This window comes from Gorilla gorilla, chromosome 13, assembly GCF_029281585.2.
Source record: "Gorilla gorilla gorilla isolate KB3781 chromosome 13, NHGRI_mGorGor1-v2.1_pri, whole genome shotgun sequence".
NCBI lineage: Eukaryota > Metazoa > Chordata > Mammalia > Primates > Hominidae > Gorilla > Gorilla gorilla.
The window spans coordinates 90,811,699-90,955,877 of record NC_073237.2 but is presented as its reverse complement, the minus strand read 5'-3'; the positions used below and the strand labels follow the sequence as shown (position 1 = coordinate 90,955,877).

The 144,179-nt window shown below is 40.6% G+C and overlaps 1 protein-coding gene, 1 non-coding gene and 1 pseudogene across 2 annotated transcripts; 1 reads left to right on the top strand and 2 right to left on the bottom strand.

Moving 5' to 3' along the window:
• Nucleotides 1-4,730: 4,730 nt before the first annotated feature.
• LOC115935956 (U6 spliceosomal RNA) lies at nucleotides 4,731-4,837 on the bottom strand. The gene has a single exon (XR_004071539.3). It is a non-coding gene; the product is annotated as a U6 spliceosomal RNA (small nuclear RNA).
• A 46,818-nt stretch (nucleotides 4,838-51,655) lies between these two features.
• MFSD14B (major facilitator superfamily domain containing 14B) lies at nucleotides 51,656-137,316 on the bottom strand. The gene is made up of 12 exons (XM_019034074.4): nucleotides 136,837-137,316; nucleotides 96,281-96,376; nucleotides 82,428-82,490; nucleotides 73,136-73,263; nucleotides 70,561-70,675; nucleotides 66,488-66,706; nucleotides 64,738-64,851; nucleotides 60,117-60,188; nucleotides 57,671-57,783; nucleotides 56,255-56,352; nucleotides 54,114-54,256; nucleotides 51,656-53,407 (listed from the first exon to the last, which is right to left on the bottom strand). The coding sequence occupies exons 1-12, from the start codon at nucleotides 136,942-136,944 to the stop codon at nucleotides 53,156-53,158; spliced, it is 1,521 nt and encodes a 506-aa protein (XP_018889619.1). The 5' UTR covers nucleotides 136,945-137,316; the 3' UTR covers nucleotides 51,656-53,155.
• On the top strand, nucleotides 74,324-79,055 carry LOC109028150 (threonylcarbamoyl-AMP synthase-like; annotated as a pseudogene).
• Nucleotides 137,317-144,179: the final 6,863 nt, after the last annotated feature.

Here is a 144,179-nt window from a genome sequence, read left to right as displayed (position 1 = left end):
CCCTCGGAATGGTAGGCAGCTGCCATTTAGAACTCTGTGATGAATAAAGAAAAATCTATATGGAAACAGAAATACTATAGGAATATTATACTCTCCAGGCAAAGAAAAGTGGGTGATTGAGGCAAATGCACAGATAATTTGGGGTCAGGGAGAACACTTGTCTGAATTACACAGAAAATGTTTTCATAACCTTCAACTTTTTAATCACAGAAACATGCACTAATATGCAAAACAAGTGTGACAGAATCATGGGATAGAAGTATTTACTTGAAAGGTCTAAAATATCATCAAGGTCTACCATCTACCCAATATTTTAAACAATTCCTATCAGGAGGTTACCTAATGATGAGGACGTCACTGCCTCTTACGGAGCATATTTCATCTTTGGGCAGCTCTGATTATTCTTTAAATCTTTCACTGAACACCAGATGGCCATCTGAAGTGCTGTGATACCATACTTTAAAAAAAATTGTTCAAGGACACAAAGTCGATTTGAGAGAAGTTAATGAAATTACTACTCTCAGAGCTTCTGCTGAAAAGCACATTTTCATTTCTGGCCAATCTACAGCTTTCTAAAGGGAGTCACTTGAGAAAATGTCTTAAGGCAAAAAAAAAAAAAAAAAAAAAAAATTCCCATGGGAGGAATAAATGTATGTGTCTTCTATAGAAAAAGTTTCCATCGTTGTTACTTTGGTCACCTTGACAAGAACAGTAACCACAAGCATTCATTTCATTCTTTACATAATTTTATGTAAAGGCATGATGTATACAAGCTGCAACTATCTATTTAAGCAGATCTCCAAAAATAAAAAATAATACATATACCCTTTCACCCAGAAATTCCACTTCCTGGGATTCATTCTTTCTATATAAATAAACCTGACCTTGGGTTAACTCTCTAGTTCTGTTCCCCTGGAAGCCTAATAAAGGTGAATGTCGACTGTGTTACCAGGTAACAGTACCTAAGAAAAAAAGACCTCCTGATATGCCTTTAAACTTGGGACGACTGCAAATGAACATGAATACCTGTTGGTAAGCCACAGTTTGGATTTGGACTCCCCTGTGTGCAGTCTATGGGTATGTCCCCTATGGGATCTGGAATTTAGATCTATGAAACTGTTAAAAAAGATATTGGTTCCTATTTGGGACATGATCTTTCTAAGCCAGGCTGGTTCTCCCATCTGTCTACTGTGGTCTTGTGCTCTGGTACTTGAGCTGCACAGGAAGGGAGAGAGGCACAGATGACAGCCCCTCCACTGCTATGTGGAGCACATGAGCAATGCCTGGTTCTACTCTGCTGGCATGCTGTGTGTTCCTTCTAACATCCGTCTCTAAGGGAATCTATCTTCAATATGGCCTGATTAGGTCCTGTGGGTTTGACTGCTTAGTTGAATCTAAAAGCAGCAACTGAAACCCCACCTTGGGAAGGCAAGGTATCTCAGATATGAATAAGTTGCTCATTACATTTTCTAAAATACAAAATTTAAGACATAGTTGTTCATTAACACAGAACTGACACGCTACATTCATATAGAAAAAAATAAGTAGATCCAAGTATATAGTTTATTTTGTGAAAGGATGTGTTTCTGCGATGTGATTGAGCTCATGTGAAATTAGTAAATAAGGGAATGGCATCAGTATAACATGGAATCACGTTGGTTCATTGATTTTTCCCTGCATGTTACTATTTTGTGATGAAGCCTAAACACAAACTATACTAAGACAGCCAAACACAGCAATACAAGAATGCTGTACTGTGTATAGTGTGTGCTTACTCCATCTGCTTTCTCTTTGCTCCGTGCTGCCAGTGGCTCTGCCTGGAAGTGTTTACTGTATGGTTCTCACAAGTCTACGTATATTTTACCCTTGTCCCCATTACTCAGATTTACAATTCCCCATACAGCTACCATGAGTTACTGTTACTGCTGATGTTGAAGGTAAAGAAATACTAGAGCAGCCAGGTGACGTGGTACATGCCTGTAACCCCAGCACTTTGGGAGGCTGAGGCAGGTGGAATGCTTGAGCCCATGAGTTTGAGGTCAGCCTGGGTAACATGGTGAAACTCATCTCTACTAAAAGTACAAAAGGAAAATTAGCTGGGCGCGGTGGCACACGCCTGTAGTGTCACCTACTCAGGAGGCTGAGGTGAGAGAGTCACCTGAGCCCAGGAGGTCGAGGCTGCAGTGAACCGAAATCACGCCACTTGCACTGTAGCCTGGGCAACTGGAGTGAGACCTTGTCTTAAAAAAGAAAAGAAACGGAGAGGGAGAGAAGAGAAGAGAAGGAAAAGAAAAAAAGAAAAGAAAAGGAAAAGAAAAGAAAAGAAAAAAATACTACAGTAGGCTGGATGCAGTGGTGTGTACCCGTGGTCCCAGCTACTTGGGAGGCTGAGGCAGGAAGACTGCTTGAGCCCAAGAGTTTGATGCTATAGTTTGCTATGATCATGCCTGTGAATAGCTGCAGCCCTCCAGCCTGGACAACACAGTGAGGCCCTGTCTCTAAAAAATAAAAAAAAATTAATAAAAGAAATACTAGAGTAGATACAGGACTTCATTTATTGGAAATCTGATGTCTTTTTAAACTGAGCTCATAGTTCTACATGACTTACTTGTTTCTGTTAGTGATCTGTTTACTTGTTTTTCCCACAAGTCTTGTTATTTTTAGTGTCCAATTTTGAAGAAAAAGGCTTTTAGGAAAGCATACATTGCATTATAGCAGAAGCACCTATAGTGCCTTGGAAAAAGTGAAAAAAGTTGCATAAATATGTGAACCCATTAAAAAATAAACAATTCTGCGTGTGTTTGCACATACATACATATATAACATTTATGAAAAGCATATACCAAAACTTAAAGAGTGATTACATCTGGACAGTGGATCTCAAGAGCTGAAGGGGTAAAGGGACAAAACATTTGTAACCTGTTTGAATAACGTTTGCCATAATTATGAATTATTTTATTAAATAAAGTCTAAAATTTAAAAACTGAACTCTCATAACCTTTTTTCCCAATGGTTGAGCTCAGTGCACTTACCACCTTGATTTTCAAGTTCCATTCCCTCCAGAACTGGACAATTAAAATGTTTTTGTGCTTCCTCCTAAGAACCAGAAGAAAAATCAGAAGAAAATATGGTACAAAAGTACCATAAGATAATGGCAAACTTTTCATCACATGAATATAAGTTAACATTAAAAAATTACTTTCTTGAAAAAAGAATTTCTTTTTAAAATATGGTTTTTAATATAATTAAATATTTTGATGCAGTCACACTTCTCTTTGCTAAGAAATTACTTCTCTTAGTATCTTTTCCTCTCTCTGAAGATTTTCACTTTTGTACCATATAGCTAAAAAATGTTATAGACTAGTATGATTGACAGCTGTAACTCATGTTAGTAACAATTTTACAATTTTTTATTTTTTATTTTATTTTAAATTGACAATTTATAATTGCATATATTTATAGAGTAGAGTGATGTTATGATTTATGAACAATATGAAGTAATTACATCAAGCTAATCCATCATTTCAAATACTTATTTTTTGTGAGAAACATTTTAAATTTACTTTCAGTTTAAAAATGTGCAATACACTATTATTGTATTTTTAGTAGAGACAGGGTTTCACCGTGTTAGCCAGGATGGTCTCGATCTCCTGACCTTGTGATCCGCCCGCCTTGGCCTTCCAAAGTGCTGGGATTACAGGCGTGAGCCACTGCGCCCGGCCGCAATTCACTATTATTAACCACATTCACCATACTGTGCAATGACCTCAAAAAAAAGAACAAAAATGTATTACTTCTGTTTGTGATTTTGTGCCCTTTGGCCATCATCTTACCATTTTCCCCAACCCCCAGCCTCTAACCACTACCCTCTGCTTCTGAGTTCAATAGTTTTAGATGTCACATGTAAGTGAAAACATTAGGTATTTGTCTCCTTGTTCCTTTTTTAGCATCATGTTCTCCAGTTTCATCCATGTTGTCACAAATGACAAAATATCCAGCCTTTTTAAGGCTGAATAGCATTCCACCGTGATAAGTGGTGCCAACTTCCTATGCAGTTCAATATCTGTGTATAGCTGTTGATTTCCCCATAACTTAGCTATTCATAGCCTACTGTTGACAAGAAGCCTTACCAATAACAGTCAATTAACACACATATTGTATATTTTATGTATTATGTACTGTATTCTTACAATAAAGCTAGAGAAAATAAAATGTTATAAAAAATATCATAAGGAAAATATACTCACTATTCATTAAGTGGAAGTGGGTCACCATAAAGGTCTTCATCCTTGTCTTCACATTGAAGAGGAAGAGTAGGAGTTGGTCTTGCTGGCTGAGGGGTGGCAGAAGTGGTAGAAGTCCACAAATAAGTGGACCTGTGCAGTTCCGGCTTATGTTGTTCAACGGTCAATTGTATATAACCCGTTTTCTCTACCCATTCATCTGCTGATGGACTGTTAGGCTGATTCCGTAATGGGGCTATTGTAAATAGTGCTGCAATGAACACAGGAGTGCAAACATCTCTTTGACAAACTGGTTTCAAATCTTTTGTGTAAATATGGAACAAGGATTGTTGGATCATATGGTAATTCTATTTTTAGTTTTCAAAGAACTTCCATACAGTTTTCCACAATGGCTGTATTAATTTATACTACCACCAACATTGTACAAGGATTCTCTTTTCTCCACATCCTCACCAACACTTGTTACCCTTTTGTTTCTTTTCTTTTTAAAATACGGAATGCTTCATGAATTTGCATGTCATCCTTGCACTGGGGCCATGTTAATCTTCTCTGTATCATTCCAATTTTAGTATTTGTGCTGTCAAAGTGAGCACTCTTGTCTTTTTGATAATAGTCATCTGACAGACATAAAATGACATCTCATTGTGGTTTGAATTTGCATTTCCCTAAGGATTAGTTATGTTGAGTATTTTTTCGTGTACCTGTTCATAATTTGCATGTCTTCTTTTAAGAAATGTCTATTTAGGTCCCTGGCCCATTTTTTAAATGGGCTATTTGTACACAGTTGTTTGCATTCCTTACATATTTTGGATATTTTTTCTGATGTTTGGCTTGCAAATATTTTTTCCCAATTTGTAGACTGTCTCTTCACACTTTTGTTCCCTTTGCTGTGCAGCAGCTTGTTTCATGTAATCCCATTTGTCCATTTTTATTTTTGTTGCCTGTGCTTTTAGGGTCCAATTCAAAAACTCATTGCCCAAACCAATGTCATGTAGTTGTCCCCTTATGTTTTCTTCTAGTAGTTTTACAGTTCCTTGTCTTATGTTTAAATATTTAATACATTTGGAGTTGGTTTTTGTATATGATGTGAGATAAAGGTCAAATTTCATTCTTCTGCATATGGATACCCAGTTTTCCCAACACCATTTATTGAAGAGACTTTTTCCCATTGTGTATTCTCAGCACCTTTATTAAAAATCAATTAACCATAATTGATTAATCATAATCAAGTTAATCATAATTTATTCTGTTCCATTCATCAATGTGCCTACTTTTATGACAGGAACATGAAATTTTAATTATTATTCCTTTGCAGTATAGTTTGAAATACTACAAAGCTAGAGGCATCACACTGCCTCAATAGCTTTGTTCTTTTTGCTCACGATTGCTTTGGCTATTCAGGTTTTTTGGGTTTTTTTTTTTTTTTAATCTTTCATTTTTTTTTTTTATACTTTAAGTTCTAGGGTACATGTGCACAATGTGCAGGTTTGTTACATATGTATACATGTGCAGTGTTGGTGTGCTGCACCCATTAGCTTGTCATTTACATTAGGTATATCTCCTAATGCTTTCCCTCCCCCCACCCCACAACAGGCCCCGGTGTGTGATGTTCCCCTTCCTGTGTCCAAGTGTTCTCATTGTTCAAGTCCCACCTATAAGTGAGAACATGCGGTGTTTGGTTTTTTGTTCTTGCAATAGTTTGCCGAGAATGGTGGTTTCCAGCTCCATCCATGTCCCTACAAAGGACATGAACTCATCCTTTTTTATGGCTGCATAGTATTCCAGGGTGTATATGTGCCACATTTTCTTAATCCAGTCTATCATTGACGGACATTTTGGTTGGTTCCAAGTCTTTGCTATTGTGAATAGTGATGCAATAAACATACGTGTGCATGTGTCTTTATAGCAGCATGATTTACAATCCTTTGGGTATACACCCAGTAATGGGATGGCTGAGTCAAATGGTATTTCTAGTTCTAGATCCTTGAGGAATCGCCACACTGTCTTCCACAATGTGGAACATTTGGAAGTTGTTCAATCACAAACAATGGTTGAACTAGTTTACAGTCCCACCAACAGTGTAAAAGTGTTCCTATTTCTCCACATCCTCTCCAGCACCTGTTGTTTCCTGACTTTTTAATGATCACCATTCTAACTGATGTGAGATGGTATCTCATTGTGGTTTTGATTTGCATTTCTCTGATGACCAGTGATGATGAGCATTTTTTCGTGTGGCTATTCAGGGTTTTGTGTGTGTGTGGTTCTATATGAATGAGGATTTTTTACCTACTTCTGTGAAAAATGACACTGGAATTTTGACAGGGATCTCACTGAATCCATAAACTGTTTTGGGTAGTATGGACATTTTAACAATATTAATTATTCTACTCCATGAACATAGGATTCCCTTGTATTTATTATGTCTTCTTCAGTTTCTTTCATGTAGTTTTCAGTGTACAGGTCTTTTACTTCCCTGGGTAAATTTATTCCTAAGAATTACTTTTCTTGGTAGCTATTGTAAATGAGATTGTTTTCCTGATTTCTTTTTCAGGTAGTTTTCTGTTAGTATATAGAAAATTACTGATTTTTGTGTGTTGATTTTGTATCCTGCAACTTTATTTATTAATCCTCACAATTTTTTTATGGAGTCTCTAGGATTTTCTATATATAAGACTATGTCATCAGCAAACAGCAACTATTTCACTTCTTCCTGTCCTATTTGAATGCCTTTTATTTCTATGGTCAGACTGCTCTAGCAAGGACTTCCAATATTATGTAGAAGTGGTAAGAGTGTTCTTACCACTATGTTCTTCAATACTCTGTAGAATGTAGAAGTGGTAAGAGATCTTGGAGGAAAGGCTTTCAATTTTTCACTAATAAGTATAAGGTTTGTTTTGGGTGTCTCTTACGTGGTCTTTATTGTGCTGAGGTACTTTCTTTTTGCACCTAATTTGGTTAGTTTTTGTTTTTTGTTTTTTGTTTTTTTTTGTTTTTTTGAGACGGAGTCTCACTCCGTTGCCCAGGCTGGAGTGCAGTGGCCCAGTCTTGGCTCACTGCAAGCTCCACCTCCCGGGTTCACGCCATTCTCCTGCCTCAGCCTCGTGAGTAGCTGGGACTACAGGAGCCCGCCACAACGCCAGGCTAATTTTTTTGTATTTTTTAGTAGAGACAGTGTTTCTCCGTGCTAGCCAGGATGGTCTCGATCTCCTGAACTCATGATCTGCCCGCCTCGGCCTCCCAAAGTGCTGGGATTACAGGCGTGAGCCACCACGCCCGGCCTAATTTGGTTAGTTTTTAAGCATAAAAAGATGTTGAATTTTGCTAAATGATTTTTCTGCATCTAGTGAGACGATCACATGGTTTTTGTTTTTCATTCTGTCAGCGAGATGTATCACATTTATTGATTTGCTATGTTCAGCCATCCTTGCATCCTGGGGATAAATCTCACTTGATCATGATGGATGACCTATTTAACGTGTTGTAGAATTCAGCTTGTTAGTATTTTGTCAGAAAATTTTTGTACTTAATGCTCATCAAGGACATTAGCCTGTAATTTTCTTTTCTTGTAATAGCCTTGTCTACATTTGTTATTAGACTAATACCACCCTGGTAAAAAGAGTCTAGAAGTAATCCCTCCTCTTCAGTTTTTTGGAAAAGTTTGAGAGGGATTGGTATTCATTCTTTGTTAAACGTTTGGTGAAATTCAGGAGTGAAACTGGTTCTGGGCTTCTCTTTGATGGTCGACTTTTATTACTGATTCAATCTCATTACTCATTGGTCTGTTCAGATTTTTCATTTCTTCATGACTCAGTCTTCAAAGGTTGTATTTGTCTAGGAATTTGTTCATTTCTTGTGGGTTATCCAATTCGTTGGTATATAATTGTTTATAATAGTCTCTTATGATCCTTTGTGTTTCTGTCATATCAGTTGTAATGTCTCCTCTTTCATTTATTATGTTATCTGCATCTCTCTAACTAAAGGTTTGTCAGTTTTATCTGTTCAAAAAATCTAATCTGGCCAGGTACGGTGGCTCACACCTGTAATCCCAGCACTTTAGGCGTCCGAGGCAGGCAGATCACTTGAAGTCACCAGTGCCTCCTCTGTTGTGATACCTCTTAGAATCAGTGGTATTATTTCTATAATGAGTGATCATTTTATTTGGTATCTGTATTAGTCAGGGTTCTCCAGAGAAACAGAACCAACAGGATGTGTGTATATATCTATATAAATATGGAGAAAGATACGAGAGAGGAGGGGAGGAAGAGGTTTCCTTTTTTTTTTTTTTTTTTGAGACAGGGTCTCACCCTGGCTAACATGATGAAACCCCCGTCTGTACTAAAAATACAAAAATTAGCTGGGCATGGTGGCGGGTGCCTGTAATTCCAGCTACTCCGGAGGCTGAAGCAGGAGAACCACTTGAACCCAGGAGGCGGAGGTTGCAGTGAGCCGAGCTTGTGCTATTGCACTGCAGCTGGGCTGACAAGAGGGAAATTCTGTCTCAAAAAAAAAAAAAAAACAAGTCGCTCAGTACGATAAAACCTTGCTCATTGGGTTCTGTCTGTCCTTTAGTTAGAGATTTCCAGAGACAGGAAATAGCCCAAGAGCAGTGCAAAACTTTAGAAGTCAGATAGCCGTACATAGGCAAGGAAAAGGGGGAGGGAGAATAGCCGTGGTGCCCAGATATTCTGGATGTTTCTGTGAAGGTATTTTCTTGAATGAGAGTAACATTGAAATCAGTGGACTCTGAAGTAAAGATCACCTTCCATAATGTGGGTGGGCCTTGTCCAATCAGTAGAAGGCCTTAAGAGAACAAAGATGGATCTCCCCTGAACAAGAAGTCATTCTGCCTTTGGACTCAAACTGCAACTCTCCCCTGAGTCTCCAGCCTGCTGGACTACCCCATTAGATTTGAACTCGCCAAGCTTCCACAGTCATGTGAGCCAAATCCTTAAAAGTTATCTCTTGGACAGGTGTGGTGGCTCATGCCTGTAATCCCAGCACTTTGGGAGGCTGAAGCAGGAGGACTGCTTGAGCCCAGGAGATCGAGACCAGCCTGGGCACATAGTGAGACCTCATCACTTCAAAAAATAAACAGAATTAGCTGGGCCTGGTGGTGGTGCGTGCCTGTAGTCTCAGCCACTCAGGAGGCTGAAGCGGGAGAATCACTTGGGCCCAGGAGGCAGAGGTTGCAGCAAGCCGAAACCACACCAATACACTCCAGCCTGGGTGACAGAGTGAGACCCTGTCTCAAAAAAAAAAAAAAAAAAAGAAAGAAAGAAATCTCTTCCTCCCCTCCTCTCTCATATTCTTTCTCTGTGTGTACATATATATAGAAATATACACACATCCTGTTGGTTCTGGTTCTCTGGAGAACCCTAACTAATACAGACACCAAATAAAATGTTAAGTCATTACAGAAATAGTACCACTGATCCTAAGAGGCATCACAACAGAGGCAGCACTGGCCTAAAGCACTGGGTAGGATGGGAGCCGTGAGACTCATTGCCAAGTTTCCATTTCCTCAGATTTCTCATGGCCCATAGCTTTATTGCACTGCCTTTATATTACTTTTCCTACTATAGACTCTAAAACATTACAAGTTCTTAAATAATAATGATGAGTAAAGAAAGGACCACAATAAAGGAAAAGAACAGATGGCTCATGAGACATGAAGTTCAGTAATACTTACAACAAGAGGCGTTACCAGGAGATACACAATAATACACAGTGTTATTATCTCGAACATCCCATAATCTCTCCACTGTTCGAACTACTTTATCACTCCATTGATATAATCCAAGACTGCAATTATAGAATTAAAACACAATTATTGTTGCAAATTCACAACTATAAATGTAAAACTATTTATATTTACTGTAAAAAGTCTTTATAAATATCAATATGAAATTAAAATATTTGGGAACATCCTATGTACCAAGTCCAAACAAAGTACTTGATAAGTATTTTCCTTTCTACATTTTGTAAAATTTAATTTTTTGGTTGGGTGCAGTGGCTCACACCTGTAATCCCAGCACCTCAGGAGGCCAAGATGGAAAGACTGCTTGAGCCCAGGAGTTTGATACCCACTTAGGTAACACAAGAAGTCCTTGTCTCTACAAAAAATTTGAAAACTAGCTGGGCATAGTTGTACAGCCCTGTGGTTCAAGCTACAGAGGAGGCTGAGCCAGGAGGATCACCTGAGCCCAGAAGGTTGAGGCTGCAGTGAGCCATGTTGATGCCAGTGCACTCCAGACTGGGTGACAGAGCAAGACCCTGTCTCAAAAATAACACAAAATAAAATAAAATAATATAACATAAAATTAACCAGCATGGTAGTGTGTGCCTGTAGTCCCAGCTACTCATGAGGCTGAGGCAAGAAGATCACTTGAGCCCAGGAGTTCAAGGCTGCAGTGAGCTATGTTCAAACAGCCACACTCCAGCCTGGGTGACAGAATGAAATCCAGTCAAAAAAAATTTTTTTTAATTTATTTTTTATTTTTTGCTGAAACAAGGTCTGCTGTGTTGCCAAAGCTGGTCTCAAATTGCTGGCCTCAAGCCATCTTTCTGCCTCAGTCTTTCAAAGCTCTGGGATTACAGGTGTGAGCCACTGTGCCTAGCCTTGGTAAGTATTTTCAAATTTCATCTTTTCAACAACCCTATGAGATTATCGTCACTATTTTGCAGATAAAGAGACAAAAGTTCAGGGAGATGAAGTAACTTGTTCAAGTTCACATAGCTAGCACTTGGCTAAGATGACAATGAATTACTTCCTTTCGACAAATGTATTGGATAAAATGAAAACAAGTTCACAAACATATCCAATTATGTAAGGAAACATAACCAACAAAATGCCATATTAATTTAGTGGGAAAGTAGAATTTATCTAATAACTATACTGTGAAACTGATTATCCATTTAGAAAAAAAAGGTTAAATTCCTATTTCGCCACATACAAAAATTCCAGAAAGATATAAGCAAAAATGACAGAGTGAAAATCTCTCAAAATTCTCTCCTATCAAAGCAACGAGAAAGCTACCCAAATTGGTGAAATCAACTTTTTAAACTTTGGAAATTAACCAAAGATTTACAGCAATGCAGAAAGCATTTATTCATGAAAAATGGATGAATCTCAGCAGAAACAGGAATTTTGTGGTGCTTTTCCATGCCCTCTCTCCAGCTTTCAGGCAGCCTTGCAAACCAACAGCCCACAATCATGGTGAAAACCAGTAGCCTGACAGCCACTGTAGCAGGCAGAACAGGGTTAATTGGAAAACTGAATTTAAAAACATGATCTAACTATGCATCTACAAGAGACATAGTTTAGACTAAAGAACACAAATAGGTAGAAAGTAAAAGGATAAAAAGATATACTATGTAGGCCAGGTGCAGTGGCTCACACCTGTAATCCCAGCACTTTGGCAGGCCGAGGTGGGCAGATCACTTGGGGTCAGGAGTATGAGACCAGTCTGGCCAACATGGTGAAACCTCGTCTCTACTAAAAATACAAAAATTAGCCAGGCGTGGTGGCACATGCCTGTAATTCCAGCTACTTGGGAAGCTGAGGCAGGAGAATCACCTTAACCTGGGAAGTGGAGGTTGCAGTGAGCCGAGACTGCACCACTACACTCCAGCCTAGGCAACAGAGTGAGACTCCATCTCAAAAAATAATAATAAAATAAAAATAAAAAATTAGACGAGTATAGTGGCACACTTTTGTAGTCCCAGCTACTCAGGAGGCTGAGGTAGGAGGATTACCTGAGCCTCAACACTGCAGTGAGCCATGATTATGCCACTGCACTGTAACCTGGGCAACAGAGTGAGATCCTGTCCCAAAAAAAAAAAGTGTAAATCCAGCATAAAGGTATAACAATTATAAACATATATGCACCCTACAAAAGAATCCCAAAATACATAAATCAAAAAAGTTTCAAATGGATTGAACCTACGAATGTTGAGAAGCCGAATAATAATTTATTAGAATAAATGTAAGAGAATATTTTTATAATCTTTTGAGGCCTTAAGCAACAAAGAAGAAAAACATCTGGGTACAGTGGCACATGACCATAGTCCCAGCTGCTTGAAAGACTGAGGCAGGAAGATTGCCTGAGCCCAGGAGTTCAAGACCAGCCTGGGCAATATAGTGAGACTCCATCTCAAAAAAAAAAAAAAAAAAAGATAGATGAATTTAGTGATAAAAAACTTAAGAATTTTTCTATACGTGGCAAAAGCATGATAAATGAAGTAAAACGATAAACAACTAGGAGAAATATTTATAATAAACATGAAAAGGGGTATTATCTCTAACTTATAAAGAACTCCTACAACGTGATTACAAAGGGAAAATTAACCTAAAAGACGGGACAAGGAAAATAAATAGGCAGTGTGCAAAGAGAAAATGCAAATGGCTAAAACCTCACTATAGTCCTGGAAATACAACAATGAGATACCATCTTTCATCCATCAAATTGGGCTTAAAAAATAAAAAAGATCTATAATATCCAATACTGATAAACTGGTAACAAGAGCATTCATACACGCCTGGTGGGAATGTGCTTTGCTATACCTTTTTTAAAAAAAAATGTAGTATGGCAGTTTCTATTAAAATTTATAGTGTAAACATTTTAAATCAGCAATCCCAGTTTGGGAAATCTATCCTGCATAAATAAAAGCACTACTACAAAAGTAACATATTTATCTATTACAGAAAATTATGATGGACATCAATTTTTATTTTTCCCTGTAACCTAAATCATTTTTTTTCTGGCTTATTCCCTAGACTACTACTGCCATTTTCCCTATAAATCTCTCATTCTGAGCAAAAGAACAGAAAACATAAAGAGGGTTTTCTTCTCCAATATTGTTTTATAAAAATTTCAAACATACAAAACATTAAAAGAATTGTTTAATAAACACCCTTACAATCAGTAACCAGCTCACCTAGATTCTGTAATTAACATTTTGTTATATTTGTTATCACGTATCTGTTCATCTACCCATGCCTTAAAGAGGTTGTTTTTAATTCCTTTATCTGTTTCCATGGCAAGGCAATGTTTAAACATAAATAGTGAACAAAGCCAGCCAGAAAATAAAGTTTTTACCTTATTAATCACTCCAGTCTCTCTTTACCATTCATACTTCAGATTGTTTCCCCAAATACACAGCTTAAAGCCAAATCCAATTCTTTTTATCTGTAACAACTGAATTTATTACTCTATTTAATCTTCACTTTTACTGAAAGGTTTCTCTTTTTTTTTCTCTTGAGACAGTCTTGCTCTGTCACCCAGGCTAAACTGCAGGTGCGTGATCACAGCTCACTGCAGTCTCAACCTCCTGAGCTCAACTGATCCTTCGACCTCAGCACCCTGAATAGCTGGGACTACAGGCACATGCAACCATGCTCGGCTAATTTTTCTATTTTTTTTTTTTTTTTGTAGAAATAGGGTTTTGCCATGTTGCTGGGCTGGTCTTGAACTCATGGGCTCAAGCCATCAGCCCACCTCAGCCTCTCAAAGTGCTAGGATTACAGGCACGAGCCATTGTGCCTGGCCAGAAGGTTTGATGCTTTTGAGGAATATGCTCAATGCAAGAAAGCACTGCAAATTATCAGCTTAAGAATAGTTCTTGTGTATGGGTATCTCTCTCCTCCTTACTTACATCGTTATGTAAATATTGCCTATCTCACAAGTTATGTTTTCATAAAATGGCCTCATATCCTATTTTGTTTTATTATCTACAATTTCGATGGGTTTGCCATAAAGACATTATTATTTATGGCATCTAATATGCTATGATTCTCAGATTCTAGTCTTGGCACCCTTCTAATAGAGGAGAACAAGAACAGAAATAAAAAATACGTATAATTGGCCGGGCGCGGTGGCTCATGCCTGTAATCCCAGCACTTTGGGAGGCCAAGGTGGGCGGATCAGGAGGTCAGGAGATCGAGACCATCCTGGCTAACACGGTGAAACCCTGTCTCTACTAAAAATACAAAAAATAAGCCAGGCGTGGTGGTGGGTACCACAGGGCGTAGGTGGGACCACAGTCCCAGCTACTCGGGAGGCTGAGGCAGGGGAATGGCGTGAACTTGGGAGGCGGAGCTTGTAGTGAGCCAAGATCGCGCCACTGCACTCCATCCAGCCTGGGCAACAGAGCGAGACTCCGTCTCAAAAAAAAAAAAAAAACCAACCTATAATTAAAAAGTGGGAGGCCATCTGCAAATCTTGAAGTGAGAGGATTTCCATCTTCATCATGGTAAAATGCAAACAGCCGAGCAGAGAAACCCTGTAAGAAAAAGTTCAAAATGTCGTAATGTGAAAAATATCAACGCTGATTACAGGCCTGTGATCAAAAGAGAGCACTGATACCAACTGGGACATAAAAGCACCATGCCAATGCTTCTATAGGAACTTCTCACACATTGGAATCGAACAGTTAAGTGTTCCATATTTATAAATTTTAAATTCTAATTACTTGAGGTAAATATTTCTAATGAGAAATTTTCTAAAATACAGTATTTTCAATTTATATACAGTATAAATACTATAAACATCAATTACTGTGCTATAATTATATTTCCAGGCACCATTAAGAGTTTTAAAACCATGAAGCGCACCAGCTGTTGTGTTTTTAATTCCTGTCTGCTGTGTGTGTGTGTGTGTGTGTGTGTGTGTGTGTGTGTTTGTGTACTTTATGAAATGGTTCTGAAAGTCTGTCTGCGTTTTAAAGTTATTTTGGCCTTGTGATATATATAGCAGAATCCTCCCAAAGTGCTGGGATTACAGGCGAGAGCCACCACTCCCGGCCTTTCTTCCTTTTTTGAGAATGTTTCAGGTATCACTTCTGAACAAGAGCTGTAAAGATAAAAGCAGTACACTGAGATGCATGGCCAAGACTGACATTTGCTTACAATAGATAAACTTAATTCAAAATGTCTGTGAAGACAAGCATTTGTATGTGCTCAAATATACATGTAAAAAATTATTTAGCTGATCATTTCCTTTCCTTTAATTTGAGAAAGTGGTAAGTCATCACTACTTTCTCCCTATAAGGATTTTCACATGGTTATCAGAAGCAGCAACAGAAGGGCCGGGCACAGTGGCTCATGCCTGTAATCCCAGCACTTCGGGAGGCTGAGGTGGAGGATCACTTGAGCCCAGGAGTTCAAGAACAGCCTGGGCAACATGGCAAGACCCCATCTGTACTAAAAATACAAAAATTAGTGGGGTGTGGTGGCGCGTGCCTGTGGTCCCAGCTACTCTGGAGGCTGAGGTGGGAGGATTGCTTGAGCCCAAAAGGTTGCCGCAGCAGGGAGCTGGACACAGTGGCTCACCCCTCTAATCTCAACACTTTGGGAGGATCACTGGAGTCCAGGAGTTTGAGACCAGCCTGGGCAACACAACGAGACCATGTCTCTACCACAAAAAAAAAAAAAAAAAAAAAAAAAAATTAGCCGAGTGTAGTGGCACATGTCTGCAGTCCCGGCTACTTGGGAGGCTCAGGTGGGATCACTTGAGCCCAGGAGGTTGAGGCTGCAGTAAGCCATGGTAATGCCTTAAAAAACAAACAGCAGCAGCAGCCCAGGCTCTGCCATATCTACATACTTTCATAGGCCTTTCAGTATCATTAATTCTTAAATCTTAGAATTTTAAAGGAGGAAAAAGCTTTATAAATCTTCTTGTTTGATACAAGGTCTGCCTTTATCACCAGGCTGGAGTGCAGTGGCACAATCTTGGCTCATTGCAGCCTCGACCTCCCTCGACTCAAGCCATGCTCCCACCTCAGCCTCCCAGCAGCTGGGACCACAGGTGCACACCACCATGCGCCACTAATTTGTGTATTTTTATTGAACATGAATCTAGGAATCCACATCATCTTAAAATGGAATATATGTATAAAAACGAGAACCTAATAAGCAGAAAATCAAGGCATGAAGGAAAGAAAGTAATGGTAGAATTTATCAGGGCATGAATAATCTGTTTCACTGTGGACAGCGTCCCAGTAAACTCCTGAGGCTGGGTAGAGATCATATTTGGACACAGGTTAGCATATCCTGCTACTGGCCTGTCAAAATAGACATTGAATTTTTAAATTATATTCCAGAACAACATTTATTACAATATTTATTAACATATACTTCTCCATCAAACATTGCTCATGGACAGAAAAATCTTTGCAAAATGTCAAATGTAATTTTGTATCATCACTATCTTTTACTTTCAGACATGTATCCTCTGCTTTCCTATGGCATGGCAAATCAACACGTTTCCACAAAAGGACATAGTTGATTATACTTCAATGCGAATTTTTGAAATATATCAATATAATACCCAAAAAAGAATGAACTGAAAGGCTCAAATTCTAACAGTATTTTACTTGCAAAATCCGTATTTGACTTCAGCATTTTAGTATATCTACGGTCACAGAGACAAGCAGGTGAGCCCCCATGTCCGGCCCTCTGCTGCTGCAACCTCCTGGGCTCAAGCAATCCTCCCACCTCAGCCTCCAGATTAGTTATAAAATGGGGCAAAAAGTGAATGGTTCAGGTTACTGAAAGTTGCTGACCCTTCTTATCTCTGTTTGCTATTCCCTTTCTCCTGCTCCAACACTGCCTACATTCACATAAATATTTCTACCTTCCCATCATCTTCTTCCAAATTCTACACCCTTTAGAATCTACACACTTCTGCATCTCACTTCTACATCTCTCTCTGTGCCTAGAACCTGAGAGTCCAAGGGCAGACTAGGACTCGAGAGTCTAAAGTAATTAAGTTACACCATGTGCCTACCTGTCTTTCAAAAGCTGTGGCAAATGAACAACGCTGAGGAACCCCAAGCTCGGTTTTCCTACCACTATCTTAACATTTCACATAGCAACACCACAAAGCTCATCGAAGTATAATTGCCTATTTACAAAGTACATTTATCTTATTTAAATTTTTTAAATACCGTATATTTTCTTCATAGGTAACAGCAACAGACTTAGAAAATGTATGAGTACAATTCATTTATTTAAAAATTGCCACAGTGACCTCTAAAATATAAAACGGATTTCACATCCAGGCTTAAGACCTTTCATGGGGTTCCTACAGCACTTAGAATAAAACAATCCTATCTGCCTCTCCAAGCCCTTTCCTCCAACACAGTGTCCACTGAAGTGGCTCCTGACATTAACAGGTACACATGGCTTTTGCCTTGCATAAGCTCTTCCCACATCTCTTTATTTGGCTAAAACCTATCAATGACCAGCTTGCAGCTAAAATTCTACTTTTTCAAAGAGGTCTTCCTTGCTCAATTGATCTACAAGACGTTTCCTCCTTTATTCTCCTCTATGTTACAGCATTCTATTTATTTTCTACAAAGTATTTATCGCACTTTGAAATCACATATTTATTTGCAGGAATATTTAGTACCTGTCTCCCTCTGTAATCCATAAGTTCCATGAGGCAGTTACACATGTATGTTTTGTTTGCCTAGTCTGTTGGCCACTCAAATATTCATGAAATTAAGGCAATATAGCAATTCTGAAGGAAGGTTTCATTTCCTTGAAAAAGAATAACATAAGGCCAGGCACAGTGGCTCATGCCTGTCATCCCAGCACTTTGGGAGGCCAACACAGGCAGATCAGCAGAGGTCAGGAGTTTGAGCCCAACATGGTGAAATCTTGTATATACTAAAAATACAAAAATTAGCCTGGTGTGGTAGTGCACACCTGTAATCCCAGCTATTGGGGAGGCTGAGGCAGGAGAATTGCTTGAACCTGGGTGGTCAAGGCTGCAGTGAACCAAGGTTGCGCCATTGCACTCCAGCCTGGGCGACAGAGTGAGACATCATCTCTAAAACAAACAAACAAACTGAAGATAACTCCTTTTTCTTCTAACAAATCTAGGAGAAGTTAGTGTAACTAATTCATATGCATGAAAGGACCTTTGCTGAGATGTTAAACATCCATCAGTCAAAAGACTAGCTGAGCACGGTGGTTCACGCCTGTAATGCTAGTATTCTGGGAGGCCGATGCAGGCAGATCACCTGAGGTCAGGAGTTTGAGACCAGCCTGGCCAATATAGTGAAACCCCTGTCTCTATCAAAAATACAAAAATTAGCTGGGTGTGGTGGCGCACGCCATTGTCCCAGCTACTTGGGAAGCTGAGGCAGAAGAATCACTTGAACCCGGGAGGCAGAGGTTGCAGTGAGCTGAGATCACACCACTGTACTCCAGCCTAGGCAACAGAGCAAGAGTCTGTCTCAAAAAAAAAAAAAAAAAAAAAAAAAGACTGACTCTCTTCAAAGTCAGCTAATCTCAAATCTAATCTCACCTAGATTTGAGAATGTTACATACAATCTATTCTGAGACATATGACAATTTCTACTGCCTTTAATTAGGTCTGTCCGGTGTGTGACAGGCAATCTTATGCATATATAACTTTTCATTTCAAGACCTGGGCTGTTTCATGGGAAAATTTTTTGAAATCTTTGGTAAACAGAGAGAACTCTGAATTTCTAAGTGATATTTAGCTAAGTGAATCACATGTAACAAATGATATGACAATTAAGATGAATAGTCATTAACATCTTTCTTAAGTTTTAGCACAGAAGTGCTAAAACTAAAGTTCAAATTGTTTCCTTAGAGCAGTAGTCACCTGGAAAGAAAATTCTCTTGACAGTAGACTTATTTAATTTTTTTTGGACACAGGGTCTGACTGGTGTAACCACTTTGAAAAACAACGTGGCAGTTTCTCAAAGGCTAAATGTATAGTTATCACATAATGTACCAATTTCACTCCAGGGTGTAAATCCAAGAGAAATAAAAATACATGTTCACACTAAAACTTGCATGTGAGTGGTTATAGCAGCGTGACTTGTGACAGCCAATATGCAAGAAACAACACAAGTGTCCATTGACTGATGAATGGATAAACATAAACTATTACTCAGCTATAAAAGGAAAGAAATCCTGATACAAACTATAACGTGAAAGAAATTTGAAAACACTGTGCTAAGAGAAAAAAAAGCAAACTACAAAAGATCATATATTGTACAATTTCTAGTTCTATAAAAAATCCAGATTAGGCAAAACTACAATGACAGAAAATCAGTGGCTGCCTATAAAGACACAGGAACATGGGGGAAGTAGGAGGTAGTGACTAAGAGGTGAGGGTTTCTCACTCATAAGTGGGTACCTCATAAGTGGGTAATCACTTCTAAAAGTGACTGTGGTGATGGATGCACAGCTCTGTGAATATTCTAAAAACCACTGAATTGCATACTTTCTTTCTTTTCTTTATTTATTTAGAGACAGGGTCACCTTATGTCACCCATGCTGTGGTGCAGTGGTACCATCTGGTCTCACTGCAACCCATGCCTTCTGGGCTCAAGAGATCTTCCAGCCTCATGTCCCCACGTAGCTGGGACTACAGGCATAAGCCACCACACCCAGCTAATTTTTGTATTTTTTCTAGACATGCTGTTTTGCCATGTTGCCCAGGCTGGTCTCAAACTTGTGAACTCAAGCGATCCACTTGCCTCAGCTTCCCAGTCTTAGAATTATAGGAATTAGCCACTGCACCCAGCCTGAATCGTATAATTTGATAAATGAATTGTATGATATGTTAATCATATTTCAATAAAATTGTTACTAAAAAAAAGAAAATAGGGAGTTGAACACAGGTGGCTCACGCCTGCATATATATAATCCCAGCACTTTGGGAAGCTGAGGCAGAAAGATCACTTGAGGCAGGGAGTTTGACACCATCCTGGGCAACATAGCAAGATCCCATCTCTACAGTAAAACATAAAGAAGTTAGCTGGGTGTACTGGCAAACGTCTGTAGTCCCAGCTACTTGGGAGGTTGAGGTGGGAGGATTGTTTGAGCCCAGGGGTTTCAGGCTGCAGTGAGCCATGATCACGCCACCGCACTGCAGCCTGGGTGACAGAGCAAGACCCTGTCTCTAGGAAGAAAAAAAAAAAGAAATGCAAGTATTTATCACCTTCTGAGAGTAACTGAGTTTCAGGAAGAACAGAGACGAACAAAAGACCATCAAGTGGTTGAGGGTGGGTTGCTGGTTAGGCTCAGTCCCTAGCTGAGTAGTATCTGAAAAATTCATTAGTAAAATTACGGCTCTAGGGGTGAGTCATGCAGTTGAATGATGAATACTAAATCCAGTACAAACGCCCATGGTCTTTCTTTACATGAATTCCAGTGAAAAATTCCTAAGTGCCTAAATAGCAAGTGGTCTGAAATGATACCAGCAGTTTATTAAAGACAAAAAAAAAAAAGTCATCTTCAAGAACCACGAGAGAGTTCTATGCTGAAGAAGCTGTAATTTTGCACTTGCTCAACTATTGACGTGATCTGGCCAATACAACACTAATCTTAAAGTGTGCAAACAACTCAATTTCATCTCCTCATTAGTAAAAACTGATTAGTCTAATATCAATTCTGGTTTTTAAAAAGCTAATTAGGAAAAGAATTAATTATGGAACCAATAAGATGTTCAAATAGTTACAAGCTATTCAAAGGAGAATTCAAAAAATCACACATACGAGCTCATCAAGTGTGATGAAATAAATTTCGTTAATATATTTAAAAATAAACTGATTGGACAAGCAACAACACCTGGGCACGGGTCTCCTCATCTCCAGCAACACAAACCCAATCGCACAGCTATGGGGTTGCAAAGGCTGCATAGTCAAAAAGGGACTGGTATGACTTGAGATTTCTTTACTTGTATTTGTATTTTGAGACAGGGTCTCACTCTGTCACTCTGGCTGGAATGCGGTGGTGCTCTCATAGCTAACTGCTGCCTTGACCTCCTAGGCTCAGGGGATCCCTCCTGCCTCAGCCTCCCCATAGCTAGGACTACTGGTGAGCACCACAACACCCAGCATTTTTTTTTTTTTTAATTGTAGAGAGAAGCCTTGCTATGTTGCCCAAGCTGGCCTCAAAATCACACCCTCAAGAGATCTGCTCACCTCGACAACCTGATAAATTGGTTCTACAGACACAAATCACCATGCCTGGATAATTATATATTTTTTATTATTATTTTTGTAGAGAGGAGGTCTTGCTATGTTGCCCAGGGTGGTCTCAAATTCCTGGACTCAAACAATTCTCCCATCTCTGCCTCCCAAAGTGCTAGCACTACAGGCATACGCCACTGCACCTGGCCTGACTTGAGATTTCTTTAATCTAGCATCCCATACTTCATATAATTGGGAAAGGCAGTAGTGTTTTTTTTTTTAATTACTTAGTATTTCAACAAGAATCAACCATCTCTCACCATTGCCAGGACCCTCGTCAGAAGCACTATCATCTCCTACCTGTATGCTGCCACAGCTTGGCCTCCCTGCTTCTACCCAAATCTTCCCACAGTCTTTCTCAACTCAGCCGCCATGGGATGCTTTTAAATCAGGAGACAGATCATGTCGCCTCTCTGCTCAGAACATTCTTGCAGTTCCCATCTCAGTCAGAGTAAAAGCCAAAGCCCCAGCAATAGCCTCCCAGGGCTTATACAATCTGTACTGATCTGAGCCCAACAACTCCCTGGCATCCTACCCTACTTCTCTCCCTCTCTGTGCTCCACGGGCCTCTTTCCTGAGCTTCAGACACACCATGGAGTTCCCTCCTAGCATCTTTATTCTATTGTTTCTGCCTACAGTGCTCTTCCCTCAGCACCTTGGCCAGCTCCTTCCCCTCCTTCAAGTCTTTGCTCAATTTTCACTTAGGAGGCCAATCCTGACCACTGTATTTAATATTGCCATCTGTCCCCATTCCTGCCATGCTCGCTCATTTCTTTTTTTTTTTAGACAAAATCTCACTGTGTCACTCAGGCTGGGGTGCCATGGCATGATCACAACACACTGAGACCTCAAACTCCTAGGTCAAGCAATCGTCCTGCCTCAGTCCCTCTAGTAGCTAAGACTACAGGTGCATGCCACCACACCTGCTATTTTTTTTCTTTTTGTATAGACAGGGTATCACTATGTTGTCCAGGCTTGTCTTGAACTCCTGAGCCAAAGCCATCCTCCTGCCTCGGCCTCCTAAATAGCTGGAATTATGGGTGTGGGCCACCACCCCTGGCTTCATGTCCATTTCTTCTTGGTGCTGTTACAAACTAGCCTACATTGAGTGGCTTAATACACCAGGAATCTACTACCTAATAGGTCTGGGGACCAGAAGTCCAAAATAGGTCCATTAAGGCTAAAGTCAAGGTGTCAGCAGGACTGCATTCCTTCTGGAGGCTCCAGAGAGGATACGTTCCCTTGCTTGTTTCAGCTTCTATTGCCACCCCCATTCCTTGGCTCATGGCCCCTAACTGCATCTTCAAAGCCAGAAGCAAAGCATATTCGAATTTCCCTCTCTGACCTCTGCTTCTATCATCGCATCTCCTCCAATTCTGATTCTCTTACCTCCCTCTTTCTCTTATAAAGACCCTTGTGATTACTGGACACAGTGGCTGTGGCTCACACCCGTAATCACAACAGTTTAGGAGGTCAAAGTGGGAAAAACGCTTGAGGTCAGGAGTTCGAGACCAGCCTGGGAAACATAGTGATACCCCCCAAATCAACAACAACAACAACAACAAAAAGAAATAAAAAATTAGCTGGGCATGGCGGTATGCATCTGTGGTTTCAGCTACTTGAGAGGCTGAAGTGAAAGGATTGCTTTAGCCCAGGAGTTCGAGGCCAGCTTCGACAACATGACAAGATCCCATCTCTACAAAAAAAAAAAAAAAAAAGAAAAATTAGCCAGGCATGGATGGTGTGCACCTGTACTCCCAGATACTTGGAAGGCTGAGGTGGGAGGATTGCTTGAGCCCAGGTGGTTGAGGCTGCAGTTAGCTATAACTGCATCATTGCACTCTAGTTTGGGTAAAAGAGAGAGACTCTGTGTCTGAAAGAAAAAGAAAAGAAAAACACATATGGCTTCTGCCCCTGGTCCTGACACAGAGCTTCTAAAGTTCTTATAAAGTCCTCGTTGATAAAGGTGATAGGGGCATCTTTTGTTTCAATATTTGGTGTTAGTCCCAGGTTTCTAACACAAGAGCCTCTAAGACCTTTGGGATCTCCACCATAGTACGAATGCATTTGGTGATGTTACTGGATGACTGGGTGACTGAAAGCTCCTAGACAGCTTCAGGAGGAGGGCTGGTTGCCAGAGGCTTGGAACTGTCAGTCTCACCCACTGAGCTCCAGAAGAAATAGTGGCCAAAGATTGACTTAATCACCAATGGTCAATGATTTCAACAATCATGCCTGCATAACAAAGCCTTCATCAATACCCTCAACAACAGGGTTTGGAGAATGCCTGGGTTGTTGAACACAAGGGGCATACGAGGAGGATAACATGCACAACAGAGAGCATGGAAGTTCTGTGCCCTTCCCTCCACATACCTTGCTCTGTGCATTTTTTTTTTTTTTTGAGACAGGGTCTGGCTCTGTCTCCCAGGCTAGAGTGCTGTGGCACAATCGTGGCTCACTGCCACCTATGCCTCCCTAGCTCAAGCCATCCTCTGAGCCTTCTGAGTAGCTAGAACTACACGCACATGTCACTGCACCTGGCTAACGTTTAGAAAAATTTTTTTGCAGAGATGGGATTTCACCACGTTACCCAGGCTGGTCTTAATCTCCTGAGCTTAAGTGATGCTCCTGCCTCAGTCTCCCAAACTGCTGAGATTACAGGCATGAGCCACTGTGCCCAACATGTACATCTCTTTCACTGGCTGTTTCTAACATATATCCTTTACAATGAACCAGTAATAGAACGTAAATTGGTGAGACACAGTGGCTCATGCCCATAATCCTAGCATTTTGGGAGGTTGAGGTGGGAGAATTATGTGAGCCCAGAAATTTGAGACCAGCCTGGGCAACATAACAAGACCCCATCTCTACAAAAAATAAAAGAACATAGCCAGATATGGTGGAGCAGGCCTGTAGTCTCAGCTATTTGGGAGGGTGAGGCGGGAGGATCACTTAAGCCCAGGAGCTCAAGGCTACAGTGAGCTTTGATCACACCACTGCATTGCAGCCTGGCAACAAAGTGAGACCCTGTATCTGAGAACAAAAGAAAATAACTTGTTTTTTGAGTTCCGCAGGCTGTCCTAGCAAATGATTCCACCCACGAAGGGGGTCATGAGACCCTGTTTTCTAACTGGTTTGTCAAAAGTACATGTTAACAACCCAGGACTTGCAATTGGCATGTGGAGTGAGGGTAGACTCCTGGGACTGAGTCCCCATCCTGCGGGGTCTGCACTAACTCCGGGGAGTGTCAGGATGGAATTGTGGGATACCCAATTGGTATCCAGATTGTCCGAAAATCGGTGTAGAAACTCCACGTGCACATTTGGTTAGAGGTGTTTGACCACAACTACTATTCAAGAAAAAATCTACTCATTATAAATAAAAATCATAAAATTATACATTCTACAAAAACAAATCAACCTTATCTACCTCCCAATCCTACCAAACTACAGAATGTTAGAACAGAAGGTCTGACCATGGACTCAAGAGCTGACGTTAGGAATGTCACCACCATCCTGCTCTCCAAGGACTCCTCATCTTCAACAGACTCCTCATCTTCAAAGGAAAGGGTGGAAACTGCAACTTGTGCCGTGATCCCTGCGTGAGAAAAGTAGTAAGAAAGTGAGTGATAGAAATCCAGTGTCCTAAATTCACATCCAGAACTGTGAGAGTTTTTCACTAGCTGGCTAATTCACAGGTTTCTTGCATCAGAGGAAAAATACGACTCAGAAACTAGGAATTCCATTTGCCCAAAACTCTCATCAGATTAGAGAATCCATCCACTAACTTTCTTATCTAGTATTATTTCCATGAGTTAGATCAATATCATTCCCAAAATAAATGCACATGGCACCCAGAATCTGTGCATTTCTCCCAAGTAAAAGAGGAGGTGGCCAGGAACGGTGGCTCATGCCTATAATCCCAGCACTTCAGAAGGCCAAAGTGGGCGGATCACCTGAGGTCAGGAGTTCAAGACGAGCCTGGCCAACATGGCGATACCCCATCTCTACTAAAAATAAAAAATTAGCCAGGTGTGGTGGCACATGCCTGTAGTCCCAGCTACTTGGGAGGCTGAGGCAGGAGAATCGCTTGAACCCGGGGGACTGAGGTTGCAGTGAGCTGAGATCGCACCACTACACTCCAGCCTGGGCAACAGAGTGAGACTCGGTCTCAAAAAAAAAAAAAAAAACAAAAGGAGACAAGGCGCTGTACAACCCAGTGCCCAGTGATGGGCTACCACAAGTCAACACAGGAAAGAGGTGCCAAGCTCCCTTTCTCCCTTGCACAACCTGACACAAAAAAGAGTTGGTGCAGTGGAATGAGGCTGGATGGAGAGAAGTTCTTCTTTTTTGTTTTTTGAGACCAAATCTCACTCTGTCACACAGGCTGGGGTGCAGTATCGCTGTCTTGGCTCACTGCAACCTCCGCCTCCCGGGTTCAACCAATTCCCTGCCTCAGGCTTCCAAGTAGCTGGGATTAGAGGTGCCTACCACTGCACCTGGCTAATGTTTTTTTATTATTATTTTTAGTAGAGACTGGGTTTCACTATGTTGGACAGGCTGGTCTTGAACTCCTGACCTTGTGATCCACCTGCCTCGGCCTCCCAAAGTGCTGTGATTACAAGCATGAGCCACCGCGCCCGGCCAGGAAGTTCCTCTTCTTACTGAGAAAATAGATCACAGGGCATCAAGTAGCATGTAAAAGTCTTTATAATAAGGAATATGATTTTTGGAAAACCTTTCCTAATATTTTGGTATTAGCAAAAACCCTCAGATTAATTTCAAACAGTATAAAAATACAGTATATAAACAAAATATTAACTGTCAGTAATGCTATAGAGAAATTGGAGGCTTTTTGGAATGTAAAATGGTACAGCCCACTGTGGGAAATGGTTTAGCAGCTCCTTAAAAATACTAAGCATAGAATTGTTTGATCCACCAACACCCTTTAAGCGTATATACCCAAAAGAACTGAGAGCAGGGACTCAAACAGGTATTTGTACACCCGTTTAACAGCAGCATTAGTCACAGTGGCCAACAGGTAGAACCAACCCTAATGCCCATCAGGGTTGATAAAGAATGGATGAATGGATGATGGATGAATGGTGAATGGATAAAGAAAATGTAATATATACATACACAGAGTATTATTCAGCCATACAAAGAAACATATTTGGCCAGGTTCAATGGCTTACACCTGTAATCCCAGCACTTTTCGAGGCTAAGGTGGGCAGGTCGCTTGAGCCCAGAATTTTGAGACCAGGCTGGATAACATGGCACATTTGGTTAGAAGTGTTTGATCATAACTACTATTCAAGAAAAAGATCTACTCATTAGAAATAAAAATCATAAAATTATATGTTCTACAAAAACAAATCAATTTTATCTACCACCCAGTCCTACCCGACCATAGAATGTTAGAACAGAAGGTCTCACCGTGGACTCGAGAGCTGACATGAAGAATGTCACCACCATCCTGCTCTCCAAGGACTTCTCATCTTCAATGGACTCCTCATCTTCAACGGACTCCTCATCTTCAACAGACTCCTCATCTTCAATGGACTCCTCATCTACAACGGGCAGGGTGGAAACTGCAACTTGTGCCATGATCCCTGCGCAAGAAAAGTAGTAAGAAATTGAGTGGTAGAAATCCAGTGTCCTAAACTCACATCCAGAGCTGTGAGAGTTTTTCACAGGCTGGTTAATTCAGAGTTTTCTTGCATCAGAGGAAAAGTAAGACTCGGAAACTTGGTATTCGATTTGCCCAAAACTCTCATTAGATAGAGAATCCATCCGCTAACTTTCTATCTAGTATTATTTCCATAAAGTTAGATCAATATCACTCCCAAAATAAATCCACGTGGCAACCAGAATCAGTGCATTTCTCCCAAGTACAAGAGGAGGTGGCCGAGCGTGGTGGTTCACGCCTGTAATCCCAGCACTTTTGGAGGCCGAGGAGGGTGGATCAGGAGGTCAGGAGATGGAGCCCATCCAGGCCAATATGGTGAAACACCGGTGTCTACTAAAAATACAAAAAATAGCTGGGTGTGGTGGCGTGTGTCCCAGCTACTTGGGAGGCTGAGGTAGGAGAATTGCTTGAACCAGGGAGTCGGAGGTTGCACTGAGCCAAGATCGTGCCACTGCACTCCAGCCTGGTGACAGAGCAAAACTCCATCTCAAAAAAAAAAAAACCCAACAAATACAATAAAATATAAAATGTCTTTTTCTCTTAACCTTCTGCTGGAAAAACAAAACAAAACAAAACAAAAAAAACCTTCTGCTGATACTTCAATTTCTGCTGGTACTGTTCCGTCATTGCCCTCTAAAGAATGATGGCTTCCTAAAAATAAAATAAACAACCTATAATAAACCAATAAAAACTCACATTGAAAGAGAATCTAGGTAACGATGCAAACACTTTTAAGACATAGTAGGCTGGGCGTGGTGGCTCTTGCCTGTAAACCCAGCAGTTTGGGAGGCCAAGGTGGGCCTATCACCGAGGTCAAGAGTTTGAGACCAGCCCGTGCCAACATGGTGAAACCTCATCTCTACTAAAATACAAAAAATTAGCCAGGCGTGGTGGCGGGCACCTGTAATCCCAGCAACTTGGGAGGCTGAAGTAGGAGAATCACTTGAACTTGAATCTGTAAAGCAATAGATTAGTTAGGGAGTCACAAGGTAAACAGGCTCATCCTACTGGAGCAGAAGTTTTATTCACAAATACAAAAGAAATAATCTAAACTATCAGAGTGCCAGTCAGGATTAAGACCACGAGCTGCTGCCAGTATACATCCTCTGTCCTTAAAGATCTGAGCTACTAACAAGGAAAAGATTGAAAAACACTGTCTTCAAGTATAAATAAAAATATATTACATTTCAGTAAGAGTACATTGTTTAGGGGGAAGGGAAGCAGATGCTCATCTATTTTGTCCTATCTATTGATAACTAAATTCAGAAGCTGTACTAAAAAGTAAAAGTTATAAATACATCTTCTCTTTATTTTTTTTTTGAGACGGAGTCTTGCTCTGTTGCCCAGTCTGGAGTGCAGTGGCGCAATCTCGGCTCACTGCAAGCTCCGCCTTCCAGGTTCACACCATTCTCCTGCCTCAGCTTCCCGAGTAGCTGGGACTGCAGGCGCCCGCCACCGCGCCCAGCTAATTTTTTGTATTTTTAGTAGAGACGGGATTTCACCGTGGTCTCAATCTCCTGACTTCATGATCCACCCGCCTCAGCCTCCCAAAGTGCTGGGATTACAGGCATGAGCCACCATGCCCGGCCCCATCTTCTCTTAATTTTTAAAGAGCAATGATTACAGTCAGAAAAACTCATTTGATGGCTAGTATTCTTGAATTAAAAGTACGATGCTGAAGTGAAATCTTTTTGGTTTTCAACATCGAGCTTTTTCATGTCACAATTATCTTGGGATTCTTTTCCGCTTACTGCATATTGTGAAAACTCACCTGAACTTAAAACTCTAGGTAAATCTAAAAACCTTTATCTAGGAATCCATCTTTAATTCATTTGTAAAACATACTTTCTCTGCACACATTTCCTTTCTCTTCTTTTAACCTTAATATTTGGATTTAGGGAGCATTAAGTTCTTTGACTGTAAAGTGGAGAAAAATATATGAGATCAAAGGAATGGGAGATAATAAAGAAGAGGCCACTAGTTAAAATGTAAAATTTCAATAAAGAGTAAGTTAAGACGGTTGTTCATGTTATTACCAAGGGTTTCAAACACCAAGGGTTTCATCCAGGTCCTGCTGCTCATTGGAGAAAAAGCCAATCACTGAGGCGACAAGCACTGCCAAGGAAGAAAGCTTTAACCTGGTGCTGCAGCCCAGGAGCTGGGAACTCAGTCTCAAATCCATGGCTTGACTAATAGGGGCAGGAAAGAAATGTAACAATGTGTAAGAGAACAGAAATTAGGGAGGAGCAGGAGGCATATGGTGCTGTGATTTGGTATGTTTGTTATTTGATACTTCCTGAAGGTCTTTTTTTTAAGGAGAGAACTCAGAACAGATACAAGTTTCAACCTTTAACAGCAGGGTCAATTTTTATGTTGATCCAAAAAAAAACCCATCCATGGGACAATTGGGCCAGTGTCAATGTAAACAATGATTCTATAGGTCCTTTTTCTTCTTTTAAAACTGAAATAAACAATTAAATTTATATTATATGCTAAACCTAAAGAAAATACATCTTATGTACTTGAGGCCAGAAGAGATCAAAGTAAAACCTATTACTAATAGCCTATGAGTGTCAAGTTTGGGAACACTGTAAAAAATTTTTAAAAAGGTAATAAATGCATAAAACTTACAGATTAACAAGTGCTATTTCAGAATTCTACATACTAAGTACCAACACGACCTTATCGATATTTGCATTACTAACCATACAATAAGAACCTGACTTCTGACTGTTCTGAGATAAGGGATAAATGTGCACTTTACCTTAAACAGGAAAGTGTGCCATGTACCCACTTCAAGATTCACAACAGGGAAAACTGATTTGAAAAATTGTTGCTTATGAAGTTCATTTATATGTTAAAAAAAAAAGGCCAATGCAGTTTTCCTTTTCCACATATAAAAGGAATATTATAGTTATAAATACTAAAATACAGTCTGTGGAATACAAGGAACCATTAAATAGAAACAGTATGTAGCAAAATTGAAGTGAAAAGATTATACGTTGCAAAGACTTCAGTAGAAGCAGTTTTTCATCAACATCGTGGGTTTCAGAAGGGCCTGTTTGGGATACAAAGATAATACTTCAACAGTAACCACCCCAAGCCAGACTCAGTAACTTATGCCTGTAATCCCAGTAATTTGGGAGGCCAAGGCAAGCAGACCACTTGAGGTCTGGAGTTCGAGACAAACATGGCCAACAGGGTGATACCCCGTCTCTACCAAAAAATACAAAAATTAGCCAGGTGTAGTGGCATGCACCTATATAGTCCCAGCTATATAGGAGGCTGAGGCAAAAGAATCCCTTGAACCTGAAAGGCAGAGGTTGCAGTAAGCCAAGATTGCATCACTGCACTCCAGCCTGGGTGACAGAGCGAGAATCCGTAAAAAAAAAAAAAAAAATTCATGTTCACATAGAGTTAGGCTCCACAGCTCACTCTCTTAACCATCCTGTAATTCTGCCCATTCTATGCCTGGTCAATGATGTATGGTAGCTCATGGTCCCCTCAGAGCTTAGAACCTAGGCTTCATTTCCTGCTCTGGAGCTATATAACAATTTTCCTCTGAATTTGTTGGATTCTAACCCTACATACTTCAAATTTTGTTAACATTACTGAATCTTAAAGGGGGCTGCGATGGCTTTAGTCTCTGGAAACATTAAACAACTTACAAACAAAGGACTTTATGAGAGTAAACAGAATTCAAATTTCTATGTGCTTTAAAACATTGAGGCAATGTACTGAGAAACGCACCTAAGAAATTGCAACCAATCTACACTGGACAATAATTTAGACACCATCTCTTCAAAATAAGCTATCTGGTGATACTTATGCATATTCTTCCATATATCAACAGTATTTTACATGTCATAACCTTACAAATAATTTTAAAAGTGTCAAAATTATAGGCCTTACCCATTTATGTGGGCTTGAAAAAATGATACAGTATAGATTTGTTTCTTTAAAGTAGTCAATCAAATGCATAAACTTCTAGAACAATCACTAAAAAAAGAGTTCATACTAAAGGTTGTAATACTAGGAATAAAAGAAAGCTCAATACTGCAGGTTCTTAAAAGCAAAACTTAATAAAGCCTTGTTTTTGGTTGTGGATCCTGGCCTTAAAACATTATACACATGATCTTCCCCTTCCTTTTCTTGTTGCAAAGATGTGACAAACCAGGTTTGCTCATGCAGATAATACTGTTGAAAATAGTGGCAGAGAAATAACATAAAGGGAAATACAGCTCACTTAATGATCTCATGAATTGGAACTTACTCTTCCCCATGCCTCTTGCTTATTTCCGGACTAATATGTGAGAGAGATGAAATGGCTGTTTGCTACCACTATTTCACTTGATGCTTCATTTTTTTAATTCCTTGAGTAACTACTTACAACGCATTAACAGTATCAGGAAAGCATAGCTATTCAAGTAACTAAATAATTATGCAAATCTCTAAAACATAGTAATGGACCGATTATTTTTAAAATACAACACACTGACAAGTAGTTTATTTTCAACTCCGTTTTGGATTGTTAATGCCATTGCTTGGGGAAAAGCAAAAGGAGGAGGAGGAGAAACAAGAATAGAAACAAGAAATAGAAGCAGCGGCATTAGCAAATAAAGAGGAACAAGAAGATGATAATGAGAAAAAGAAAAAACAGACTGGAAGAAAGGAAAAAGAACAGGTGAGGGAATCGGAAGGCCTATTACGATACCTTGATTCCCCTCCTTGATTCGAGAAATTTGAAAAAGTTTAAGACTTTTTCACAAGAACAACAACAAAACAAGCAAAAAGATACACAAATAGTCACCCCCTGAATTTTGTTAAAGAGTGAGATAATGCTACACTCACACCTGGCTCACGTGTCAGCAGGAGGAAGGACCCTTCAGATTCTGCAGGAAAAGAAGAAGGACTCCTCCTTACCCTGGCTGCTCCTCCACCGCTGCCACTGAGGCCCACGGTACAGCACCCACAGGTTCCTACTGACGCCAGGCCAGGCCAGGCAGGCTGCCACAGCTCTCCCACTCCCACTTCCCTGACCCCAGATTTGCTGCTGCTGCTACCACTAGCGCTGATGTCAATACAACCACCGCTGCTGTCACCCTCAATGCACTGGCCCACCCTACAAGGCTCCTACCCCCTGGCCACTGCTGCACCCCTGCCCTCACCCTGGCCATAACCACCACCCTCCTACCGCTCCAGCACACTGCAGTCTCGGCGGCGGCCACCCACCGCAGCAGGTGGTGGCAGCGAGACGAGCCACACAGTGTGGCAGGCCCCAGCCTCCAACAGGGGGCTCCTCCTCCAGGCACAGAGCAGCTCGGCGGGCAAAGCCAGAAAAGCCTAAAACAGGATGGAGCAACTGGTAGCGTTAGAACCTCACCTTGTCAGGCTGGCCACTGGGTGGGAGGGGCTGGTTTCAGTGAAGGCACTCACACCCTCCAAAGTCCAGCCTCTCCTCTGGCCCAGCGGGCCAGGAACTGGGGCCTGGGGTGGGGACTGGAGACTCCACAGTGGCTGGCTACCCATTCCACAGGAACTGCTGGGCACCAGGGCTGAACTCCTCAGGGAGCAGGAACAGCAGAAACTCAGACCCAGACACCTCCCCCCACCACCCAAGTGCCAGTTTCTGTTCCTGACGCCTCCACCCACAGGGCCCTGTCCACCCGTGGTACCTGCTACTCCATGCCTGGGGGTCCCAGGTTGTCTGTCCGCCACACAGAGTGAGAGGATGCAGATCCAGGAACCACAGCAGGTGTGGGGGTCCTGCAGTGCTCAGGAGTCTGGAGTCCAGCTCCTTCCTTGGAGACCACCACTGTGGCGGCCACCTCTGCTATCTACAGTGCAGCCTGAAAGCGCCCCTAACCCGATGCTGGTAGTGTATCCCCCAGTAGTGCCCCAAACACACCCCCCACTTGCCAGCAGTGTATCCCCCATAGCACCCCTAACCGCTCCCCACCTTGGACACTGCAGCACCGTGTAGCGCCCCCAACCTGCCCCCTGTGGCGGAAGTGATGCCCAGGATAGTGCCCCAACCTGCCCCCCACTGTGGGCAGCACAGCCCTGGATAGGGCCCCAACCCTCTGTCCCCTGCAGGCAGTGGCACCCAAATAGCACCCCCAACCTGCTCCCCATTGCCAGGCAGTGCAGCTGCTGATATGCACTTACCCTGTTGTCACCTTTCTACCACTCTGGCTGGTATGACGCAGTCTCCGTGGCTGCCACCAACCTCAGTGAGGGGAGCCATAGTGTTGCAGGCTCCAGCCTCCAGCCTGTGGCAGGCGGGCTCCCTTTTCCTGTAGCAGGGCACAGAGCATGTCTGGCTGCCTTGCTGCCATCTTACCACTTTGGCCACACTTCCGTCTCCCTCTTGGCCACCCATGTTCTGATTGGATGAGAGAAAACCTCTAACCCTATTCTGATTGGGCTTTATTATCATGTTGTGATTGGTTATCCTAAGACTTCTCATCCAATCAGAACATGTAGTCCAGGAACCTCGGTATATAAAGCATGCTAAGGTGGAGTTAGGCCATTCCAGGCTCTTCAGAGTTTGTCTGTTCTGCTTGGTCAGTGCCTGGCTTGGAAGCGTGAGCTGCGGTATGCGGGAGGCTGGAGCTTGTGGCTCTGTGGCTCGCCTCGCTGTGGTGGGTGGAGGCTGGAGCTTGTGGCTTTGTGGTTCACCTCGCTGTGGTGGGTAGCAGTGATGGAGACTGCAGGGCTGCCTGAGTGGTAGGAGGGCTGCCTGCAGCTGGAGCTTCTCTGTGTGCTGCTACAGGAGAAGAGGGAGTCCTTGCCACAGGCTAGAGGCTGGAGCGGTAGAAAAGCAGCGGGGTAGGTGTGCAACCATGTCTGCTCTGCCCACGGCAGGGGGTGGGTTGGGGCGCTATCAGCTGCAGGCTGGACGAGGGTGGGTTTGGTGAGCCATGGTGTTGGGGGGGGCGCTACAATGCCCGTAGCAGGAGGCGGGTTAGGGGGGCTATCAGGTGCTGCACTGCCCGCAGCTGGGGGCGGGTTGGGGGCAGTATAGGGGGCTGCACTGATTGCTCTTGCTAGGATTTCCGGTACTATGTTAAATAACAGTGGTGATAGTGGGCATCCTTATGTTCCAGATGTTACAGGAAAGGCTTTCCATTTTTCCCCATTCGCTATGATTATAGTTGTGGGTCTCTCATATATGGCTTTTATTATGTTGAGGTATGTTTCCTCTGTACCCAGTGTTTTGAGAATGTATGGCATGAAGGGATGTTGAATGTTATCAAATACATTTTCAGCTTCAGTTGAAGTGATCATATGGTTTTGTCCTTTATTCAGTTGACATGATGTATCACACCGATTGTATGTTGAACTATTCTTGCATCCCAGGGATAAAGCCCTCTTGATCATGATGAATTATCTTTTCAATGTATTGTTTAATTTAATTTGCTTTGCTGGTATTTGGTTGAGGATTTTTGCATCAATATTAATTAGAGATACTGGTCTATAGTTTACTTTTTTGATGTCTTTGTCTGATTTTGGTGTCAAGGTAATAATGGCCTCATAGAATAAGTTTGGAAGTATTCCCTCTGTTTTTCAAAATAGCTTGAGTAGGATTGGTACTAGTTCTTTAAATGTTTAGTAGAATTCAGCCATGAAGCCATCAGTTCCTGGGCATTTTTTTACTGGGAGACTTTTTATGATGGCTTCAATCTTATTGTTACTGATCTGTCGTGGTCTTGGAAGTTTTCATGGTTTAATCTTGGTAGGTTGTATGTGTCTAAGAATCTGTCAGTTTCTCTAGGTTTTCAAATTTATTGGCATGTAGTAGTAAGTTATGCTCCTTTGAATTTCTGCAGTATCCGTTGTAATGCCTCCTTTTTATCTCTGATTTTATTTGTTTGAATTTTCTCTTTATTCTTAGCTAGCCTGGCTGAAAGTTTTTTGATATTAACTTTGCAGAAAACCAACTTTTTGTTTCATTGATCTTGTGTATTTTTTAATTTCAATTTTATTTATTTGTTATGATCTTTATTTCTTTTCTCATAATTTCAGATTTAGTTTGTTCTTACTTTTCTAGTTTTTAAGTTATTTATTTGAAGATTTTCTTCTTTTTTGATGGTAGGTACATACAGCTATAAATTTCTGCCTTTGCAGTGCTTTCTGTGTATCATAAGTTTTGGCATATTGTGTTTCCATTACCATTTGTTTCAAGAAATTTATCAATTTTCATCTTAATATCTTCATTGACTCATTCAGGAGCATATTGTCTAACTTCCATGTGCTTGTATGGTCTCCAGAATTCCTCTTCTTGTTGGTATCTAGTTTGTTTTATTTTTTATTTTTTTTGAGATGGAGTCTTGCTCTGTCACTCAGGCTGGAGTGCAGTGGTGCCATCTCGGCTCACTGCAAGCTCTGCCTCCTGGGTTCACACCATTCTCCTGCCTCAGCCTCCCCAGCAGCTGGGACTACAGGCACACGCCACCACACCTGGCTATTTTTTTTTGTATTTTTATTAGAGACGAAGTTTCACCATGTTAGCCAGGATGGTCTCAATCTCCTGACCTCGTGATCCGCCCGCCTTGGCCTCCCAAAGTGCTGAGATTACAGGCATGAGCCACCACGCCCAGCCATAGGTATCTAGTTTTATTCCTTTCTAGTCAGAGAAGATGCTTGATATTATTTCAATTTTTTAATTTTTTAAGACTTGTTTTGTGGCCTAACATATGGTATATGCTTGAGAATGAGCCATGTGCAGAATAATGTGTATTCTGCAGCTCTTGGATGAAATATTCTGTAAATATCTATTAGGTCCATTTGGTCTATAACACATACTAAGTTCAGTGTTTCTTTCTTAATTTTCTGTGTGGAAGATCTGTTCAGTGCTGAAAGTGGGGTGTTGAAGTCTCCAGCTATAATTGTATTGAGTTCTAGCTCTCTAACTGTAATAATATTTCCTTTATATATCTGGGTGCTTTGGTATTGAGTGCATAAATATTTACAATTGTTATGTCCTCTTGCTAAATTGACCCCTTTATAATTGTATAGTGGCTTTCTTTGTCTCTTCTTATAGTTGTTGTTTTAAAGTCTATTTTGTCTGATATAAGTACGACTATTTCTGTTCTTTTTTTGGTTTCCATTGGCAGGGAATATCTTTTTGATCCCCTTATTTTCAGCCTATGCATGTCTTTAAAGGTGAAGTGTGTTTCTTGTAGGCAACAGATAAATGGGTCTTATTTTTTTATCCATTCTGCCAGGTATGTCTTTTGATTGGAGAGTTCAGTCCATTTACAGTCATTGTTATTACTCATAAGTAAAGGCTTACTCTTGCTGTCTTGTTATTTGTTTTTCAGTTGTTTTGTGGTCTTGTCTTCCTTTTTGCTTTTGTTCCTGTCTTCTTTTTAGTGAAATTGATTTTCTCTGATGATACGATTTTTTTTTTTGCTTCTTACTTTTTGTGTATCCTTTGTATGTTTTTTTATTTGAGGTTATCATGAGGCTTGCAGATACTATTTTATAACTTGATTTTAAGCTGAGAGTGACTTAACACTGCTTGCATAAACTAACAAGCAAATAGAAGGCTAATGAAGTCTCTACACTTTAACTTTGTCCCCCTGCTTTTTAACTACTTTTGCTGTATCTCATGGGTTTTGGAATGTTGTGTTTCCATTTTCATATGGAAACATTTTTAGTTTTAAATTTATTTTTACAATTTCTCAAGAAAGTTTTAAATTTCTTTTTAAATTTCTTCATTGACCCATTGGTTATTCAGGAACATGTTGTTTAATTTTCACGTATTTGTACAATTTCCAAATTCCTCCTGTTACTGATTTCTAGTTTTATTGCATTGTGGTTAGAAAAGATAATTGACACAATTTTGACTTTTAAAATTCGTATGGACTTCATTGCACCATGTTAGCCAGGATGGTCTCAATCTCCTGACCTCGTGATCCGCCCGCCTTGGCCTCCCAAAGTGCTGAGATTACAGGCATGAGCCACCACACCCAGCCATAGGTATCTAGTTTTATTCCTTTCTAGTCAGAGAAGATGCTTGATATTATTTCAATTTTTTAATTTTTTAAGACTTGTTTTGTGACCTAACATATGGTATATGCTTGAGAATGAGCCATGTGCAGAATAATGTGTATTCTGCACATTCCATTAGGTTAGGTCTATTAATAATTGCTTTATATATTTAGGTGCTCCAATGTTGGATGCATATATATTTATAACTGTTACATCTTCCTGCTGTATTGATCATTTTATATGACCTTTTATATAACGGTCTTTTTTCTCTTTTTACAGTTTTCGGCTTAAAGTCTATGTATTTTGTATTAGTATAGCTACTCTTGCCCTTTTTTGTTTTCCTTTGCATAGAATACCTTTTTCCACCACTTTTCTTTGAGTCTGTGTGTTCTTACAGTTTAAGGGAGTCTCTTATAGGCAGCATATTGTTGGATCTTGTTTTTTTTTTTAATTTATTCAGCCACTATGTCTGCAGAATACATTTTGAATTAATGAAGAAATAGAAGAAAAAGCAAGCCAGATTAGTATGGCTGTATAAAAAATTTAAAACTTGTAATTAAAAAGAACACAATATAACAGGATGAAAAGGAAAGCACTAGAATGGAGGAATACTTGAGATAGTTAAAAGTTTAATATTATAGTATGTGAGGACATAGTATGTGAGGACATATTTCCAAGATTATGTCAAGGGAACTTGTTATGTCAATGTGATGGTTCACACCATTGAAAACAAAACAGCAAAATTATTGAATTATTTAATTTATTGATCATTTTAAAATATAATCTTAAGGCTGTAAATAAATGTCTACTAACTGAACAAAAAAATGATTTTAAAATCCTGGCAATGCTGGTGAGAAATAAATATATTGCTTTAATGTTATGTATTTAGTATTCAATCACTTGTAACAGGAGCTATTAAAATGACTACTTTTTTATTCAGTAATCTTACCCTTTGACATTCACCTTAGAGAAATAATTGAAACAAATAAGAACCTCTGCCAGGCATGGTGGCTCATGCCTGTAATCACAGTACATTGGGAGGCCAAGGCAGATGCATAGATTGAGTTCAGGAGTTTGAGACCAGCCTGGGCAGCATGGCGAAACACCATCTCCACCAAAAAATACAAAAATTAGTCGGGCAGTGGCACATGCCTGTGGTCCCAGCTACTTGGGAGGCTGAGGTGGGCCAAGATCATGCCACTTTCACTGAGCCACTTTCAGTGAGCCAAGATCATGCCACTTCACTCCAACCTGGGTGACAGAGTGAGACCTCATCTCAAAACAAAAACAAAACAAAAAGGAATAAGAACCTCATGTGTAGATCTTTTAAAACAACATAACTGGCAGGTCACAATGGCTCACACCTGTAATCCCCATACTTTGGAAGGCCGAGGCAGGTGGATCACCTCAGGTCAGGAGTTTGAGACCAACCTGGCTAACATGGTAAAACCCCATTTCTACTACAAATACAAAAAATTAGCTTGGCGTGATGGCACGCACCTGTAATCCCAGCTACTTGAGAGGCTGAGGCACGATAATCGCTTGAACCCAGGAGGCAGAGGTTGCGGTGAGCCACGATCACACCATTGCACTCCAGCTTGGGCAACAAGAGTGAAACTATCTCAATAATAATAATAATTTATATTGCAAAAACAATAAATAGATTTTAAAAGCTTTGAGGCTGGGCACAGTGGCTTACACCTGTAATCCTAGCACTTTGGGAAGCTGAGGCAGGTGGACCACAAGGTCAGGAGATCAAGACCAACCTGGCCAACATGGTGAAACCCCATCTCTACTAAAAATACAAAAAATTACCTGGTGTGGTGGCAGGCGCATGTAGTCCCTGCTACTCAGGAGGCTCAGGCAGGAGAATAGCTTTAACCTGGGAGGCAGAGGTTGCAGTGAGCTGAGATCACACCACTGCACTCCAGCCTGGGTGACAGAGCAAGACTCTTGTCTCATACAAAAAAAAAAAAGTAATTGATAGCTGAGAACAAGCATTTTCAAAGAGAAGAAATTTTCCACCTTGCCCCTTGTGGAACTGAAACTACTCTTTGCACGTTCTGCTGCCCTTCCAGCCTGCAGGCAGAATGCTGTTCTTGGCAAAGCAAGAGTCCCTTATTCCTCACCCCATCACTTTCCAACATAACCAGGAAGGTTCAGATGACCATAAGTGAAAAACAACCAGAAAAAGTCAGGAGAATAAAGAGTCTCTCTCATTTTCACTTGGGCAACAGGTGTGAACAAGAAAATTAAGTATTTTTGTTTTATTTTTTAAAATATTAACTTCTTCTTTTCACCCTTCCTTAGATGTATCTATTTTAATAACATTTTGCATGTGACAGTGATGTTATCCATGCTGAATAAACTAGAAATGACAATTGAGTTGTGAGGGGAAAAGAGATTGAAAACATATGCCTTGGATATATGAATTATGTTTGGATACTGAATTGAACCACTGAACTGTAAAAAAATGTTATGAGACAGGGAAACTGAACTGGCTATGTGACAATACTAAGGAATTATTGCTAACATTTAAAAATGTGATATGGTATTGTGGTTATGTTTAGAAATAAAAATAATCCTTATCTATTAGAGATACATACCAAAGTGTTTATGCATGAAATGATATGATGTCTGGGAATTTTTATAAAACAATCCAAGGCAGGAATGAGGAACAGTTTGGGTGGGAGGGACTGATGAAATAAGATTGGCCATGTGTAGACACATGGTGCTTTGCTTTACTGCACTTTGCAAATATTGCATATTTTACAAATTGAGGGTTCATGGCAACCCTGCATCCAGCAGTGTTGCAGGAAGTCAGTGACTCCGAACGGAGGGACCGGCTGAAGCCATGGCAGAACATAAATTGTGAAGATTTCATGGACATTTATTAGTTCCCCAAATTAATACTTGTATAATTTCTTATGTCTGTCTTTACTGCATTCTCTGAACATAAATTGTGAAGATTTCATGGACAATTATCACTTCCCCAATCAATTCTCTTATAATTTCCTATGCCTGTCTTTACTTTAATCTCTTAATCCCATCATCTTTGTAAGCTAAGGATGTATGTCGCCTCAGGATCCTGTGATGATTGCATTATCTGCACAAATTGTTTGTAGGGCATGTGTGTTTGAACAATATGAAATCTGGGCATCCAAAAGGAACAGGATGGCTGCAATTTTCAGGGAACAAGGGAGTAAACCATTGGGCCTGACTGCCTGAGGGGCCAGACAGAACAGGGTCATATTTCTCTTCTTACAAAAGTGAATAGGAGAAATATCGCTGAATTCTTTTTCTCAGCAAGGAACAGCACTGAGAAAGAGAATGCATTCCTAGGGGGAGGTCTCTAAAATGGCCGCTCTGGGAATGTCTCTGTTATATGGTTGTAGATAAGGGATGAAATAAGCCCCGGTCTCCTGTAGCACCCCCAGGCCTATTAGGATTAGGAAATTCCTGCCTAGTAAATTTTAATTAGACCGGTTGTCTGCTCTCAAACCCTGTTTCCTGATAAGGTGTTATCAATGATAATGCATGCCCAGTGGGACATGAAACTTCATCAGCAATTCTAATTTCGCCCGGTCCTGTGATCTCACTCTGCCCCCATTTGCCTTGTGATATGTTATTGCCCTTGAAGCATGTGATCTCTGTGAGCCACACCCTATTTGTACACCCCTCCCCTTTTGAAATCCATAATAAAAACTTGCTGGTTTTGCGGCTCAGGGGGCATCATGGAACCTGCCAACATGTGATGTCTCCCCTGGACACCAAGGTTTAAAATTTCTCTCTTTTGTACTCTTTCCCTTTATTTCTCAGACTGGCCGACACTTAGGGAAAATAGAAAAGAATGTACATTGAAATATTGGGGGCTGGTTCCCCCGATACAGTAATTCTTTTTTTTTTGTTTGAGACATGGTTTCATTTTGTCTCCTAAGCTGGAGGGCACTGGTGCCATCACAGCTCACTGCAGCCTTGACCTCCCACACTGCAGCTTTTTGATTTAAAGTGAGAGACATACATCTCTTCCTTTTACTCAAACACTTAGAAGCCATTGTAAGGTAATTAATTGGCCTAATTTCAACATTGTTGTATCTGAAAGAATAGAGAGGCCCAAAGAGAGGGAGGGACATCGGGGAATAGTCAGTGAGTGAAGCAGTCAGAACACACTCAACACTTACTGACCTCTCAGGTGGAAGCAATCCTCCCACCTCAGCCTCCTAAGTAGCTGGTAGCATTTGCCACCACACTAATTTTTTTTTTTTTAGTAGAGAATGGGGTCTCACTGTGTTGCCCAGGTTTGCATTGAATAATTCTGTTGGCACCATTTTTCCAACAGCATGTGCTCACTTCTTGTCTTGGTGTTACATTTTGGTAATCCTTGTAATATTTCAGAGTTTTTCATTAACATTGTATCTGTTATGGTGATCTGTGATCAGTGACCTTTGATGTTACTACTGTACTTGTTTTGGGATGCTATCAAGCCGACCTATATAAGATGGTGAACTTAATCGATAAGTGTTGAGTGCGTTCTGACTGCTCCACCCACTGACTCTTCCCTCATCTCTCTCCCTTCCTTTGGGCCTCTCCATTCTTTCAGATATGACAATATTGATATCAGGCCAATTAATTACCCTGCAATGGCTTCTAAGGGTTTGAGTAAAGGGAAGAGTTGCATGTCTCTCACTTTAAATCAAAAGCTAGAAATGATCGGACCTCTTCAAGGAGAACTACAAACCACTGCTCAGTGAAATAAAAGAGGATACAAACAAATGGAAAAACATTCCATGCTCATGGGTAGGAAGAATCAATATCGTGAAAATGGCCATACTGACCAAGGTAAGATTCAATGCCATCCCCATCAAGCTACCAATGACTTTCTTCACATAATTGGAAAAAACTACTTTAAAGTTCATATGGAACCAAAAAAGAGCCCTCATTGCTAAGTCAATCCTAAGCCAAAAGAACAAAGCTGGAGGCATCACGCTACCTGACTTCAAACTGTACTACAAGGCTATAGTAACCAAAAGAGCATGGTACTGGTACCAAAACAGAGATATAGACCAATGGAACAGAACAGAGCCCTCAGAAATAATGCCGCATATCTACAACCATCTGATCTTTGACAAACCTGACAAAAACAAGAAATGGGGAAAGGATTCCCTATTTAATAAATGGTGCTGGGAAAACTGGCTAGCCATATGTAGAAAGCTGAAACTGGATCCCTTCCTTACATCTTATACAAAAATTAATTCAAGATGGATTAAAGACTTAAATGTTAGACCTAAAACCATAAAAAGGTTAAAACCTAAAACCATAAAAAGACCTAAAACCATAAAATGTTAAACATAAAACCCTAGAAGAAAACCTAGGCATTACCATTCAGGACATAGGCATGGGCAAGGACTTCATGTCTAAAACACCAAAAGCAATGGCAACAAAAGCCAAAATTGACAAATGGGATCTAATTAAACTAAAGAGCTTCTGCACAGCAAAAGAAACTACCATCAGAGTGAACAGGCAACCTACAGAATGGGAGAAAATTTTTGCAATCTACTCATCTGACAAAGGGCTAATGTCCAGAATCTACAATGAACTCAAACAAATTTACAAGAAAAAAAGCCCATCAAAAAGTGGGCAAAGGATATGAACAGACACTTCTCAAAAGAAGACATTTATGCAGCCAAAAGACACATGAAAAAATGCTCATCATCACTGGCCATCAGAGAAATGCAAATCAAAACCACAATGAGATACCATCTCACACCAGTTAGAATGGCGATCATTAAAAAGTCAGGAAACAACAGGTGCTGGAGAGGATGTGGAGAAATAGGAACACTTTTACACTGTTGGTGGGACTGTAAACTAGTTCAACCATTGTGGAAGTCAGTGTGGCAATTCCTCAGGGATCTAGAACTAGAAATACCATGTGACCCAGACATCCCATTACTGGGTATATACCCAAAGGATTATAAATCATGGTGCTTTAAAGACACATGCACACATATGTTTATTGCGGCACTATTGACAATAGCAAAGACTTGGAACCAACCCAAATGTCCAACAACGATAGACTGGATTAAGAAAATGTGGCACATATACACCCTGGAATACTATGTAGCCATAAAAAAGGATGAGTTCGTGTCCTTTGTAGGGACATGGATGAAGCTGGAAACCATCATTCACAGCAAACTATTGCAAGGACAAAAAACCAAACACTGTATGTTCTCACTCATAGGTGGGAATTGAACAATGAGAACACATGGACATAGGAAGGGGAACATCACACACCGGGGCCTGTTGTGGGGTGGGGGGAGGGAGGAGGGATAGCATTAGGAGATATACCTAATGTTAAATGACGAGTTAATGGATGCAGCACACCAACATGGCACATGTATACGTATGTAACTAACCTGCACGTTGTGCACATGTACCCTAAAACTTAAAGTATAATAAAATAAATAAAGCTAAGATAAAAAGCTAGAAATGATTAAGCTTAGTGAGGAAGGCATGTTGAGAGCCATGATGGGCTGAAAGCTAGGTCTCTTGTGCCAAACAGCCAAGTTGTGAAAGTTTTTGAAGAAAATTAAATGTGCTACTTCAGTGAACATGCAAATGTTAAAGTGAAACAGGCCAGTCTCAGTGGCTCACACCTGTAATCCTAGCACTTTGGGAGGCCAAGGCAGGCAGATCATTTGTGGTTAGGAGTTCGAGACCAGCCTGGTTAACATAGTGAAACCCCATCTCTATTAAAACTACAGAATTAGCCAGGCATGGTGGTGCATGCCTGTAGTCCGAGCTACTCGGGATGCTGAGGCAGGAGAATCACTTGAACCTGGGAGTCGGAGGTTGCAGTGAGCCAAGATGGCACCACTGCACTCCAGTCTAGGTGAAAGAGCTAGACTCCATCTCAAAAACAAAAAAAAACAAAAAAAAAGAAATAAAGAAAGTGAAACAGGCTTACTGCTGATATGGAGAAAGTTTGAATGGTCTGGATAGAGGATCAAATCAGCTGCAACATTCCCTTAAGCCAAATCCTAATTCAGAGCAAGGCCCTAGCTCTCTTCAGTTCTCTGAAGACTGAGAGAGGTGAGGAAGCTGCAGAAGAGAAGTTGGAAGCTAGCAGAGGTTGATTCAGGATGTTTAAGGAAAGAAGTCATCTCCATAACATAAAAATGCAAGATGAAGCAGCAAGTACTGATGGAGAAGCTGCAGCAAGTTATCCAGAAGATCCAGTTAAGATCATTGATGAAAGTGGCTACACTAACAACAGTTTTTATGCAGATGAAACAACCTTCTATTGGAAGAAGATGCCATCTAGAACTTTTAATAGCCAGGAAGGAGAATTCAAAGCTTCACATGACTGGCTGACTTTCTTAGGGGCTAATGCAACTGGTGACTTTAAGTTGAAGCTAGTGTTCACTTACCATTCTGAAAATTCTAGGGCCCTTGAGAATTATGCTAACTCTTCTCTGCCTGTGCTCAGTAAATGGAACAACAGCCTGGATGACAGCACATCTGTTTACAGCATGGCTTACTATTTTAAGTCTCCTGTCAAGACCTACTTCTCAGAAAAAAATATTTCTTTTAAAATATCATTGGTCATTGACAGTGCACCGTCACCCAAGAGCTCTGATGGAGATGTACAGTAGACGAATGTTGTTTTCATGCCTGCTAACACAGCATCCATTCTGCAGTCCATGGATCAAGGAGTAATTTTGAATTTCAAGTCTTACTATTTAAAAAGTACATTTTGTAAGGCTATATGGCTGCCATAGGTAGTGATTCCTTCTATGAATATGGGCAAAGTCCATTGAAAACCTTCTGGAGGCCGGGCGCAGTGTCTCACGCCTGTAATCCCAGCACTTTGGGAGACAGAGGCAGCTGGATCACGAGGTAAGGAGATCAAGAGCATCTTGGCTAACATGGTGAAACCCCGTCTCTACTGAAAATACAAAAAAAATTAGCCAGGCATGGTGGCAGGCGCCTGTAGTCCCAGCTACTCGGGAGGCTGAGGCAGGAGAATGGTGTGAACCTGGGAGGCGGTGAGTCGAGATTGTGCCACTGCACTCCAGCCTGGGTGACAGAGCGAGACTCTGTCTCAAAAAAAAAAAAAAAAAGAAAAGAAAAAGCCTTCTGGAAAAGATTCACCATTGTAGATGCCATTAAGAAATTTATGATTCATGGGAGAAAGTAAAAATATCAACATTAACAAGAGTTTGGAAGAAGTTGATTCCAGCCCTCATGGGTGACTGGGGAGTTTAAGACTTCAGTGGAAGAAATAACTGCAGATGTGGAAGAAATAGCAAGAGATCTAGAATTAGATGTGGAGCCTAAAGATGTGACTGAATTGCTGCATCATGACAATACTTGATCAGATGAGGAGTTGCTTCTTATGGGTGAGCAAAGGAGGTGGTAATTTACTCCTGGTGAAGAGGGTGTGAATGAACATTGTTGAAATGACAACAAAGGATTTAGAATATTACATAAACTTAGTTGATAAAGCAGTGGCAGTGTTTGAGGGGAATGACTGTAATTTTGGAATAAGATCTACTGTGGGTAAAATGCTGTCAAACAGCATCGCGTGCTACAGAGAAATCGTCTGTGAAAGGAAAAGTCAATGTGGCAGACTTCATTTTATTTTTGGAGGACATTTTAGTTATAACATCAATTTCTGTAATAGTTGCAGGACTATGCAGATTGTCCGTTTCATCTTGGTTGAGTTTTGGTAGTTTATAGTTTTTGAGAAATCAGTTTATATTTAATAACCTGTTCAATTTATGAACTTAAAGTTCTTCATAATATTTCCTCATCTTTATAATGGCTGATGAATCTGTAGTAATATCCACTATTTTATTTCTAATATTTATAAGCATTGTCTTCTCTCTCTTTCTTTCTGTCTCTTTGCCAGTCCTGTTAAGGGTTCATCAATTATATTAGTTTTCAGAAGAAACAGTTTTTGTTTTATTATTTTTCTATTATTTCTCTATTTCAATTGTATTAATTTAGATTTCTATCACATTCTTCCTCCTAGTTGCTTTGAGTCTATTTTGCACTACTTTTTCTAGTATCTTGAGGTAGGAACTTAAGTAATTTTTTCCTTCTTTTCTATCTAGTCATTTTAGTAGTATAAATTTTCCTCTTGGCACTGTTTTAGCTGCATCCCACATATTTTTATATACTGTGTTTTACTGCTCTATTCTATGTGTTTGTTTATTTCACTTGAAACTTTCTCTTTGAGTCATGGATTTCTTAGAAATGTGTTATTTAGTGTCCATATGCTTAGAGATTTTTCTACTGCCTTTTAATCACTGATTTCTAGTTTGATGCCATTGTGATCAGAGAATAAATTCTCTATGATTTCAGTTCACTTGAATATGTTAAGATCTATTTTCTGGCCCAGGATGAGATCTATCTTTGTCAACGTTTCATAGGGGTTTGAAAAACATGTGTATTGGGTGGAGTGTTCTGTATGTGTCAGTTAGATCCTGTTGGTTGATTAAATACCTTTTATGATCTTTTCTGTCTGTTTTCTAAGGGTGTTAAAGTTTTCAACTACACTTGTAGATTTTTCTGTTTTTCCCTTAGTTTTAACTGTTTCTGTTTCCTGTTGTGAAGCTCTGATGTTTGGTTTTTACACATTTAGGATTGTTACATATTTCTGGTGGATCAATCATTTCATTATTTTGTGATGTTTCTCTTTGTCTCTAATACTTTTATTTGCCTTAAAGTCTACTTTGTCAGATATTAATATACCCACTCATGCTTTATTAATGTTTACATGGCATGTCTTTTCTTCCTTTTACTATCATTATGCCTGTGTTATTGACTTTGACATATATTTTAAGCCTTATGTAATTGAGTAATTTTTTTTTAAGATGGAGTCTTGCTCTGTTGCCCAGGCTGGAGTACAGTGGCGTGATCTTGGCTCACCACAACCTCCGCCTCCTGGGTTCAAGCCATTCTTCTGCCTCAGCCTCCTGAGTAGCTGGGACTACAGGTGCACGGCACCATGCCTGGCTAATTTTTGTATTTTTAGTAGAGACCAGGTTTCACTGTGCTCGCCAGACTGGTTTTGAACTGTTGACCTCATGATCCGCCTGCCTCAGCCTTCCAAACTGCTGGGATTACAGGTGTGAGCCACCACGACCGGCCCAAATAATGCTTTTAATATATTCTGCCTCTCTTTGACTTTTGAGTGGCATATGTAGACTCTTTATATTTAAGATAATTATTGATATGTTAGTGCTTTGTCTGGCACTTTATTATCTGTTTTCTCGGGTTCTCGTTCCTCTTTTACTGCTTTTCTTGCCTTCCTAGGGGTTATTTTCTTTTTTAATTCTATCTCCATTTTTTATAGTATATTCTAATATGTTTCTTTGTATAGTTTTCAAAGTGATTGTTCTGGGTATTACAATAAAGGTATGACTTGTAACAGCCTACTGATGCATTTGTTTCCTACTGCTACTATAGCAAATTGCCACAAACTTGGTGGCTTAAAACAACAGAAATTTCTACTCTCAGTTCTGGAAACCAGACGCCCACATCAAGTTTGCTAGGCCAACATCAAGTTGTGGGCAGGGCTAGAATCACTTCAAAAGCTCTGTGAAAGAATTCTTTCCCTCCCTCTTCTGACTCAGGGCAGCTGCTGGCATTCCTTGCCTTGTGGCCACATCAGTCTACTCTCGCATTCAGAGTCACGTGGCCATCTCCTCTGTCTGAAATCTCTGTCTGCCTCTCTCATGTATGGATACTAGTGATGGCATTTAGGGCCCACCTAGATAATTCAGGACAATCTCCCACATATAGATACCTAATTACACTTGCAAAATCTCTGCTCTAAAAAGTAAGATTCATAGATTGGAGGGATGAAGGTGGGGACCTGAGTGAGGCCATTATTCATCCCACTACAACTAATATCAACATTCACCACTTAGAGCGAAGTGTGGAAACCTCACTTGCATTTAAGACCCTTTTCCCTTTCAACTACTAAAGATAATTGTCTGAAGTACCAGAAGGTGTTCTAATTGTTGTTTCAGTCCTTAAGATTTACAGAACTCATGGTGAACAAAATAATCCATTTTATATTTCCATATTTCTGCCCTATCCATTGTTCCTTCTTCCTTCTGGATACTCTATGCTTCCTTTTGTTATTATTTCTCTTGTTTTTGAAGAATGTCCTTGAGCCAATCATTAATGGTAGGTCTACTACCCACTCTTAATTTGTAACAACAAATTCTTTGCCTGATAATTTTTTTTAAGTTCCATTTATTTGTGAAAGATAGATTCACTGAACATAGAATTTGTGGTTGACAGTTCTTCCTTCTGGCCTCCATGATCCCAAATAAGAAAATCATTGTCATTCAAGTAGGTGTTTCTCTGTAGGTTCCAGAATTATCTTTTGTTTCTTTTTGGTTGTTTTAAAAATTTTTTTCTGTCTTTAGTTTTTAAAAGTTTGATTAGATGTGTCTTGGAATGGACTTGTTTGGGTTTATTTTTGAGAGGTTGACTTAGATTTTTTGGTCTATAAATTCATGAGTTTGCCAAATCTTGGAAGTTTTCAGCAATTACTTTTTAAAATAATTTCAACACCATCATCTAACTCATGTCTTTCTGAAATTCTAATGATACAAAAGTTGGACCTTTATTTTTTATCTCACAGGCCTCTGAAGCTTTGTTCATTTTACATTTTTAGTCTGTTTTCTCTCTGTTTTTCAGTGTAGGGGAATTCTGTTGATCTTGCTCATTTCAATTCTAATATTAAGCAAGTCTAGCAATGTTTGGTTTTCACTTTTTTTTTTTTTTGGAGATGAAGTCTCACTCTGTCACCAGGCTGGAGTGCAGTGGCGCAATCTTGGCTCACTACAACCTCCACCTCCTGGATTCAAGCAGTTCTCCTGCCTCAACCTCCCAAGTAGCTGGGACTACAGGCGCCCACCACCATGCCTAGCTAATGATGTTTTTTGTATTTTTAGTAGAGAAGGGGTTTCACCATGTTGGCCAGGATGGCCTCGATCTCCTGACCTTATGATCTGCCTGCCTGGGCCTCCCAAAGTGTTGGGATTACAGGCATGAGCCACAGTGCCCGGCGAGTTTTCACTTCTATTATTGTACTTTTAGTTCCATAATTTCATTTCAGTTCATGTTTTATAACCTTTATTTCTTTGCTGAGATTTATAATTTTGTTTTCATTTGATTGCAGAAAATTTGTAAATGATCACTAAAGCATTTTAAAAAGATGTCTGCTTTAAAATCCTTTTCAGATGGATGCAACCTCTGATTCATTTCAGTTGGGGTCAGTTGATTGTCTTTCCTCATTCAAGCCATGATTTTCTTGGCTCTTGGTGTGATGATTGTATCCTGGCCCTTTTGTCTGTCATGTTATGTAATGCTAGGTGCTATTTACATCTTTAATTTTAGCGAGCAAGCACCTTGTTTGGGGTCGGCATGTGGGCCTTAGCCTATTTTGTGGGCGGGGGAGGAGGTTTCAATGATAGTTTGATTATTGGAGCCTTTAATGTTTTGCTTTGACATCCTCAGTGGATTTAGTGCCAGAGGTTCCCACTGCTCTCTGCTGGTGCTAGCTGAAGGTGCAGAAGGGTTTACCAGGCTTCTGGTGTGTGGGGTGGGGGTGGGCTGGGGGAGATGTTGGTGAGGTGGGGTTGGAAGGATCCCTCTTCCCAGTGTCCCCTCACCTATTCTACCCCCTCTGCCTCTGTGTCTGGGATGAGGGGACTCTCCATCTCAAACCTGCAGGGACAAAGAGCCTTCTTTGGTCAGGTCACTAATGTAGCTGCACCTCTTTTGCAGGTTCTGCCTTTTTAGCTATTTTTCCTTTGAAAAGGCAGTCCTAGGCCCACAAGGAATATGGAGCCTTCCCTGGTCGCTTATTGTTGGTGTGGCTCCTGTGTCCATCCCCTTTGCTGGTGGTGCAGCCTGTCTGGTAGTCAGAAGAGTACCAGTTCCATCTGGAGAAGGAATGGGCAGGGGTGGGAAACAGCAGGTCTGAGTGGCCTTCTGTTTGTGGGAGCCCACAAGTAAGTCACCCTATGCTCTGCTGTTTCTCTGGTTCTGGATCCCAAGAGGCAAGAAATTCCCAGAGTTCTCTGGTCCATAGAGGATGATCTTAGATAAAGAATTGTTGGCTGGGCGCAGTGGCTCACACCTGTAATCCCAGCACTTTGAGAAGCCAATGCTGGTGGATCACTTGAGGTCAGGTGTTGAAGACCAGCCTGGCCCACATGTTGAAACCCGATCTGTACTAAAAATACAAAAAAAAGAAAGTTAGCTGGGCATAGCGGCATGTGCCTGTAATCTCCAGTTACTTGGGAGGCTGAGGCAGGAGAATTGCTTGAAGCCAGGAGGTGGAGGTTGCAGTGAGCCAAGACTGCGCCACTGCACTCCAGACTGGGCGACAGAGCAAGACTCTGTCTCAAAAAAAAATAAATAAATAAAAAATAATAATAAATAGTTTAAGGATGGGATGGAAGTAAAGACACACCCCTCCATTTCACAGTAGACACTAATAAACAACATGAAATATACAATTCCTGTTTGAGAAAAACGTCAGAACACTATATATTAAAAGTAAACCTTAAATGGATAGACAGCATAATCCTGGATAGCAAGACTCAGCATCACAGAGATGTCCATTCACTGGACAAAAATAAGTGTAAAATACCAAGCATAATAAGATAGATGTTCAGCACATACATTGGCCCTTACACTCTTAGTTAAGAGAATACCATCTTCTCAAGCACATGGGGAACATTCATAAAATTACCATTATCAAAAAACCATTACCATCCCAGAACTTTTCTTACCTTGCAAAATGAAACTTTGTACCCATTAAATAATAGCTTCCTACTTCTCCCTCCCCCAGCCCGTGGTGAGCACTACTCTGCTTTCTGAACGTTAACTACTCTAGGCACATCCTTAAGTGGCACCATATAGTATTTGTCTTTTTGTGATTGTCTTGTTTCACTTAGCATAATGTGTTAAATGCTCATCCATTTTGTATCATGTGTCAGAATTTCCTTCCTTTTTAAAGCTGAATAATAGTCTGCTGTATGGATATACCTATTTTGCTTATCTATTCATCATCAGTCAATGGCCACTTAGGTTTTTTTCCGTCTTTTGTTTTTTTCCATCTTTTGGCTGTTATGAATGCTATGAACGTGGATATACGCGTTTCTGTTCTGTCCCTGCTTTTTAAAAATAAAAATACAGATGGTCTCCAACAAGTTCTTCATGACAGTATAAGTGATACACATTTAGTAGAAACCATACTTCAAATTTCGATTTTTTTTCCCAGGCTGGCGATATGTGGTATGATACTCTCTCGTGACATTGAGCAGTGGCAAGTGAGCTGCAGCTCCCAATCACTATGCACTCAGGAGGGTAAACAACCAATACTCTACTGTGCTCATACCGAAAGTGCTGAAGCTTCTAAGCTGTATTAAATGCATTTGCAATGTATGATATTTTCAGCTTACAATGGGCTTATCAGGATGGAACCCCATCGGTAAGTTAAGGAGCATCTGTAGTTATGATGTTTTTGAAGGGAGACTTTGAAGGAATTTTGTTAAAAATAAAATTTTTTTGAAAATACATACCTTTTGCATCAGCTGAAAGATTACAACTCAGTTTAATTGAAAGGCACCCAACAGAGCAATACTATTTGCTTTTAAAAAAAGACACAAAAGACATAAAAGTAACCACTGTAAATTTATTATGCATTAGGAAGCTTAACCTAAAAACCAATAGCATAGTAAAAAGATATGTTATCTCTGTTCGTAGCAGAACAGGTTTCAAAATATATTTTCTTTTAAATGTATTCAGTCAGTACACAATCCTTTATAAAAGTTGTATATATTTTTTTCTGTCAATACCTTCATTACATTTATAAATACAAGATTTACACAGCACCCCATCAAAAAAAAAATTAAAACCCTTTACAAATATCTACATATATTTCATACCTATAAAACTTTCAAAGGAGTGCTCTGTTAAAGGTGGGCCCTAGTTAATGGTCCATTTACTGGTGCAGCAAAATACATATAAATCTGTAAAGTTTTCTTTGTCCATAAATGTCCATAAAACATCTCAAAAAATAGCAAGACACTTATCGTGAAACTCAGCTTCATAAAACCTTATTTTAGAAAGGAACTTAATGTGCGTATTCCCATGCGATTCAAAAGTTAAACAGATTGAAATAAAGATGAATTGAAAACAAATGCATACTCAGAGCAGTTAAGGCAGGAGTGTGATGGATGAGAAAAACTTTGAGAAGCAGGACATGGAAGACATGGGAAGAAGCAAATCATAATGCCTTTGAGTCTGAACTTGGATATAAACTTCACTCGTATCCAGTTACTAACTCTCATCCTACTTAGGAATTTCCAAATTGTTAATAACTTTCTTAGAAGCAGCCTACAATCTCTATGTTGCCACCAGAATGCTTGAGTTGTTTTTTTCTTCTGTAAAATCACCTTGGACCCAACCAGGACACCAGGTCCAGGAATCTGAGTTGTGAGTTTTACATGATTTAAGTTTGTAATAAAAATTTCTTTCATCTAGTAAAGGTAATTACTATTCAATATTATTTATGTCCAGAAGTGTATATATGCTGAGTTTCATTCTAGCTAAGAATAGAAAGTAGAATAAAAGACTAGGTTTTTATTTGACCTTTGAACAAAGACAGTAGATCCCTGATACTGACTCTTTAAGAGTGGCCACTCATCAACACCTATGGGCTGATTCAGAGAAACAGGAAGATAGAAATTAAGAAGAGATTCTTTACCTGAAATCTTGCCAGAGATGGCAGTCCTGCTACTGTTCTGTGCCTTCTGCTGAAAAGGGCATGGAAAGATTGCTGCCACTCTTACTCTATAGTCATTACAGGAAAGCCATCCTTTCTACCAGAGAGATGACTTTTTCTATTTGAGTTTCACCTTGGGAGTTGCACATTATTTGCAAGGAAGTATTTCAAATCTTATCTTATTCTAATGTATAAACAGGAAAAAAAAAAGAATATAAGAAAAAAAAACAGGAGGAGGAAGAGCAGAATGATGGCGGTGGTATTTATCAAACTTGGCCCTGAAGGATGCCGTTAGCGTCTCCCATCCAGCACCATGAAGTCACCAGGGGTGTGGCTCCCTCCATGGCTCTCAGAGATGGCGTATGCAGAATCCCACTTTCTGCCGAGTTTACAGCTCAGTGCACTGATTCCCAGGCTCCTCAAATGAAGAGAGCTCCCAGATGCTGCTGTCTTGCAGTAGTGGCTCAATGTCCTCATCACTGCCCCGTTCTGGGGTGTTGGTCAGGCTGCCGCTGCTGCTGTTATTGTGTTTTTGAACTCCACTGGCTTTACTGTATTCAGGAATGAATAAGGCAACCAGAAAAGACATAAGGACTATACATGCCCCAAATAAAAACGGCGGGCCTGGGATGACAGCTCCCTGATGAATGTGGAAAACAAGTGGAGACAAAGAATACAGTTAGTCTTTTAACTCAAAATTATTCCTAGATTACCCAAAAAAAACACACCACCAAAAAGTGAATCATATTCTCATAAGCAAATGTTTCATTAAATGTCAAGGCAAACTCCACTAGAGCTTGGTGTTTGGAATATGACAAAGGGCAACTAATTAACTGCTTTTTGTACCACTTCCAAATAGCTTAAGCAAAACTGTAAGCTTGTAAGCAACAGCTGTTTACCTATAATCCCATCCTATGACTTCAGATCATGCACCTTTGTACATGAACATTAATTCCAGCTTTGTATAGATATCTATACTAAATATGGCTTAGAGGGAACAAGGGAAGAAATTTCAAATAAATAGTACAAAAAGTACCCTACCTCAATTTTTAGCTGGATTTTTAGGTCATTTCAAATTTTAACTAGCCTGGGCTTATCCAGAAAATAGTGTAGTGATTGTGTAGGTAAAAACAGAATCTGAACAAAGTTAAGACATATCTTTTACATAAGATATTAAATCACTAAAATGACCCCTCCCTGATCCCGAGAAGCAATAAACACAATACTTATTGCTGTCAAATAAAATATAGTAACATACAAGTAAGAATGCTCTCCAAATTTAAGGTCACAAGATTTTGCTATAATCATACATAATTGTTACAAAACTAGACTTATGACCAAATTACCTGCAGGGGAACGTTGTTAGAATTCAATTTCGGGCCCAACTCAGTCAGTTCCACATGGAACATGTAGAATATGAAGCCATACAGTGCTGGCCCCAGGCCATTGCATAGTCCTCTTATTCCAGTTATGATCCCCTGGGCAACTCCTAAATCAGAACAAAGAAAATAATGCCAGTCTTCTCAGAAAGGCATCTCAAGATTTGGAGCTGCATAGTACTTTCTCACAACCATGACACACTAATTTGGCAAGACTGAGGAGAAGAGGAGAAAGCATGCTAATGAAAGTAGATTAGGAAGACTTTATCCATTATAAAATAAAATCCAAAACTAACAAAACCATATAAAACATATAAAATCATGTAAAAACATATACAATCCAAAACTTTAATATCTTCCCATTTCAGGCAATGTCCACTTTTCTGTCAACTGAGATTTCCCTGCTCTGGTCATTTACTGGTGCTTTCACAACAAAAACTTGCCCTTCACCTCTGGCAGCCCTGGTGTCAGGAATACAGAGCAGTCCCCAGTAGGCAGACTTCATCTTTACAGGTGTATTCCAGCCTATCTCCCTAGAGACCTACACTGAAAAACCCAGAAGTGCCAAATTCCTAAATATCTCTGCTTTCTAACATAGCAAGTAAAAAGTTAGCTTGAACTGTATGAAATGAATGTTTCTGTAAATCAAAAATGGTAGTATATAATTCAGCCTAATACAATGTGTTCCAAAACTTTTATATGCTGACATTTAGAAACATGTATATTGACATGAATAAGTATAAAAACAGTCAAAAGAAAATCCATGCCCCAAATGACAGGACGGTGTCTGTCAGATGCCAAGGCAGTGACAGTCCTCCACGGATGGGTCACATCTTCACTTCAGACACAGCACCTCCCTAAGGATGCAAACCAACTGAGTTACTGTAGCCAGGAGCGACATACAGAATGTGTGGTCTTCAAGGGACAATATTTAACAATGAATATGAGTAAGATACCTAACTTCTGATATAGAGAAAAAAAATGCAATGAATAAACCATCCTTTCCAATATAGTTTTTTACTAAAACTTTTAAAAGGGCTCTTAGGCATTAAAAAATTTTTCTCCCTCTAAAATTGTCTACTTCTTCCTGAATACAATAAGGTGAGCCATTAGGAGATAGAGAAGGAAAGAGATTATATCTAGCCATGGGAACTGCTTGAAAGGAAAGCAGTCCAGGCACGGGGGCTCACACCTGTAATCTCAGCACTTTGAGAGGCCGAGGCAGGCAGACTGAATCCAGGAGTTCGAGACCAGGCTGCGCAACATGGCGAAACCCCATCTCCACTAAAAATACAAAAAATTAGCTGGGCATGGTAGTGTGCGTCTCTAGTCCCTGGTACTTGGGAGGCTGACTGGGAGATCACTTGAGCCCAGGAGACGGAGGCTGCAGGGAGCCAAGATTGCACCACTACACTCCAGCCTGGGTGATAGTGAGACCCTGTAAGGGGTAGGAGGTGGGGGGTGGGGGGAGGAAGGGTGGGAAAAGAGGGGAGAAGGGATGGAGGGAGGACAAGACAGGACAGGAAGGGAAGCAGAGGCACGGGAAGGATGGGATATGGATCTAGATGGTAGAATGCTATTTTCCACATAGCAGTCTTAATTTTAATTTCATCTCTCACTCAACATCTAACTATCAACAACCACACAGACTTTTTCTTACTACTCTCAAAGAACTATTTTCTAAATTAAGCTCAAAGACTTTGAGTTATTCCAAATAATTAGTGAATAAAGTAATTAAGTAACTCGTGGTTAACTGGTTTTTCATTATTTAATAGACATCTGTTAAAATGTGATTATAGTCTGCTTAATTGTGACACTAAAGAAGAAAAGATGTATCAAAACTGAAAAGGGAAAATGAATAGTTCTATTTCTAATTGTTAGCAATCTGAACTGCTAAGTCTAGCTTTAAAAAATATAAGTGTAAGATCAAAGCAGAGAGGAAAATAGAATGTTCCTATCTGCCAAAGTAAATAGGTATGATAAAAGGGGCCACATGGCTGTCAGCTCCTGCTGTTGATGGGGAGAACTCAGAGCTTCTCCTGCTTCTAGCAGCGAGGTCTCCCGTTGAAGGAGAAAAATAAGGGGGGGGGGGGGGGCAGTGACCTCACCTTGCTGATCTGACTCTGCATTCCGAGAGACGAGGGCACTGATTGCCGGAAACGTGATGCTGGACATGGCGGCCACGGTCCCTGCTGCCCACATCATCCTGCAATGACAGGACAGGCACAGTCAGGTAGCAGGTCAACCTCAAGGAGCTCACTATTCGGAATGCAATCAGTGGCAAAAGTACAAATGCCTTGTTTTCTCCTGTTACATTTTATTTATTTTTTCCTCTTTAAAAATGCATTTTTTTCTAACCTACAAGGTTACACGTGACACTGGAGAAAACGAATGGCCTAGGATGGGGACAGAAGGGCCAGGAAACCTTTGTGTCTTGATTTTACTTCTTTTACAAACTTTTCTTCTCCCTGGTCTCCCTACTGCTATCTTTAGACATAAGCTCAATGAAGTTCGCAAGGAGATTTCTTTTGTTGCTATAAATACCACATTTTCTCCACTGACTTTTCATTTTTTCTTTGTACCTCTCGAAGGCTCAGTTTCACACTGCCCTCTAGCTACAGCTTGCTACCCCTCAACAGAGAGAGCATGGTGTGCCCCCAACTGGAAAAACAGACCCTGCCTTCCTCTTTAGACCTTTGTCCTTCTCCCACTAAGAGTCTTAACTATGTATCAGTATGAGGTGTGAGTGAGTAAAGTGAGGCCCCAACTTTGGGATGGTCATTACTGAAAAAGAAAAACCTCACATGATGACAAAGTCTTTTTAACACTACATGAATGTGACTAAATCAGCTACTGAACCAAAGTTCACAGGAGCAAAATCAAAAAGAACAAGGAGAATCAAGCAAGTTAATCTGGTAAAAAGTCACAGACGGCTAGGGACAGTGGCTCACGCCTGTAATCCCAGCACTTTGGGAGGCCGAGGCGGGCAGATCACAAGGTCAGCAGATCGAGACCAGCCTGGCCAACATGGTGAAACCCATCTCTACTAAAAATACAAAAATCAGCCGGGCATGTGGTGAATGCCTGTAATCCTAGCTACTCAGGAGCCTGAGGCAGGAGAACTGCTTGAATCCGGGTGGCAGAGGTTGCAGTGAGCTGAGATCGTGCCACTGCACTCCAGCCTGGGCAACAGAGTGAGACTCCGTCTCAGGGAAAGAAAAAAAAATTGGCATATGCTTTAAAAAGTAGACATAAAACTTTATTTGGGGGCTGGAGGGAAGAGAGAGATACATTCAATTAAGGAACAATTCCGTGAAAGTCCAATGACATAAAGGCAGTCTTTATAAATAATCCTGTTATTTAGCTCCACATTTCCCCAAATTAAAGCCTAATGGTTTCTGCAATGTTGAATACACCAAACCAGCAAAATAACCCTTGCTTCCTTCTCATCACACCCAACCACCCCAAGCTCCTCTAAGAGGCAACTGTCTGGCAGTTCATGAGAATCTAAGAGTGAGGCTTACCAGGCCTGTGATCCAAAACCGTACCAGGCTAACTGGAGCATCTGGAAGCCCAAGCCAAGGAGGACAGTATTCTTATTTCCTAATGATCTCATCAAGATGCTAAGAAAGGCCGTCTGCAAAGTAAAGGAGACAACTCTGAAAAACCACATCAACACACAGAATTAAAATACAAGCTCTGTGTGTGAAGACCCTTCCCTGATGACCAGGGACTTCTAAGGGCACACTGCCTGACCTGCAACCTCAGAGTCTGGACAGTACTGATGACCTTCTACAGGGGTGGAGTGCTGGGGGCTCCCAGCCTGACCTGGGGCTCAATGCTTTCAGCCTCCTCCCTAAGAAGCCTGTCTACCTGGTGCTCTGCTGGCACTTCCTGAAAGGATATCACAACTGTTCACCAGTTGCCATGACTGAGAGGGACAGCCTCAGTCTCTGGAGAAATACTAATCACTTAAATATCTGTGAATAGCAAACTTCTGCTGAACATTTACAGAATATGAGAGCTCTGCTGGAAGTTTACAAAGTTGGAATCGGGATGTAAGTTTGATTTTAACAAATACATACTCTGCTAAATATAACTAGTTGAGAAAGTCCAAAAAGGGGTTGGATAAAAGATGACTGGGCTGGCCGGGTGCGGTGGCTCATGCCTGTAATCCCAGCACTTTGGGAGGCCGAGGCAAGCAGATCACAAGGTCAGGAGTTCGAGACCAGCCTGGCCAGCAGGGTGAAACCCTGTCTCTACTAAAAATACAAAAATTAGCCAGGCACGGTGGTGCACACTTGTAGTCCCAGCTATTTAGGAGGCTGAGGCAATAGAATCACTTGAACCCGAGAGGCAGAGGTTGCAGTGAGCCGAAATCATACCACTGAACTCCAGCCTGGGTGACAGAGCGAGACTCCGTGTCAAAAAAAAAAAAAGATGGCTGAGTTTATGTTTGATTTGGTAAAAAAACAAAATGATCAACTTGAAAGGTTAACATAATTTACATTTGCAACACATTTCAACAAAAACAAAAATATAAACGGTCTTTGTTTTGATGCATTCCCATAAGCCTTGTCAAATGTAGTAGTTTTGCGGCCTTCTCATTTCTCCTTGAGAGGTTACCACAGAAGAATGCTCTGCTTTCCTGGTAGCCATTTCAGGGAAAACAACCCCTAGGCAGTACCATAAAATATAGTGAATGTGCCTTGGCACAACAGTGAATTAAGGACAATATGCTTCATCTTTTCTGGTACTGTATTTACAATAGATAGGGAAATGGTTAATGCTCTCTACTCACTGAAAATCATGTATCAATACCTATATATAAAATAAATATTTATATATATCTATTTTATATATATGAATATATATATATATATTCCCCCTCTCTCTTTTTTGAGATGGAGTCTCACTCTGTCACCTAGGCTGGAGTGCAGTGGCACAATCTCGGCTCCCAGCAACCTCCACTTCCCAGGTTCAAGTGATTCTCCTGCCTCAGCCTCCTGAGTAACTGGAATTACAAGCACATGCCACCACACCCAGCTGATTTTTGTATTTTTAGTAGAGACAGGGTTTCGCCATATTGGCCAAGCTGGTCTGGAACGCCTGACCTCAGGTGATCCATCTGCCTCGGCCTCCCAAAGTGCTGGGATTACAGGTGTGAGCCACCGTGTCTGGCCCTCACTGAATATGTTTTAATGCTCTGATTCATATTTCTTCAGTCCTGGGAACAGTCGGAGTTGAAGCAGTTACAGATTTTCATTTCTGCTTTTCATTTCTACTTACTTTTCAACATTAAAATAACACTGAACCATTTTCCTAGTTGATTTTGCAATCCAGAGATAGATTATAATTATTTACTATTTTGGTTGGTGTAAAAGCAAATAAAATAATTGACCCAGCAGAGGTTACGAGAAATATTCTAAAAAGTAGGGAAAGTTGTATCAAAGTTCTCCTAAATCATCTTTTCTGAGAAAACACTAAATGGCAGATGATGCCGGTGCAAGGGGAGCACCAGAGGCCCCCAGGGGCCTGGGATGGGGAACCACTGTGGCTTCCAAGGAGACTTAGGCAGTGGCATCGGGGCCAGGGCCCCTGAGCTGAGGGAGGCAAGGCTGAAGACAAGAGTGGATGCCAGTCACCAGGCTGGGCTGCCTGGTCAAGGATATAATTTTAAAAACATTGTTTTAAATAAAAACATAAAAAATTCCCCTAAATTACAACCTCAAAAAAGAAAATAACCTCTACACATTATATAAGAAGGAATAGTTCTGTGGACCACATTCACATCAGTTTCTTGATCTGATATTATACTATAGCTTGCAAGACCTTACCATAGCAGGGGGTGAGGGACTGAGGTAGCAGCTCAGGGAATATCTTCCTGCATTTTTATATGTGGCTTCCTGTGAAACTATGGTTATCAGGATATTTTTTAAATTTTTTAAGTATAGATAAAATGATACTCACCTGAGCCACAATAGACAGAATTCCTACCATAGCTATGAATGCTGCAATTTTAACAGATCCAAAACCTATGACCTATGGAAATGGAATGAAAACACTTTAGTAATATAGATATTATAAAATAATAAGGAATATTATGTTCTATTACAATGATAAGTCTAGGAAAATTCATAAAACCAGTGGCAAATTAAGACATGCTGAAAGCTGAACCTATATAACCAGTAATTTATATGTAAAACTGATATAAGAAATCGTTATAAGCAGGCACAACTTAAATTGTGAAATGTTTTATAGACATTTTCTATTATATGTCTACCTGTTGTTTTATATACCGTCTCCATCCCCAACCACAAATTGATAAATATGGTATCAAGTAATAAAAAATGAAACAAAATGACTGACTTTTGATGCTGCCAATACAGCATTACTCATTAGCAAAGCCAGTGGCTCTCAACTTTGCCTGCACATTAAAATCATGATGTAAGCAAAAGACAAGGGATAAGGAGAGCAAGGGAAGGAGAGCAGTGAGATGCTGGAAGACCACTGGAGACCAGTTAAATCAGGCTCTCTGGCGGTATGACCCGGGCACAGGTATGTTTTAAAAGCTCGCACGGTGATTCTAATAAGCAGCCACAGTAACCTGGCAATGATTTCTAAGCCTCTGACCGTAACAGTATCTCTGAAATGTCTACAACTTTTAAGTCTTAAATATCAAGTTTTTTAAAAGTTACGTTATTTTGGGGCTAGGCGCAGTGGCTCACGCCTGTAATCCCAGCACTTTGGGAGGCCAAGGCAGGCGGATCATCAGGTCAGGAGTTCGAGACCAGCCTGACCAACATGGTGACACCCTGTCTCTACTAAAAATACAAAAAATTAGCCAGACGTGGTGGCGTGTGCCTGTAATCCCAGCTACTCAGGAGGCTGAGGCAGGAGACTAGCTTGAACCTGGAAGGTAGAGGTTGCAGTGAGCCAAGATTGTGCCACTGTATTCCAGCCTGGGCAACAAAGTGAGACTCCGTCTCAAAAAAAAAAAAAAAAGTTACATTATTTTGCCCTATATTAAAATTCAGGAAAAGGACCTTAAAAATTATGGGATTAAATTATATACATTATTCTCATTTCACAAATGAGTGTCTTGCTTCCAGGGACACAATTGGCTAATGAAAAGTCCTAGGGCTAGAACCTCTGGACAGCCAATCCAGTGCTGCTGACATTAACATTTTGTTTGAAGTTTTAAAAACTGGAACCGGAAAATGTAGATTTAGGGATTCTCAGCCTTTATTTGTAAATATATATTATTGTTAAAGAGCTTTATTAAGATAGAATTTAAATACCATACAATTCACCCATTTAAGTGTGTAGGTCAATGGTTTTAGTATATCCAAAGAGTTGTGCAACCATCAGCACAATCAAAAGTGATTTTCATCATTCCTCAAAGAAACGTAGCAGCCATTAGGAGTTCTACTCCTCTAACCTTCCCATCCCCCAACCGTTAGTCTACTTCCTGTCCCTATGGATTTGCCTATTCTGGGCATTTCATATAAATGAAATCATATAATGTGCAGTACTTTGTGACTGGCTTCTTTCTCTGAGCATGTCGTCAAGGTTCACCTATGTTGTAGCACATATCTGTACTTCATTGCTTTTTACTGCTGAATAATTAACATTCTAATGTATAGGCATATTTGTTAATCCATTCATTAGCTGATGGACATTTGAGTTGATTCTACTTTCTAGACATTATGAATGATAATCTGTGTACAAGTTTCTGTGTTAGAAGTGTGTTTTCATGTCTCATGGGTACATATACCTAGGAGTAGATTTGCTGAGTCATATGGTAATTATATGTTGAATATTTTGGGGAACTGCCAGGCTGTTTTCTACAGCAGCTGTACCATTTTACATTCTCACCAGCAAGTATGAGGGCTCCGATTTCTCCACATCCTTGTCTGTCTTTTTGATTATAGCCATCCTAGAACATGTGAAATGGTTATCTCATTGTTGGTGTGACTTGCATGTCCTTGACGGCTAATGTTATTCTTCTTTTCCTGTGCTTATTGGCCTTTTGTAGATCTTCTCTGCAAAATCCTTTGCCTATCTTTTCAACTGTGTTGTCTCTTTATTGTTGAGTTATTGTAAGATGCTATTGAGTCTTTTAAGAGTTCTACATGTATTCTGGATACAAGTTATTTATCAAATATATGATCTTCAAATATCACGTGCAAATTTAACTAAAATGTTAGTGTGTTAATTGTTCTTAGCAGCCAGCAATAATATAAAATAACATGGAATGATTCCGATTTGTCATAATTGGTGGTGGTGGTGACATGAGCATATGTGTAGGAGAAAAGCTAGAAGAATAAAATAGTCATAGTTGTTTATTACCTACATAAAGAGATGTAACTTTTTTTTTAGCTTTCTTCCTTGGACTGTCTCATCTTCCTACATTATTTTCTGTGTTAAATGCATATTTAATGTAATGCACAAATTAATTTAGATGCAAGTATAATTTTCTACACTATCTCACCATTCTTCCCTCTAAATCTCTAGCATACAACCACCAAAAATGAGCAAAAGAGAAATGCCTGGGAAAGGTCGGGTGTAGTGGCTCATGCCTATAATCCCAGCATTTTGGGAGGCTGAAACAGGCAGATCACTTGAGACCAGGAGTTCAAGACCAGCCTGACCAACATGGTAAAACCCTGTCTCTACTAAAAATACAAAACTTAGCTGGGTGTGGTGGTGCATACCGATAATCCCAGCTGCTTGGCAGGCTGAGGCACAAGGATTTCTTGAACCCAGGAGACAGAGGCTGCAGCGAGCCAAGATCACACCATTGCACTCCAGCCTGGGCAACAGAGCAAGACTCGTCTCCAAAAAAAAATAAAAAAGTAAGAAGGTTTTATTTATATGCCACCACGTAAAATATTAGTCCCATACCCTCAGGAAAACTATCAGAATGAAGAATTTAATACACTTCATTTTTAAATACAACCAGAAAAAGAGGAATTTATCTTAGGAGGAAGCTTGCTGTGTCAAAGTAAACCATTAGGAAAAAAGGCCTGCCTTCCAATGAAATCAGTAAAAGACCACAGGATGCAATGGAAAGGCAGCTTAGGTCTGAGCAATCCCAGAGAGCTGAAGAAAAGTTGAAAGGGGAAGTTTTTGGTTTTCTTTTTTTTTAATTGCTTTAAGTCAATTATCTGTTTTGGGGGACAAAATAGGGTATAAATTTTTTTAAAGTGTAAAATACTCTAGAGAGGGAAGATTTTGATTAATGCTTTTGAGCCCCCCTGAAGTCCACAGCAGCAGTTGAGCTATGACCTACTGAAGATGCCTCAGCAAGCTGGCTTCAATCAGACCTGGAACAAGGGCAGGTCTGAAATAAGTTTTATCTGTTAAATTTAATTAATATTATTAAAGATTTAAAACATTACAGTACATGAATGTTACAGCAGCTTTATACACAACTGTCAAACCTTTAAAGCAAGTAAGGTGTCGTTCAGTGCGTGAATGGATAAACTGGCAAATCCAAACAAATGCCAAAAACAAAATGAGCTATCAAGCCATGAAAGAACCTTAAATGCATATTATTAATTGAAAGAAACCAATCTGAAAAGGCTACATACTGTATGAAAAAGGTAAAACTATGGAGACAATAAAGAGATCAGTGGTTGCCAGGGGTTGGTGGTGGAGGGAGAGATAAACAGGCATAGCATAAGGGATTTTTGCAGTGAAAATTCACTGTGTGATACTGTAAGGGTTGATACATGTTATCATGTCATCATATGTTTGTCCAGATACATGTTATCATGTCATCATATGTTTGTCCAAACCCATAGAATGTACAACACTAAGCATGAACCCTAATGTAAACTGTGGACTTTATGTTAAGATAATTTGTCAATGTAGGTTCATCAGTTGTAAAAATTTCCCACCCTCGTGGGAGATGTTGATAGTGGAGGAGGCTATGCATGTATGGGGATAGGGGATATATGGGAAATCTCTATATCTTACTCTCAATTTTGCTGTGAACCTAAAACTGTTCTAGAAAAATAGTCTATTTAAAAAAAAAAAAACAGTCTGGGCACAGTGGCTCACGCCTGTAATCCCAGCATTTTGGGAGACCGAGGCGGGTGGATCACTTGAAGTCAGGAGTTCGAGACCAGCCTGGCCAACATGGTGAAACCCTGTCTCTACTAAAAATACAAAAATTGGCTGGGCATGGTGGTGCACGCCTGTAATCCCAGCTACTCGGGAGGCTGAGACAGGAGAATCGCTTGAACTCAGAAGGTAGAGGTTGCAGTGAGCCAAGATCGTGCCATTGCACTCCAGCCTGGTGGACAAGAGCAAAACTCCGTCTCAAAAAAAAAAAAAGATAAATTATGTTTCTGCTAATTCTGGTTAATTCTCAAGAAAAAAAAATGTCCACAGTAATTATCTTACTATAAATCATTGCATTAAAGGTGCCCTGTTTACTAATTATATGCCAGCACCTACATTTATAACTAGAAGCAAGTTCACATGTTTTTTCCTCTGCAGTGGTTTCCTCAAAATATCTTTAGACAAATCTCCATCTTTGATTTTCCTGGTATTGAAAGGCTACTAGCCACTCACTACTCACCTGCCTGAGATAGAGAAAAAAACTTGAATACTGTCCAGCTTCAGGAAGGTATGAAAGAAACACGGTGATGCAGATTAGTAAGACAGTAGAATCTTTTCCAACTTTCTTCAACGACTGAGAATAAGCAGAAAGAACACACTTAAAATGCCAATACACATTAATGTTGCCAATGTTCTGGGACATCAGCTTCATTATTTTGATCTATTAAGATGAATAACAAAAGTCAAATGGTTAATAAAAGGAAGTTCTATCACCATCTTTCTGAGGAAGTTACAAGTCTTAATTTCAGAGGTATGTATTTCAAATCATATAGCTAAAAAAAAAAGAAAAAAATAAACCCACAAAACACACTTACTCATCTTTGTTAACACACTGATTAAAATCCCTGAACAGATTCCCGAACTTCCTATAAACAGAACCTGGAAATATATTCCTACAGAACCTTTTAAGAAAATCACTTCTCTCAATTCATAATGTAACTTCTTTAAAGCCATATTCAGTACAGAGGTTTCCGTATATGTAAATTCACTCTATTCTTCAAAGTGTTCATGTTCAACTTTTATATCTGGTAGACAAATAAGTACGCTCCAGCCATAAGGTCAAACTGGTAAGAACTTGTTGAATGTTACAACCTTGTTGAAAAATCTTTCTTACATACATTGGATTGTTGAATAGAACGAAATGGTAAGTTAATACCAAAGGAGTGGAAAGTGCTACAGAGCTTCTAGCTCATCAGACCATAGCTTTTATGTAATTAATAAGCAAAAGCAGCTAATGTTTGTTGAGACTTTGCTGGGCAACAGACACTAGGCTAGTTAATTTACACACATTAACAGTAATCCCCACGATTGCCCGGAAAAGTAAGCCACAGTAGCTCTACTTCACAGAGGAGCTTCGATGCATAACTTGATCACTACAAAGGAAGGTGGGAAGCCTAACTGGCTGGCTCCCAACCCCACTACTGGCTTCCTTCTCTAAATATTTATTTTGGTGTCTGACATTGTGACAATAATAGAACAGGCAGAATCCCTAGGTCATGCCCTCAGGGGGTATTTTAGAAAAAGTAATTTATGATTAATTATATGAATTTTTCTGAAAGGTAAACTTGGGGGATGAAAAGCAGAAACCAAACTGCTGGTTCTTTTTTTGTCTACAAACTTTTTTTTTTCCCCAAGAAAAATTTCAAACCAGGTAGGGTAGAGAGAAGGTGAGAGATAAGATATGTTTTCCAGTGACACACCACCTTCCCATGCCAAAAAAGAAGGGGGTGGAAAAGGAGAGGAAAGGGAGGGAGGTAGAGAGGGAGAGAGAGACATATTATAGAAAACAATACTCAATCTGTAACAAATTAAATGTCTCTGGTCAAAATTAAAATAACTCATTCAAACCAAAGGCATTTATCCTTTTTGTGTTAAAATGAGTGAAAATGACCACTTCAAATGACCACTTTCACTTATTTTGTTTAAAAAGGATGAAAACAACCATGCAAAAGGAAACTCTCTTCCCAAACTCTCACCAAGAATTAACTAGACATTTTCTCTCTCTTCGTTTGACATGCTTAAGTACCAATTCTATATATTTCTTAATACAAAGACTAACTCAATCCCTTACTTGCAATTAATTTTTTCTATTTTTACTAAAGAAATAAGTCAACAACTGCTAGGATCCTTGAGGCTGCACATACATACTTTCATTTGCTTGGCTTAGAAAGACATTTAGGAAAGTAAATATTTCCATATTTTTTATTTACCGCAAAAGGGTCTGCTTGTTTCCAAGAAATCTGAGCTCCCCAGGAAACCGGTCTCATTTTCTCAGGCAGAGATTCTGGAACAGCCACTAAGATGAAGCAGATGTCCAGAAGAGCCACCACTGTGGCCACCAGCACAACGAGGCTGTCTCCGTAACTGGCAGAAAGATAAGCTCCAATGGCCGGGCTGCTGACAAGACTAGCCGCAAAGGTGGCTGAGACCTGTGGGAAAGCACACTCTCACCCAGGGTCCCATAGGTGAACACCTCTGCGGAAAGCATATCCTTACCCAGGTCTGCCTGCTGCAGGTGCACACCTTCAGGAAAGCACACTCAACCAGGGTCCCACAGGTGCATACCTGCAGCCATGCTTCCCTGGCTTTAAGTAAGACAAAAGAAATGTGTTGCATATAAATTTTAAGAATGAAAGAGAAAGTGATTTAAGAATGTGTTCATAAACTATTAACTGGAGATACCCTGCAGAGCTACAAGAGTAAAAAAGGATTATCTTATTACAAATAAAAATTGTAAAAACCTTCCCCACAAATAAAACATAAGCTCTTTGGTCTTCTTTAACTGGGGACTGGGAATGTGAGATGGTATGAAAAGAATTCCTGCAGGGCTGATGATAAAACTTACAAACTACTCAAGTACTGTGCTTGATTTAATCTTCTAAAAACACTGCACTGTTTGAACATTTTATCATTTGGTGGTCATTTCATTAGCACTGCCTGGGGTCAGGGGGAACCCTCTGCTATTCTTAGAAAAAAACTATTAACAACAACAAAGAATTTGTTGAGGTGGAAATTGAAGCTTTTTGACTAGACAGCTGTAGATTTCTGTCTCTCTGTCACCACCTGACCCTATCCAGTATAGAGACCACAGAGCCAGCTAAGCACACCCACAACCTGAAGCCACATTGAGCCCCTTCACAGTGCACTCCTATAAGCATGTGGAATGTCCACTTTATTTTAGAACACAATCTGAATGGTCAGATGCTTATTGGGCAAACTCCAAATTACAACCACACTAAATGTCAAATGCATATCTATAAGTTAGCTTTTTAAACTTCTAATGGATTTTATTAAAAATCCCAAAAATTCTGGCAATAAAAAATTCTTTTTCATCCATCATCTCCCAACTGAATTAAAAAACACAGTATATCTGAAATTAGTATTATACTAAAAGTACTATAAAAGCTAAAACTCAAGTATTTTTGGAGGGGAAAAAAAGAATGTGGAAAATTCCAATGTGGGGAATAGGAATCCTTTGTTCAATATTTACTGAGTATCTACTATGTACCAGATGAAGAAGACAAAGCTCTTGCCCTCAGGTTTTCCCACTTTATTCAAGAATATCAGGGCAACCAAATAACTGCATTATAAACTGCAACGACAAGCAAACAGTTATGGGAACATTCCTACACTCTTCTCAGGTGTTAAGGGGGCACTGCTGCAGCATCTTCAGGTGTTAAAGGGTCTATGGCCTCATGAAACTCTATGCAAAATGTGTCTATCTTAAAGCCTAAAGTAGCCTACTTGCTTAGTCTGTGTTTTTATCTAAACTCCTCTTTCACTTAACATTCAATACAACTCTGATGAATAAATCTAAAGAATGGCTTCCCCACAACAAACTCTTAGTAAGTGTTAACTCACTTATTAACATGACTAATCATTGCCGTAGCCCTGAAAGAATTACCACTTTCTTGGTTTACTGAAGAAGTCTGAGTAAGGAAGGTGTACACATTTTTATATTGTTCTTTAATGGGTCTCAAAATGCTCCTTAGAACTTGACTGACACGTTCTGTAATTAATTGGCAATAAATTCTCCTATATCTAGAAGATAGGTAGACTGCAATCCAGGCAGCCTTGCATGCTGAGTTGCTTCTGCTGGCTGGGAGTACACTTCAGCTAAGTGCTGTCTCAGTCTGGATGTGTGCGCTCACTGATTGCTCTCAATGCCCCTGTGAGTAGATATTAACCCTAACTGCCATTAATACAATGAGGAGCTGAGCTGGAGAGGGTAATTAAGTCACAGGCGCTTCTGGTTAGAACTCTCTTAAATCTTTCCTGAAAGCACTACTGCTCAGCACAACATCTGTGTGAAGGGTTTCCCAGCTGAAAGCATTGAAACAAAAATCTAATATTGCAGAAAAATGAGTATCTCAACAGGTATTTCCCATGCTGTAGAAGAAAGCTGTCCCTCACTACTCTGTTGGCCAAGCCTTATGGGCACAACTTGAACATCAACAACCTGCCTTCTTGTTTTTGTTTTTTCTTTTCTTTTTTTTGGCGGGGCGGGGGGAGGTTGTTAATTTTTGGAGTTTTGGGGGACATTTTTTTTTGAGGCGGGTCTGACTGTCGCCAGCCTGAAGTGCAGTGGCGCGATCTTGGCTCACTGCAACCTCTGCCTCCTGGGTTCAAGCAATTCTCCGGCCTCAGCCTCCCAAGTAGCTGAGATTACAAGCGCACACCACCACGCTCGGCTAATTTTTGTATTTTTAGTAGAGACGGGGTTTCACCATGTTGGCCAGGATGGTCTCGATTTCTTGACCTCATGATCCGCCCCCACCTCAGCCTCTCAAAGTGCTGAGATTACAGGCGTGAGCCACCGCACCCGGCCTATTTTTGTTTTTGGTGTTCCTGAGTGAGCTCCAAATCTTGTCTTCTTCGAAGCTTTCCTATCAGCTTCTATCTTTGTCCTCCTCCATCACGACTCTGAAGATGCCCCTTTTTAGGGCATGACATGAGAGGGACATTCAGGAGTGGAGGGAAGAAGCAAGGAGAGAGAGGGAAGGTAGAAGAGTCAGAGGGAAGTGGGGTTGAAAGAGTAGTTTTCAAACTACTGATGTCTAAAGTCAACAAAGTAAAAATTGTTGTGTTTTGTGGAATAGTAGTAACCCATTTATATGCCCATCATTGATTCAGGAAGTTATTCATTCAGTCAGCAATGAATGAGAACTTACTCTACTCCAGGAAGTAGATTTAAAAGACCCAGGAAAAGGAGATAAATAACCTAAGTTTCTGGCATTCAATCTCCCTCCAACCTATTCCCCACAACCTAACCAGATCATCTTTCTTCTTCCACTTTCTTATTCTGAATATTTTCAAATACAGAGGAAGATGGGAGAAGGGTACAAAGCATACTTCCATGTCTCATAGGTTCAGGCATGGAACACACATGCACATCCACATGCTATGCTATCTTTTCCCCTGAACCATCTGAAAGTAACTGGCACAGTCCTGACACTGATGTAAAACGCTTCAGCTATCTTCTAACAAGTCTTTCTTCTACATAATCATAATGCCATTATCATGCCTGAGAAAATTAGAAACACTGTCAGGTTTTAATTATCAGAAAAAAAGGTCTCGTATAACTTTTGTTATTCAGCAACTATGGATTTGATGAATGAGTGAATGTAGTCCTTTTCTACATACCATGTTCCAAATGTATGTCCAAAACACACAACCACTAATAGAGTTAACAATGGGTTAACATTGCTGAGGTTCAGCACCTCTCCAAATTAGGTGCACAAAGAGCTTGTGCAACTTGACTGCTTAACCCTCCTCAGGGGATCAGATAACAAGAAACAAATCAAACTAATTTTTTAAAAAATTCAAATGTTCAATTGTAATCCCCAGTGTTGAAGGTGGGGCCTGGTAAGAGGTGATTGGATCATGGGGGTAGTTTCTCATGAATGGCTTAGCACCACCTTCCTTGGTTGTTAATAGTGAGTGAGTTCTTGTGAGATCTGGCCGTTTAAAAGTGTGTAGCACCTCCCCCTTCACTCTCTCTTCCTCCTGCTCCAGTCATGTGAAGAGGCCTGCTCCAGCTCTGCCTTCCATCATCATGAGTAAAAGCTCCCTGAGGCCTCCCCAGAAGCAGAAGCCTCTATGCCTCCTTTATAGCCTGCAGAACTGTGAGACAATTAAACCTCTTTTCTTTATAAATTACCCAGTCTCAGATATTTCTTTATAGCAGTGCAAGAAAGGACTAATAAACTCACTTTCCAGTAAATTTCTAATACAATGTTAATTACTATTCTGGTTAAAAAATATATATAGTCTATTATCTTACCCATCCATAAGCTGTACTTCGCTCGTGCTCCTGAGTGACATCAGCTACATAGGCAAATATAACAGAAAACGTGACCGAGAAGACTCCAGACACAGAAATCATCGCAAAATACCACCTATAAAAAGATTATTTTAATGACCCAAGGGAAAGGGAGTGTATGTTCACTTTCATTACCTGAGCCAAAGACATCATGTAAAGATTACGCACCAAGAAATAAGTATACTTGTATATGTATGTATACTTAAATATATCAAAAAAAATTTAAGTTAAGACAGGAAGAAGTAGAAACATTCTAATTTCATCATTGTTCAAAGGGGGTCAGTACATGCCCCCTAAAAAAACAAAACAAGAGGAAAAACAAAGAATAAGGGGATTAGGTAAAAGTTATATTTTTAAAGGTAGCCAACAGACAGAAAAAAAACTTCTCAAATATCCTAGCTGTAAGTAAGGAAAAGACACACAACAAATGATTTGAAAAGATCTACATAAAAGCAGAAGTCATAATGAAAAATATTAGTGTACTTAAGACTAAAAATTTGTATCATGTGATAGATGCTTTTTTTAAAAACCCAGTTTAAAATTAACAAAGAAAAACCTTATAGAACAAAAAGTGGGGTTTACTCCAGGATAGAAAAATATTTTAATATTTAAAAATCTATTAATATAATTATTCATTTTAGTAGCTCTAAAGAGAAAAGGTGGGCGGATCACGAGGTCAGGAGATTGAGACCATCCTGGCTAACATGGTGAAACCCTGTCTCTACTAAAAATGCAAAAACTTAGCCAGGCGTGGTGGCGGGCGCCTGTAGTCCCAGCTACTCAGGAGGCTGAGGCAGGAGAATGGTGTGAACCCAGGAGGTGGAGCTTGCAGTGAGCCGAGATCGCGCCACTGCACTCCAGCCTGGGCGACAGAGACTCCGTCTCAAAAAAAAAAAATAAGAGAAAAGGCAAATAATATCCATTAATGCTATAAAGTCATCAAATAAAATCTGACATGTACTCTTAATGTTTTTAAAAATCTGTGGATACAATAGGAATATTTTTCAGTCTAAAAACCAGCTTAACACCTAATGATGAAACATTACAATACTCCCTTTATATATATGAAGAAAATAAGCCCAAAATCTTCACTTTGATTTACTAATATTCATTAGTCAAAGCAATTAGCAAAAGCAGTGAGCAGTATGAAAACTGGAAGGAAAGAGAAAAAATTATTTACAGATGACATTAATATACCTAGAAAACCAAGCAATTAGAAGAGCTCATGTTGTAGCAGAACAAAAAGGATAAAATTTATAGGAACAAAACTTAAGAAATGTATAAGATCTAAAGAAAAAATATTAAGCCAAAAAAAGGACATTAAAAAGTCCCAACTCATTGGAAAAGCATGACATCTTGGACATACTCAATACCAAAAAATTCATCAACTCGTAGAAAATAAAATGATTACAAGTACCCAATAAATTTAGAATGTGATAGGTGTTAGCATAAAATTCCGACCAAATAATCAAATGAAAATATTTTCACACGAGCTAAAAAAAAAAAAAAAAATCTATTAATAGGATTAAAAACCAAAACAAAACTTCCATATGTAAGTGTGTTCTTCACATAAGAAAGAACATCTCTGCAATAGGAATACATACCAAAATACCATCTTCTGTTATCCAAAAAAAAACAACTAAGTTACAGCTCACATGCAAATTCCAACCCACCTTTGGTAACTAAATGGGCTTTGGTCACATGCTAAATACTCTCCCGATTTATACAAAGAAAAAAAAAAAAATTGGGCTGCGCACTGTGGCTCACGCCTGTAATCCCAGCACTTTGGGAGGCCGAGGCAGGTGGATAACCAGGAGTCAGGAGTTCAAGGGAAGCCTCACCAATATGGTGAGACCCCATCCCTACTAAAAATACAAAAATTAGCCGGGCGTCTGTAGTCCCAGCTACTCAGGAGGCTGAGGCAGGAGAATTGCTTGAACCTGGGAGGCGGGGGTTGCAGTAAGCCAAGATCGTGCCACTGCACTCCAGCCTGGTCAACAGGGCAAGACTCCGTCTCCAAAAAAAAAAAAAAAAAAAAAAAAGAACTCAAATTCACATTATGATTTAAAATAGGCTATCAGCCTTATTATAGTATATTTTAAAGTGACTCCTGCCTATTATGATATAAACTATGTTTGTGTCAGTGCCCCACAGCGATGAGCTGACAAAAAATAATATATTTACAAAGTCAACTAAAAGTCACAGTGATGAAGACAGGATTGTTAGCCCATTCTCAGGGTTAAGCTCCCATACCTGACATCATGGCAACATCAGCTGCCTGAAGAGGCATCTTTTATTTCTATTTCTTCAGCTAAGTAACTTATCTCAGACTTAATTCTAGAATGTCTTCACTACCCCATTTATAAAATGGATATAATGACAACTGTCCAAACTGGTTTTCAGTGTTACCAGAGAGATCAAATGAAAACACAAGCACAACTGCTTTGTAATAGTTAAGAAGTGCTCTGCAAATATAAGTATAATTTACATGTGACTCAAAACAAGCAGTCAGGAGGTGAAGGGCCAAGTCACTCACCATGGGCTGATCCTCATCAGTGGGATTGGGAAGCAGGTAAAGAATACAGTGCCAAGGAGAAAGGGCTTCCTCCCCCACACATCAGACAGGGCACCAATGAGTGGGGCACTCAAAAAAGAGAGCAGGCCCTGGAGAAGAAACCAAAGCAAAGGTTAGTTTTATAATCTGATCCCTCAATTACCTGTAATTCATATTTTCTAAATGCATTAGCTCTAATTCATTGTACTGCCCCCAAAACAGAATAATACTTTGAAACATTAAATACAAACTACAACTAAAAAAATAAAATTAGGCCTGGCGTGGTGGCTCATGCCTGTAATCCCAGCACTTTGGAAGGCCGAGGCGGGTGGATCACTTGAGATCAGGAGTTCAAGACCAGTCTGGCCAACATGGTGAAACCTCGTCTCTACTAAAAATACAAAATTACAAAAAATTAGCCAGGCGTGGTGGCAGACGCCTGTAATCCCAGCTACTCAGGAGGCTGAGGCAGGAGAATCACTTGAACCTGAGAGGCAGAGGCTGCAGTGAACCAAGATCACGCCTTTGTACTCTAGGCTGGGCAACAAGAGCAAAACTGCTGTCTAATTAAAATAAAATCTAAAATAAAATTATAACCAAAAATGTAAATGTTCTATCAGAAAGGGAAGGAAGAAGTAAAAAAGCTTCTTTTCCAGAAGAAATTAGAAAAGAGCAATGACATGATATATATATATACCCACATTTGACCCTTAAGATGAACACACACCAAGCATACGGGAAGAAGCTAGAAATTTGAATCACTTTAATAAATATATATGGCATATCAATTCTGCACAAAACTGCATTAACTGGTACAATGACACCCAAATGAATGTACACCATATACTATCCCCAGGGCCTCACAGGGATAAAGAAGAGGAGTGTACATATGCTTAATGATCAAAAGAAAACTAGATTCTTTGTCAACTTTGTCAATCAAAGTAAAGTTCTCTCTGCCTGATGAGTTTAGGAAGAAGGAGATAATCCAACCTGAACAACAACTACAGTTGAAACTAAGGGGAAGAGAGTCTGACATAGATAACACCACACAGAAGCAAAGGAAGTCAAGGAACTCACATTCACTGCTTGCCCACTATTTGCCAGTCACTCTGTTGGCTGGCCACCTTCATTTCAATGCTACAGATAAGCAGCAGGGTGGGGAGAGCAGGGATGGACAAGAGTAGAAAAATGCTGATGAATAATGAAATAGGTGATGAGTACACAGGTATTCATTGCACTATTCTTTTGTGTATCTGAATTTTCATGATACATCTTAAAAATTCCTCAGCACATCACATAAATAGGACACTCCAAAACCCAGCTCCTGACACACATCCTCTGCTGTGGCTGCATGCGATACTTCCAGTTTTCTGGACATACAATGTTCCTGTGTGCCAACAGGCCTTTGCATGCACATCCATCCCACACTTGGAGCCTGGAAACTGCTAGTGATTCTTCCCAACCCTGGGAGAGAAGCACCTCCTCTATCTAGTCTCTTAGCTCTTCTATTATAATTTCAGCACTCCATTAAATCACTTGTTATTTGTCTATCTTCTCTACTGGATTCAAAATTGAGATTAAGGTCAGAAGGATGACATTTCTTCTTATCTCTGTACCCGTGGTGCCTATCACAGGGCCTGGTAAACACTGGTTTTCAAATACGTTTGGTGAATTGAATAGAACTTTTCAGAGAAAATCAACTTACAGAAGTCTCCAAGTTCACATAATTGGAAAGAAAAAGGAACAGATTCCAATCCCCTATCAGCCACCAACTGGTTAACCCAGGACAGCAGACATAGGTAAACTGATAAGAGGAGGGACTCAAAGTGAAGCAGCTTCGTTGTCTGGGGAAATACCTGCAGTTCATCATCTTGCACCAAGAAGATTAAGGACATGGGCACACATGAGTGGGTGAAGGAGGGGAAAGTTTAATAGGCAAATGAAAGAAGAGAGCTTCCTCGTACAAAAGAAGGATTATTATTAATACTTTATATAAAAGAAGCTGTGGGTAAGTTTAGCTTCAGGCATAGCTAGATGGACATAGGGAAGGAGTTGTTCATATAGTGTCATCTGGGTTCTCTCACCAATTCTTAGTAAGGTGTCTCAATGTAGTAAGCAGGACAGTTTTTGCAATCCTAGGCTTACTACAAGTTAAGTAACCCCAGTAGACTGAGAAAATCTCAATACCTCTAGCAGAAAATTCCTCTGGAGAAATATCACTGATCTAGTTTGGATCATTTGCCCATTGTCCATGCAACTAGTTTAAATCTCTACACAGCCAACCCTCTGTATATGGAGGCTCCATATCTGTAGATTCATCCAATCATGGATGAAAAATATTTGGAAGAAAACAATTAAAAATAAGAACACAACAATAAAACATACAAATTAAAAAATACAGTGTAACAACTATTTACACAGTATTAGGTATTATAAGTCATCTAGAGATGAATTAGAGTATAAGAAGACTGAGAATGAGTGGCCTAACAGGTAGAAAGAAAACTATGCTAGGTCAAGTGAAGAAAGCGAGTAAAGAAAGCCTTTTAAGAATGAAAAAGGGGCCAGGCATGGTGGCTCACGCCTGTAATCCCAGCACTCTGGGAGGTTGAGGCGGGCAGATCACCTGAGGTCAGGAGTTCAAGACCAGCCTGGCCATGGTGAAACCCCGTCTCTACTAAAAATACAAAATTAGCTGGGCATGGTGGTGCGCACCTCTAATCCCAGCTACTTGGGAGGCTAAGGCACGAGAATCGCTTGAACCCAGGAGGCGGAGGTTGCAGTGAGCCGAGATTGTGCCATTGCACTCCAGCCTGGGCAACAAGAGCAAAACTCCATCTCAAAAAAAAAAAAAAAAAAAAAAGAAGGAAAAAGGTTCGGAATAATTCTGGTGGAAAAGTGAGTGTGGAAGTCTACTAGTAATGAATGTAAGATAGCATGGCAAAGAAAGAAATGGGGTAGTAGCCTGAGGAGAAAAGGAAAAGAGGTTTTGTTTTTAGACTGGAGAACTAGAATGCTTGTATGCTGGTAGGAATAATTTAGAGGGAAAATTTAAAATACTGAGGAAAAAAGGCATAACTGCTGAATTCTTGAGAATGGAAGAGATATGTGAAGAAGCTGGCTTTAGCAAGGAACAAGGACAGTTCATCCTTAGAAACAGGAGAGGAGGTAGAGTATATGAGAACAGATACATGTAGGTGGATAGTAGATGTGGTGATGGGAGACTGAAATTTCTCTTCGCATTGCTTCTATTTATTTAGTGACACAGTTAAGGTCATTAGATGGTGGAAAAGGTATTGTCTACAGACAGAGTAGCTGGAGAATTAAATTTTCAAGCGTTGGGGTTTAGCCAACCAAGTGTGACAGAGTAAAAAGAGGGCACGCTTTATATGCAAAGCAGTAATTATAATGACTGACCACAGAATTTAAGCCAAGAAAGATGAAAGTGAGCATACAGGGGTAGGTAGGGGTGACAGTGAAAGGCAGGTAGGATGGATTTTCAGTGCTGATATACTGAGCTGTAGTAAAAAATAGAGTAAGCTAGAATGGTAAGGAGGTAGTGGTTGAATACTAGGATATATAGAGAAACAGTATGTATAATGGTTAGAGTTTGGATGCTGGAAGCAATACTTTTTGGGATAAAATTCTGGTTTGAGCAACTGCAGCTGTGAAACAATGGGCAAATTATCTTTCTCTCTCAATGTACTTACCTATGAAAGGGAATAATGAGTACCTATCTCTTAGAAAGTTTGCCATTATTAATACTGTGTAATGGTTAGAGTTATTATAAGTGAATGGCTAACAGGGTGGAGTGAAATAGATCAAGGAACTGAAAGACCACTATTATTGGAAGGATAATCTGTGTGGATATTGAAACCACCAAGAAATAAGACAGGTCTTTGCCGGACACAGTGGCTCACGCCTGTAATCCCAGCACTTTGGGAGGCCGAGGCGGGAGGATCACGAGGTCAAGAGTTTGAGACCAGCCTGGCCAACATGGTGAAACCCCGTCTCTACTAAAAATACAAAAATTAGCCAGGTGTGGTGGTGTGTGCTAATCTCAGCTACTTGGGAGTCTGAGGCAGGAGAATCACTTGAACCCGGACAGCGGGGAGTTGCAGCAAGCCGAGATCGCACCACTGCACCCCAGCCTAGGCGACAGGGTGGGACTCCGTCTCAAAAAAAAAAAAAAGACAAGTCTTGAATATTGCTAAAATTTCCTATTCGGCCACTGGTAGGATTATATTGTTGCACATTAGTGGTAAACACAAATTACCTAAATTTGGTCATAATAGTTGTTAAAAACAAAATTTTTAAAGTATGGATTTTAAAACTATTTAAGTTTAATGTAGAATATTTTTTGCTAAATTTAAATTTTTACCCTAATTGTTATTTCACAATTTTTTCTTTTATGTTTGTAGAATATACTTCAACAACAGCAACAAAAGATTTCTCAACAATCTAGAATTGTTCAGAGTGAGACTGAAAAGTTGTATTAGCAGTTCATAAAGGTCTGTTGTATGTGGCAACAGAATACATTTTATAAAGCATAATGTATTTATGGAAGTAGAAGGTAGCTCTTTCCAAGTTTATGAGAAAAAACTTGGTTTTTTTAACTTGGTTAAAAATTTCAGATTTTTAACCACTTTCCATTTTGAATTCATTGTTTCTTTCCAAGTTTATGAGAAAAAACATTTCAGATTTTTAACTACTTTCCACTCTGAATTCGTTGTTTCTGATGTAAGTAATAAATGTATTTTTACTTTAGGATTCTAATGGTTTTGTGAGGATTATTCCAAACAAAAGAGTGGCAAATTGGGAATTTTATTTAGAAATGTACTTATGCATAAACTCTGTATGCTACTAATACTTTAGTCATAGTTCTCTGTTTTAACTGGAAACAGAAAGTCTGTAAATCATGTCTAGGTTGTGTTTCACTTGTGTATGTATCCAGTGTTTGTTAAATAATAAAAAGTACCCAAATGGGAGGATGTCTCTGGCACACCCAGCTAATTTTGCATTTTTAGTAAAGACAGGGTTTCTCGATGTTGGTCAGGCTGGTCTCAAACTCCCAACCTCAGGTGATCCGCCCACCTCGGCCTCCCAAAGTGCTGGGATTACAGGCATGAGCCACCGTGCCCGACCTACCCTGACTTTTTTTTTACGCAATGTGTCCTTCTGAACACTGTAGACCAAGCCCCAGAAGCTGCACCTGTGGGAAAGGCTGTATTTGTTATTTGTAGTCAGTCCAGGGGGATCCGAGGGCCACAGTGGCTGCCAGTGTGGGACAGAGCAAGGGTGCAAGCCCAGAGTGTTCAGCCATGGCTGAGCTGCACACCAGCACCATGGTAGCCATCCCACCAATATGCCACATGGCCTGGCCTGCCCGGCAAGCTGCTCAGTGGCCCTGCGCATTGTGTACCGTCTCAAGGGCTGCAGGAAGGCCAAGTTACTGGCTGTATGAGAGTAGTACCCCAGGAGCTCCTGAAAGACCTAGTGCCAGGACCAGTGTCCCTGGTGATGGAACGTTCAGAGGAGCTCAACAACGACCTAAACCCCTTTACTCCTCTTACAAGGTATCCGGATTCCTGATTATGCCTTTATGCAAGACTTGGCCACGATGTATGAGCATCCTCTTGCTCTCACTAGTGCCAACCTCAGCTCCCAGGACAGTTCTCTGAATGCCATGGAGTTATAAGACCTCTGGCCTCAGTTGTCCTTGGTCATTGATGGGGGACAAACTAGGGATAGCCAGATCCCTGAGTGTTGCTTCGGCTCAACTGTGGTTGACTTATCTGTGCATAGAAAGTTTGGCATCATTCGTCCAGGCTGTGTCCTGGAAAGTACTACAGCCTTCCTTCAACAGAGGTATGGGTTGCACCCCTCATGTGCATCCTACTTGTGAAACTCAGGAAGCAGGAAGGCCCATGGACTGGTGCTGGACACTCTGTGTCCGTCCACTGATAATTGCCAAGCCCTCATTTGCAGAAGCCACTGGAGCTCCTGCAGTAGTCTGACTTTTTTTTTCTTTTTTCTGAGACGGAGTTTCGTTCTTGTTGCCCAGGCTGGAGTGCAATGGCACGATCTCGGCTCACTGCAACCTCCGTCTCCCAGGTTCAAGCAATTCTCCTGCCTCAGCCTCCCAAGTAGCTGGGGTTACAGGCATGCACCACCACAACCGGCTAATTTTGCATTTTTAGTAGGGACAGGGTTTCTCCATGTTGGTCAGGCTGATCTCAAACTCCCAACCTCAGGTGATCCGCCCACCACGGCCTCCCAAAGTGCTGGGATTACAGGCGTGAGCCACCGCGTCTGACCTAGCCTGACTTTTTTTTATGCAATGTGTCTTTCTGAACACTGTAGACCAATCCCCAGAAGCTGCACCTGTGGGAAAGGCTATATTTCATATTTGTAGTCTCATATATCAGCCAAAAGCTGAATGGAGAGATTAACAACATTCCTAGGTGGCATTATTCTAATAAGTTTATTTTTTTAATTGAAAAGTAATTTAAATAGCAGATGTAGAATCTAATGAGAGCCTCCTCTCTGCTGGGTGGTAGCATTCAAAATGGTTCAGACCAGCTACAAGTGCCAATGCTGTTTAAAAAGTCTCAGGTGACCAAAGGCATGGGTTGGCCTCCTGAAGCTGGAACCAGGTAGAGCCACGGGCCAAACACTCTCTCCTCTGAACCAGTGGAGCTAGTGGTGTCAAATACTGTAATTGCTGGTGGGGAGAGCAGTCATTTTGATCTAACGCTGGGACGTCGGCTCAGTTGGTGGGGGTGGTCCAAATTAAAGAATATTGAGAAATAAATCTCCACTATCCTTTTCAGCCAGGGACTTTTTTCTTATTTATTCATAAATTAAGTTGTAGTTATACCTATAACACTTTTATCTAAGTCCAGTGTTCTCAGTAGCCTTTGGTCTATTTATGTATACTAAGTGTTCAACATGATTACTGTTGGGCATTTGAACTTGGCTTTTCTTTAGTAAAAAGACACACAGCTATAAAAAAAAAAAGTACCCAAATGATTAAAAAAAAAATGCTGTTTTACATATAAATATCCTCAAATTATTTTTGAAAACAGGCAAATAATAAATATTAATAATATTTAACATTATTTATTATATGAATTTTTTTTTAAGAGCTATGAAAATAACGAATTACAATGGCTAAATTCAGCACATTACTAGGGCATAATTTTTTTTTTTTTTTTTTTTTTGAGACGGAGTCTCGCTCTGTCGCCCAGGCTGGAGTGCAGTGGCGCAATCTCAGCTCACTGCAACCTCCATCTCCCAGGTTCAAGTGATTCTCTTTCCTCAGCCTCCCCAGTAGCTGGGACTACAGGGGCCCGCCACCACGCCCAGCTAATTTTTTGTATTTTTGGTAGAGATGGGGTTTCACCATGTTAAGCCAGAATGGTCTCAATCTCCTGATCTCGTGATCCGCCTGCCTTGGCCTCCCAAAGTGCTGGGATTACAGGCGTGAGCCACCGCGTGCAGCCTTGGGAATAATTTTAAGTATGTTGTTCAGTACAATGTATAATTATGCATAGATTGACATTATCTAAACTGGAAAGCACAAATTAGACCCTATACTCATATGCTTTACTATAAGAGACTAAAAAATACTATTATACTTTAAACCCCTATTTAACTCTTTTCCTATTTAGAAAAAACAAGTGCAGCTCACTGCCAGCATTCATATGATTTTACATACACACACTCTTTGAGGCTGAAGCAAATATGATTGATTTTTCAATGTGAAAATAAAATATAAAAAGTGTTCTTGGAGTTATTTCTAAACAGAACTAACATCAGAATCACCTGAATCATCAGAATTGTCTATTTCAAAAAAGTGGATTCATCAAGTGAATCTTCAGCCACTAACTGTTCGTGAACAATGTTAACATCACAGGTAGAAGTGCTGCGTTTTCTAGGATTTGACATTTTCAGTGATAGAGTGTTACTATAGTTTGTAACTGGAAACACCACTACTAAAAACAGAATACAGGCCAGGCGCAGTGGCTCATGCCTGTGATTGCAAGACTGGGAGGCCAAGGCGGGCAGATCACTTGAGGTCAGCAGTTCGAGACCAGCCTGGCCAACATGGTGAAACCCCATCTCTACTAAAATTACAAAAATTAGCTGAGTGTAGTGGTGGGCACCTGAAATCCCAGCTACTCAGAAGACTAAGGCAGGAGAATTGCTCGAACCCGGGAGGTGGAGGTTGCAGTAGGCTGAGATCGCACCACTGCACTCCAGCCTGGGCAACAGAGCGAGACTCCATCTCAAAAAAAAAAAATTATTTAAAAGAATGAGGAACAGTCAGGCGCGGTGGTTCACGCCTGTAATCCCAGCACTTTGGGAGGCCAAGGCAGGCAGATCACGAGGTCAAGAGATTGAGACCATCCTGACCAACATGGTGAAATCCTGTCTCTACTAAAAATACAAAAATCAGCTGGGCGTGGTGGTGCATGCCTGTAGTCCCAGCTACTCGGGAGGCTGAGGCAGGAGAACTGCTTGAACCCGGGAGGCGGATGCTGCAGTGAGCCGAGATCTCACCACACTGCACTCCAGCCTGGTGACAGAGCGAGACTCCATCTCAAAAAAAAAAAAAAAAAAAAGAATGAGGAAAAAGAATGCTATCAATAGAATGATGTCTTTTGTTTCCAAAGTCTATATACTAAAGCAATGCAAAAATAATAATAAAAGCAACATGTTTTGTGGCAAAGTTATCTTGGAGTAAATGCAGCACCACTGGTGAGTATTCTCGGTGCAAACAGGAAAACAGTTTAAAGCCGTTTTTATATATATCATATTAAAATCGACATAATGAATTAAGACTAATTAAATCAAGTGGCTGAGTTATTACAAAGCCATGGCCAGTGTTACCAGCTTGGCTTCCTTCTTCCTCAGATACACTTCTTTTTAGTATACCTAAAAAGAAGATGGTAGCAATTGCCCACTTTATTCTGTTGATAGGCAGAGAAGTTAAAAGTTACATAATAATTAAGCCCTTTTGTGTACACAATAATAAAAATGAAGTTAGGCCTATAGAGTATTCACATTGCTATCTGCCAGTAAACCATTCTATGCCTTATGTATTTGTGTTGTATTTTAAAGTGACTTTTAATAACCCAGCTAAAAATTTAGATTTCAGTCTCCAGAGCAAATAGTATTTGTTTCCCAAAGTCCCACTAAAACTTCCAGAATTAAAACTACCAAGGATTCCTGACTTTGGTTCATTACAAACCACATAAAAATTTTTTCTTACCTTTACACCTTGAATGAGACCATTCATGAGGAATGTGTGTTGAGAAAATGTTTCATGTAGAACCTACAAAAAGCAAACAAACATCAAGACAAATTCAAATTTAAGTTAAAGGAAAAATTTTCTGCCTCTCTTAATGGCATGCTACATAAATGAGCCCTGCAATGAAAAATTATAAAATATCAATAAAATCCAAAAAAATAAATAAACTGTGGTACATCCAGATTATCACTAAAAAGAAATGAGCTACCAAGCCACTAAAAAACATGGAGGAACCTCAAATGCACATAGTTAAGTGAAACAAACCAATCTGAAAAGGCTACATATTGTATTATATAATTCCAAGTATATGACATTCTGGAAAAGGTAAAACTATGGAAACGATAAAAAGATCAGTGGTGGCCAGGGACTGTGAAGGAGGGAGGGATGAATAGGCAGAGCACAGGGGATTTTTAGGGCAATGAAAATGCTTTGTATGATACTATGATGGTGGATACACGCATTATGTATTTATCAAAACTCAGCATATAGAATACCAAGAGTGAAACCTAAACTACAGAATTTGGGTGATAACAGTATGTCAATGTAAGTTCATCAAATAAAACAAATGTACCCCTTTAGAAAGGAATGTCCATAGTAAAAAAAAAAAAAAGGTGGGGGGGTATGCATATGTAGGGGAAGGGATACAGGGGAAATCTCTGTACCTTCCTCTCAATTTTGCTGTGAACCTTAAATGACTCTTTAAAAAATTAAGTCCTTAAACGGAAATTAAAATCTACTCACAAATTATTTCCAACCTTTCCTCTAACAACATTATTTTTAAGGTTTAGAAAAAGTTTGTCATCTCAGCTACTGACATTTGAACTCTACTTGCCTGTACTGAAGAAAAAGAAAAGCAAATGAAGGACACCAAATATTTCAAGTGAAATACCAAAGTTATAAGAAAAAATCTTCCAAAAATAATAAATGTAAGTCACAGAGATACAGAAATTTTCTTTAAAGAATATAAAGACTAGAACTGTTGAATAACTTGATTTGTCACATGCATCACAAAAACATGGTAAAATGCAAAACAAAAACGTATTTTTAAAAAATGCTTATCAGATCATGTCAACTTTTTTTTTTTTGGAGATGGAGTCTCACTCTGTCGCCCAGGCTGGAGTGCAGCGGTGCAATCTCAGCTCACTGCAACCCCCGCCTCTCAGGTTCAAGCGATTCTCCTGCCTCATCCTCCCGAGTAGCTGGGACTACAGGAACCTGCCACCATGCCCAGCTAATTTTTGTATTTTTGGTAGAGGTGGAGTTTCACCATATTGGCCAGGCTGGTCTTGAACTCCTGACCTTGTGATCTATCCACCTTGGCCTCCCAAAGTGTTGGGATTACAGGCGTGAGCCACCGCTCCCGGCCTGATCATGTCCATTATTAACCCATTGTCTCTCAGTCCCACATTCTCCCTTCTATACTCTATCAGATCAGAGATAAGAGATTATGGACATTCCTCTGACTCCCTTTCCCCACAGGCTTCCTCTTAGTTTCTTTCAGTGGGAAATACAGGGTGGAGTGAGTGCTAGTCAACACTGCACCAACACCTCCAGGGTTCTCTCATGCTGTCAAAGGAGCAGCAGTGCTGATCCTTTCCTGCCCCCACCTCAAACCTCACCCTCTCGACCTCAGACCACTGCTATAATTCTACATGGAAAATGATGCAAACCTGCATTCCCTTTGTACAGGTGATGCAGTTTAGGAATAAGAGATCATCATTTTAATTTGGCAAAACCGTATCTATGGATGAATGACAGAATATATACTTAATGAGTTGCACACTAAATAGATCTCATGTAATTTCTGACCATATGGGCCCATTTCTGAGCAATCAAGCTACCATGCAGGCAATTCCTCTAAAAATGTTCAATCCATGCTTTTAAAAACTTTTCTACTGTTTTCTACCCACCCTCCCCCAAAAAAGGAAACAGTGAAATCTTACTAAAGAAAAAAGTAAAACAAGTCAATAATAATTTTAAAAGGCTAACCTTCATAAAATAAAGCAGTTGTAAATAAAACAGATATATTCTACTCAGGCTTATGATAAAGTTTAAAAACCAAAATAAAGTATGTAAATAATTTAGCTACAAAAGGCAACAAATGTTATCAGAATAAAGTAAACCTAATAATAAAAGGTGTATTAAATATCTCAGAGAAGATCAAAGCTTTCATTTTTAACATCTCTGTATGAGAAAAAATCTCAAGTTTAGCCAGGCACAGTGGCATACACCTGTAATCCTAGTTGCTGAGGAAGCTGAAGTGGGAAGATTTCCTTGAGCCCGGAAGATCAAGTCTGAAGTGAGCTATGATTGCACCACTGCACTCTAGCCTGGGCAACAGAGCAAGACCTTGTATCTATCTATCTATCTAAATAAATAAATAAAAATAACTCAAGGAAAATATCCCCTTTAAGTATTCTTGAGAAGGACTACAGTAAACATAAAATAAAATGGCATTTGCCTGAAAAAAATAGGAAACATTTTAAAAGAAAAAAAATGACACTTGCTTATCACTTTTAAAACAATAACTATAAAGTTTTAAGAAATGAACTGTCTTCCAGTACAACAAAGCTTAGAAATATCTACATGTAATAAACATACACAGAGCTGTGTTTCTCCACTTCCACAGATATAACAGAAAAAACATGAAATTAAATTTACAGCATTCCTAGAAAGCCAAGAATCATAAGGCGCTTCTGGATGATACAGATGAGAAAAGACTGACAACAAAAAAAGAGCTGAAGAAAAGTAGCACTTGAAGGTGAAAGAGAAGACCTTGAAGAAGTTCATTTTCCAGAACCCAGAAAGAAACCTCCCAAATCAGAGGAGTAGGAAAAAATAGCCATAAATGAAAGGGTACTAAAAGGTCACAAAGTAAGCTCCCTGGTGTCTTCCTCTCAAAGCTGCTGACCTACAGATATGGCACCAGGATAACAATCACAAGCATAGTTCTCTGAAAACTGTGGGACTTCTAAGTCCCATGCAGAATTGAATGGCATGAGATTCAAAAACGATGGTGCCCCAGATCTCTTATGGCTGCCAAAAGTGCACAAAGTCCTATGACCACATAATCCTATAGAGTACTTCAGTACTCTAGAATATCCACACTTTCACAGAGCAAGAGTGCCTATAACCAGTCCCTGCATTAAATTTTAGGGAATAAGGCTTTCCACCTGGGCTGAAGAACTACACTCTAGTAACCACAGGTATCTAGACTACAGGTGGAAAACTGGCTACAGCCTGACTGTAAACTTGAAACAGCCTTTGCAAAATTATGACTGAGACAGTGAAAGATCTAACTTAACCGACTCCATCTTACTTCTAACCTCCAAGCTGTCCTTGTTCATTCCTGGGCGTAGCATGAACTTTGGGAGAAACTTAGTTTATAGTTTTTTAAAACAAAGACAATAATAGCCCTTTCCCAAAGCAGACCTCCTTCTTGCCTGGAGACTAGACTGCCTTTGTAGGACCAACATTAGCCACAAGATTAGAAATTACGGTTTATGAATCAGGTAGCTAGAGGCTACAGGATTCTGACCCTCCCCAAACTGCTCCTAATATCACTGCTTGAAATATTTTGCAGACCCTGCACTTAATGGATCAGCTGGCACCACCCAGATCGATAAACTGGCTCATCTGATCTTGTGGCCCCAACTCAGGAACTGACTCAACTCAAGAAGACAGCTTCAACGCCCCATGATTTCATCCATGACCAATTCTGTAGTGTGGCTCATTTTCCTCAAGATTGCCTTAGTCTAAGCCTTTTTTATGTCTCCATATATTTTATAATCAGCTCTTCAATAGCCACAAAATAACTTGCTAAGAATTTTGATTATGATTGCATTGACCATAGAATAATTGGGAAAGAACAGACATACTGTCTTTTTGTTGTTGTTTGATTCAAAGTCTCACTCTGTCACCCAGGCGCAGGTGCAGTGGCACGATCTCGGCTCACCACAACCTCCACCTCCCGGGTTCAAGCGATTCTCCTGCCTCAGCCTCCCGAGTAGCTGGGATTACAGGAGTGCGTCACCATGCCTGGTTAATTTAGTAGAGATGGGGTTTCGCCGAGGTTGATCTTGAACAAAATAGGGAAACAGATGTCATTAGACAAATACCACAGTAAAAACTGTTGCAGACAAGCATTTATGGATGCTAAAATTAGTAGGACAACAGAAAAGGAACAAGATATCTGGACAGTCTCCAAGTATTTCTCCACAACATATTCACTCGAGACCAGGAGTTCAAGACCAGCCTCGCCGAAACCCCATATTTATTATTTAAAAAAAAAAAAAAAAAAAAGCCAGTTGTGGTGGCACACGCCTGTAGTCCCAGCTACTCAGGAGGTCGGGGCAGGAGAATCACTTGAACCCAGGAGGCAGAGGTTGCAGTGAGCTGAGATCTAGCCACTGCACCCCAGCCTGGGCAACAGAGTGAGACTCAATCAAAGAATAAAAAAAAAAAAAAAAAAAGCAGAAAACAATATGTCCATTCTTCCACAATCAATCTATAGTCAATGCAATCATAATCAAAATTCTTAGCAGATTATTTTGTGGGTATTGAAGAGCTGATTATAAAATATATATATACAGACATAAAAAAGGCTTAGACCAAGGCAATCTTGAGGAAAATGAACCACACTAAGGAATTTATACAAGATATTACGGCTGGGCGCAGTGGCTCACACCTGCAATCCCAGCACTTTGGGAAACTGAGGCAGGCAGATAACCTGAGGTCAGGAGTTCGAGACCAGCCTGGCCAACATGGTGAAACTCAGTATCTACTAAAAACACAAAAATTAGCCAGGCATGGTGGTGCATGCCTGTTATTCCAGCTACTCAGGAGGCTAAAGCAGGAGAATCACTTGAACCCAGAAGGCGGAGGTTGCAGTGAGCCGAGATCGCACCACTGCACTCCAGCCTGGGTGATAGAGTGAGACTCCATTGCTCCCCCCCTCAAAAAAAAAAACATATTACTATAGAAGTTAACACAGGATGGTGTTGGCACAAGGAAATATAGTTCAACAGAATACTAAAAAATTTAGAAACCAACACATATATGGACGGTTGTCTCATTTATGACAAAGGTGACACAGTACAGTGGGGAAAGAAGAATTTTTTCATTAAATGATGCTGGTTCAACTATATATTCTTCTGCAACCGAAGTGAATACTGACCCCCTACCAAACACAATGATCTTTTTGGATGATAGGACTACATGAGAACAATAAACCAATTAAGGTTTGTAGTAGAAAAAGTTTTCTTAAACAGGATTTTTTAAAAACACTAACCATAAGCAAAAATAAATTCAACTACGTAAAAACTTAAATTCAATTAAAATTAGTGTCATCCAAAGGCATTAAGAGAACAGAAAGGCCCTGGCATTGAAGAAGTCAGGTGAAGATGCCGCCATGCTTGAACTCTGAAAGCCAAACTAGAATCTTCAGAGCAGCCTCAGTCTTAAAATTCAAGCTTCTTTTTCCTACTTTTTATTTCAGTGATATTTAGGACACTCTATGTTTCATAAGAGTTATGATCTAAGTGGCTCTATAAGCCCAAGTATAAAAATCCTTACCACCTAGCAAGAGACCCACAGAACTAGTCAGTAGTAAGACTGAGGTCACATATTGGAAAAAATATACTAGACCAGGGTTATAGACAGGGACCATCCAGCAATAGAGATGTTGCTGGCAAGTAACCATAGTGGTGGGTGACCACTAGCGAAAAGGGCTGAAGAGACCTCAGAAGGTTATCCGGGTTATCTGGGTAGACCTGTGTCTTTTTCCATGCCCGAGGGTCACGACGTCACTATGCAGGGAACACGTGGCTTGGTTTAAAAAGGTCACCTTAATCTTAGTAAATGTAATAAATCATTTTTTAGATCCTGAAATTTATAATAAAAATACTTTACCTACCCTGAGGAAAAAAAAAAAGAGAGAGAACAGAAAGGCAATCCCAGGCTGGGCATTCTGGCTCACATCTGTAATCCCAGCACTTTGGGAAGTCAAGGCAGGCAGATCACTTGAGGTCAGGAGTTCAAGATCAGCCTGCCCAACATGGTGAAACCCCATCTCTACTAAAAATACAAAAATTAGCCAGGCTTGGTGGCACGCGCCTGTATTCCAAACTACTTGGCAGGCTGAGTCAGGGGAACTGCTTGAACCTGGGAGGCAGAGGTTGCAGTGAACCGATATCGCACCACTGCACACTCCAGCCTAGGCAACAAGAGCAAGACTCCATCTCGAAAAAAAAAAAAAAAAAAAAAAAAGGAAGAAAGACAATCCAAGAATAAGGAAAATATATCAATAATAAGTATATGTGTGCGTATAGAGACAAACGTACACATGAAAAAAATTGTACCTAGAATATATAAAGAACTCCTACAAATAAGAAAAAGGGACACAACCCAATTTTTTAAAAACTGATGAAACACATGAACTGACACTTAACAAAAAGATATTCACATGGCCAATAAATATATGTTATATGTAAAGGGGGTTAACTTCATTGGTCGTTAGGAATATGCAAATTAAGACCATAATGTACCTACCAGAATTCAAATTGCTGGTGAAGACATGGAGTCTGCCTGGCTGAAGAGTAAATTAAATTGTTCACCCACTCTGGAAAACTTTTAGCACTACATACTGATGCTGAACACAACCATGCAATTTTACTCCCAGATATATACTCCAAGAAACACGTATACATGTTCACCAAAAGATATATACAAGAAATATTACAACAGCAATATTTGTAATAGGCAAAAACTGGAAACCCAAATGTCCAACACCAGAATGGATTTGTGTCAATAGACTCCAGGACCACCTCTTAAGTTCAGCAATTTGCTAAGAGGATTCCAGGACTCTGAAACTGTTATACTTACAGTTTATTACAGCAAAAGGACACAAAGCAAAATCAGCAAAGGCAAAAGGGACATCAGGCAAAGTCTGGAGGAAGCCAGGTGCATGCTTCTAAGAGTCCTCTCCCAGTGGAGTCACACATAAAGCATTTAATCCCTCCAGCAATAAACTGTAACAATGGCCAGGCACAGTGGCTCAAGCATTTTGGGAGTCCGAAGCGGGTGAATCACTTGAGGCCAGGAGTTTGAGACCAGTCTGGCCAACATGGCGAAACCCCATCTCTACTAAAAATACAAAAACTAGCCGGGACTCGGGAGGCTGAGGCAGGAGAATCACTTGAACCCAGGAGGCGGAGCTGCTGTGAGCCGAGATAGCGCAACTGCACTCCAGCCTGGGCAACAGAGCCAGGCTCTGTCTCGGAGGAAAAGAAAAGAAAAAGAGAAACTATAACAACATTATGTGAAGTGTTGTCTGCTATGGAAGCTCACAAAACCCTAGGAGTCCAGGGTTTTTCTTGGCGGGTGATCTTCAAGGCACACAATGAATGACCAGCTACCAAAGCTCTCTAGTTCATGAGAAGGAAAGGTGTTCACCATAAATAATGCTGTTTGCACAAACTAGAAGAGTCAAGTTCAAAGATTCAATCACACAAAACGCAAAATATTCCAAGAGCTCAATTCTGGCCTGTCAAGGAACAGTCACAGAAAATGGTCCTCTTGGGAACATGAAAGACTTGAGCAACTTGGGCCTGCTGAATTAATCCTTTCCTGCCCAAGATAACAGAAAATCATATGTGGTTATGTAACAACACACTATACAACAATGAAATGTTGCTACATACAACATGGATTAATCTCATAAACGTACTAAGCCAAAAAAGCCAGACAACAAAGAGTATACATTGTATGATTCCACTTATATTAAACACAAAGGCCAAACTGTCATATTAGAAATGTGACAAGGACAGAAATTACTTAGGATTGTTTCTGGGAGTGTGGTATAGTACTGGATATATAAGTGTACTTACTGTATAAAAATTCATCAAGCTGTGTATTTATAATTTTTACATCTTTCTGTACACATTATACTTCCATTAAAAGCTTACACAAAAAGGTATCTGGTTCCTATTTTATTTTAGCCATGAGGAAACTTTAGGAAAATATATCATTCTATAGAATCATATTTTCCTCAGATCAAACTCCTAACACAGCTCAAAATCCTATAATTTTATATTGCGAGAGTAGGAGAACAGCTTTCCTATTTTCTGGTTTTTAGGACAATCAGGGAAATACAGAAATTGAAAAGTGCATAAAGTATTGAGATATCAGCGAATCCACTGGTTTTTCTAACTATATTACTCAGAAATATTATAGGAACCCTCTAATGGTTTGATTTGAATTTCTTTCATTTATTTTTTAATTTTAATTTTAATTTTTTTGAGACAGAGTCTCACTCTGCTGCCCAGGCTGGAGTGCAATGGCATGATCTCGGCTCACCACAATCACTACCTCCTGGGTTCAAGCGATTCTCCTTTCTCAGCCTCCCAAGTAGCTGGGACTACAGGTGCATGCCACCATGCCTGGCTACTTTTTATATCTTTAGTAGAGACGGGGATTCACTATGTTGGCCAGGCTAATCTCGAACTCCTGACCTCGTGATCTGCCCACCTCAGCCTCCCAAAGTGCTGAGATTACAGGCGTGAGCCACCACGCCTGGCCTTGAATTTGAAAAAAAAAAAAAAAGTATTATAAACCCAATATCTACAAGAAAAAAAATTGTCAGACTTCTCACATTTGACATGACAGTATAAAAAGATTAACAAATTATCTTTCAGTACAGCTGTATAAACCTATTTCAGTGCTCTGGAATTCAACCAAAGGCATAAAACAAACTGGGAGCATTTATTTATTAAGTTACTGAACTTCAGGCAGAAATGGTGGTTTTCAGTTTTGAGCTGCTACCAGACTCCTGCCCCTCCCCCAACCCCAGCTCTGTGGGTATTAGTTTAAGCAGGGCATGCTGCTGCCTGAGAGGACTCGTTGGATTTGGAGTGTTGTCAAGTTAACGGGGCAAACACGGAAGACTAGTGGCAGACTGGTGGATTAGGCCAGGGATATAACAGGTAGTTGTAGGAGATGAGACAGCCACAAGAGGCTTGAAAAGCTCTCCCCAAATCGGTTGACTCTAGACGATACACACACATATAAGAGACTGGAACACACTCAAGCCACTCATACATCCTTGGCCATCAGAAGCTGCACATACAGAGATTTCAAGAGAATCTGGCAGAGAGCAAAAGCCAGGGAAGAACTGAAAATGGCCTGAAGTAAGAATGCACTTCCAGCTCACATACAGATCCATTAGTAGAGAGCTGAAAGTTTACTGGCTCGAGGTGTTTAACTATAATCTCTTACCAATCTGACTGATCCCTAAATAATGGAGACAGAGAACCCAAGGAAGCCAAGCTTAAAAATAAAAATAAAAATAAAAACTGAAAAGAGACATCAGCAGCTGCATACTGCAGAGACTTCACAGATTTAGTCCAAGCAAGTTACTAAACAAGCAAAACAAAAACAACCTTCAAGGTGAGAAAAAAATCAAAATCCATGGCCAAGTGTAGTGGCACATGCCTGTAATCCCAATGCTTTGGGAAGCTGAGGTGGGAAGACTGTCTGAGGCAGGAGGAGTTCAAGACCAGCCTGGACAACATAGCAAGACCCCATCTCTAAAATAAAAACAAAAGGCTGGGTGCAGTGGCTCACGCCAGTAATCCCAGCACTTTGGGAGGCCAAGGCGGGCGGATCACGAGGTCAGGAGATCGAGACCATCCTGGCTAACACGGCGAAACCCTGTCTCTACTAAAAATACAAAAAAAAAAAAAAAAAAAAAAAAAAGAGCCAGGCATGGTGGCGGGCGCCTATAATCCCAGCTACTCGGGAGGCTGAGGCAGGAGAATTGCTCGAATCCAGGAGACGGAAGTTGCAGTGAGCCAAGATCGCGCCACTGCACTCCAGCCTGGGCAACAGAGAGAGACTGTCTCAAAAAAAAAAAAAAAAAGAAAAAGGAAAAAAGTTAAAGCTTTAGCCAAGCGTGGTGGTGCACAACTGTAGTCTTAGCTACTCAGGAGGCTGAAGCAGGACAATTGCTTGAGCACGGAAGTTTGAGGTTGCAGTGAGCTATTATTGTGCCACTATATTTCAGCCTAGGCAACAGGGCAAGACCCTGTCTCTTAAAAAAAAGATTCAAAATTGCAAAACTATATTATCTAAATATACAGGTTTTAACAAAAAATGATTGCAATATGCAAAGAAACAAGAACATATAACTCACTCAGGTAAAAAAGGGAGTCAACAGGAGGAGTCTCTGAGTGTTCCCAGATGTTGAATATTGCAGACGAAAACTTCAAAGCAGATACTATAAATATGTTCAAAGAACTAAACGAATCCATGTTTAAAGAATTAGAAGAGACCAGGTGTGGTGGCTCACACCTGTAATCCCAGCACTTTTGGAGACTGAGGCAAGAGGACTGCGTGAGCCCAGGAGTTTGAGACCAGCCTAGACAACATAGTGAGACCCCACTCATAAAAAAAAAAAAAAAAGAATTAAAGGAAAGTATGGGCCAGGTGTGGTGGCTTACGCCTATAATCTCAGCACTTTGGGAGGCCAGCCGAGGCAGGCAGATCACTTGAGGTCAGGAGTTCGAGACCAGCCTGGCCAATATGGTGAAATCCTGTGTCTACTAAAAATACAAAAATTAGTCAGATGTGGTGGCACACACCTATAGTCCCAGCTACTCGGGAGGCTGAGAATCGCCTGAAACCAGGAGGTGGAGGTTGCAGTGAGCCGAGATCATGCCACTGCACTCCAGCCTGAGTGACAGAGAAAGACTGCATCTCCAAAAAAAAAAAAGTATGTGAATCACTCAGTGAATAGGAAATTTCAAATAGAATATAAAAATTATAAAAAAGAAATGTGGAAATGCTGCAGTTAAAAATTTGGTAATCAAAATCAACAATCCACTAAAGTGACAACCCAGACAATTTAAGATGAACAAAGAAACAGTAACCTTGAAGACAAATAAATAGAAATTATTCAAACAAAAGCATAGAAAACAATTGGCAAAAAAATAAAAATAAAAATAAAAATAAATAAACAGCTCCTCAGAGATGTATGAGACATTATCAAGTGTAAAACACTTACCTATGACCAGGCACGGTGGCTCATGCCTGTAATCCCAGCACTCTGGGAGGCCGAGGCGGGCGGATCAGGAGGTCAGGAGTTCACGCCACTGAACTCTAGCCTGGGTGACAGAGCAAGACTCTGTCGGGGGGGTGGGGTGGGAACTTACCTATAAGGAGAGTCTCAAAAGGAGTAAAGGGACAGTAAAAATATTTGAAGAAATAATGGTCAAAAACTTCCCAAACATGATGAAAAGCATTAATCTACAGAAACAAGAAGCTCAACAAACCCCCAGTAAAATAAACAAAAAAGACATTCACACCTACACACATTATAGCATAGTCAAACTATCACAGAGTTGGGTTTTTTTGTTTGTTTGTTTGTTTGTTTTTGAGAAAGAGTTTTGCACTCGTTGCCCAGGCTGGAGTGCAATGACACGATCTTGGCTCACTGCAACCTCCATCCCCCAGGTTCAAGCAATTCTCCTGCCTCAGCCTTCCGAGTAGCTGGGATTACAGGCGTGCACCACCACGCTCAGTTAATTTTGTATTTTTAGTACAGACGGGGTTTCACCATGTTGGTCAGGGTGGTCTCGAACTCCCATCCTCAAGCGATCCACCTGCCTCAGCCTCCCAAAGTGCTGGGATTACAGGCGTGAGCCTCCGCGCCCAGCCTAAAGTTTCATTTTTAAAAGATGAAATGAGTTTTAGAGATGGATGGTGGTGACAGATACCCAACATAATGAAATGTATCTAATACTACTGAACTGTATACTTCAAAACAGTGAAAATGGTAAGTTTGTTATGTGTATTTTACCATAATTTTTTTAAATGGGAAAAAAAGTGATTTGGTTTATCTATATTCATATTAAAAATGTGTCCTGAACAAACACATGTATTTGTTCAAAGAATATATTTATTAAGCACCGACTATATCCCAGGCAGCACTATGCAAACAGTGAGAAAAATTAGAATCTCATGAAACTCAAAATGGGACTAATTATCCTCATTAACTAATACTAATAACCTACTATAGGTTTCCTACTATGAAGGAAAAACTACTGCAATAAGAAAAAAAGGATTAAGGATGCAGGCAATTTTTAAGTCCTGTGTTCCACCCAAGTTGTAATTTTAATTAATAAAACTGTATATATATATATATTTTTTTTGAGATGGAGTTTTGCTTTTGTTGTCCAGGCTGGAATGCAATGGCACGACTCAGCTCACTGCAACCTCCACCTTCTGGGTTCAAGCAATTCTCCTGCCTCAGAATCCTGAGTAGCTGGGATTACAGGCATGCGCCACCATGCCCAGCTAATTTTGTAATTTTAGTAGAGACAGGGTTTCCCCATGTTGGTCAGGCTGGTCTCGAACTCCCAACCTCAGGTGATCCACCAGCCTTGGCCTCCAAAAGTGCTGGGATTACAGGCATGAGCCACCACACCAGGCCTCAAACTGTATTTTAAATGTGCCAGAAGAATTAAAAACTTTAAAAGGTTCATAGCAAAGTCTTATGTAAGGCTAACGGGCTAACAGCCACCCTCTAAAGTTCTCTGCTGTCTAAACCTTATTTAAGAACAAAGATTATCCGTACCCAGAGGGATTCTTTAGTAAGGCAAAATGATGATTAGGAAGAGTTAAGCTCCAATTTTTTTTTTTAATTTTTGTTTTTTTAGAGATGGGGTCTTGCTATGTTGCCCAGGCTAGACTTAAACTCCTGAGCTCAAGCAATCCTCCTGCTTCAGCTTACTGAATAGCTGGGCCTAAAGGCATATGCTACTGTACCCGGCCCATCAATAATTTTTAAAGAATAATTAAGACAACTGAAACTTAACTCCAGTTTAAAATATTTTATTAAAATTAAGTGTTAAATAGTTGTAAGCCACCTAAGATCTGCCCCCGTCATCTTTTCTTTGGCATCTCTCTTCCTTCTAACCACATCATAGATGAAACATACAAGTTCTTGCTAAGATATTCAATACCACCTCTGAAGAAATGGCTATAGATAAGCTACGAAAAACTGAAATTTAGACATTCCTACAATTATTACTCATTGTTACAAAGTACTCACCAATCTGCTATTTACTATGTTCTTAAGTCAAAGACCATTAACATCCTCCTAAAGAAGTTACAGACCTCAACAATGCTCTGCAATTTCCTGTAGGACAGGACCCTATGAGTCGGTGGCCTGTTATGAACCCAGCCACACAGAGCAGCAGGCGAGCGAGCATTACCACCTGAGTTCTGCCTCCTGTCAGATCAGCAGCGACATTAGATTCTCATAGGGGTGCAAACCCTACTCTGAACTGCGCATGTGAGGGGTCTAAGTTGCGCTCATTATGAGAATCTAACTAATAATGCCTGATGGTCTGAGGTGGAACAGTTTCATCCTGAAACCATCCCCCAACCAACCCAATTCTGTGGGAAAATTGTCTTCCACGAAACCAGTCCCTAGTGCTAAAAAAGTCTGGGAGTTGCTGCTGTAGAGTATCTTAAAGATCTTCCTAAACATATACAGTTCATTTGTATAACAGCACCCCCAAGTTTACTTCAATAGGAGTGCAGTGCTACCCAGGAATATTTAAAGAGGTGTTTTGTGTTACATGTGGTTCAGAAACCACAATGGAAAAAAAAAAAAAAAAAAACAATGAAACAAGCTGTTTTAAATCACTATCAAGAGCTACTCCCAAACACGTATCTAGACATACACAGTGATACATGCCTAAGAACTTATCTCTTTCTCTTACAAAACACAAACCCAGTTCAGCAATACTTACAGTCAACATTGGAGTTGTCAACAGGCCCCATGCAAAGAATTCAAGGAAGATGACAATAGCAGCATGGTACACACTTGGTCGGCCATAGCCTTGTAGCTAAAAAAGAAAGTTATTATGAAAATTAGCAAAGAAATATAAGAAATCTATTATCTTAAAATGGTATAGAAAAAAATGTGTAAAAATGTGTAAAAAAATTTAGGGCCCACCTCTGTCATTTAAAATAAAACTTCATTCTGTGTTATCCTTGATGCCTTCACTTTCCCTAATAAGGGAAGGTGCTAAGATTATAGACTTTCGGTTGGGCGCGGTGGCTTAAGCTTGTAATCTCAGCACTTTGGGAGGCCAAGGCGGGCAGATCACAAGGTCAGGAGTTCAAGACCAGCATGGTTAACATAGTGAAACCCCACCTCTACTAAAAAATACAAAAATTAGCCAGGCATGGTGGCGGGCTACTTGGTCCCAGCTACTTGGGAGGCTGAGGCAGGAGAATTGCTTGAACCCGGGTGCCGGAGCTTGCAGTGAGCTGAAATCCCGCCACTGCACTCCAACCTGGGCGACATAGCAAGACTCTATCTTGAAAGAAAAAAAGATTATAGACTTTCGATCTATCCCATCGACGCAAATCACTGGAGCTTTAGTAGAAAATCAACTGGATCTTCAAGAAACTAAGTTTCCAAGATCTGACTGCTCTGTCCCTTACGAATTACGTGTTCCTTAGCAACTTAACTTCTCTAGGGCTGAAGTTTCTTTACCTACATAATAAGAGAGATGGGTATGGGTTATCACATGCTCAAAGGCCTGAGGGGCAGCTCGGATGACTTTAAATCAGTATGGAATATCTTGAGATATCCCAATTCCAGAGATGTTTAGAAGCAGAGGATGAAAAGTGTGCAATAATGTCTTTGCACGCTCTTATTTATCATCTCTCCCACAGATTACTGCAATGACCTGTTAACCCTGCCTTGACTCGTTTTCCCTGTCCCCTCCAAACTTGTGGTGACATTACACTCAGAGTGAACTTTTTAAAAATACAAATCTTATTCCATCACTCCTGTGGAAAACTGCGAAAACAAAGAACTGCAAAAACAAAGAGCTACAAATTGCTCTCATTCCTGTACACACACATTTTCACAATATGACTTTGCTGCCAATTCCATCAAAAGGTTCAATCTGTTTCTCCATGTCCCTAGATCAAAGCTGGTTTGACAACTTCCTCTAACCAACGGTCAGGTGAAGAGAAAACATGGATTTCTGAACCTAGATTGCCAAAGATCAAGACTACCACAAGGAGAAATATCTTCCTGCCACAGGCATATGAGAGGATAAGAAACTCTCCCTATCAAGGCCTCACAAACCAGTTAACAGCCATCACCAACTGTCAGACATAGGAGGAGCAAGGCCATCTTAGACGACCCAATTACAATCAGGCCTGCAGGTGACTGCAGAAGCATGAGACACACCGAGAGAAATCAGTGAAGAACTCTCGCTGAGTTCCACTCAAACCCCTAACCCAAAGAATTGTAACAAATGGTTGTTGTTTTAAGCCATTAAGTATAAGGGTTGTTTCTTAATTAGCTTTTTTTTTTTTTGAGATGAAGTCTCGCTTTGTTGCCCAGGCTGGGGTGCAGTGGCGTGATCGCAAAGTGCTGGGATTACAGGTATGAGCCCCCATACCCGGCCCACATTCTTTTTAATAGCTAACTACTCAGTATCTCATTGTATGAATGTGCCATAATTTTAACCAATTGAATATTGATAGGAGTACATGGAATTTTCACTTATTTAAAACTGCTGCAATTAACTTTTTAAATTTTGGAATAATATTAAACCTACAGAAAAGTTGCAAAAACCAAGAGTTCCTGTATATCCTTCACCCAGCTTCCCCAAATGTTAAAATCTTCTATAACCATGGTATAATTATCTAAACCAGGAAATTAGCATTGCTACAAAACTTTAATCTACATACCTTATTTGAATTTTGCCATTTTTCCCATTTTCTTTTTCTGGTTCAGAATCTAATCAAAGATTTAACACTGCATTTAGTTCTCACATTTCTTTAGGCTCTTCCAATCTAAGTCAGTTCCCAAGACTTTTATTTTTTTACTTTCATGATCTTGATACTTTCAGGGAATACTAGTATACTCTTCACCAATAATTTTATAGAGTGTCCCTCAATTTGAATTAATCTAATATTCTCTCATGATTAGATTGAGGTTATACATTTTATTTTTTAAAAATATGTCACATCTCATAAAATTCACCATTTTCAAGTGCACACAAGTCAGCGGTTTTTGGAATATCCACAAGATTATACAACCATCACCACTATCTAACTCCAGAACATGTTTATCACCCCCCAAAAGAAGCCCTACACCTATTAGGAGACATTCTTCATTTCCTTCTCCCCCTACTTCCCCTCAGAACCACTAATCTACTTTCTGTCTCTATGGATTTGCCTATTCTGGGATCATACATAAATAGAATCCATAAATGGAATCACACAACATGTAGCCTTTTGTGTCTAGCTTCTTCCAATCAGCATATTTTCAAGGTTCATCCATGTTGTAGCATGTGTCAGTATTTCATTCAATTTTATAGCTAAATGATATTCCACTGCATCAATATACTGCATTTTGTTTATCCATTCATCAGTTCATAGACACTTGGGTTGTTTCCATCTTTGGCTATTATGAATAATGCTGCTGTAAACATTGATGTACAAGTTTTTGTATGAACATGTTTCCAGTTCCCTTGGCTATACACATAAGGGTGAAAATGTTTGCCACATGTTGTAATAATCATGTTTTGAAATTATTTCAATATGAAGTATTTGAAAAATGTCAATACATAAAGGAAAGGAAATGAGTATAATTAAGTCAATATATTTTTAAAGCGATTTTTATAATTTAGCAGACACTGCATCTTAATATAAGTTACTATTAAAATTGTGTCCTTGTGGGAAAAAAAAAAAAAGGGTGAAAATGGTGGGACTATTATTCTTTTATTAGCATTCTAGGATAAATTTCTAGAAGTGAAGTTGCAGGGCCAAAGAATATACACATTCTAATTTAGAATCCAATTATAATTTTAAAGTTTCACTAATTAGGAGTCAAAAAAATACTTCATCTTATGTCACCTAATCAACTATCTCTAACATATAAAAAGCTTCTAAAAATGTTAAGAAAAAGACTAACAGCCCAATAAAAAGATTGGCAAGAAATATGAACCAGTTCACTGAAATCAAATGTCCCTTAGTAGCCTCACTTGTATTAAGAAAAATGCAAAATTAAGCTAAATTCAAACACAAGTTCTCAGTATCAGACATTAAAAATGCAAAAATTCAAACGTTTGTAAACTATTGATGAAGCAACTGAAAAGAAACACAAACTGCAAATAGGAATGAAAAATGGTACACCACTATGGAAGAAAATTCAGCAACATCTAGACAAATTACATATTTACCCTTTGAAGCAACAATTCTACTTTATCCCTAAACTATGAGGTGCCATATGCACAAAGCTAAAACACTGTAACAGCAAAAATTAACTCTGGGCCAAGGGAAGTGGCTCACACCTACAATCACAGCACTTTGGGAGGCTGAGGCAGGCGGATCACTTGAGGTCAGGAGTTCATGACAAGCCTGGCCATCATGGTGAAACCCCATCTCTACTAAAAATACAAAAATTAGCAAGGCTTGGTGGCGGGTGCCTGTAATCCCAGCTACTAGGGAGGCTGAGGTAGGAGAATGGCTTGAACCTGGGAGGAGGAGGTTGCAGTGAGCCAAGATCACGCCATTGCACTCCAGCCTGGGCAACAAGCACGAAACTCTGTCTCAAAAAAAAAAAAAAAATCGGCTAACGAATGAAGAAAGGAATAATTAACTTAGAATCCTGCCACTTCACAGCCTTACTGAAATAGTGAATCTAGGCCATGACCATTAATGGCCACTGAAATCACTGGGTAAAAGCTGACAAGGTACAAGGGAATAATCAAACTGATAACACCTGAAACCTGATCAATCATAACATCACAGACAGAGATCATTTGCCACATGATGTAATACAACAAAAAAATACCACCACTTAAGAAGTATTCTTTGAAAAAACAAAGTGAAACAAAAAACCTGGATTCAATGCAGTCAAGACATAAACCAGTATACAGAAAATGCAGGTAAAACAAGATTGGCCTTGTTGCAGTAGGGTGATGAATATGGGGAGGTATTCCTAATAATATGTAAAGGTAACCACAAAAAAAGCTTTAAACAGATTGCTAAAAAGAAAAGAACTTACAGTCTCATTAACAATTTAAAAAAAAGAACAACTTACAGTCTCGTTAACAATTCTGGAGGATACCTGTCCTGCCATATCCTAAGACTGCATAATAATTTTTAAATTTTTTGCCAGGTGCGGTGGCTCATGCCTGTAATCCCAGCACTTTGGGAGGCCGAGGCAGGCATTTCAGGACCAGCCTGGCCAACATGGCAAAACCCCATCTCTACTAAAAATACAAAAATTAGCCAGGCGTGACGGCAAGTGCCTGTAATCCTAGCTGTTCAGGAGGCTGAGGCAGGAGAACCACTGGAACCCAGGAGGCGGAGGCTGCAGTGAGCCAAGATCACACCACTGCACTCCAGCCTCGGGGACAGAGTGAGACTCCATCTCAAATAATAATAATTTTAAAATTTTTGCTAATTTGATTTTTTAAATGATTATCTAATTTTATTTTGTATTTCCCTTACTCCCAATGAAGCCGAGCTTCTTTCCTATGATTAGGAATTTGCATTTCTTTTTCTGTGAACTGCCTATTCATCTTCTGTCAATTTTTTATTGGTGACTTTAATCTTTCATATTGATTTATAGGACCCCTTTAGAATCAATATTAAAAACATTTATACAATGCAACATCAAATTATCATTCTCAGCCAGGAGTGGTGGTGTGCACCTGTAGTCCCAGCTATTTGGAAGGATCACCTGAGCCTAGGAGTTCAAGTCCAGCCTGGGCAACACAGCAAGAACACCATCTCTTAGGGGGGAAAAAAAATAGGCCCAGTGCAGTAGCTCATGCCAGTAATCTTGGCACTTTGTGAGGCTCAGGCGGCAGGTGGGAGATTTACTTGAGGCTAGGAGTTCAAGACCAGTATAGACAACACAGTGAGACTCGATCTCTCCAAAAAATTTAAAAATTAACCAGGCATGGTGACATGTGTCTGTAGTACCACCTCCTCAGGAGACTGAGGCAGGAAGATCGCTGGAGCGCAGGAGTTTAAGGCTACAATGAGCTATGACTGCACCACTGCACTCTAGCCTAGGCCACAAAGTGAGACTCCAGTCTCGTTTAGGAAAAAAAAAAAAAAAAGCCATCGTCCTCACCTACCGGCATCAATACTCTCTAAAAATAAAAGGCACAAATACACAAATCAACAATAGCTGGAGACTTCAATACCCATTCTCAGTAACTGATAGAACAATTAGAAGATCAGCAAGAAATAGAAGACTTCAGTAACACTGTACACTAACTAAACCTAACAGACATTTATTGAACACTCTTCCCAACAAGATATAAATCCTCAAGTGCACATGAGAAGACTGTAAAACAAGTTTGAATAAATTTAAAAGGAGTTAATTTATACAAACTATGTTCTTGACCACACAGAATGAAATTAGACATCATTAACTTAAGAAAATTTGGAAAATTCATGAATATTAAAATATTTAAACATACTCCTAAATAACAGGTAAAAGAAATCACAAGGAAAGTTACAAAACTTTCATTTGAACAAAAATGAAAATGTGACACACCAGTTGAATGCAGCTTAAAGCAGCGCTTAACAGGAAGTGTACAGCTGTAGATGTGTGGTTATAAAAGATCTCAAATCAATAATTTAACTTTCCACCGTAAGAAACTAGAAGAGAGCAAACTAAATTCAAAGCAAGGAAAGAAAGATCAGAGCAGATACAAACGTGATACAGAATAGAAAAGCAATACAGAAAAATCGACAAAATCAGGCCAGGTGCAGTGTGAGCCTAGCACTTTGGGGGGTCAAGGCGGGCAGAACACTTGAACCCAGGAGTTAAGACCAGCTTGGGCAACATGGTGAAACCCTGTCTCTACTAAAAATACAAAAAAGAAAAAGTTTACCCAAGCATGGTGGCACATACACCTATAGTCCCAGCTATTTGGGAGGCTGCAGTGGGAGAATCGCCTGAGTCCAGGAAGTTGAGGGCGCAATGAGCCATCATCATACCACTGTACTCCAGTCTGGGAGAAGGGAATGAAACCTTGCCTTAAAAAAAAAAAAAAAAAAAAAAAAAGGAGGCCGGGCGCAGTGGCCTGTAATCCCAGCACTTTGGGAGGCCAAGGCAGGCGGATCACGAGGTCAGGAGGTTGAGACCATCCTGGCTAACATGGTAAAACCCCATCTCTACTAAAAATTAAAAATAAAAAAAATTAGCCAGGCGTGGTGGCGGATGCCTGTAGTCCCAGCTACTTGGGAGGCTGAGGCAGGAGAATCGCTTGAACCCAGGAGGCAGGGGAGCTTGCAGTGAGCAGAGATCGTGCCACTGCAATCCAGCCTGGGTGACAGAGCGAGACTCCGTCTCAAAAAATAAAAAAAAAAAACAGAAAAAGGAAAGGGAAGAGAAAATGAACAAAACCAAAATTGATTTAACGAAAATATCAAACTACTGGACAAACCAAGAAAACAGAAGACCTGAATTACTAATACCAGAAATGAAACAGAAGATAATAATGGTCAACCTTACAGAAACAGGATTATAAGGGAGTCTCATAGACAATTAGCCAACAAACTGGATAAATAAAACAAAATGGACAAACTCCTAGAAACACATAACCTACTAAAAATGAATCATGAAGAAACAGAAAATATAAATAGACCTATAACTAGTAAGGAGACTGAATCAGTAATCAAAAACCTCCCAGAATTCCAGCAGAGTTAAAGAATTAAACCTCTTCCCAAGACATGAAGAGGAGGGAGCACTTTCTAACTCACTCTCTGAAGCCAGCATTACAGTAGTTGCCCCCTTATCCAAGGGGGATACATTCCAAGATCCCTAGTGGACGCCTCGAAAAGTACCAAACCCTATACAGCTGTTCCTCGACTTACAAAGGGGTTACGTCTCAATAAACCGACTGTAAGTTGAAAATATACTAACTTGAAAGTCGCTTTAGACTTATGATATATTCAACCTACGATGGGCTTATCCAGACAACCCAATCATAAGTAGAGGTGCATACTCAATGCATATTGCTTTTGCATCAAGGTAAAGTTGAAAAATCTTAAGTCCAACCATCAAATTTGGGGCCATCTGTATATACTGTTTTTTCCTACACACACCTATGATTGAGTTTAATTTTTAATTAGGCACAGTCCTCTTGTGCTTTTGGTCATTATTAAATAAAATAAGGGCTACTTGAACACAAGCACTGTGATACTGCAGTCCATCCGATAACTGATGGCTGACTGACTAACAGATGGGCAGCATATACAGTGTAAATGCTGGACGAAGGAATGGAGCAAGATAGCAAAATATTTCATCACACTACTCAGAATGTGATGTGTAACTTAAAACTTACGAATTTTTATTTCTGGAATTTTCCATTTAGGATTATCAAACCTCAGCCCACTTCGGGTAACTGAAACCATGGAAAGCAAAACCACAGAGAGCAAAATCACAGATCAGGGAGTACTGCCAAACTCTAAAAAAGCCAGACAAAGACACTACAAGAAAACTATAGGGCCAGGCACAGTGGCTCATGCCTGTAATCCCAGCACTTTGGGAGGCCGAGGCAGGTGGATCACAAGGTCAAGAGTTCGACACCAGCCTGGCCAACACAGTGAAACCACGCCTCTTCCAAGAATACAAAAATTAGCCGGGCGTGGTAGTGCGTGCCTGTAATCTCAGCTACTCAGGTGATGGAGGCCAGAAAATTGCTTGAATCTGGGAGGCGGAGGTTGCAGTGAGCTGAGATCATGCCACTGCACTCTAGCCTGGGTGACAGAGCAAGACTCCATCTCAAAAAAAAAAAAAAAAAGAAAACTACAGACCAATTTTCCTTATGCACATTGATGCAAAAATCCTCAACAAAATATTAGCAAACCAAATTCAACAGTTTATTAAGCAGTTTATTATGGTCATACACCATAACCAAGGACTTATTCTAAGAATGTAATAACAGTTCACCTATGAAAACCAATCAATGTAATACAACACATTAAAATAAAGAGGAAAAACCCACATAATCATCTTAATTGATGCAGTAAAAGCATCTGACAAAATTCAACACACTTTCATAATAAAAACACTTAGAAAGCTAAGAAAAGAATAAAATTATCTCAAATAATAAAGGCCAAATATGAAAAACCCATACTTCACATCATATTCAATGGGGAAAGGCTGGAAAAAGGCTGGAAACTTTTCCTCTAAGATCAGAAACAAGACAAAGATGCACACTTTCCCCACTTCTATTCAGTATAATACAATACTGGAAATTCTAGCCAGAGTAATACGGCAAGAAAAAGAAAGAAAAGGCATCCAAACTGGAAATGAAGAAGTAAAATTATCTCTGTTCGCTGATGACAAGCTCTCATAAGACCCTAAAAATTCCACACACAAAAAACCTGTTACAACTAATAAATGAATTTAACAAAGTTACAAGATACAAAATCAACATTAAAAATCAGCTGCATTTCTACACACTAAAGATTAACAATGTTAAAATGAAACTTAAAAAATTCAAATTGGGCTGGGTGCAGTGGCTCACACCTGTAATCCTAATGTTTTGGGAGGCCAAGGCAGGAAGACAGCATGAGCTCAGGAATTTGAGGCCCTCCCAGGCGACATAGTGAGACTTTGTCTCTACTAATAATCAAAAAACGGCTGGGCGCAGTGGCTCACTCCTGTAATCCCAGCATTTTGGGAAGCCGAGGCAGGCAGATCATGTGAGGTTAGGAGTTTGAGGTCAGCCTGACCAACATGGTGAAAACCTGTCTCTACTAACAATACAAAATTAGCTGGGTGTGGTGGTGCCTGCCTGTAATCCCAGCTACATGGGAGTCTGAGGCAGAAGAATCGCTTGAACCCGGGAGGCAGGGGTTGTGGTGAGCCGAGATTGCACCACTGCACTCCAGCCTGCAACGAGAGTGAAACTGTGTTTCAAAAAAAAATAATAATCAAAAAACTTAGCCAGACGTGCTGGCGTACACCTGTGGTCCCATCTACTCAGGAGGCTGAGGTGGGAGGATCACTTGAAACTGGGAGTTCAAGTTTGCAATGAGCTATGATCACCCCATTACACTCCAGCCTGAGCAAGAGTGACACCCAGCCTCAAAAAAAAAAAAATTCAAGTTGCAATAGCATCATAAAGAATAAGATACTTAGGAATAAATTTAACCAAGAAGGTGAATGACCTCTATGCTTAAAACTGTAAGACACTGCTGAAAGAAATTAAAGAAGGTATAAATAAACACAAAGACATCCCATGTTCATGGATTTAAAGATTTAATATAGTTAAGGTATCACTGTTACCAAAAGTGATCTGCAGATTCAATGCCAGTCCTATCAAAATCCCAATGATGCTTTTTGCAAGAAGAGAAAACTCCATCCTAAAATTTATATAGAATCTTAAGGGACCCCCAATAGCCAAAACAATCTTGAAAAAGAAAAAAAATTATCTCACACTTTCTGAATTCAGAACTTACTATAAACATATGGCAATCAAAACAGTGTGGTTCTGGCATAAAAACAGACATATAGACCAACGGAATAAAAAGCCCAAGTGGGCATGGTGGTGTGTGCCTGTATTTCTACCTACTGAGGAAGCTTAGACAGAAGAATCACTTGAGCCCAAGAGTTCAAGTCCAGTCTGGGCAACATGGCAAAACCCAGTCTTTTTTTTTGGAGACGGAGTCTCACTCTGTCGCCCAGGCTGGAGTGCAGTGGCGTGATTTCCGCTCACTGCAAGCGTGGTCCACCTCCCGGGTTCATGCCATTCTCCTGCCTCAGCCTCCCGAGTATCTGGGACTACAGGCACCCGCCACCATGCCCGGCTAATTTTTTGTATTTTTAGTAGAGACGGGGTTTCATCATGTTAGCCAGGATAGTCTCGATCTCCTGACCTCGTGATCTGCCCGCCTCAGCCTTCCAAAGTGCTGGGATTACAAGCATGAGCCACTGCGCCCGGCCTAGTCTTTTAAAAAAATAAATTAAAAGCCTGGAAATAAAAAGCCCAGAAGTAAATACATACATGTCACAAATGATATGCAACAAGGGTACCAAGGCCATTTAATGAGAAAGGAAGGACAGTCTTTCAGCAAATGGTGATGGAAAAACTGGATATCCACATTAAAAAGAATGAAGTTGGATCGCTACCCTAAACCGTATATAAAAGTTAATTCAAAATGGACCAAAAATCTAAACATAAAAGCAAAACCTATGAAACCCTTAGAAGAAAACATGGAGGAAAGCTTCCTGGTATTGGATTTGACAATGACTTCTTGGATATGGCACCAAAAGAACAGCCAACAAAAGAAAAAAGACATAAAAATCAAACTTCATCAAAATGAAAAACCTTCATATATCAAAGGATACTATCAAGACAGTGAAAAGGCAATCTACAGAATGGCACAAAATACATGCAAATCACGTATCTGATAAGAGATTAATACCTAGAATATATAATAAACTTTTTCAACTCACAGACAAAATAACAACTCAATTAAAAACAGGCAAGGAAACTGAATAGACCTCTCTAAAAGAGATACACAAATGGCCAAGAAGCACATGAAAAGATACACATAGGCCGGGCACGGTGGCTCATGTATGTATGTAATCCCAGCACTTTGGGAGGCTGAGGCAGACAGATCACTTGAGATCAGGAATTTGAAACCACCCTGGCCAACATGGTGAAACCCTGTCTCTAGTAAAAATACAAAAATTAGCCAGGCATGGTGGCGCATGCCTGTGTTCCTAGCTACTCTGGGGGCTGAAGCAGAACTGCTTGAATCCGGGAGGCGGAGTTTGCAGTGAGCCAAGATTGCACCACTGCACTCCTGCCTAAGAGACAGACCAAAAATCTGTCCCTCAAAAAAACAAGAAAGAGAAAGAAAAAAGAAAAGATACACATCACTTATCATTAGGGAAACGCAAATCAAAACCATGAGGTATCACCACATACACATTAGGATGGCTACTGTCTTAATCTGTTTTGTGCTGCTATAACAGGATACTTGAGACTGGGTAGTTTTAAATAACAGACATTTATTTTCTCACAGTTTTGGAGGCAGGGAAGTCCAAAACAAGGTATTAGCATCTGGGGTGGACAGTCTTACAGCATCCTCACAAAGCAGAAGGTGGAAGGGCAAAAGAGGATGAGCCCTCTCCCACAAGCCCTTTTTAATAGCAGCATTAATCCGTTGATAATGGTGTAGCCCTCATGACATAAACCCTTCCCAAAAGGCGCCACCTCGCAATACTCCTGCACCGGGAATTAAGTTCCCAACACATGAATTTTGGGAGACACATTCAGACTACAGCAGCTGTGATTTTTTTCTTAAATAAGAAAATAAGTGCTGGCAAGGACATGAAGAAATTAGAAGCCTTGCACACTGTTGGTAGGAATGTAAAATGGTGCAGCCCCTATGGAAAACGGTTTGGCAGGTACTCAAAAAATTAAAAATAGAATTACTCCATGACCCAGCAATTCCACTTTTGGCTATCTATTCAAAAGAAACAATAGCAGGGACTTGAACAGATTTTTATATACCCAAATTCACAGAATTCCCTCACAACAGCCAAACCGTAGAAGCAACCCAAGTGTTCAACTTATGAATGTTTAAACAAAATATGGTACATGTATACAATGGAATATCATTCAACCTTAAAAAAAAAAAAGCAAACTGACTGTCACAACATGGATGAACATTAAGGACGTTGTAGTAAGTGAAATAAGCCAGTCACGGCTGGTAACGGTGGCTCATGCCTGTAATCCCAGCACTTTGGGAGGCCGAGGTGGGTGGATCACCTTAGGTCAGGAGTTTGAGACCAGCGTGGCCAACATGGTGCAAACCCGTCTCTACTAAAATACAAAAAAATTAGCCAGGCGTGGTGGCGGGCGCCTGTAATCCCAGCTACTTGGGAGGCTGAGGCAAGAGAATCACTTGAACCCGGCAGGCAGAGGTTGCAGTGAGCCGAGATCACGCCATTGCACTCCAGCCTGGGCAACAAGAGTGAAATGGAAATGGAAATGGAAAGGAAAGGAAAGGAGCCAGTCATAAAAAATCAAATATGGCATAATTTCACTTACATGAGGTACCTACAGTAATTAAATTCATAGACAGTAAGTACAATAGTGACTACCAGGGGCTAGGGAGTTATTGCTTAATGGGCACAGAGTTCAGTTTGGGATGATGAAAAAATTCTAGAGACAGACAGTGGTAATGAGTACACAACAATGTGAATGTACTTAATGCTACTGAACTGAAACTTTAAAAACTGTTATGCATATAAACTAAAATAAAAATAAGTAACTCAAACTACATCATGCATTAAAAATAAAATGCAAAACTATTAGCTTCTAGAGGATTATTAGGAGAAAATATAAGTGAACTTGGTCACATGGTTTCAAGATGAGTCTGTAGGTACAAGACTAAAGTCATCCCACATGCAAGAAAAAGTTGATATATTGGACTTCACTAAAATTAAAAACCTCTGCTCTGCAAAAGACACTGGTAAGTGAATGAAAAGATAAGCCACAGATTGGAAGAAAGTATCTGCAACCATCTTATCTGATAAAGAACTTAAGAACATAGAAAGCGCCCTTACAAGTCACTAATACAACAACCCAATTAAAAAATGGGCAAATGATCTGAGAAAAGGGAGAGATGGAGAGTGACAGTTAATGGATAGATATAGGGACTCTTTTTGCAGTGATGAAAATGTTCTAGAATTAGATAGTGATAGTTCTACAACACCATGAATATATATTAAAAAACCAAACTGTATACTTTCAAAATGATGAACTGTATGGTACGTGAATGTATCTCAATTTTTAAAATGCAATAGAGAGAAAAGAGAGCAGAGATTCTTTTTCTGCCTCTGGAATACTTTAACTGTATATGAAGCCTAGAACTGTCAGAGGCGTGTGAACCAGAGCAACTCCATCTTGAATAGGAGCTGGGTAAATGAGACTGAAACCTACTGGGCTGTATTCCCAGACAGTTAAGGAATTCTAACTCAAAGGACGAAGATAGGAAGCACAAGATACAGGTCATAAAGACCTTGCTGATAAAGCAGGTTACAGTAAAGAAGCTGGCTAAAACCCACCAAAAACAAGACAGAAATGAGAGTGATCTCTGGTCATCCTCACTGCTATACTCCCACCAGTGCCATGACAGTTTACAAATGTCATGGCAACATCAGAAGTTACCCTATAGGTCTAAAAGGGAGGCATGAATAATCCACCCCTTATTTAGCATATAATCAAGAAATAGCCATAAAAATGGGCACCAGCAGCCCTCAGGGCTGCTCTGTCTATGGAGTAGCCATTCTTTTGTTCCTCTACTTTCCTAATAAACTTGCTTTCACTTTAGGGACTTGCCCTGAATTCTTTCTTGTTCGAGGTCTATCCAGGAATCCTCTCTTGGAGTCTGGATTGGGACCCCTTTCCTGTAACTGAACTATGGCAGCCATCTTGAGACCATGAGAGCCAGACAAATCAACACACTGAAGATGGAAAGAACCTGGTCCTTGACGCAAAATCAAGGACCAATCCTGGAACTGTCTTTCCATCAGATTTCTTGTTAAATGAGGTAATAAATCCCGATCGTAAACAAGAAAAGGGGGGAGGGGTGACAGGACCGCAACGGTCTCCTCAAAGATGATATACAGATGGCAAATATGCCTATAAAAAGATGTTCATTGCCGGGCGCGGTGGCTCACGCCTGTAATCCCAGGACTTTGGGAGGCCCAGGTCTTGATCACCTGAGGTCAGGAGTTCAAGACCAGCCTGGCCAACACGGTGAAACCCCATCTCTACCAAAAATACAAAAAAATTTGCTGGTTGTGGTGGCGGACTCCTGTAATCCCAGCTACTTGGGAGGCTGAGGCAGGAGAAAATGCTTGAAATCGGAAGGCGGAGGTTGCAGTGAGCCAAGATCGCGCCACTGCACTCCAGCCTGGGTGACAGAGTGAGACTCCGCTTCAAAAACAACAACAAAAAAATTAGCCTGTGTTTGAGGGTCCTCTCTTCTATTGCAGTTGACCCCACATGAAAGAGCGAAACTCCGTCTCAAAAAAAAAAAAAAAAAAGAAAAGATGTTCATTATGTGTCACTGTCATTTTAAAATGCAAATTAAAACAAGATTGTTAGAAGGATGGATCTGAAATGCATATTGCTAAATGAAAGAAGCAAGTCTGAAAGGCTGCAAAGTGTAAGATACCATTTAAAGGGCATTCCGGAAAAAGCAAAACTATAGATAGTACCAGATCAGTGGTAGCTGGAGCTGGAGGGTAGGGTTAAATGGATGAAGCACAGGACACTTTCAGGTAGTAAAATTGTTCTGTATGATATTTTAATGATAGGTAAACGGCACCACATATTTTTCAAAACCAGCAGAACTTCAGAGAACAAGAGTGAGCTTCAGTACATGTTAACTTTTAGAAAACATTTCAGAGGTGGAGAATCCCAGGATGGAATGCAGAATGTAGCAAAAGAATCTAATTGCAGTACAAACACATGAAACAACCTCACTAAAGGGGGTATGGGGAAAGGCAGTGATCCAAGTAACTCTGGGAAATAGTGGAGTCTTTTTTTTTTTTTTCATTTGGAAGCTGGAATTTTATCATAGGCAAAAAATATTATCAGTTGTTTTTTTTTTTCCTTTAAGACTGGAGGCAAAAAAAGTTGCGCATAAATGAAACTGGCTCAATTTCCCCATAGAAACTATATGTACAGGTCTTTGAATAAACATAGAAACTGACCCTTCCAGTTTTAAAACCTAAAACTTATATTTGTCTCCACTGAGTTCTTTCCTCAGACAACGGACTGAAACTCACCAAATCACCATTTGACAATGAGACCCCAGACACCTCTTTCCCCTCATAGGTCAGGACTGCGCTTCCTTATCCTTTTCCTAATTGCTGTTTTCCTCACACATAGTTACATTCCTTTTTTCGGTACATAAACCCCCCAGTTCTAGTTGGTCGAGGAGGCAGATTCGAAACTGATCTCCCATTCTCTTCAGTAGGCATAAAAAGGCAAAATTTTTCTCTGGCTGGGCGCAGTGGCTCTGGGTGTAATCCCAGAACTTTGGGAGGCCTAGACGGGCGGATCACCTGAGGTCATGAGTTTGAGACCAGCCTGGCCAACATGGGGAAACCCCCCATCTCTACTAAAAATACAAAATTAGCCAGGCATGGTGGCACACGCCTGTAATCCCAGCTACTCGGGAGGCTGAGGCAGGAGACTCGCATGAACCCAGGAGGCAGAGGTTGTAGCGAGCCGAGATTGCACCATTGCACTCCAGCCTGGGCAACAAAAGCGAAACTCCATCTCAAAAAAGAAAAAAAAAAAAAAGGCTTTTTCCCTGGCAATACTCAACTCAGTGACTGGCTTTCTGTGTGGCGAGAAACAGGACCTAGATCGACCACCTGGCATTTCTGTAACTTAAACACTGTTATGCTATAGTTGAAAGTTGTACCCCATGGAAATAAAGATTAACAATTCTGGGACCATGTATGCTGTGATTGACCAATTAAATAAACTGGATGGCAGATGGTGGGAGCCGGGTTTCTCACTGCTGGAGTGGAAGGTTACAAATAAACAAGAGAAGGAAGCAAGAATGATCCATGTAATCATGGATTAGAGTTGGGCACATCATTATGAACTTTTTTAACTTCATATAGATACAGATGGTCACAAATGGAAATACTTACAAATGTGTGTATTATATACACCTGTTTCCTCACTCTATCAGCTGAAAGAGCCTGAAAGAAACTACACCCTAGAAACTCAACAGCAATAAGCATATCTAGTGTGACACATCTTGGTTTCAAATGCCATTCTCAAATAAAAGAAACCAGGGCTCCTTGGAGAAACAGCTAATTCTGGGACTAGAGTGGGAAATATGTAAGAGGAGTGTGGAGTATCTTGTAATCCCAGAATATAAGCATGGCAGGCCAGGTCTCACTAACTCAGGCCCCCAAAACAACTGTTTCTGTACAGACTGAGTAGTTAAGTTAAATGTTAAAAGCTGAAAGAGCCGGCCGGGCACGATGGCTCACATCTGTAATCCTAGCCACTCTGGGAGGCCAAGGTGGGCGGATCACCTGAAGTCAGGAGTTCGAAACCAGCCTGGCCAAAATGGTGAAACCCCATCTGTACTAAAAATACAAAAATATTAGCTGGGTGTGGTGGCAGGTGCCTGTAATCCCAGCTACTTTGGAGGCTGAGGCAGGAAAATCGCTTGAACGCAGGAGGCGGAGGTTGCAGTGAGCCAAGACTGCCCCACTGCACTCCAGCCTCAGTGACAGAGCAGAGCAAGACTCCATCTCGGAGGGCGCGACCGGGGGGGGGGCGGGGGGAGGGGAAGAGCCAGTACCCTTATGCAAAGGCTGGAATTTAACAAAAGCCCACCAAGAGTTTTGCCTAGGCCTTTCCTGGGCCTGAAAGCATGACAAAATAATGAAGGAATTCTTAAGGCCCATTTAGGATTAAACAAGTTTTACTGTGGGTCTAAAGAAACTTCCCAGGCCTCCGCAAACAAGTTTATTGGGGTGTGAAGGAACTCCCAAACCTCCGTGATTTAGCAGGAGACAAGATAAGGGTAATCACTCCAGCACCTGGACCCATTTAGATTAAGTAAATTTACTGAGGCTCCAGAGGAAGGTCTTCAAGACTCAGACCTTAGTTATGGACCAAAAGAAGTTAATCATTAAGATGAATGCACACTTACAGGTAGACATGTAACTTAGAAGGTATATAAGCTATGGAAACTTTGTAATATTGAGTTGGCCTGGTGATAATTTCCAGGTATTCTCCCTGTAACCCACTGCAGAAATAAAAACTTTCTTCCTCCCCAGTTCATCTGCATCTCATTATTGGGCCTTAAGAAATAGCAGCCCAACTCTCAGTTTGGTCTGGGAACATAAGTGTTTTAAAAAAAAACAAAGATAGGGTTATATATGTCAAAGCACTCCCAATGGCCAAAGCTAGAACAATTTGAACAAGAAAATAAAGCAATATTGGATTTGGGGATAATCCAAAGTACAAAATAAATATCTATGAGTTCATACTGATAAAATGATTAAATAGAAAAGAACAAGCAAATCTCCCATGCAGAGGAATTCCAAATAATTTATGCAGACACTCTGCCCCCAAGTAGGTGGAATATAACTACTCATTCTGAAAGTGTGGGCTGCACATAGTGACTTCCTTCCAAAGTGTACAGTATGGAAACGGGTAAAAGAGCAAATTTACAGTGGAGAAATCTGATAAACAGTATCTCAGCCAGGTGATCAAGGTTAACATCAACAGTGGCACATACTGTTGATATAATGAAAATGGTACTTCATCTCTATGGGCTTCTTCCCAAACACCCGTAATTCCACTCTAATCATGAGAAAAACATCAAGATTAATCTCAGTTGAGAGACATTCTACAAAACACCTGATGAGTCCTCCTCAAGACTGTCCAGGACATCAGAAACAAGGAGCGCCTAGGAAACTGTCACAGTCCAGAGGAGCCCAAGAAGACACAACAACTAAATGTAATGTAGTAGCATGAGATACTGGAACAGAAAAAGAGCATTCAGTAAAATACAAGAAATCTCAGTAAAGTATGTATGGACTTTAGGGGTTTTTTCTTTGGCAGTGGATTTTTTTTTTTCTTTTTTTTTCCAAACACTCTCCCAAGTAGCTGGGACTACAGGCACACACCACCATGCCTGGTAATTTTTGCTTGTTTGAAGAGCGATGCCCAAGCTGGTCTTGAACTCCTGGTCTCAAGTGATCCTCTGGCCTCACCGTCCCAAAATAGTGGGATTACAGGTGTGAGCCACCATGCCTGGCTGCTTTTAGCTGATAATAGTGCATGGACATTGGCTCATTAATTTTGACAAATGTACCATGCCAACGTAAAATGTTAATAATAAGGGAATATGGGTATGGAGTATAGGAAAACTCTATGCTATCTGCAATTTTTCTGTGGATATAAAACTATTCTATAAAAAAGTTTTATTTTAAAAAATAAATGGACAAGAATATAAAAACATCCTGAAGGAGAAAAAGAAAGGGACAGAGGAAAAATTAGTACTATTAAATGTTAGAGGCCGGGCACGGTGGCTCACGCCTATAATCCCAGCACTTTGAGAGGCCGAGGCAGGTGGATCACCTGAGGTCAGGAGTTCAAAACCAGCCTGACCAACATGGAGAAACCCCATCTCTACTAAAAATACAAAATTAGCTGGGCGTGGTGGCGCATGCCTGTAATCCTGGCTACTTGGGAGTCTGAGGCAGGAGAACTGCTTGAACCCGGGAGGCAGAGGTTGTGGTAAGCCGAGATCCTGCCAGTGCACTCCAGCCTGGGCAAGAAGAGCGAAACTCCGTCTCAAAAAAGAAAAAAAATATATTAGAGCAGGGGTTAGCTAACTACAGCCCACAGTCCAAATCTAGTCCACTGCTTATTTTTATAAAGTTTCACTGATATTTAGCAATGCTCGTTCATTTACATATTGTCTGTCTATGGCTGCTTTTGTGCTATACTGGCATAGCTGAGTAACATATGGCCCAAAAAAACCTATAACATTTATTACCAGGTCCTTTACAAAAAAAGTTTGCCAACCCCACCCCACTTTGTTTTCATTTTACTTTAATTTTTTGGAGACAGTCTCCCCATCTGTTGCCCAGGCTGGAGTGCAATGGTGCAATCTCACCTCACTGCAACCTCCGCCTCCCGGGTTCAAGACATTTTCATGCCTCAGCCTTCCCAGTAGCTGAAACTACAGGTGCGTGCCACCACACCTGGCTACTTTTTGTATTTTAGTAGAGATGGGGTTTCAGTATGTTGCCTAGGCTGGTCTCAAACTCCTGAGCTCAGGCAATCCATCTGCCTCGGCCTCCCAAAATGCTAGGATTACAGGTGTGAGCCACTGCGCCTGGCGCCAACTCCACTTTGAATAAATAGAACCCAATGCAGAGTTCACAAATACCAATTATATGGGTATATCACAAATATACTCATATAATTTATTATCTGAGCAGCTGCTGATATCCCATGACTTGCCTGAGCAGAGGCAGGTACTTCACTGCCATATCCCTGTAGCTTCCTTTCCATTTAGCACACATCCTCCTCCTATAATACACAACTCTTTCAAAGACAGGCTCTAGTAATATTTCTCTAAACGTATCCTGAACTCATAACAGACATTTGTTGTGGCAGAAAAGGCTGGCTTCCTACACTGCCCACTCCTCAGCTACTCAGGAGGCTGAGGAGGATCGCTTGCTAACATCTTCTCAGTTTTGTTCATGTTTCATTAACTGCATGCTTAAGCTGACCATGGTCACCATCTTGAGACTGCAGGCCAGAGAGCTCACTAGGTTCTGGAGATGAATCTAATTCAACCATAATAATTCCATGATTTAAGACAGGAATGAGCTACATGGCCCAACTGTGGTCAATGAGATATAAGGGAAGACATGTGGGAGGGCTTGTGAACGGTTTTTCACTCTCTAAGGGACGCATAACAGAACAGTTTACTTCCAATTTGGGGGCATTGCTGTGTAATGATATGCTACAGTTGCTCAGTCATCTTGAGACCACAAGGGGTCAATCCTGAAGATCAAAAGCCAGCACACTGGGAAGAGCAAATAAGAATATAATGAGTCCAGGTCCTCAGCAATATCATTAAGCTGCTGTGCTAAGCACTCTATCCTGGAGTTCTTATGTGCAATAATAAATCCCCTTATTATCAAATACATCATGTATAGGCATTTTGCACAATGCTAACTTATTTAAAATGAAATATTCAAGTTTTATTTTATGAGCAAGTTAAGAAATCAAGAATATAACTGTCTAAACTGTCTACTCTACTGTACTTCTAAACAACAAAAAAGATTATTCTAAAATATATTCAAATTGAAAACTAATGCTCCCTAATTTGAACATACTGCCACAAGGCCAAGCATACTGGTTCATCCCCGTAATCCCAGCACTTTGGGAGGCTGAGGCGGGTGGATTACTTGAGGTCAGGAATTCAAGACCAGCCTGGCCAACATGGTGAAACCCCCTCTCTACTAAAAATATAAAAATTAGCCGGGTGTGGTGCTGCACGCCTGTAGTCCCAGCTACTCGGGAGGCTGAGGCAGGAGAATCACCTGAACCCAGGAGGTGGAAGTTGCAGTGAGCCAAGATCACGCCACTGCACTCCAGCCTAGGCGACATAGCAAGACACCGTCTCAAAAAAAAAAGCAAAAAAAGTACTGCCACAAGACTCACAGTCATTTCTGTATTAGTAGTGAAGACATATATAAAAAAGTATGTTTCACTGTAAGCTGCCAATATCTTCATAATTCACATATTTGCTATTTTTTGCCTATATCACTTATAGCTATCTGGTTAGTAAAATGTTCCATCTAAAAAATTACTTATCTGGGCCAGGCACAGTGGCTCACACCTGTAATCCCAGCACTTTGGGAGGCAAAGGAGCTCAGGACTTCAAGACCAGCCTCGGAAATGTAGTAAAACCCCATCTCTACTAAAAATACAAAAATTAGCTGGGCCTGGTGGCACATGCCTGTGGTCCCAGCTATTCAGGAGGCTGAGGTGAGAGGAACACTTGAGCCTGGGAGGTGGAGACTGCAGTGAGCCAAAATCCTGCCACCACATGCTAACCTGGGTGACAGAGCAAAAAAAAAAAATTCTTTATCTGAAAGTTTTTACATAAACAGAAGGATGTAGAAGATGAACCATTTTAAAAACCAAACAAATGACTATATACTTGAAGACTTTGCAATTTCCCCCCCTACCTAATAATAATATTGGAATACAAGCAGAAAAAAGAATTTTACTGTTATCTCTCCAGATAAAATAACTTTTCTATAAAAATTATAAAAATTTTCTCAGCACTGTATTAAATGGTTGAATAAATGGCATGCCTATCTCATTGGACAGACCAAGCAGCATTCATTAAATATTTACAAAATAACTGCTTTTCACAACTTTTCAAACAATTTATTAACCACCACCCAAATTAATGCAAACTAAGATGCCAAGAACTGTTTTTGTAAATATTCTTATCTATACCAAGATTTTTTTTTATTTTTTTGTGGGTACATAGTAGGTGTATATGTCCAACATTCTTTAAGAGTGAAAATACTCAACTCCAAACGATTCATTCACTCAACAAACATTTGTTAACCTTGACTATACCAGCTAGGTGTTGGGGACAATGGTGAGAAACAGGATACGGTCCTTGCTCTCATTTCACGGAATGTAAAATTATAAATGGAAATATACACTCCGAAGGAAAAGGACAGAGGTTATTGAGTATATTACAAAGACCCCTGAGCAATATCTGGGCAAAAAGTATAATTATCCTATAACAGCAGCAACAATAGCAACAACAGGTATTATGCGGGGCCCTAATCAAAGCACATTATATATACATACCTTCATTTTATCCTCACTACAACCTTTGAGATAGGAACTATTATTATCCCGATTTCATAGATGACAAACTCAGATGCAGAGAATTTAAGCAACTTTCCCAACTCACATAGTAAGTGCATGAACTGGTATTCCACCAAGATAGTCACACACCTCCAGAGTATGTGCTACTAACCACTGTAATACATTACTTTTCTTATACAGCCCAAATGTTTCCACAAATAGAATCAGTACATACATATGGCAGCCAGCCTGCACTGCAGCAACCTGAGTAAGTGACAGGAGTCAAATGTAGCTAGTTCCTCAGGCAAAGCAAAGCGTAGACCTTCACTTGACCACTAACCCTGTTCCCCACACTAAGGAGTTCTAACCTGCTACTGTGTACTTGAGCAAAAGGGCAGTCCCTACCAACCCCTTCGCCTACTTTCTCAATATGACCCAAAAAGTTCAGATGAACTAGGCACCTGGCTTTTCTCAATTAATCAGGTCATCTGCTGTCCATCAAAAAAAGATAAGGTTGGAAGCTGTTCCCACACTTGATGGCCAACTCAAAGATCACAATACACAGTAAATATCAGCAACTTGAAAGCAAAAGGAGATAAGACTGTCATTTCCCCTGGACATGCAGTATCATGGCTGTTCCTCCTCCTTGGCTCTGCCTGCTTTCTAATTCCACATGGATGGCCAAGAAGAGTTCAGAGGCTAATGGACAGACAAGATAACCACCTCGGTAAGAGAATTAATCACTAGCTTTTCATGAGATAATTTTTACAAGGGGTGGTAGCAGCATGTTATTAGTCCCAGACACAAAATGTGACCATTCCTATAAAGTAAAATCTAGATAAGATGCCTAGGGAGGAAATACTAAAGATGATCATTGTGTAATCTTAACTTAAAATTGCTTTTAAGCCGGGTGTGGTGGCTCATGCCTGTGATCCCAGCACTTTGGGAGGCCAAGGCAGGCAGATCACAAGGTCAAGAGATCGAGATCATCCTGGCCAACATGGTGAAACCCCGTCTCTACTAAAAATACAAAAATTAGCTGGGCATGGTGGCGCAAGCCTTAGTCCCAGCTACTTGGGAGGCTGAGGCAGGAGAATCACTTGAACCCAGGAGGCGGAGGTTGCAGTAAGCTGAGATCACACCACTGCACTCCAGCCTGGCAACAGAGTGAGACTCTGTCTCAAAAAAAAAAAAAAAAGCTTTTAAATACAAAGAAAATACTCCCACTATACTGCAATCTTTCAGTTCAACTGAAGATCTTGAGACAGATATCACACATTTAACAACAGCTACAATCTTCCTCAAAGGCAGTCTAAGGAATCACGAGAAGTCAGGGTGGAGCCACAGTTAAGAGAAGGTACAAGGCATGTATAGTCTGAATGCTGAAAATAGGAAGCCCACCACTAGGAAGGATCAAGAACAAGTATCAATAATAAGGATGAACAGCATGTATCAGGAGAGCAAAATATCAGAAATGTCAGCATTCCCAAAAGTTTCTTTAGAGTATCACTTCTCCCACCCCTCAATCTCCTGCTCTCTTTCAATCTTATGGGCTCAGTTGACACTACAACTTTGATACAAATAACCAGTGTCTCTACCTCCAACATCTCTCCCTGATTCCTATCTCTAGATTTTCTCACCATCCAGCCTCAAAAACACATGTCAGGAAAAAATAAAGGGGGTTGGGGGGAGGCGCAATGGTTCATGCCTGTAATCCCAACATGTTGGGAAGCCAAGGCAGGAGGATCATTGGAGCCCAGGGGTTCAAGACCAGCCTGGGCAATTTAGTGAGACCTTGTCTCTACAAAAAAAAAAATTTTTTTTGACACAGGGTCTCGCTCTGTTGCCCAGGCTGGAGTGCAGTGGCGCAATCTCAGCTCACTGCAACCTCGTTCAAGGGATTTTCCTGCCTCAGCCTCCCAAGTAGCTGGGACTACACGTGCCCACTACCACACCTGGCTAATTTTTTGTATATTTAATAGAGACAGAGTTTCACTATGTTGGCCAGGCTGGTCTCAAACTCCTGAACAGAGGCAATCCGCCTGCCTCAGCCTCCCAAAGTGCTAGGATTACAGGCCTGAGCCCCCACACCTGGCCAAAATATTTTTTAAAGAGTTCACATCCAAGTGCAGTTAGCACTCTCAAAATCAACAAAATCAAAAGAAAATTAATCATAGTAATTAATTTCTCCTCCTGACTTCTCTAGAGTACTGTACTGATTTTTTACCTGATTACATTTTCTCATTCCCCAACATTCAATCTGCTTCTAGCTCCTCTACTAGTTCCTCAACATCTCTCACATTAATCACTTTCCTTTTTCCTTTTTTTTTTTTTTTTTAAGACAGAGTCTCGCTCTGTTGCACAGGCTGGAGTGCAGTGGCCTGATCACAGCTCACTGCAGCCTCAACCTCCCAGGCTCAAGTGATCCTTCTGCCTCCCAAGTAGCTGGGACTACAGACACACCACCACCAAGCTCAGCCTCTTTTTTTTTTTTTTTTTTGGTAGAGACATTAGGCTGGTATCAAATTCTGGGGCTCCAGCAATCCTCCTGCATCTGCCTCCCAAAGTACTGGAATTACAGGTGTGAGCTACCACATCCAGCCAATCTTTATCCACTAGGTCAAGACCCTGGTCCAGAAGCTCTTTTCTCCCAAGGTTTTGCCTCCTTATCAATCACTTAACTCTTGTGTCTCTCCACACTCAGGCACTGCATCAGATAAATCTTCCTGAAGAACAATCACGAGCACAGTTTCTCATTGTTCCCATGATCAAACTTGTCTAAACTTGTGAAGAAAGGAAGTAATAAGCTATGCATAGTTACACAGGCAGCCTTTGAATTGAGGTACTCCTAATTCCTAGGGACTGTGCTCTTCATCAACCAGCCTTGCACGTATCAGTACTACCCGACGCTTTCCAGCCACTATCAAAAAAAGTTGTTTCATGGTCTGTGACATAAAGGAGAAGGAAAGAAAAGAAATTTAACGAAGTATTACATATTTCAAAACATAAATGTTCAGGCATGTCTACACTAGACAAAAATCAAAGCAGTCACATGTGCACATCCATATATGGGATCAACATGTGTCCTCAGGCATGCATATCATACTGGGTAGCCCATTCTTTCATCTTCCTAAGCTGAGCTCACTAATCCTCCCCCAATAAGATTAAAAATGAATGGACTGTCTTGATGCAGCTTCAACTATCATCCCCAAACAAAAAATGCTCACAAACATATCCCTCTCTAAATGACGTCTCAGCTACTTTTACCGACTAGAAAATAATGACTTAGATGTCCTGGCAACACCTTCAATTCAACATATGAAAAGCACCTTACTCTACAAACAGCCTTTCCTTCCAACCATTCCAATTTCTATTAATGGATCCTGGTTACAGGGTTAGTCTGTATGACACTTTCCATTATGCCTGTTTCCCTTATGAGCGGGGTAAACATTTATCACACAAACGAGAACCTTTTTTTTTCTTTGAGATGGAGTCTTGCTCTGTTGCCCAGGCTGGAGTGCAGTGGCGCGGTCTCGGCTCACTGCAAGCTCCGCCTCCTGGGTTCACACCATTCTCCTGCCTCAGCCTTTTGAGTAGCTGGGACTACAGGTGCCCGCCACCATGCCCGGCTAATTTTTTGTATTTTTAGTAGAGATGGGGTTTCACTGTGTTAGCCAGGATGGTCTCAATCTCTTGACCTCGTGATCCACCCACCTCGGCCTCCCAAAGTGCTGGGATTACAGGCGTGAGCCCCTGCACCCGGCCAAGACACTTTTAAGAGTAAAAGAGGGGTCAGGCACGGTGGCTAATGCCTGTAATCCCAGCACTTTGGGAGGCCGAGGTGGGAGCACTGCCTAAGGCCAAGAGTTTGAGACTAGCCTGGGCAACATAGTGAGACCCCATCTCTGCAAAAAACATAACAAATTAGCCAGGCATGGTGGTGCACACGTATAGTCCTAGCTACTCCAGAGGCTGAGGTGAGAGAATCACTTAAGCCCAGGAGTTTGAGGCTAAAGTGAGCCATTATCGTACCACTGCACTCCAGCCTGGGCAACAGGGCAAGACCTTGTCTCAAGTAAATAAGGAATAAAAGGGGGTCCTTTTTAAGAATTAAGCATAGGCTGGGCACAGAGGTTCACACCTGTAATCCCAGCACTTTGGGAGGCCAAGGCGGGCAGAACACTTGAGGTCAGGAGTTTAAGACCAGCCTGGCCAACACGGTGAAGCCTCGTCCCTACTGAAAAAAAATATATATATATACAAAAATTAGCTAGGGGTGATGGTGTATGCTTGTAGTCCCAGCTACTTGGGAGGCGGAGGCAAGAGAATCACTTGAACACGGGAGGCGGAGGTTGCAGCGAGCTGAGATCCCGCCACTGCACTCCAGCCTGGGCAACAGAGACTCTGTCTCAAAAAAAAAAAAACAGAATTAAGTGCAGACAAAAGGCATAAATTGAGATGTCTGATCACCCTACTTATGAAGAGCACACATAATATGGAAAAAATTCTCAAGTAGAAGCAAGGAAACCTGACTTCTATTCCTGGCTCTGCTGCTAACTATTAATAGCTTCCTGTCTTTAACCAATTTTCTGGCCTTTAGTGCTCTCATACATATACTGAGAAAACTAGGACTGGCGTCTAAGGCCCCTTATAGCCTCTAGTGCATATATATCTGAAAGCAGGATCAACTCACACAAAAGGGGGATCCTTAGACAGGCAATGAGCAAGGACGGAAGATAGGTCAGAAAACAAGAAAGAGCTTGAGGCAACCCAAACACTCGGACCAGGAAGTCTGTGAGGCAATGGTGTGTCTAACTTCCAGTATTCATGTATCCTTTCCACTGGTCTTTTTATTTTTTTTCTTTTGGCTTTGTAACTCATTCATGTTTAGTAGAAAACGTACAAATGAAAATAAAGAAACAGGCAATAAATTATATTAAAATCAACAAAAATCTCAATATCAGCAATGATCACTAGTGTTTTAAAGTTTGGTATAAACCCTTCCAGACATTTTTCCATGCAAATATATAAATGTCTTTTTAATGTGATAAAAGTTGTGTAGCCGATTTACATAAAAATAAATTCACCATATTCATATCAATAGGCATATAGTCATTTCATCACTTTTAACGGCAGCTTAGTACTCCACCTAATGTATGTGCCACAACTGTTTCACCAAGTCCCTTTTAAATTACAATCTTTCATGAATATATATAATTAGTACATACATATCTTACAAATATACCTCTGTGGTCTTGTCCCAATAGTGCCTTACAGTAAGTTCCTTGAAGAGTGACTGCAAGGTCAATGGGTATGGGCTTTTTTTTAGTGTACATTAACTGGCCTCCATAAGTTTTCCACCCAAGGAGTATATAACAAAAGAATGGTAATTTAAGAACTGAAGATTTCTCCAAAGCAGTATTCAAGATGCCTAAAGCTAAAAATAATCTTCACATTTCACCACACAACATTTTATGACTCTTTTTTCATGACCCATGATACTCACATGTATCTGGCTGACTAATAATTTAAAATATAAAGCCACTATTTTTCTTCAGGGAACATATTACCATGCTACAGATCTTAAATGAAGTTTCTGTACTTCTATTGCATCACAGTATAAAGAGATATTCTACATTACGTGCAAAACATACTTTCATTAATTACTTAAGTACTTCAAAGATCTATGCACAAAGAACTACTAATATATAAAATTCATACTTTTGCTATTTTTAAATTGAAGCAATTAGTCAGATGAATAGTAATTACCAAGAAGCACATTATCCACAGAATTTTAAGTTTTTCTTCAGATCTCCTCGTGGCTTGACCTAATTTAACAATAGACAATGTAGAGCAGGGGAGCTATTTAGGCACGGAGTGACTACATGACAATGCCTAACTCTGTGACAGCACACAAATGACAACAAAAAACAATGCTCAGATAACTCAGGAGTCTTCTTCCTACCTCTACTCTTGAATACGAAAAACAAAATTGCCTATATAGGCAACATAAGGAACTAAGCTGTCAAATAAAAATTAGATTTGAGAACAGAGATGAGGAAAGTCCCAGCTCCATTGTTCAGTCAGCCTGGTCACTTTCAGCAAGTCAATTTATCTCCATGCACTGATGTTTCTCACCATTAAATCATGCACTGCTCTATCACCTACTTCAAAACTATCATGAGAATTGATGAGTCATAGTCAATAAAAGCATATCACATTCCTTAGAACATTTATTAGAATATTCATGAATTCTTAAAAAAAAAAAAAAATAGCAAAACCAGGTGAGATACACTCACTTAATTAAGAAGATTAAATTTAAAAGGCGGGAAAACATCCAGGTTTTTAGGTGCTTAGTTATTCTGCCTCATTGGAAAGGTCTAATACTGTATATAAACAATATTAATATGATTTCTAGTAGAACAGTAGATTTCAAAAGAAGTAAGTGCAGAAAGGGACGTGGGAAACACAGGAAAATGAAGATGGTGAGGGAAAAAACTTTTTTACATCATACATAGTGCCTTTCCTAGGAAATGCCCCTTCCCACCCACCTTAATGAATGTCACAGTAGACATGAGAGTGTTCTCCACAAAAATATTAAAAGGATGGCCCAGGGCTGATGAGAAAGGAAAGAAAAGGTAGAAAACCACCGAGTATGGGGCAAAATAGTAATATTCATATTGAAATACTGATTTTCTAAGAGGAAGAAACTTTTAAGCCAGAGAGAAGACAAGTGTTAATGTAAAATTAATATAAATGGATAGTAGAAAAAAGTCTGAAAAGCTGAGTTTTTCACCCATCTCAAGAAAGAGCCACAAAATCAATCTTTAACAAAGTGAAAAAAAAAATAGTTAACAGTAATCAAAATTACCCTTCTGCTTTATACAACCAAGACACACTGGATGCCAGGCAATGAAGGACAGAGATCCCTGAAAATCAGGAAAGAAAAGATGTGCTGTACTATTATCCCAGCTTACTGCCTGATACAGATTCTAGGCCTCTGCTCTGGTAGGAAGAACCCAGACAAAGCCTGGAGGACAACTTTCTGAGTTGACATGAAAGTGAGAGCTAATGGAGATCAAGGCAGAACAGAGTAACGGAGGGAAGAGAGATAGAGAGAAGCCGAGAGAGCTGCAGAAGATCCACTTCAAGAATTCAGCAGGGTACTGATAAGCACATGCATGTGACGTAACTATCAAAAACCAGGGAAAAAACATCTGAACAGTATACAGATCTGGCCAGATGTCACTCTGAGCCTATGCATGTTTCCACCATCTAACCTTAAAAAACTTTTTTCACTCACATAGTGCTGAGTACAAATTCAGGAAAACCTTGCCTGAGTAGTGGAGAATAATTAGTCCTACAATGAGCACTGCTCCAAATGTGCCTAATAAGATAACTGCAGATTAGACAATGCAGAAAAACGATACAAACACATGATATGTTCTACACATACATGAAATTAAGAAAGTGATTTCATTTATAACAGCATCTAAAAGAAAAAAAAAAACCTAAAAATAAATTTAACCCGGGAGGTGAAAGACTTATACACTGAAAACTACAAATCGTTACCGAAAACAAATTTCACCTAAATAAAGACATTTATGTCCACAGGAAGGAAGACTTACTATCACTAAGCTATCAATACTATCCAATGTGATTTACAGATTCAATACAATCCCTATCAAATTCCCAAAGACTTTCTTGCAGAAATGGAAAAGCCCAGGAGTTTAAGATTACAGTGAGCCACGACCACACCACTGCACTCCAGCCTGGGCAACACAGCAAGACCTTCTCTCAAAAAAATAAGTAAAGAAAAAAAAGGAGGTCCTTATTCAGAATTCAGGATCACTTCAAATTCATATGGAATTGCAAAGAACACCAAACAGCCAAAACAGTCTTGAAAAATTACAAAATTGGAAAACACACACTTCCCGATTTCAAAACTACAAAGCTACAGTGATCAAAACAGTGTGGTACTTGCTTAAGGATAGACATACACCAATGGAACAGAATGGAAACTCCAGAAATAAGCCATGTATGGCCAACTGATTTTGAGCAAGGGTGCCATAAAAGAATGGTCTCTTGAACAAATGCTGTTAGAGCAACTAATTTTTGGCATGTGAAAGAGTAAAGTTGGACCCCTACTTCACACCATATATTAAAATTAACTCAAAGGGATTAATGGCCTACACATAAGAGCTAAAAACATAAAAGAGATAAATCTTGGATTTGGTAATAGATTCTTATATATGACACTAAAAATACTAGAAAAGAGAGAGAGAGAAGTTGGGCTTTCTCAAACCACAAACTTTTAAAATGAACCAAAGAGCTATCATTAGACTTAAAAATGTAAAACTTAGAAGAAAACAGGGCAAAAGCTTCATAGTATGAATTTGGCAATGACTTCTTGGATATGACAACAAAAACCCAGGCAACAAAGTCAAAATAGATACACTGGACTTCATCAGAATTTAAAACTTATGTGCATCAAAGGACGCAATCAGCAGAGTTAAAAGGTAACCTATGGAATGGGAGAAAATTTGCAAATCAACTACCTGCAAGGGAGTGTCTCAGTCTATTTTGTGCTGCTATAATAGAATACCACAGACTGAGTAATTTATAATGAAATGAAATTTACTGGCTCACAGTTCTGGAGGAGGAAAAGTTCAAGAGAGAGGGAACAGCATCTGGCCAGTGCCTTCTCACTGCGTTATCCCAAGGGAGAAGGCAGAAAGACAAAAAAGAGACAAAGGGGAGCCAAACTCATTATTTTATAAGGAACCTACTACCAGGATAACAAAATTCACTGCATTAATCCATTAATTAAGGGCAGGGCCCTCACAGCCTAATCACTTCTTAAAGTTCCCACTATTTTTTTTTAACCATTTTCTTCAATAGCCCTGACAGTCCCACCTCTTAATACTATTACAATGGCAATTAAGTTTCAAAGTGAGACATTCGCACCATAGCAGGGAGTTAATATCCAGAATATATGTATAAAGAATTTTACAACTCAACAATAAAACAAAACGCAAATAACCCAATTTAAAAATGGGCAAAGAGGCCAGGAATGGTGGCTCATGCCTGTAATCCCCGCACTTTGGGAGGCCAAGGCGGGTGTATCACTTGAGCCCAGGAGTTTGAGACCACCCTGGGTAACATGACAAAACTGCAACTCTACAAAAAATACAAAAATTAGCGGGGCCTGCTCGTGCGCGCCTGTACTCTCAGCTACTCAGGAGGCTGAGGTGGGAGGATCGCCTGAGCCTGGGGAGGTCGAGGCTCCACAGAGCCGTGATCATGCCACTGCACTCCAGCCTGAGCAACAGAGACAGAGACCATGTCTCCAAAAAAAAAGGAAAATTTGACACACGGCACACATGGACAAACCTTGAGGACATTATGCAAGATGAAATAAGTCAATCACAAAAAGATAAGGATGAATATGGTATGATTCCATGTATATGAGGTATCTAAAGTAAGTCAAACACATAGAAACAAAGGAGAATGGTGGTTGTCAGGGAATGGGAGGGTGGCAAAAAATGGAAAGTTGTTGTTTCATGGGTATAGAATTTGTTTTGAAAGAAGAAGTTCTGGAAATTGGCTGCAGAACAATGTGAATATACTTACACTACTGAAGTCTACACTTAAGAATGGTTAAGATGGTAACTTCTTTGCTATGTGTATTTTACCACAATTAAACAATTTTTTAAAAATCAACCGTATTTCTATATGCTGGCAACAAACAATTGTGAATTTAAATTTTAAAAAATTACATTTATGTAATGATACCATTTACAATAACGTCAAGAAATATGAAACGGAATAATCTGACAAAAGATGGGAAAGACATGTCAACTGAAAACTACAAAACTCAGCTGAAAGAAATTACAGATCTAAAATAAATGGAGAGATACTACATTTATGCATCAGAAGACTTGATCAATTCTTTCCAAACAGATCTTCACGGCAAAAGAATACCAATAACAATCCCAAAAGGCTTTCTTGTGGAAATTGCCAGGCTAATTCTAAAATGCAAAGACCCGGAATCACTAAAACGACTTTAAAAAATAACAAGATTGGGGGACTGTTAGTTTTCAAGTCTTATGAACCTCCAGTAATCAAGACTGCATGGTACTGATGTAAAGACAAATAGATCAAAGGAACAGAATAAAGAGTTCAGAGACTGACTAATATACGGACAATTGATTTTTGACAAAGATGCAAAAGTAGACCAGGCACGGTGGCTCACACCCATAATCCCAGCACTCTGGGAGGCCAAGATGGGTGGATAACGAGGTCAGGAGTTCGAGACCAGCCTGGCCAACATGGTAAAACCCTGTCTCTATTAAAAATACAAAAATTAGCCAGGTGTGGTGGCATGCGCCTGTAATCCCAGCTACTCAGGAGGCTGAGGCAGGAGAATCGCTTGAACCTGGGAAGTGGAGGTTGCAGTGAGCCGAGATTGCGCCACTGCACTCTAGCATGGGCGATGGGACAAGACGTCATCTCAAAAAAAAAAAAAAAGATGCAAAAGCTATTCAATGAATAAAAACATATTTTTCAGCAAATGAACAACTGTTCATAAACAAATAATTTCCATCCTTATTTTGCACCATATAAAAATGTAATCAAAATTAAACACAAACCCAATTGTAAAATCTAAAACTCTAAAGCTTCCATAAACATAGAAGGAAGGCCAAGCACAATGACTCACGCCTGTAATCCCAGACTTTGGGAGGCCGAGGTGGATGGATATTAAGGTCAGGAGACTGAACTCATGCCTGTAATCCCAGCACTTTGGTAGGCCGAGGCAGGTGGATCACGAGGTCAGGAGATTGAGACCATCCTGGCTAGCGCGGTGAAACCCCACCTCTACTAAAACTGCAACTCTACTAAAAATACAAAAAATTAGCCAGGCGTGGTGGCGGATGCCTGTAGTCCCAGCTACTCGGGAGGCTGAGGCAGGAGAATCGCTGGAACTCGGGAGGCAGAGATTGCAGTGAGCCGGAGATTGCAGTGGGCAGAGACTGTGCCACTACACTCCAGCCTGGGTGACAGAGAAAGAGACTCCGTCTAAAAAAAAAGAAAAAATAGAAGGAAATTCCTATGATTTGGGATTAGGCAACAATTTCTTAAATATGAAACCAAAACCCTGATCTATAAAAGAGCAAATTGATAAATTTCATCAAAATTTAAAATTCCTGTTCAAGACACTGCTGAGAGAATGAAAAGACAGACCACGGCCTAGAGAGAATGTATTTGCAAATCATTTGACGAGGGACTTGCATCCCAAATATATAAAGAACTCTCAAAACTCAATTACAAGAAACCAACCAACCAACAACAACAACAACAAAAAATAGGCAAAAGACAAGAACAGACACTTTGCCAAAAGGGATATACAGATGACATATAAGCTTAGGGAAGTTGGGCACATGGCTCACACCTGTAATCCCAGCACTTTGGGAGGCTGAGGCAGGCGGACTACTTGAATCCAGGAGTTCAAGACCAGTCTGGGCAACATAGTAAGACCCCATCTCTATAAAAAATTAAAAAATTAGCTGGGTATGGTGGCATACGCCTGTAGTCCCAGTTACTCGAGAGGCTGAGGTGGGAGAATTACCTGCGCCCAGGAGGTCAAGGCTGCAATGAGCCAAGATCACGCCACCGCACTCCAGCCTGGGCAACCAAAGTGAGACTCTGCCGGAGGAGGAAAAAAAAAAAAAACTTATGGAAAGATACTGAATGCCACTAGCCATAGGGAAGCACAAATTAAAAGAACAATGAGATCACTAAAGACCAATTGGAAGCGCTAAAATTGGCCAGGTGTTGGTAAGGATATGGATGAACTAGAATTATCATACAGTGCTAGCTGCAATGTACAACTGTACAATTACTTTTAAAATAATTAGTTTGGCAATTTATTTTATTTTATTATTTTTTTAAAGACGGAGTCTTACCATGTTGCCCAGGCTGGTCTCAAATCCCTGGGCTCAGGCAATCCTCCTGCCTCGGCCTCCCAAAGTGCTGGGATTACAGGCATGAGCCACCATGCCCAGCCAACAGTTTCTTAAAAAGTTAAATACATCTACCATATGACCCAGCCATTTCACTCCTATTTACTTTTTAAAAAGTGTATTCTGTACAAAGATTGGCACACAGATGTTCACAGCAGCTTTATGTGTAATAGCCAAAAACTGGTGAGAAGCCGAAAGTCCATCAACAAGGGAATGTACAAATCGTGGTTCATCCACAAATGGACTACTACTCAGTAATTAAAAAGAATGAACTACCGATTTACATAACACTGATAAATCTCAAAATAATTTATGCTGAACTTTTTAAAAGCCAAAGAGGAGAATATGCTGTATTTATAAAATAACAAAAAAAAAAAGCTAGAAAATTCAAACCAGCTGGGGGCGGTGGCTCACGCCTATAATCCCAGCACTTTGGGAGGCCGAGGCGGGCGGATGGTCTGAGGTCGGGAGTTTGAGACCAGCCTGACCAACATGGAGAAACCCCGTCTCTACTAAAAATACAAAATTAGCCTGGCATGGTGGCGCATGCCTGTAATCCCAACTACTTGGGAGGCTGAGGCAGGAGAATCACTTGAACCCAGGAGGCGGAGATTGTGGTGAGCCGTTATCACGCCATTGCACTCCAGCCTGGGCAACAAGAGTGAAACTCCATCTCAAAAAAAAAAAAAAAAAAAAAAGGGGGAAGAAAATTCAAGCCAATATATAGTGACAGAGTAGATAAATTATCGCCTGGAAATGGAGGTGTAGAGGGAGGTAAAAAGAAACATTTGAGGGTGATAAATATGTTTACTATCTTGATTATGATAATGGTTTCACAGGTGTATAGACATGTCACAACACAAAACTATGCACTCCAAACACATACAGTTTATTTTATGTCAATTAAACTGAATAAGGTTGTTTAAAAAAGATAAGCAAATACAAAGCTAACTATAAAAAAGTCAGACTAATGCTGGGCACAGTGGCTTACACCTGCAATCCCAATGCTTTGGGAGGCCAAGGCAGGAGGATTCTTTGAAGCCAGGAGTTTGAGACCAGCCTAGACAACAAAGCAAGAGCACATCTCTACAAATAAAAATTTAAAAATTAGCCAGGCATGATGGGACGTACGTGTAGTCCCAGCTACCAGGAGGCTGAGGCAGGAAGATCACTTGAGCCCTGGAGTTCCCGGGTGCACTGAGCCATAATCACACCACTGCACTCCAGCCTGGATGAAAGAGTAAGACTCTTGTCTCAAAAATAAATAAATAAATAAATACACATTAAGAATAGATTTCTCTCCAATTCTCACAGAACAATGCTCTTGCTATGCCATAACCTCTTTCTCCATAGCATATCTAAGATTTCATAACCACTTGTGAAAGTTCTATGACATGCTGAACTGGAGGAAGGGAAGAGGGAAAGGGGAAGAGAGAACACATGTAAGAAACTGAGAAATTTCTTTTTTTTTTTTTTTTTTTTTTTTTTGAGAAAGAGTCTCGCTCTGTCGCCCAGGCTGGAGTGCAGTGGCATGATCTCCGCTCACTGCAAGCGTGGTCCACCTCCCAGATTCACGCCATTCTCCTGCCTCAGCCTCCCAAGTAGCTGGGACTACAGGCGCCCACCACCACGCCTGGCTAATTTTTTGTATTTTTAGTAGAGACGGGGTTTCACCGCGTTAGCCAGGATGGTCTCAATCTCCTGACCTCGTGATCCGCCTGCCTCAGCCTCCAAAAGTGCTGGGATTATAGGCGTAAGCCACCGTGTCCAGCTGAAACTGAGAAATTTCAAAAATGCTTCCATAGGGTAATAAAGCATGTTTACGTGTATACAGCCAAAAGGATACCTAACAGTAAGAAAAAATTAATGTATTCCTGTTATGTAGAGGAGGTTGTATGCACTTTTACCATTACCATTGAATACTTTCCTGGATATTCTAGTTCATTTAACATCAAAATAAGATATAAAATTATCAACACATGCAATATTTGTGAATATTTATCCAGAAGATCCTACAAAATTAAATATTTTTTGAAAGACAAAGCACAAGTTATCAATGCAGAGTACCAGCCAGGCATGGTGGCTCATGCCTATAATCCCAGCACTCTGAGAGGCTGAGGCTGGAGGATTACTTGAGGCCAGGAGTTCAAGACAAGCCTGGACAACACAGTGAGACCCAATCTCTACAAAAAAATTTAAAAACTAGCCAGGCATAGTGCCACGTGCCTATAGTCCTTGCTACTAGGGAGGCTGAGGCAGGAGGATCATTTGAACCCAGGAGTTTAAGGTTACAGCAAGCTATGATTGTGCGCCACTGAACTCCAGCCTGGATGACAGAGTGAGGCCTCACCTCTTAAAAAAAAAAAAAAAGGGGGGGGGGGGGCAGGCGCAGTGGCTCACGCCTGTAATTCCAGCACTTTGGGAGGCCAAGGCAGGTGGATCGCCTGAGGTCAGGAGTTCACGACCAGCCTGGCCAACATGGTGCAACCCCATCTCTACTAAAAATACAAAATTATCCGGGCATGGTGGCACATGCCTGTAATCCCAGCTACATGGGAGGCTGAGGCAGGAGAATCGCTTGAACCCGGGAGGCAGAGGCTGTAGTGAGCCAAGATCACACCATTGCACTCCAGCCTGGGCAACAACAGTGAAACTCCGTCTCAAAAAAAAAAAAAAAAAAAGGAAATGCACACCAAGAATCCCTACAGAAGGTGAAAAGAGCCTACGAGGTCATTATTCACAACTTTATGCCAACTAATTTGACATTTTAGATAAAATGGACAAATTCCCAACAAAACACAACTTACTGAAACTGACAGAACTAAAAATCAAACAGAAAACCTACGCTGTTCTAGAATTAATCTCCAAAAGGCCAAGAACTATGAAGTTCTAGAACTGTATTACCAATCTTACACAAATTCTTCCAGACAATAGAAAACCAAACTATCCAATTTGTTTTTAAGGCAGATAGCATTTGGATATCTGTCTCCTCCAAATCTCATGTTGAAATGTGACCCCCAATGTTGGAGGTGGGGCCTAGTGGCAGCTGTTTGCGTCATAGGGGCTGATCTCTTCTCAGTTGTTTGGTGTCCTTCTCACAGTAATGAGTGAATCCTCGCTCCATTAGTTACCACAAGATCTGACTGGTTTTGTTTATTGTTTGTTTTTGAGACAGAGTCTCACTCTGTCACCCAGGGTGGAGTGCAGTGGCGCCTCCCAGTTTCAAACAATTCTCCTGTCTCAGCCTCCCAGGTAGCTAGAACTACAGGCATGCACCATCACACCCGGCTAATTTTTGTATTTTTAGTAGATACGGGGTTTCACTATGTTGGCCACGCTGGTCTCCAACTGCTGACCTTAAGTGATCCACCGCACGCGGCCAAGATCTCATTGCTAAAAGGAGCCTGGCACCTCCTCCCCTCTCTCTCTTGCTCCCTCCCCCACACGTGATAAGCTGCTTCCCCTTCGCCTTCTGTCATGATTGCAAGCTTTCTGAGGCCCTCACCAGAAGCAGATGCTGGTGCTAAGCTTCCTGTACAGCCTAAAGAACCACTTTTCTTGATAAATTCCCCAGTCTCAGGTATTCTCAGGTATTCCTTTACAGCAACGCAAACAGCTAACACACACCTCCTTTTTTTTTTTTTTTTTTTGGAGATGGAGTCTCGCTCTGTCGCCAGGCTGGAGTGCAGTCTGTCGCCAGGCTGGAGTGCAGTGGCACGATCTCGGCTCACTGCAACCTCCGCCTCCCAGGTTCAAGCGATTCTCCTGCCTCAGTCTCCTGAGTAGCTGGGACTACAGGCGCCTGCCACCATGCCCAGCTAACTTTTGTATTTTTATAGAGACAGGATTTCACCATGTTGGCCAGGATGGTCTTGATCTCTTGACCTTGTGATCCGCCTGCGTCGGCCTCCCAAAGTGCTCGGATTACAGGTGTGAGCCACTGTGCCCGGCGACACACCTCCCTTTTCTAGAAGGAAATGATCTCTTGGAGTAAATACTTGATTCTCTTTTATTTTTCAGATTATGACATCTCTCTGCCAGTATCTTTTTCTGGTCAATATATCTCTTTGCCAAATAAGGTAGAAAAAAGTTGTCAGGCCAAGCATCATGGCTCTAACCTATAATCCCAACACTGGGAGGCTGAGACAGGAGGATCATTTGAGCCCAGGAGTTTGAGACCAGCTTGGGAAACAGAGGAAGACTCCATCTCTACAAAAAATAAATTAAAAAAAAAAAAAAAAGCCAGGCATGGTGGCACATACCTGTTGTCCCAGCTACTCAGGAGGCTGAGGTGAGAGGACTGCTTGAGCCCAAGAATTTAAGGCTGCAGTGAGCCATGACTGGCCATTGCAGCCTGGATGACAGCAAAGACCCTATCTCAAAAAAAAAAAAAACACAGAAAACAAAAAAGAAAAAAGTTATCAGCTGGACAATCTTCCCTGTGATTACTAGTAGCATCTAAGAACCTGAAATCATGAGTGTCATTGAAACCAAGCTGTAAGGAAATTCCAACACATTAAAATGAAATCAATTCATATAGGGGCTATAGGACACAGCACCCGGAGGTGACATTAGAAACTGCAAACAGGAAAAATACATAATTCAGGGGTACTAGCATATGACACAAACATATATGATTAAAAGCATTCACTGTTCTCCCAACGTCCACACACTCAGAAAAACACTGCTACCTGCTCATGCTAGCCTTCTCACTATCCACAGCAAACACCAAGAAAACTCAGTATTCATCACAATTAACATCAACTCCATGCGTTCTCAGACAGGAGGAAAGACCAGGCAGGAATCTACCTGTGCCCAAAATTAGGTTACCATCAGGATCCAACGGAGAAAGAACTGGGGAATAAACTGAGTCTAGGTTTCTTTGAGTAAACATCCCTCACAAGCTTCTGCTCTTAAGCACGTAAGTTTAGCAACTTTAATTTCTAGGTTGGGGTCTAGTTCCTGTCAACACTAGGAAATGGGAGACAACTACTTTTATCACGGTCAGATCACCTATAGATTGTGATCATTCAATCATACATGCAAAGAATATTACAAAATACTAACAACATTAGTATGTATTAAGGGGCTTACTAGATGCCAAGTTGCAGCAACCCTCACAACCCTCTGAGGTAAATGCCATTATTAATCAGGAGTTACGTTAACTTATCGAACTGTGGAAACTGGGATTTCAAGCATGCTCGTCTAATCACTGTACTAATAATGCTTCAACCTGCCAATTTATTTTTTATTCTGTAAGCCATAAGGAGCCAATGAAAAAAATTAAGGACAGCAGTAATGATCATCTTTACATGCTAGAACACACTACTCAGCCACGTGCAAGGTGGACTGACGCTGGGGTGAGCAAGGGTCTTGAAAGAGATAGTCAAAGTCTGGGTCAAAAATGCTGAGGAAATTCTGAGCATAAGAATGCATAGGAGAGGATAAAAACCTAAAATCTGTATCTAATAAACTTAGCTAGACTTTCTGATTGTTGCTAAGTATGGGAAGGGATGAAGGAAGCTACCTCGCAGGTTACTAGCTGGGCCACTGCTGGTTAGTAATTATTGTCCATCAATTCATGAGACAGAAGGAGGAACTGGTGCTTTAGTTTTGTGTAGCAAGCAGGAAGAGGACAAGTCTACTTAACGCGAATCAAAATGAGAGCAAGCAATTATACAGAATTTCTCTCCCTCGACAAGATAAGCTTCTCATATTACAGAGATCTTAACTTTGAAATGCTTTTCAAAATAGGGAGTCACTTGGGCTGGGAGGGGACTTCAACTAAGTCCTCATTTTACAGAGTAGGCACTGAGGGGCAAGGCTGTTTCAATACCCTGTCCAGAGTGCGCACTGTTCAGGCAAAACCAGGACTAAAAACCAGCTCTGCCGGATCCGTTCTACCTACTGCTCCTCCTGCTTCAGCTGCCCTCCCAACCTACTAATAGGGATTTACATCCCCAAATATGTTCATGTAAACACTTAGCATTCTTCAACTAAACACAAAATCAGATATGTAAGCTAAAAATCTAAAGCCAAAAACATGTATTTAATTTCCATAAAATTTCTATTTTTCTTTGGAAAAACTTTCCCATTGTATCAGTTTCTATTCACTGTAACATTCTCTATATTTCAGGTCCTAAGACCAAAAAAAAAAAATCCTTTTTAAACTTAGGCCTTGAAGAAACGACAAACCCTCTAGGCTTAATATTCCACCATATGAAACCACTGACACAGACAAGGCCTGTTCTGCCGAAACCAGGCCAGTTAAGTCAGGGCTCAATTGCTTCTGTATTATTGTCAGAAGCCATCTCGACCTCAAGCAAAAGTAAAACTGGAGAAAGAGGCCAGCCTAACTTGCTCCTCGGCTGGTCCCCAGCAACGCCCCTGGAAACTCTGCTCCCCATCGCTAGGACCGCCCCTCCGACGCCGGGAGAACACGGAAGGAGCAGCAAGGCGCTGCCCGGCATCTGCCGCCAACTTCCCCGTCGACGGTCTGATTCAAATGCTCCCTACCTGTTTTCCATGTAGACTTGGAGAAAAACTGCGCCAGGAAAACTGTTATCAACTGTTACAGGGACGGAGAACTCCGAAATAACCAAATTACTACTTATATTCACTGTCCCATGTCTAGCGCCTTTTGAAACAATAACCAATCCTGTAAAGTTTTGTCTGCGATAAGCAGTCACTAGGAAAAACCTGTATTCGTGATGAATTAGCCTCCCCCCCAGAAAAGGACCGACTTTCCAAGAGCCGAAGCCCCTGCCCGGAGCGGCGGGCTCGCGGGCCCTTGGTGCGACCCCACCCAGCCTCCCCGGGATTCAGGCCGCCGGGCCCCGCGCCCGCGCTCACCCAGGTGCTCCCCGCGGCCTGCGCGCCCGCGCGCTTCTCCGGCATGGCTCCCGCCTCGGGCTCCGACGCCGCCTTCTCCTCCAGCTCCGGCGGCGGCTCCACGCTCATGCCGCGGCCATGCCCGCGCCAGCTCGGGGCGCTCCGGGACGACGGCGACGCCGCGGAGGCGGCGGCGGTGCCCGCGCCCTCATGGGCTCTGCGGCCCGCGGCGGCCTGCGGGTCAGGCGGCGGCGCCAGCGGCGGCGCCGAGGGCTGAGGAGGCGGCGGAGGCTGAAGCTGCGGATCAGGCTAGCAGAAGACCGCAGCTCCAGGAACCCACCACTTAGCAAACCGCACCGACCCCGACTCTCGCAGTTACCGGCGGCGTCAGGGGCGGGCCACACGGTTAAGAGACTGTGCCTCGCCCCGCCTCCCCACAGGCCGGCGCCGGGCAGGAGGCCCCGCCCCGCACCTCAGCTCCCGCCTCGAGAACGAGTCCCGCGCCTGAGTAGCCTCCAGCGACGCCACGCCCACTTCAGAGACCCCTCCTTTACCTCGCGACTGGCCCCTTGGCATCAGGACTTCGCGGCGCGCGGGAAGTACGTCATTTCGAGAGCCCGTACGACTGATTTCTTTTTCCGGAGAATCTGGACTGAGGCTAGCAAGCGGGGAGGGGCAAACTCGTGGGGGTTTGGTAGTGATTGCAGTTCAGTTTTGGTCTTGGTTTGCGCCAACCCGCCAACCTCTCAAGTTTTTCTATGATTCTCCAAGAAGAAAATAATATAATAGCCATGTTTCCCAAACGTACTTGAACACAACACTTTTTATTTTTGACACATGATTAATATCTTGCAGAATGCGTAGGACACAGTTGGAAAAGTCTGGCTTTTTATGTTTATTTATTTTGAAAGATATGCACCTAATACTGAAATGTAAAAAAGCCTACAGGCCTGGCGCGGTGGCCCACACCTATAATCCCAGCACTTTGGGAGGCCGAGGCGGCTGGTTCACCTGAGGTCAGGAGTTAGAGACCAGCCTGGCCAACGCGGTGAAACCCTGTCTCTACTAAAAAAAAAAAAAAAAAAAAAAAAAACACCAAAAAAATTAGCCGGGCTTGGTGGCGCACGCCTGTAATCCAAGCTACTCGGGAGGCTGAGACAGGAGAATTGCTTGAACCTGGGAGCCGGAGGTTGCAGTGAGCCGAGATAGCGTCACTGCACTCCAGCCTGGGCGACAGAGTGAGGCTCTGTCTCACAAAAAAAAAAAAAAAAAAAAAAAAAAAAAAAAAAAGATTTTGATCTTTTTACAAACATCAATAGAAAAAAGAATAAAATTATTTCTATTAACAGGATTAGTAATTTTAATTGAATTAAAGTCATTTCATTTAAGAATTTTTTCAGGTTGGGCGTGGTGGCTCACGCCTGTAATCCCAGGACTTTGGCAGGCAGAGGTGGGCGGATCGCCTGAGGTCAAGAGTTCCAGACCAGCCTGACCAACATGGTGAAACCCCGTCTCTACTGAAAATACAGAAGTTAGCCGGGCATGGTGGCGGATGCCTGTAATCCCAGCTACTTGGGAGGCTGAGGCAAGAGAATCGCTTGAACCCAGGAGGCGGAGGTTGCAGTGAGCCGAGATGGTGCACTGCACTCCAGCCTGGGTGACAGAGTGAGACTTCGTCTCCAAAAAAAAAAAAAAAAGCCTCTTTCGCTTCCCACCCACCACCCCCAAACACACACACACACACAGACACACACACACACTTTGCAGAAGTCTTTACTTTTATTTATTTATTTATTTATTTTTTTGAGACAGAGTCTTGCTCTGTCACCCAGGCTACAGTCACCCAGCCTAGATCAGTGGCGTGATCTAGGTTCACTGCAACCTCTGCCTCCCGCATTCAAGCGACTCTCCTGCCTGAGCCTGCGGAGTAGCTGGGATTACAGGTGCGCGTCACCATGCCCGGCTAATTTTTGTATTTTTAGTAGAGACGGGGTTTCACCATGTCGGCTGGGCTGGTCTTGAACTACTGACTTCAAGTGATCCGCCCCCCTCGGCTCACCGAGCCGGCCTGGTCTTTTTTTTTTTTTTTTTTTTTTTGAGACGAAATTTCGCTTTTGTCGCCCAGCCTAGATCAGTGGCTCGATCTCGGCTCACTGCAACCTGTGCCTCCTGGGTTCAAGCAATTCTCCTGCCTCAGACTCTCGAGTAGCTGGGATTACAGGTGCATGCCACGACCTGGCTATCTTCTGTATGTTTAGTAGAGACAAGTTCACCATGTTGGCCAGGCTGTTCTCGAATTCCTGATCTCAGGTGATCCACCCGCCTCGAACTCCCATAGTGCTGGGATTACAGGCGTGAGCCACTACACCCAGCCTGATTTGTCTACTTTTCTGAATGATTGTTTTAACAAATAGTTTTCAAAACACAGGGAATATATGTATTATGTTATGCTGTTTGAGTATTATGTTTATGCCACTTATGAGCTTGGGTATCAGTTTCTGATTCCTGTATCCACGAAACAGAAAATTTTGTAGACTGTTTTTTGGTTTTGTTTTGAGACAGTCTCGCTCTGTTGCCCAGTCTGGAGTACAGTGGCGCGATCTCAGCTCACTGCAACCTCTGCCTCCCCGGTTCAAACGATTGTGGTGCCTCAGCCTTCTGAGTAGCTGGGACTACAGGCACCTGCCACCACACCCAGCCAATTTTTGTATTTTTAGTAGAGACAGGGTTTCACCATGTTGGCTGGGCTGGTCTCCAACTCCTGACCTCAAGTGATCCGCCTGCCTCAACATCCCAAAGTGCTGGGATTACAGGCGTGAGCCACCATGCCCAGCCTGGACTGTTTTCTTAAATAGACTTACAATAAAGTTATCCTAGAGGGAATAATGGAGTTTTTTGAAGTTTATTTTCTTTATCACAAAAGCCACTAAAGTTTGCTATAATACTAGCAGTGTATATTTTTAACTACGGAATAGGCTGTGATTCTACTGAGGCAAACTTATAAATTATACTAGATAAGTATACCATTATATCTTTGATGGTTGATATTGCCATATCAGCTATATCAGAGTAATACATGCTAATACAGTTCTTTTTCCTGAGAGGAGAAATTCAAACAATTTGCTGATTTTTTTTTTTTTTTTTTTGATACAGAGTCTTGCTCTGTCGCCTAGGCTGGAGTTCAGTGACGCAATCACAGCTCACTGCAGCCTTGACCTCCTGGGCTCAAGTGATCCTCCCACCTCAGCCTCCTGGGTAGCTGGGACCACAGGTGCATAAAACCATGCCTGGCTACCTTTTTTATTTTTGGTAGAGACAGTGTCTCACTGTGTTGCCCAGCCTGTTCTCCAACTCCTGGGCTCAAGCAATCTTCCTACCTCAGCCTCCCAAAGTACTGGAATTATAGGCGTGAGCCACCGTGCCTAGCCTTGCTGATTTCTATTTAATACTTTTGTTGAGATTTTTCGTTTTAAATAAATTAATCATCTGGTCTTAAAGCTGGATTTTAAGATTGGGTTAAACTTAATGCTAAAATAGGGTATCTAATAACTGAGAGTCTTTAATCCCCAAGACTATCCTCTGGTTTAATGATTCACTAGAAGAACCCCAAAAAGCTATTTTACTCATAGTTACAGTTTATTATAGTGAAAGGATACAGATGAAAATAGCAAAGGTAAGAGGCAGCAGAGTCCACGAGAGACCACGCACAAGCTTCCAGTTGTCTTTTCTGAGTAGAGTCTATGGGCAGCACCTAATTCTCCCAGCAATGATATGGATCTGGGTGCTGTGCTCTCTCTCTCTCTACTTATGTGTGTGTGTGTGTGTGTGTGTGTGTGTATGTGTATGTGTGTTAACAATACATGTAGTTTCAGAATTTCTAACTCTGTGGAAGCAAGTTTTCCAACTATAGTGTTTATGTACGGTTCTTTTTGTTTTTATCCTGAAAGTAGCCAGTCAAAACAGTTTTCCAAATCAATTCAATTTCTTTCTTATTTACTCAAATCAATTCTTTTTTGATTGAGTAATCAATCAAAATTTTATTTATCTATTTACTCAATTTATTTTTTCCCCACTCACTTTGGTGAGGTTATGCCATCCATACCTCTGTAATATAATTAAGTTCATTTGTCATGCCGGCCATTCTATCCTAAGATCCCACATTAATTTGCATAAAGTTAACTCTCTGCAGTGTATTGTTCTGTGGATTTTGACAAATGGATGGGCCAGGTGCAGTGGCTCAGGCCTGTAATCCCAGCACTTTGGGAGGTCGAGGTGGGAGGATCACTTGAGACCAGGACTTCAAGAGAAATAGGTAGTTATGCATCTACTGCCACAAGACCCTAAATATTCCCTTGTGTGGTCAATTTGTAATCAACAGAAAGGGGTAAGTGGTATTGAATTCATCACTTTTTATATATAATTTGAATCTTTTTTAAAGTATGATGCAATTGGGTTGTTCAATAATGTCTGTGAGTCTCCTTGTACTGGCAGTTGTCTGCTGGGAAGGAAATCCAGAGCTGGCACCTGCATGGCCCAGATCCAAGCCAAGGTGTATAAAGCAATACCTTCACATGGTATCTTTGTTGCTCTGTTTCCCCACCCGTCTACTGTTCCCTGTGTGAAAGGATAACAAACTGTCTTACGATAATTGTCTAAATGTTTGAAACACACTTCACTTAATTTTGTTTGTTCCGAGCACTACTTTGTAATTGCAATTATAACAATGTGTTAAGATAAACTTATTTTCACAGATTTTTTTTTTTGAGACGCAATATCACTCTCTCACCCAGGCTGGAGTGTGGGGTGCAGTGGTGCAATTTCGGCTCACTGCAACCTCTGCCTCCCAGGCTCAAGCGATTCTCCTGTCTCAGCTTCCCAAGTAGCTGGGATTACAGGTGCATACAACCACATCCAGATAATTTTTTTTTTTTTTTGAGATGGATTCTTGCTCTGTCGCCCAGACTGGAGCGCAGTGGTGCAATTTTGGCTCACTGCAACCTCCGCCTCCCGGGCTCAAGCGATTCTCCTGTCTCAGCCTCCCAAGTAGCTGGATCACAGGCACATACTACCACACCCAGATAATTTTTTTGTTTTTTTCAGATGGTGTCTCGCTCTGTCACTCTAGAGTATAGTGGCACAATCTCAGCTCACTGCAACCTCCGCCTCCCAGGTTCAAGCAATTCTCATGCCTCAGCCTCCTGAGTAGCTGGGATCACAGGTGCCCACCACCACGCCCGGCTAACTTTTGTATTTTTAGTAGAGATGGGGTTTCACCATGCTGGCCAGGCTGGTCTCGAACTCCTGAACTCAGGTGATCTGCTCACCTTGGCCTCCCAAAGTGGTGGGATTACAAGGGTAAGCCACTGCGACTGGCAACAGATTTTAGTTTAAGATAATGTTCTAATCAAAACTTGTTTTCAGTATTTGCAATGCATTATCAGTCCTATTTGAGAGTATTCAGTTAGGTTGGCGCTTTTTTTTCTCTTTTTTTTTCTTTCTTTTTTAATGGAGAACTATCCTTACTGAACCTCCTCAATTATTTGCCTTCCATTCAGCACTAAGCTAAAAGGCAGATGTGAATTGCCATCTGGAAAAAAAGTATATTTGGCAATTATACATACCAAGGTGATTCAGAGTCAAATGGACCGGGCAAATGTTTTATACAAAGGGTGGAATTTTAGTTAGAATGGCGATCATTAAAAAGTCAGGAAACAACAGGTGCTGGAGAGGATGTGGAGAAATAGGAACACTTTTACACTGTTGGTAGTGTAAACTAGTTCAACCATTGTAGAAGACAGTGTGGCAATTCCTCAAGGATCTAGAACTAGAAATACCATTTGACCCAATGATCCCATTACTGGGTATATACTCAAAGGATTATAAATCATGCTACTATAAAGACACATGCACACATATGTTTATTGTGGCACTATTCACAATAGCAAAAACTTGGAACCAACCCAAATGTCCATCAATGATATACTGGATTAAGAGAATGTGGCACATATACACCATGGAATATTATGCAGCCATAAAAAAGGATGAGTTCATGTCCTTTGTAGGGACATGGATGAAGCTGGAAACCATCATTCTGAGCAGACTATCACAAGGACAGAAAACCTTGACACAGGGCAGGAAACATCACACATGGGGGCCTGTTGTGGGTTGGGGGGCAGGGGGAAGGATAGCATTAGGAGAAATACCTGATGTAAATGATGAGTTAATGAGTTAATGGGTGCAGCAAACCAACATGGCACATGTATACCTATGTAACAAACCTGCATGCTGTGCTCATGTACCCTAGAACTTAAAGTATAATAATAATAATAAAAAGGTAGAATTTTACGGGACCCAGGCAAAGGATTTATTCTACAATGTGTGTGAACCATGTAAAAAGTAGGAACGTAAGGACTTTTTTCCTTGCCCTACTTCTGTTTCACATGCTAGAAATATATACAGCATGCTGCCTGCTGTCCCTGTAGTCTTCACAACAGAAGTGATACCATCTCTATGCCAGAAGCAGGAATTGCTGATGTAGGTCAGCCCCTCTTTTTCCTTGTCACCCTTGCATAGTCAATGATCAAATCTTGCTTATGCCCTTTCTCACCTCCTATCTCTTTCACCACTCCATCAAAGCAACTGTTGTGCCCTATTTATTTTATATGTCAGATTGTTCTATGCCTGCTTACTGCCTTAGTTCATACCCTTCCCATTTCTCAGCAGTTTGCTGTACATCTTTGGGTTCACTTCCACTTATGCATGTACTCTTCACACAAAATTAGTCTTTCTCACCAAAAGCAATTGTAACAAAAGCAAAAATTGACAAATGGGATCTAATTAAATGTAGGAGCTTCTACATAGTTAAGAAACTGTCAACAGAGTAAACAGCCTACAAAATGGGAGAAAGTTTTTGCAAACTATGCATCTGACAAAAGTCTCACATCCAGGCTCTATTAATATAAGGAACTTAAACAAATCAACAAGAAAAAAAAGCCAACCCCATTAAAAAGTAGGCAAAGGACATGAGCAGACACTTTTCAAAAGAAAACATACATGTGGCCAATGAACATATGAAAAAAAGCTCAATATCACTTATCATTAGAGAAATGCAAATCAAAACCACAATGAGATACCATCTCACACCAGTCAGGATGGCCATTATTAAAAAGTCAAAAAATAACAGATTCTGACAAGGTTGCAGAGAGAAGGGAATGCTTTTACACTGTTGGCGGGAGTGTAAATTAGTGCAAACCATTATGGAAAGCACTGTGACGATTACTCGAAGAGCTAAAAACAGAACTATCATTCAACGTAGCAGTCCCATCTCTGAGTATATTACCCAGAGGAATATAAATCATTCTATC

Bases quoted from the DNA above. Each gene is read 5' to 3' on its own strand.
- MFSD14B (XM_019034074.4), bottom strand. From the start codon at position 136,944: ATGAGCGTGGAGCCGCCGCCGGAGCTGGAGGAGAAGGCGGCGTCGGAG. The intron at 66,707-70,560 runs GTAAGATAATAG...GCTTTCCCACAG, and splicing joins GAAGTACAGCTTATGGATGG to GTCTCAGCCACCTTTGCGGC. The intron at 57,784-60,116 runs GTGAGTATCATT...TTTACTTTGCAG, and splicing joins TTCTGTCTATTGTGGCTCAG to ACGGCCTTTCTTAGCATCTT.